Source organism: Hibiscus syriacus, unplaced genomic scaffold, assembly GCF_006381635.1.
Source record: "Hibiscus syriacus cultivar Baekdansim isolate YM2019G1 unplaced genomic scaffold, ASM638163v2 tig00010533_pilon, whole genome shotgun sequence".
In the NCBI taxonomy this organism is placed as follows: domain Eukaryota; kingdom Viridiplantae; phylum Streptophyta; class Magnoliopsida; order Malvales; family Malvaceae; genus Hibiscus; species Hibiscus syriacus.
Window position 1 is genome coordinate 1,127,502 of NW_024062223.1, and position 142,627 is coordinate 1,270,128.

At 34.4% G+C, this 142,627-nt stretch overlaps 16 protein-coding genes, 3 non-coding genes and 2 pseudogenes across 24 annotated transcripts in view; 11 read left to right on the forward strand and 10 right to left on the reverse strand.

The window, feature by feature from the left end:
* The first annotated feature begins 7,730 nt into the window (after window positions 1-7,730).
* LOC120204160 (protein INVOLVED IN DE NOVO 2-like) lies at window positions 7,731-18,347 on the forward strand. 3 transcript variants are annotated; one of them, XM_039204268.1, is made up of 9 exons: window positions 7,731-7,741; window positions 13,289-14,379; window positions 14,579-15,752; window positions 16,004-16,185; window positions 16,426-16,515; window positions 16,618-16,902; window positions 17,062-17,274; window positions 17,776-18,035; window positions 18,122-18,347. In XM_039204268.1, exons 2-8 carry the CDS (start codon window positions 13,345-13,347, stop codon window positions 18,001-18,003), a joined length of 3,207 nt encoding a protein of 1,068 aa, XP_039060199.1. In that variant the 5' UTR covers window positions 7,731-7,741; window positions 13,289-13,344; the 3' UTR covers window positions 18,004-18,035; window positions 18,122-18,347. The 3 variants fall into 3 exon arrangements, with proteins under 3 accessions (XP_039060199.1, XP_039060198.1, XP_039060200.1); XM_039204267.1 differs by lacking the exon at window positions 7,731-7,741 and adding an exon at window positions 12,386-12,457 and having other exon boundaries at window positions 18,122-18,346; XM_039204269.1 differs by lacking the exon at window positions 7,731-7,741 and adding an exon at window positions 12,386-12,457 and having other exon boundaries at window positions 16,004-16,173; window positions 18,122-18,346.
* Window positions 18,348-22,368: 4,021 nt separating this feature from the next.
* LOC120204161 (aspartic proteinase PCS1-like) lies at window positions 22,369-23,874 on the forward strand. Its single transcript, XM_039204270.1, has one exon. It carries the CDS (start codon window positions 22,422-22,424, stop codon window positions 23,766-23,768), a length of 1,347 nt encoding a protein of 448 aa, XP_039060201.1. The 5' UTR covers window positions 22,369-22,421; the 3' UTR covers window positions 23,769-23,874.
* Window positions 23,875-24,762: 888 nt separating this feature from the next.
* On the reverse strand, window positions 24,763-24,949 carry LOC120204272. The gene has a single exon (XR_005523924.1). It is a non-coding gene; the product is annotated as a small nucleolar RNA snoR143 (small nucleolar RNA).
* Window positions 24,950-27,372: 2,423 nt separating this feature from the next.
* Window positions 27,373-30,587, forward strand: LOC120204162 (BTB/POZ and MATH domain-containing protein 3-like). The gene is made up of 4 exons (XM_039204271.1): window positions 27,373-27,965; window positions 28,762-29,110; window positions 29,397-29,673; window positions 30,181-30,587. Exons 1-4 carry the CDS (start codon window positions 27,598-27,600, stop codon window positions 30,393-30,395), a joined length of 1,209 nt encoding a protein of 402 aa, XP_039060202.1. The 5' UTR covers window positions 27,373-27,597; the 3' UTR covers window positions 30,396-30,587.
* Window positions 30,588-31,216: 629 nt separating this feature from the next.
* LOC120203997 (ras-related protein Rab2BV-like) lies at window positions 31,217-32,407 on the forward strand. The gene is made up of 3 exons (XM_039204111.1): window positions 31,217-31,381; window positions 31,481-31,897; window positions 32,267-32,407. Exons 1-3 carry the CDS (start codon window positions 31,217-31,219, stop codon window positions 32,405-32,407), a joined length of 723 nt encoding a protein of 240 aa, XP_039060042.1.
* A 345-nt stretch (window positions 32,408-32,752) lies between these two features.
* Window positions 32,753-42,137, reverse strand: LOC120203998 (annotated as a pseudogene).
* Window positions 39,356-39,427, forward strand: TRNAP-AGG. Its single transcript has one exon. It is a non-coding gene; the product is annotated as a tRNA-Pro (tRNA).
* LOC120204166 (probable sugar phosphate/phosphate translocator At3g11320) lies at window positions 41,888-44,472 on the forward strand. The gene is made up of 4 exons (XM_039204274.1): window positions 41,888-42,657; window positions 43,264-43,367; window positions 43,491-43,719; window positions 44,113-44,472. Exons 1-4 carry the CDS (start codon window positions 42,217-42,219, stop codon window positions 44,257-44,259), a joined length of 921 nt encoding a protein of 306 aa, XP_039060205.1. The 5' UTR covers window positions 41,888-42,216; the 3' UTR covers window positions 44,260-44,472.
* A 631-nt stretch (window positions 44,473-45,103) lies between these two features.
* Window positions 45,104-47,908, reverse strand: LOC120204000 (uncharacterized protein At2g39910-like). The gene is made up of 8 exons (XM_039204112.1): window positions 47,877-47,908; window positions 47,353-47,782; window positions 47,180-47,266; window positions 46,900-47,090; window positions 45,987-46,182; window positions 45,839-45,903; window positions 45,416-45,517; window positions 45,104-45,329 (listed from the first exon to the last, which is right to left on the reverse strand). The coding sequence occupies exons 1-8, from the start codon at window positions 47,906-47,908 to the stop codon at window positions 45,104-45,106; spliced, it is 1,329 nt and encodes a 442-aa protein (XP_039060043.1).
* On the reverse strand, window positions 46,568-68,753 carry LOC120204167 (probable aquaporin PIP-type 7a). Of its 2 annotated transcripts, XR_005523917.1 has the most exons (5): window positions 68,336-68,753; window positions 67,955-68,253; window positions 67,601-67,741; window positions 66,716-66,865; window positions 46,568-46,587 (listed from the first exon to the last, which is right to left on the reverse strand). XR_005523917.1 is itself a non-coding variant. In XM_039204275.1 (4 exons), exons 1-4 carry the CDS (start codon window positions 68,670-68,672, stop codon window positions 66,773-66,775), a joined length of 870 nt encoding a protein of 289 aa, XP_039060206.1. In that variant the 5' UTR covers window positions 68,673-68,753; the 3' UTR covers window positions 66,598-66,772. The 2 variants fall into 2 exon arrangements, 1 of the variants encoding a protein (XP_039060206.1); XM_039204275.1 differs by lacking the exon at window positions 46,568-46,587 and having other exon boundaries at window positions 66,598-66,865.
* TRNAR-CCU lies at window positions 48,591-48,663 on the reverse strand. Its single transcript has one exon. It is a non-coding gene; the product is annotated as a tRNA-Arg (tRNA).
* On the reverse strand, window positions 49,837-53,202 carry LOC120204163. Its single transcript, XM_039204272.1, has 4 exons — window positions 52,686-53,202; window positions 52,460-52,575; window positions 51,723-51,966; window positions 49,837-51,337 (listed from the first exon to the last, which is right to left on the reverse strand). The coding sequence occupies exons 1-4, from the start codon at window positions 53,040-53,042 to the stop codon at window positions 49,985-49,987; spliced, it is 2,070 nt and encodes a 689-aa protein (XP_039060203.1). The 5' UTR covers window positions 53,043-53,202; the 3' UTR covers window positions 49,837-49,984.
* Window positions 55,435-59,850, reverse strand: LOC120204164 (peroxisomal nicotinamide adenine dinucleotide carrier-like). Its single transcript, XM_039204273.1, has 11 exons — window positions 59,569-59,850; window positions 59,394-59,471; window positions 59,108-59,182; window positions 58,316-58,446; window positions 58,091-58,145; window positions 57,620-57,730; window positions 56,921-56,989; window positions 56,743-56,853; window positions 56,285-56,353; window positions 55,981-56,035; window positions 55,435-55,806 (listed from the first exon to the last, which is right to left on the reverse strand). The coding sequence occupies exons 1-11, from the start codon at window positions 59,647-59,649 to the stop codon at window positions 55,613-55,615; spliced, it is 1,029 nt and encodes a 342-aa protein (XP_039060204.1). The 5' UTR covers window positions 59,650-59,850; the 3' UTR covers window positions 55,435-55,612.
* Window positions 68,754-75,738: 6,985 nt separating the features above from the next.
* LOC120204169 (phosphoinositide phospholipase C 2-like) lies at window positions 75,739-93,171 on the forward strand. Its single transcript, XM_039204279.1, has 12 exons — window positions 75,739-76,101; window positions 77,286-77,482; window positions 77,776-77,911; window positions 77,990-78,223; window positions 78,320-78,531; window positions 78,705-78,822; window positions 79,242-79,385; window positions 79,470-79,556; window positions 79,636-79,944; window positions 85,787-85,792; window positions 92,287-92,294; window positions 93,161-93,171. Exons 1-9 carry the CDS (start codon window positions 75,805-75,807, stop codon window positions 79,933-79,935), a joined length of 1,725 nt encoding a protein of 574 aa, XP_039060210.1. The 5' UTR covers window positions 75,739-75,804; the 3' UTR covers window positions 79,936-79,944; window positions 85,787-85,792; window positions 92,287-92,294; window positions 93,161-93,171.
* On the forward strand, window positions 80,574-86,162 carry LOC120204170 (annotated as a pseudogene).
* Window positions 89,577-92,400, reverse strand: LOC120204168 (putative serine/threonine-protein kinase-like protein CCR3). Of its 2 annotated transcripts, XM_039204278.1 has the most exons (2): window positions 90,249-92,400; window positions 89,962-90,151 (listed from the first exon to the last, which is right to left on the reverse strand). In XM_039204278.1, the coding sequence occupies exons 1-2, from the start codon at window positions 92,247-92,249 to the stop codon at window positions 90,101-90,103; spliced, it is 2,052 nt and encodes a 683-aa protein (XP_039060209.1). In that variant the 5' UTR covers window positions 92,250-92,400; the 3' UTR covers window positions 89,962-90,100. The 2 variants fall into 2 exon arrangements, with proteins under 2 accessions (XP_039060207.1, XP_039060209.1); XM_039204276.1 differs by having other exon boundaries at window positions 89,577-92,400.
* Window positions 93,172-103,191: 10,020 nt separating the features above from the next.
* Window positions 103,192-105,244, forward strand: LOC120204174 (PHD finger protein ALFIN-LIKE 2-like). The gene is made up of 5 exons (XM_039204284.1): window positions 103,192-103,317; window positions 103,420-103,452; window positions 104,200-104,422; window positions 104,557-104,677; window positions 104,784-105,244. The coding sequence occupies exons 1-5, from the start codon at window positions 103,233-103,235 to the stop codon at window positions 105,030-105,032; spliced, it is 711 nt and encodes a 236-aa protein (XP_039060215.1). The 5' UTR covers window positions 103,192-103,232; the 3' UTR covers window positions 105,033-105,244.
* A 14,687-nt stretch (window positions 105,245-119,931) lies between these two features.
* Window positions 119,932-123,198, reverse strand: LOC120204172 (sorting and assembly machinery component 50 homolog). The gene is made up of 4 exons (XM_039204281.1): window positions 122,516-123,198; window positions 121,147-121,632; window positions 120,521-121,021; window positions 119,932-120,049 (listed from the first exon to the last, which is right to left on the reverse strand). The coding sequence occupies exons 1-4, from the start codon at window positions 123,065-123,067 to the stop codon at window positions 119,966-119,968; spliced, it is 1,623 nt and encodes a 540-aa protein (XP_039060212.1). The 5' UTR covers window positions 123,068-123,198; the 3' UTR covers window positions 119,932-119,965.
* Window positions 123,199-123,589: 391 nt separating this feature from the next.
* On the reverse strand, window positions 123,590-126,889 carry LOC120204171 (nuclear intron maturase 3, mitochondrial-like). The gene has a single exon (XM_039204280.1). The coding sequence runs from the start codon at window positions 126,857-126,859 to the stop codon at window positions 124,607-124,609; it is 2,253 nt and encodes a 750-aa protein (XP_039060211.1). The 5' UTR covers window positions 126,860-126,889; the 3' UTR covers window positions 123,590-124,606.
* Window positions 126,890-133,790: 6,901 nt separating this feature from the next.
* Window positions 133,791-135,654, forward strand: LOC120204173 (L-type lectin-domain containing receptor kinase IX.1-like). Of its 2 annotated transcripts, XM_039204283.1 has the most exons (2): window positions 133,791-134,044; window positions 134,267-135,654. In XM_039204283.1, the coding sequence occupies exons 1-2, from the start codon at window positions 133,989-133,991 to the stop codon at window positions 135,588-135,590; spliced, it is 1,380 nt and encodes a 459-aa protein (XP_039060214.1). In that variant the 5' UTR covers window positions 133,791-133,988; the 3' UTR covers window positions 135,591-135,654. The 2 variants fall into 2 exon arrangements, with proteins under 2 accessions (XP_039060214.1, XP_039060213.1); XM_039204282.1 differs by having other exon boundaries at window positions 133,791-135,650.
* A 4,905-nt stretch (window positions 135,655-140,559) lies between these two features.
* Window positions 140,560-142,627, forward strand: part of LOC120204001 (protein trichome birefringence-like 33) — a 4,882-nt gene continuing 2,814 nt past the window's right edge. The window contains exons 1-2 of the mRNA XM_039204113.1: window positions 140,560-140,745; window positions 140,860-141,202. Coding sequence (XP_039060044.1) covers window positions 140,568-140,745; window positions 140,860-141,202 — 521 coding nt within the window. The 5' untranslated portion in view covers window positions 140,560-140,567. The remainder of the gene's footprint in view (window positions 140,746-140,859; window positions 141,203-142,627) is intronic.

A 142,627-nucleotide genomic window follows, 5' to 3' on the forward strand; every position in this document is an offset into this window, starting at 1 on the left:
ATGAAGCCTGTGTCTTGGGAATTCGGGCTGCACTGGGGCAAAATATAAAGACTTTACGGGTGTATGGAGACTCAGCCTTAGTAATCTATCAGCTCCGAGGAGAGTGGGAAACCAAGGATATAAAGCTGTTAGAGTACCGAAAACTAGTGTTGGATCTGCTCGAAGAGTTCGACGAAGTCACCTTCCACTACGTGCCTAGAGAAGAAAATCAAATGGCTGACGCTCTAGCTACCTTGGCAGCCACATTCAAGGCTGGCGGGGAGTCTGAAATGATGCCAATTAACATGCAGTCGTATGAGTACCCAGCTCATTGTTACCAAATTGAAGAAGTAAAAGACACTAAGCCTTGGTACTACGACATTCTGCAGTATATCAAGCATCGGAGTTATCCAGAAAAAACCACTGAAATCGAGAAGAGAACCCTTAGAAGGTTGGCAGCTGGATATGTCCTTGACAGAGAGGTTTTATACAAGAAAAGCCATAACCAAGTTCTGTTAAGGTGCGTCGATGCCGAAGAGGCAAAAATGATAGTGGAAGAAGTACATGATGGGGTTTGTGGAGCACATGCAAATGGGCATATGATGTCAAGACAAATAATGAGATGCGGATATTTTTGGTCCACACTGGAAAGTGATTGCATCAACTATGCTAGGAGATGTCATAAATGTCAGATTTATGGAGACAAGATAAATGTTCCACCCCATCCGCTTCATGTAATGACGTCACCATGGCCTTTCTCTGTGTGGGGCATGGACGTTATCGGGCAAATCCATCCGAAGGCTTCGAATGGTCACCGTTTCATTCTCGTAGCAATTGACTATTTCACGAAATGGGTAGAGGCTGCATCATACGCCAGTGTCACTCAATCCACTATTTGCAAATTTCTGAAGAAAGAAATTATATGTCGGTATGGTCTACCTGAAAGGATTATCACCGATAATGCAACAAACTTGAACAACAAGATGATGAGTGCTGCTTGTGAACAGTTCAACATAAAACATCACAATTCCACTGCTTACAGACCAAAGATGAACGGAGCAGTAGAAGCAGCAAACAAAAATATTAAGAAGATAGTGGAGAAAACAACTGAAACTTACAAAGACTGGCATGAGAAGTTGTCTTTTGCTTTGTTCGCTTATCGAACCTCGGTACGAACTTCGACTGGGGCAACTCCATTTTCATTAGCCTATGGAATGGAAGCGGTGCTACCCATTGAAGTCGAGATTCCGTCCCTCAGGGTCTTGTCAGAAGTTAAACTGGATGATGCAGAGTGGGCACAATCCAGATATGATCAGCTTAATCTGATAGATGAAAAAAGACTGAAAGCCATTCATCATGGTCAAATCTATCAGAAACGAATGATCCGAGCACATGACAAAAAGGTGCGCCCGAGAATATTCCGTGAAGGGGATCTAGTGCTAAAAAGAATTTGGCCAGTCCAGAAAGATTTCCGAGGAAAATGGACGCCAAATTGGGAAGGACCTTATGTCGTGAAGAAGGCTTTCTCCGGAGGAGCCCTTATCCTGGCTGAAATGGACGGACCTGAGCTGACACATTCCATTAACTCGGATGCAGTCAAGAAATACTTCGCTTAGGATGAAAACCCGAGAGGGCGTCCTAAGTTGAAAAAAAAAACCAAAAAAAAAACCAAAAAAACAAAAAAACAAAAAACAAAAAAAGACAAAAAACAAAAAGAGAAGAACGTTTAGGGTGAAAACCCGAAAGGGCGCCCTAAATTGAGAAAAGAAAAAAGAAAAAGAGGAAAAAATAAAATAAGGTGGGTTCAAGATGAAAACCCGCAAAGGGCGTCTTGCGACCAAGGATGAGTCCAAGTTGAAAACCCGGAAAGGGCGATTTGGATATTAACAAACAGTGGAAACATCCCGGCACAGGAATCTTCTACAAACTCAATAAATCGGAGAAATGTCGCACCCTCCCAAACGTTGTCGCATTTTCAAAAATCCTTTGGCAAAGGCTGCATTCAAGGTCACCAAACGACTTTTCAGCTAAGAAGTGCCCACATTATCGAGATCTAAGATGTTCATTTACGCATCATCGTGTATTCATTTTCTAGAATGTTTGCCATGTATTATTTGTTCTTCTCCTCCCTTATGAATAAAGACCATCTTTCCTCCAATCCCTTTTGAGCATCTTGAATTAGATTTAAACCTAATGGTTTATTTATTTTTTATGAAAGATAATCGCATATTACTGTACAAAGATTCATTGAAAAGTACAGGTACCCAGAAGCCGATCAAGGCTCATGCACATGCTTGAGATGGTTGAGGAGCATCTCCAAAAAAAAAAAAAAAAAAGAATGTGCACATCATATTCAAACATTTGAAGAATTCAAGATCAGAGATCGGAACTTCAAGCTTTCAAAATCAAGAGTCAACAACGACAGGCCACCGGAAATCAAGATTTCTCTCCAGAGCCCAGAATAACATATGTGGCCCATTATTTTAGGCATACTTAAGAGCATGACATCCATATCATCGCATATATGCATATCTTTTCAGGTTTTACCCAGAGCCAATTTCAACTTCACAATGAAGGCATTGGACTCCAGACAACGCATGTTCAACTTCACGACGAAGGGACCGCTAGTTGTCAATAAACATTTCTTAATTTCAGAGCCAATTTCAACTCCACAACGAAGGATATTGGACTCCAGACAACGCAAGTTCAACTTCACGACGAAGGGACCGTTGGTTGTCAACAAATATTTCTCAATTTCAGAGCCAATTTCAACTTCACAACGAAGGATATTGGACTCCAGACAACGCATGTTCAACTTCACGACGAAGGGACCGCTGGTTGTCAACAAACATTTCTCAATTTCAGGGCCAATTTCAACTTCACAACGAAGGATATTGGACTCCAGACAACGCATGTTCAACTTCACGACGAAGGGACCGCTGGTTGTCGACAAATATCTCTCAATTTCAGAGCCAATTTCAACTTCACAACGAAGGATATTGGACTCCAGACAACGCAAGTTCAACTTCACGACGAAGGGACCGCTGGTTGTCACCAAACATTTCTCCAATTCAGAGCCAATTTCAACTCCACAACGAAGGATATTGGACTCCAGACAACGCAAGTTCAACTTCACGACGAAGGGACCGTTGGTTGTCACAAATATTTCTCAATTTCAGAGCCAATTTCAACTTCACAACGAAGGATATTGGACTCCAGACAACGCAAGTTCAACTTCACGACGAAGGGACCGCTGGTTGTCACCAAACATTTCTCCAATTCAGAGCCAATTTCAACTTCACAATGAAGGATATTGGACTCCAGACAACGCAAGTTAAACTTCACGACGAAGGGACCGCTGGTTGTCACCAAACATTTCTCCAATTCAGAGCCAATCTCAACTTCACAACGAAGGATATTGGACTCCAGACAACGCAAGTTCAACTTCACGACGAAGGGACCGCTGGTTGTCACCAAACATTTCTCCAATTCAGAGCCAATCTCAACTTCACAACGAAGGATATTGGACTCCAGGCAACGCAAGTTCAACTTCACTACGAGGGAGTCATCTGTAACACCACAACACCAAAGTCTTTAGGTCAAGTTTCACTTTCACGATGAAGTATCTTGAGCCAGAAGACAATTCAGATGCCATTTGCCACAAGCTTTGAGCTCGTCCTCAACTTCACGATTTCAACATTGGGTTTCAACTCTACGACAGAGGATAGTCGATGTGGACGAAATCTGTGTCTTTTAATCTTTGCTCTATTTTTCGTTACACGATAAGGAGCAAAGAGGGGCAGCTGAAGACACCAGATTTTGTCTTTTTGATATTATATAATATACTTATATTATATAATATATTTTATTTTATTACATATATCGTATTTACATATATATATATTTGTTTTGCAGTCTGTCGGGCCCAAATTCAAGATCACATATGGCCCGGCAAATACAAGAGGATCCAACAGAAGGCCCGGTGGGTGATCATCAGCTTCCATGTTGAACCCTAGCGCCGCATCCCTTGTTTCCAGCCATGCAAAGACCCCATGCCTCACGAGTCTTCACTGGTCACGCCTCTCCCCCGTAATTCCTGGCAACAAACCACCTTCGTGGATATGTGAGACTCCAACCCCGGAACGTACAACGCAAGGATCTCGGCATCAACACCAACAACCAACAAATAGAGTTAGAATAGGACTCTATAACCACATCTAAAAATAGTCTAAAAATAGGATTTTTTTTACTCCTATAAATATCAGTAATCAAACCCACTTGAGGGAAAGAGTTTTTTTTTACACAGTGGGATATACAAATACACGCAAGGTACAGGGAAATACTCGAAAGATCTAAATTTTTGTACTGGTTTTCGAAGCTAAATAAAAAGGTAAAAATGTTACCTCGTTCGTTTCTTTGTTTCGCGTGCATGTTGTTTCTCCTTGGATTTTGAGTGTGAAGAGAGCCGATGAACATTAGGGACCAAGATCTTCTTCCATAGATCTTTGGCTCCTCGAGGCTCGGTTTTAAAAAGTATTTCGATTTTTAAAACATTGAGACATAGGGCTTTCAGAAAAACCAATTTTTTTTGGGGTTTTACCACCGATGAACGGCGGCGGCGAGGCGGTGTGTGGTTACCGGATTCTGGAAAACCCGCTGTGTTCTTCATATTTGAAGAACAGGCGAGAGAGAAATGAAATGGGAGGGGAGGGCTTTTTGATTTCTGAAGAGAGGAATGAAACTAAAAATCGTTTGAGTCACATATGAAGCCCGTTTCAGCCTTATGCCCGACCCGATGAACCTCGGACCCGCGTGTTTTTGCAAGAAGCGAGAGATTTGCGTTTTGGTTCTCCAGTTTCAAAAACGTTTAATTTGGTCCTCTGAATCGATTATTGAACCTGAAATCCTTTTGAATTGACCCTTGAGTTTATTTCGTTTTCAATTTAATCCCTACTATTATTATATACTATATTTTCATTATTACTATATTTTACTCCCTTATTCATCTATATATATCTTATGTATATTTTTATTTTATTTTATTATATTTATATATATATATATACATATATATATATATATATATACATAACCATAATTATTTTTATTATTTTAAGTATTATTGATAGCGTATATAAACATATTTTTTTCTTTTATTATTATATGTATATTCTTTATTCTTTTTCATTTACTTTATTTATTTTTATTCTATTGCGTTTCCTTTTTATTTAATACACATTTTATTTGTATTCCTTTGTTTTTATATAGTTTTCATTTCTTTGTTTTTTTGTTATTCATGCATATATGTATATATACATTTATTTAGTATTTTTTTTTATTATTTCGTTTCCTTTATCTATCTTATTTATCATTAGTTTATTTGTATTGTCTCCTCTTATTTGTATCATTGGTTTTGTGGTTGTTATATCTTATTTATTTTTCACCCCTCTAAACGTAACGTTTTTTCTTAATGGTCTTCATTCAATTAATCAAGGGTAAGTAATTGTGGATCGTTATTTTACCTTTTAATTTAGATTTATAACTTTCTTAATTAAAGACAACTGGAAATTATGTAGTACCGAAAGGGCAGTCCAAGGGTGCTAACCCTTCCTTGACTGTAACCGACTCCCGAATCCGACACATCTTTGGTAAGACGCAGATCAGGTAAGAAATAAGGTATCCGATCTACCTATTTATTTTTAAATAAATGATCGGTGGCGACTCCAATCCACATTTACCTAAGTCGAAGCCCAATCTCGGGGCCCCAACCGAAAGACGGTTACGACACATATCATGTGTTTAATTCTCAAGACTTTCAAAAACAAATTAATTTAGTGAAGTTAACAATAAATTAATAAAATAATATTATAATTTGATGATTGATGTAAAATGCTTTAAAGTTTAGAGATCTATTTAAAATTAGGTTGTAGTTTAGGGATTAGTATAAAATATTTTAAAGTATAAAAACTAATATACAATAAGAGTCATAGTTTAAGGATTAATATGAAACTTAACCTATTATTATTTGATATATAATAAACCTTAAGCGACGATGATGATCATGAAGAGGCAAACAATAATGATATATAGTAATGCTAAAATTCAAATAAAAATATTATTTTTATTTATTTTTACAGATTTATGAAGTATGGAATATCAAATAACCCCTTGAGGGAATAGTATTGCTTGCACCTGTAACATCCTCAATACCGGGATGATTTAGAAAGAGAATGAAGAATAAAGGGGTAAATGGGTCTTTTAGCAAGATAAATAATTAAATATTGGTGGTGGGTATTTTATAACCCACATGGAATCCATTTTGAGGGAACAAAAGTTTCCAAACTTCTCTTCTTCAACTTCCTTCTTCTCCACCGTGAAGCACTTAAGCAAAGGTGAGTTGCCTCTCTTTCGGTTAATTCTTAAATGTTAAGCATGATTTTGGTTAATGAAGCTTTAGGAAAGATGATGGAGATAAAAAGGGAATTAGAAACTCAAAGAGTTTTGAGTTATGTATGATTTAAGTTAAGAAGTGGATAAGTAAAATTTTGAATAAGGATATATAAATGGATTTAGAAGTTGAATTTGACTTGTCACAAATGTGAATAAGAAGTTATAAGTGTTAAATATAAGTTTGGATTACATGAAAAATTTAGTAAGATTCTTAGTTTTAAGAATTTGGGAGATATGTGGAAGAAAATAAGGTATTGGAATGATAGAAGTTAGTTAAAGTGGTTATAGATGAGTTTGGTAGCATAACAAGGGCTTTATACATGAAAATTGGGAGAAGTGTTGATAATTTTCGGGTGAAAACAGTCTGTTTTGGGTAGGGTGTATCGGTACACTATGAGTAGGTACCGATACACTAAGACCAATTTTGAAGAATAACTTCATGGTGTATTGATACATTAAGGGGTGTAGTGATACATATGTATCGATACACCCAGGCAAGTAACAATACTTGTGAATTTCGAAACCAATTTGGGTACTGATACACCCATAGTGTACATATACCCCATAAAGGAAAATTGAATTTTGGGTTCATTAAATTAACTCAAGTTATTAGTATCGAAATATAAGGTTTAGGCTTCTGATAATCGTCTTAGAAATTATGTTTATGTAGATATTGAGCCTAAACAAGTTCCAAAACAATTGACAAGTAGGATTGATCGAGGAAAAGACAAGGAAATATAGATGAGTGCATATGCATATCATGATTATAATAGTATATTCAGTTATAGACTTGTGATAAGTCTAGATTTAATACCTTAATACATGATTCACTTCATATTATGATACATGATATGAATTCATACTATATGCATTATGTGACATGCTTTAAATGAATATGCATGAAAAGTTACATGAGCTATGTGATAAAGGTATGAAATCATATGTCTATGAGATATACTATGTGAATTGTGAAAAGGCCATGTTATGTAGAAGAGAACTATATGTATAGTTGGCATGCCAAGAGTAGAGGGTCTACGTAGTCCTTCGGGACATATATGTATTCTTTGGAACATTTATGATGTCTTTTGAGACACATATTTGATCCTTGGCATATTTATATGATTCTTAAGGAATTTCTATGTGGTCCTTATGGACATCTTATATGGCACTTCAGTGCATTTCTACGCGACACTTCGGTGCATTTATGCGAATTGTGGTGACAACATAGTGCATAACCTCACAGTACTCACATATATTTGGTTCTCAGTATTGTATCATGGGCTAGTGAAATTATTAATAATAATTCATGAAGGTTAAATGGATAAGCTTATGTGTAAGAAACATGATTATGTAAACTGCATGAATGGAATATAAGATTTCATGATAATGCATCTCATTATGGCATTATTATTACATTTTATTGTTATTATCATTATGCCTCACTAAGTCGATGACTTAGCGTGTGAGCGTTTCACACATAGGATCAGAGAAGGTAGACAAACAAGAATAGTCAGCTGGACAGCATTTCTCCTACAACTATCAGATAAGAAACAACTTAAATAGTAGCTCATTTTGTTATGTAATTAATGTTGGCATGTAATCAAATGTTTAAGTTGTGTATGCTCTGAGTATTTTGTAAAGTTTGTATAAAACTATGTATATTATCATATTTAGTTAATATAAGTCTAAATGCTATGTTATTTGTTAAAAATATTGTTTTAAAAAGTCAATGTGACATCTCGGACTCGTATCCGGGTCGGGTACGGGTTGGGGTGTTACAACACCAACCTATAAAAAAGTAAAATAAAATAAAAGAATGTTGGCTTGCAACTAAAAGTTAAGTGATCAAAATATATATTTACTCATAGTTGAATAACCTAAATATGATTTTTTATCCGAAAAGATAATATTCGCTTAAGATTTATCAATTCAATTAATTGAATAATCTAAAAAAAAATTAAATATAATAACCCTATTATAAACTTATTAATAATTAAGCCACTTGTGAAGCAGAGGAAGAAGTGCTAATCTAAAAAAACATTTATTAATCTATATATATAGGGACAGAGCTCCCCTAGGGCCTAAACCCGTCTAACCCCTGTTAAAATTTATATATTTGATATAATTTTAGTTTAATAATAATTTGATTCATGTAAAAACAAATATTTAAATTTAAAAATATAAAAAATTATTAAATATTTAATCTAGTAGGGGTCGAACTAAAGAATGACAAGTTTGTGTTCTCAAATTTTTGGTCTAATTATAATTTAAGTCATTGTAAGTTTAAATATTAGACAAATTATAAGTTGTCTTTTGAGTTTTGAGGTTTTTTTATTTAGGGTGAATACAAGGTAATCTCTGTACAAAAATTTTCAACTATTTGACAATGAACGCTCATATCCCTACATACGTGCTTGAACTCGGGACCTCAAGGATAACAACAATCCCTTAATCACTAAGGTCGATTGGTTCATGTTGAATTTCAAGTTTAAATATCTAATAAGTCTTTATATTTTTCTTAAATAATTTAATATTTCGACCTCTGTCAACATTCTGAATCTAAATCTAAAATTTAAAATTATTATTTATAAAATATTTGGAATTTTAATTTTTAAATAAAATAAATATTTTATGCTCAAATAATTAGTGAGGCATGTTGGGCTAATTTATTCTCTTGGTTTGGATATTAATCAGTGCAAGTAAAGAATTACATTCTTATTCCCTTGAAAAATTTATTAAAAAAATATTTGAATGAACTAAAAAATATTTAGATTACTGAAAAAGTGAACCCTTTTTTGAGCAGATTCGAAAATTATAAACTCTTTTTTTAAGCAAATTAAAAAATGATAAGTTCTTATTTGAATAAATTTAAAAATATTTGACCCATTTTCGAACAAGTGAAACATTATTAACTCTTCCTTAATAAAGTGATTTTAGTAATTAAGAGACTTATTATTATCCCTTAAGATTCTAGATTCGAGCACTACATAAGCATGATATAAGAGTTTATTATATCATCATTTATTAAATATATATATTAAATGTAATCAACTGTTAAAAGTTAAAAAATGTCAACTATAGAACGTTGCTTTCTTGAGTTCATCGACCATTAAAAGTTACAAAATGGTCATCCGACTGTTCATTATGTTCCAAACTTGTCATTTTTCGTTAAAACGTGGACAATATTCTGAATTGAATGTTAACCTGTTGACTATGATGTGATAAAATCTTATCTTAGAATCTCACATGACTATCATATCACAGTCATCTTGTTAACATTCAAACCAAAATTCAAGTATTTAAGGGTTTTGTTTCCTCATGGTCTTAATATGGCATTTATCATATGGTAGAATTTATGCTAGTAGGTTTGTTTTACCTTATTGTGCTCCTCGACTTTTAGCTTTATTTAATCAAACCAAAATTCAAGTATTTAAGGGTTTTGTTCCCTTTTTTTATTACAAAAGAGATTGTGGATGTTGAAATTTTGAATTTCGGATCAATTAAAACTTTAACGTTTAGTTTTGTTTCATTTTAGTATCTCATTGTTGAAACTTTAATGATACTGAATTTATTTTATTAATAAATTTTATGACATGACATTTTATTATTATTTTATTAATATATGATTAAAAATAAATTTTTTGAACGTTAGAGTGATTTAATTATTAGTACTTTGAAAAAATACGTAATTAAATTTAAAAAAAATCAATTTTATTGACCTAAATATGAGTGAGAAGATAGTTGAGTGATGAATGATGCAATCCGTAAGAATGTGTCACGTGCAAATCATTCATTAAGATTTTAACGACGATATACTAAGATTGAATTAAACGTTATGTATGATTTTAAAAATATTAAAAATATAGATATTGAAACAAATTAAAGCTAATAGTTTAGGTGTTAAATATGTAATTTATAATATTATTTATTAAATATGTTTATTAAGGTGCATCATGCAGAAGCCGTCTTGCTTGTAGAGCGCGTGGCTTTTATTTCTTATTCTGTTTTCCCAAAATGACTTTTTAAAGTTTTATTTTATTATTGTTTTTTCTTGCCCTTTCTACTAATCACGGTAAAAAAATGACGTGATAATTTGAATAATTTAATGCATAAAAATCAAATAAAATAAATTATAGTTTAAATATCAAAATAAAAAAAACTATACATATTTTTCATAAACCTTACATTTTGTTAAGTTCTTGAATGTTCTACTTTTCAAGCCCTAAGAACTTTCAAGTTCAAACTGTCGTAATATCAGAGTTAAGGTCTGACGGGTCATTTGGCTTTAGATGCTTCTTAGTATTCTCTGCGATTAAGTAAGTTTTACCTAAGCCAAGTAAGCATGCAAACTCACAAAGGTTTGAATCAAGCCCTCAAGGCTTCTAGGATTGCGGAAGTTTTAACACCAACGTGGCTACTCCAAGCCACCAAAGTCGGACTATTGTGTGGAAGTGCAAACACAAATGTGGCTACTCTTAGCCATCAAGATAGGCAACAACACAAAAATAACAAAGAATAAAGAACTCTGAAAATATAGGGTGAATGTCTCATAGATTTTATTACTCTCTCAAAGAGAATGAAAATAAAGGATAACTCTTTATTTATAATTGAGCTTCCTCTCTATCAATGACCATGATCGTTTTACATCAACGGCTAATATTTGTCCAATTAATAACAAATCCCCTAAATCAAGGAATTACAACCAAATCTTACCTAATTACATCCATTAGTAGGATTCTTTTCTTGGATAGGTTTTCACCAGATATTGTAAGATTCTCTCACAATATCTTATTGATTTTGTTGTTTCTTGTCATATTTACCGAGCTTATGTGATCATCTTCAGATATGATGCCACTTTTCTTTTCTGCACGACTAATGTGAATGGGCTCCATAGCATTCTCCAAGTGATGGGTCAAGTCTGGTGGCCTTGGGCAAGCCCGATACTCTGTCTTGACTCCTTGTCGGACACTTGCACTAATGTATTGGCAAGCCCGATACTCTATCTTGACTCATTGTCGAACACTTGCACCAATGTCTCGGACCCAAGTTCCTAGCCCGTGACAACTCATCATGCATTAATTCCCTAAAATTTTATAAATTCAAATTCATCCCATTAATTTCAAATTCGTTTCCTTAACATCAAATTTCATGACGATCCTTATTTTCAACCCTAGTTTGTCATTAATTATTTTTATAAAAACATTTTAAAAAGATAAAATCAAGATTTATATGTGAGGTACTCATGCTCCATTCTTCAAATATGGATGGGACGTTATATCAAAAGTTTTAATATGATTTACTCATATTTTTAAACGCTTTTTAATCATTAAAATTTGAAAGAAAAAACGCTTTAAAACCATTCAACTTATTGAAATATAAAGAAGGCAATGAAAAGAGAAAAATCGAAGGAAAATTAATGTTAAATATTTGGATAAATTACAAATTTAATATATAAACTATCAGTTTTAGATCATTTTAATACTTAAACTTTCAATTTTTTATACTTAATTTTTATTTTTTGTTTTATTTTAGTACCTGTTAAAAGCTTAATTTTATTTTTTGGTAAAAAATAAAAATTTAGGTACTAAAACAAACCAAAACTGATAGTTTATGTACTAAACACATTAAGCTTTTTAACGACTGGATGCTAAAATAAAACAAAAACTAAATATTAAGTACAACTTTTAAAAAATTAAAAATTTAAATATTAAAACAGAGTAAAACTAATAGTTTATATAACTAAACAATGGAATGAAAAATGACGATGGAATGAAACTCTCGGGATTAAAAGAGTAATTTAGTATAATTTAGGGGTCAATTTACCTTCTTTTTAAAAATTTTGAACCAAACCCAACCAAATCGGTCCAATATAAAATTAATCTTATCTGGGTCAGACCGGACCGAACGGTTGTACCCTTCAAAGAGGCCTTAACGCAAATATACGTTAAAAAGAACAGGAATTATTGGCAAAATCTAAGCTCTTAGGTGAAAGTAGAGAATCTCAAAATCGAATCTCCAATTTCTGAAGGTAAAATCTATTTTTTTTCCATTTAAAGCTTCATTTTTTTTTCATGAAAATCTTTAATTTTGTTGTAATAACAGTGGAAATCCATGGACTTCAGTCAAATCATTTTCTTTTTTAATAATTTTTTTGATCATTTGGTTCCTGCATGTTTTAATCCAACTCATTTTCTTGCAATTCTAGCTTTGTTTGTTTCCTGGGAAATGTAGTTGAAGAAGAAAGGGAAAAATAGTTTGTTTGGTTAGATACAGTAATTCAACTGTTTTGTTTGCTTCTACTTTTATATTCACTTTTGTGTAATGATGGAAAATGGGACATGATAATGATTCAAAATTAGCAAATTACTTGTATGCAACACTGATTCTAACTATTCAAATTAAAACTATGCTATTCGGTTTTGCTTGTATGTTACTCGGACTCGAGTGTAATTGTCGAAAACAAGCATGGAATTGGGGTTATCATAAACAATCCGTTAACAATTGTTTCGTTTTGGATAATGTACCTTGTGTAGTTTAGCTAATATATTTTGTTAGAAAGGTGGTGTATCTAAAAAAATTGTTTATGTCACGTCGGAGCCGTATCGGTGTTCTAAACTCGAACTCTCCCCTAATAGAATTGCCGGTGCTTCCGTGGAAGTTGTCTAGGCTATTGGTTTCATGAAATATCTATTCAGTTTCCATATTATCCATTAGACAGTGTGCATGGTTTCTGTTTGGAGGAGAAATACCTTTAAAAATCTTGTAATTTAATCGGCTTCTTAATTATTCAAACATATAAGGAAATGCATATTTTTATATTTGGTTAAGTTTGTTTTTCTGCTTTCTTGTTACCTTTTAGATTACTTAGAGAACGGATATCAACTCGAGAGATGATCAGATATTGCAGAATCTGAAATGGGAAAGTATGTAGATAAATGTTATGAACAACTAAAGAAGGGGAAGTACATTATCAAAGTTTCGAACGAGGTTTATTTGTGCCCCTATTGTCCCCAGAAGAAAAAGCAACATTACCGATACATCGATCTTGTCCAGCATGCTTCTGGTTTGGGAAAAAGTAGTTCTGCGAAAAGAAGACCGATAGAGAAAGCCAGTCACCTGGCTTTGGCAAAGTATTTGGAAAATGATCTCGTGCCTGCAGTTAGTTCATCAAAATCTGTGGCTCAAAAGGCTCCTCTTACTGGTTGTGACCACGATGAGAATGGGAAGTTTGTTGTCAAAACTTCGGATGGAAAGCCAAATTACCGATACATGGATCTCGTCCAGCATGCTTCTGGTGTGGGATATAGTACTGCAAAAACACCAATTAAGAAAACCAATCACCTGGCTTTGTCAAAGAATTTGGAAAAAGTTCCCATGCCTGTGGTTAGTTCATCAAAACCTATGACTCAAGCGGATCCTCTTAGTGGTCGTGACCAAGATGAGAAAATTGTTTGGCCGTGGACCGGAATTGTGGTTAATATCCCGACTCGAAGGTTAGAAAATGGGCGATCCATAGGAAGAGGTGGATCCACATTGAAGGATGAGTTGATCAGGAGAGGGTTCAACCCCATAACAGTTAGCCCACTTTGGAATTACGATGGTCATTCAGGGATTGCTGTTGTGGAATTCAATAAAGATTGGCCGGGGCTACAGCATGCCTTGTCATTTGAGGAGGCTTACAAAGCAGATCACCATGGGAAAAAGGATTGGGGTGCTAATAATGATGTTAAGTATGGTCTTTATGCTTGGGTCGCCCGTGCTGATGACTACATGTCGAGTAGTATTATTGGAAAATATTTACGCAAGACTAGTGACCTTAAGACCATCCCCAAGCTCATGGAGGAAGAAGCCAGGAAACAACATAGACTTGTATCATATTTGACAAACATCACTGGTACTAAAAGCAAAATAGACTTCTACACTCCTATGCAGACGTGTCCGGGCTTCAAGGTAATTAATCATATCTCACTCCATTGAAGTTTTTTAAGCTACTGAGTTCATAAAATATCTCTATATTTCCAAATTATCCACTAGGTTGCATGGTTTCTATTTGAAGGAGAGATATTTTAATTGTTTCAACCAATAAGGAAGTAGTGCATGGTTTCCTATTGGGTGTAGCTTGATTTTCTGTTTTGTTGTTACATTTTAGGTTTCCTTGACAATGGATATCAGCTTGGAAGATGGTTTGAATATAAAGGAATCTGAAATGGGAAAGTATGTAGATAAATCTTACGAAAAACTAAAGAATGGGAAGTACATTGTAAAAGTTTCAGATGAAACTTATGTGTGCCCCTATTGTCACGAGAAGAAAAAACCAAATTACCGATACATGGATCTCCTCCAGCACGCTTCTGGGTTGGGAAATAGTAGTTCTGCAAAAAGATCATCACTAGTAAAAGCTAATCACCTAGCTTTGGCGAAGTATTTGGAAAAAGATCTTGTACCTTTGGTTAGTTCATTGAATCCTGCTGCTCCAGTAGATCCTCTCGGTGGCTGTGACCATAATGAGAATGGGAAGTATGTTGCCAAAGTTTTGGACGAAACTTATATGTGCCCCTATTGTCCTGGGATGAAAAAGCCTAATTACCGATACTTGGATCTCGTCCAGCATGCTTCTGCTGTGGGAAATAGTACTTCTGAAAAAAGAACACCAACAGAGAAAGCTAATCACCTGGAGTTGGCAAAATATTTGGAAAAAGGTCTCATGCCTTTGGTTAGTTCATCGAAACCTGTGGTTCAGGAGGATCCTCTTAGTGGCTGTGACGATGATGAGAAAATTGTTTGGCCATGGACCGGAATTGTAGTTAATATTCCTACTTGGAAGTCAGAGGATGGAAGAGCTGTAGGGGAAAGTGGATCCAAGTTGAGGGATGAGTTGATCAGTAGAGGGTTCAACCCCATAAGAGTTCGCACACTTTGGAATCACTGTGGTCATTCAGGAATTGCTGTCGTGGAATTCTGTAAAGACTGGTCAGGTCTACATAATGCCTTGTCATTTGAGAATTCTTACGAGGCAGATCATCATGGGAAAAAGGACTGGGGTTCTAATAATGATTTTAAGTATGGTATTTATGCTTGGGTTGCCCATGCCGATGACTATAAGTCGAGTAGTATTATTGGAGAACATTTGCGCAAGAGTAGTGACCTTAAAACCATTTCCGGGCTGATTGAGGAAGAAGCAAGGAAACACAATAGACTTGTATCATATTTTACAAATATCGTCGAGACTAAAAACAAACGCATGAATGAGATTGAAACAATATGTTCCATGACTTCCAAGTCCCTCAAAAATTTGATGGAAGAAAAAGATAACCTTAAAGAAGGTGTGTTTTAACTCTTGTCTTGTAGCATAAGTTTTTATCATGGAAATACTTGCATTAGTAAAATTATATATACATTCATATTCCTTTGTTTTGTTCTGCTTCTGAATGTTCAGTTTCTTCTGCTGATGGAAGCTTTCATCGGGTCTATTTCATGTCATTACTGTTTTTGTCTCCATTACATTTATTTTTGAGAGTGTTTTCTGGTACTATTTTCATCTCAAAGGTTCAACCCGTTTTGCCTCCGTTCACAGAGATTAAAAAGAGTCAACTAAGTTCAAGGCTACACTTCCAGAAGGTTTTCAATGAACACGAAAAACGGAAGTCACTGCTAGAATCTCATAGAAAAAACCTGGAGTTGCGTGAAGTTGAACTTGAAAAGCGAGAGACGCTGATTGAAAGTGAAAGAAAAAGGTTGGCTGAGGAGCTCGAAGAGGTAACATGCTTCATTCTTCATTTTATGGTAGGAAATCACCACTTTTGATTCCATCAGAACTCAATGGTACTTTTGGCAATAGTTTTGGTGATTTCCTACCATGAATTTGTTTTATCGAAAAGGCATAGAAATGAAAAACAAAAGTTGCTCTTCCAGCATTTTCAATTTTAGTTGCATTCTCAGGAATGTCGATCAAAGAGTTACTGGAAAATGTAAATGCTAACATATTTCTTCTTCCAGAACATTGTTCAAAATAGTGCATTACAATTGGCTGCTTTGGAACGAAAAAGGGCTGATGAAAATTTAATGAAACTGGCTGAAGATCACAAGGTTTGTTTGTCATTCGATCCTTTTTTTCGTTTTAATGCCACAATACTGGGTTGTTTTAGAATGCTGAGAATTGATGATATGACTGGACCATCAATTTTCCAGAGGCAGAAGGAGGAACTTCATAATAGGATAATTCAACTGGAGAAACAATTAGATAAAAAACAAGCATTAGAACTGGAAATCGAGCAACTGAGAGGGTCAATGGATGCAATTAGGCCAATGAGAGATGAAGATGATGTAGTTCTGATAATAATGGAAGCAAGTCTAAAGGAGTTGAAAGAAAAGGAGATGGAGCTTGAAGATTTAGAAGCATTGAACCAAAGTCTTATATTAAGCGAACGTAAGAGCAACAATGATCTGCAGGAAGCTCGCAAAGAACTAATCAACGTGAGTTCTTTTTCTTTTCGACTTTTAAAATGCTTGCCCTGCATTGATTTGTGAACTATTTTTGCGATGCTCATCATATAAGTTCTTAAAATTCTGCTGCGGAATTTTATGGTTGATCATACTTGCCAGTCAGGAAGCACTAATTCATTCACTTTGTAGGGATTAAGAGAACTATCCAGTCATGGAAATATTGGTGTCAAGAGAATGGGAGAACTCGACAGTAAACCGTTCCTCGAAGCAATGAAGAGAAGGTATAATGAGGAACTAGCCGAGGAGAGAGCTTCGGAAATGTGCTCATTGTGGGAGGAATATCTGAAGGATCCAGACTGGCATCCTTTTAAACGTATTAAACTCGAGGGAGACGAAGATCAGGTCTTTATTTCTTGACTCCTATAAATTTGTTCTGCAACCCCAATTTCTCAACTCTACAATGCTGATACGAAGATGTCGTATATCATACTCTCTGCTTCTTTGATCCTAGGTGTGGTTCCTTTATAGAACATGACTAGCGTGCCATTACGTCATGGTAGTTCTAAACTTGCATTGCTCATTTCCCCCTCGATTGTAGAAAACTTGTACGAGATTAGATTTCTGTCTATGCATGCCACGAGTAATTGCACGCGCCTTTTAGTTTAGCGACCGATGTGTGTTATCTTTGCTTCTTGTTGGCTGGTTGAGAGCTATCTTTCCACGAATGTAATCAGGCTTTCTGTTCGTAATTCAGTTCTTGGCGTAGAATTGGGAAGAAAATAAATTTACAAGTTATCAATCTGTTTTTTTTTTCTTGTGAAACACTCCTTTGTTTGTTCCTTGTTCCGTTTCTTTCCTGTCGGTATGAAACAGTTTGCTCAAAGTTTGATAATGCTGGTTCAGGAAGTGATTGACGATGAAGATGAAAAGCTAAGATATCTGAAGGATGAGATGGGCAATGAAGTGTACAAGTCGGTCGTTTCGGTTATAAATGAAATAAACGAATACAACCCGAGCGGAAGATACGTAACTTCCGAGTTATGGAACTATGGAGAAGGAAGAAGGGCAAGCCTGCAAGAAGGTGTCGAATGTTTACTGAATCTGTGGAACACCACCAAACGCAAACGATGAATGATCTGAAGGGATGCTAACTTATTTCTCAGGTAATTATTGTTGAAAAGAGTGAAACTCCTGAGATGTTCGTCCTAAAGATGAATCACCGGTAATGTCTTTCCTTGTTTTATCACAGGAACTAATTTTCCGACATGAAAAATCGAAGAACACATCTCTGTAAGTATGTTCGAACCCCTTGTTAAACCATTTTCAGCTTCCAGGGGTATAATAATATACCTTTCTGGGAAGGAACTGCATTCATTCTAACATGATGAATTCAAGCTCATTGTTTTCGTATCGGGGCCAGGATCGTAACCGATGCCGATGTAAGACATGTCGACTTAATGTAGTGTCGAGAAAACGTTCGAGAATTTCTATGTTACTGTGAAGTTGAGCTCCATATCCGACATGGATATGGGATATGCTCTTTCGAATATATGGAAATACTCAGAAAAATATTAGGTCGTTTGCTATTTTCATTTTATTAATGGTCCCTAAACTTTTAAAGTCCCTATAATTTGGTCACAAAAATCAATTTTTCTTTATTATAGTCACCGAACTTAAGATTTCTTTTATTAAAATATTCTTTAGTCTAGTGACTCCAATAAAAATGGGTAAATTATGTATTTAGTACCCAAATTATCAGTTTTGGTTTGTTTTAATATTTTGTTTTTTTTTATTTTTTTAAATTATATCTATCGTTTAGTTTTTGTTTCATTTTAGTATCTCGTCGTTAAAAACTTAACGGACGAGCTCGTGGTTGCTACGTCTACAGTCATCGACTGCCTCATATGTCGGCCAATGAAGCTCAAATTTTTCGGCCCACACTCTTTTGACCCTCTAAACATGATTTCGACCTCCATTTCACCGAAAAAAACTTCAATCTCTCCAAATCGAAGATGTTCTCTTCGATTTTTTTCATCCTCCAATCTTCGTCACCAATCGTCCGATGGGCCTGAAACTGGACTATGTTGGTTGACTCGTCATTCTCCCGTGGTCCCCCATTTGGATTGATTGTGAGTCCATCGGAGCCATGCGCTGTCAACCCGCACGTTAAGTTTCTCACGGTGAGATACTAAAATGAAACAAAAATAAACGTAAACTATGGTTTTGGAAAAATGAAAGTTTTTGGAAAAATGAATGTTTTAGGTATTAAAACGGAGCAAAATTAATAGTTTAGTTAAAAAAATCCATAATTTACCCTAAAATTATTTTCGATAATCAAAATACAAATCATTACTATAGTTTACCGTTAATTTTAAAGACAAGTGTATACATTTTCTACTCAAACTGTTAAATATTTTACTTATACCGACTCCAATAAAAATGTCATTGTAGTTAAAAAATGGTGTTATTAATATTTTCTGTATTTATTAGCTGCCACTCGAAAATAAAAGCAAAAATGTTATTAATATCTAAATTTGATTGAGGTGATGTTTTTTAGAATTAAATGTGTAATTAATATGCATTAAACTCCATAAAAATAATGCAATAAATTCTAACAGCACTATTTTCTAAAAAAATTATATAATTAATTAATTAATTAACTATCGTCTATGTAAAATGTCTCTTTCTTTTTGGGAAGATGATAATAACAATTTTTGTCATAATGCAATTAATATTGAAAATTAAATATTTATATGTTTTACAGAGAGGTACAAGGTTGGACCCGGATGATATTTCATCTCATTGTTTTATAAATTATAAAATATTAAATATATTATTATTAATAATAATAATAAATAGTTTTATCACAATTTAATTGTAATAAATATTTAGTAATTGCAAGTTTCTATACATAAAAGAAAATATATCTACAATATAGATAAATGAATAAGAATACAAAGATACCGTTAACGATCAACGATGAATTATATTGATGAAAAAATATATAAAAATTAAGAGAAAAATAAGAGAGAAACGGTTAAATTATTTTAGTTTTACATATTTTTATGATCATTTGATGAAAGAAATTAAATACTGAGATTAACAGTAGAAAATGAAAAAATATTCACTGAAAAAAAATAAAGAGTTAATTTTAATTTATGATTTTCTTTAATCCAATGGTCCTAAAAAATATAAAACTAGAATGAAATTCACTTTTTTTTTCCTCTAAGTTGAGATTAGTTTGATGAATAGTATAGTCTAACCCTTAGACTATACTCTCACTTGAAATTAATGCATTTTTACAGCTTTTGAATTTCCAAAAGTTAGTCAATTATATTATATTCCAATAAAAATGAGACTTTTATTTAATAATAAATTTTAAATTATACGTGGATTCAAATCTTACTATATATGAATATTATATAAATAAATATAATTTTTAAAAAATAAAATAGTCAATAATTTTACTCCTGTAGTAGGTCTAATTTATCATTTTCGTCTTTATCGTATTTTCGCATCAATTTAACCCTTAAAGTTGTTTAATTGCATCATTCCATACCCTAATTCTAACTTAAAACATTAAACCCTAAACCACAAACCCTAAATCCCAAACTCTAACTTAAACCCTAAACAATAGTAAATATTTTAAACATTGACGTAATTGAATAATTTCGAAGAGTAAATTGATGCGAAAATACGGTAAGAACGGAAAAAAATAAATCAGGTATGCAGAGATAAAAATGATTCTTTTACCTTTTTTAAAATAATAATAATAATTATTCAAATATGTATTATTTGTATTCGGTGAATGTATGGATACTTTTATGAGTGTAGACATTTGGCTGAAGCAAATGAGCCGCAAACAAACCGTGTATATTTAATGTGTTTTGAAGAAACTATTTGTTATTATTATTATTATTATTTTGTTGTTGTCCCATTTCCACGAAGCATTAAATTCATTATAAATTGTACCACCACATACAAAAACAAACTTCATTTCGGTGCCATGATCAGTGGATTTTGATTGATTTTAGTACATTTATATATATATATTGTAATTTTTTTTTAAAAATAAATTGTTTATTTTTAAATTTAGGGTCGGTTTGTTTTATTAAAAATATTTTATGGAAAACATTTTTATAAAATGAATTATATTTTTTGAAAAATATTTTACGGTGTTTGAGAGATGTTATTTGTATAAATCATTTTCCGTTAGCTGATAATTTTTTTATATTATTTATTATAAATATTAAATATAATAAAAGATATTATTTATTATAAAAAAGTTAATATTATTATTTTTAAAATGTTATAATAATTTATTCAATATTGTTTATGTCAACATTATAACTAAAATATTACTTCTACATTATAAATAAAAATATTAAAATTAGTATATTCTATTGAAATAAAAATATTATAGTATGCTTTTTAAATTATTAATAAACACATTTGAAGTATTTTTATTAAAATATTATTAGATTATTATATTAATATTAAGTACATAAATAATATTATTCATTAGTAATAATCAAATAGCATTTATTTTATGAAATTAATAAATAATATAAATTTATTTATACTTTATTATATATTATTAAACTAAAAATATAATATCATATATTATTGTAATATGACTTACTATATTATTATGATATTAAAAATATTAATTACTATATTTTAAATATTTTAATAATTAATATTTTTATGAAAATGTATTAAAATATTATATCAACATTAAATACATAAAATAATATTATTTTGTGTATTTATATTTTGAAGTGAAAAGTGCAGAAAATGACTTATAAAAAATCAGACCGTAAGTCATTTCCATAAAATACAAAAAAAATTATGTTGACCAGAAAAATGTTTTTACAATGACTAACATGTTTTCCGTGAACCAAACACCAAAAAAATGAAAAAAAAACGTTTTTTAAAAAATATTTTTCGGAAAACAAACGAACCCTTAAATTCAATTGAATATCTAGTATTAAAATATGAATTTCACTTATGATTCATCTCAGGAGATAAACTTGATTTTTATATATTTAATATTTATAAAAATTCAATTATTTGATATTAGATATTTATATATTTATATATGTGAGGCTCGAATATGAGATTTCAAAGAATAATAATAATTTATTCGCCACCAAATCACTTGTTTCGTGTTTATATTAAAAATTTAAATGATATAAAATTATAAAATTTTCAAAATATGTGATATTAAATCGTCAATAAAATTTATAATAAAATATTTAGATTATACAAAAATTTAAAATTATCAAAATGAAGTGCGTTTAACACCTCTCGTCTATCCCTGTTTGAATAAAAATATATTTGGATATAATTTTAGTTTATTAAAAATGATTTTATTGCTTTTCCAAATAAAAAATAAATTTTATTACTTTTCCAAATAAAAAATAAATTTTATTACTTTTTCAATACTATTTAAGGAACCAATGCTCCTAGAAATGCTAAGAACATTCAAACAGTTGCTTCTACGTACACAACAAAACTGAAGATCAAAGCACAAAGAAAGAAAATCAATGTCTTGTTTCCGTTTTCTTCTTCGCTTCGCAATTTTCCTTCTCATTTTCCATCAAAACTTTTGTTTTCCTTCCAAACAAACACTCTTTTTACCTCTCAAAATGACCCTTAGTCGTCCCCCGCTTACCTTTGCCCTTAACTCTGAACTTTCCTCCTCCGCCTTCGACGCCGCCGGTGCCACCACCAACAAGATTGGCTTCCACCATAACGTTACTTTAACAGTTTCTTTATCCGTTGGTTCGCCGCCGCAGAATGTTACCATGATCCTCGACACCGGGAGTGAACTGTCATGGCTTCACTGTAAAAAAACTCCCAACTTAACTTCCGCTTTTACCCCCGAACTTTCCAATTCTTACAATCCCGTCCCTTGTGCTTTCCCGGTTTGTAAAACCCGAACCCGAGATTTAACCATACCGGCTTCCTGCGATCCGAATAATCAACTTTGCCACGTGGCTATCTCTTATGCTGATGCTTCCTCGATTGAAGGAACTCTCGCGTATGAGAATTTCGTAATCGGGTCTTCGACCCGACCCGGGTTTTTATTTGGGTGTATGGACTCGGGTTTTAGCTCGAATCCGGACGAAGATTCAAAAACAACCGGGTTAATGGGCATGAACCGTGGGTCCTTATCTTTTGTGAGACAAATGGGTTTTCTCAAATTCTCGTATTGTATATCGGGTTTCGACTCGTCTGGTGTTTTACTTCTCGGTGATACGAGCTTCTCATGGCTTAAAACATTAAATTATACTCCTTTAATACAAATGTCCGACCCGTTACCATATTTTGATAGGGTTGCATATACCGTCCAATTAGAGGGTATTAAAGTCGGGGATAAAATGTTGGACCTACCAAGATCCGCTTTTTTACCCGATCACACGGGTGCGGGTCAAACAATAGTCGACTCGGGCACCCAATTTACTTTCTTAATGGGTCCGGTTTATACCGCGATGAGAAACGAGTTTTTGCAACAAACAAGAGGAGTTTTGCAAGTTTTCGAGGATCCGAACTTTGTATTTCAACAAGCAATGGATCTTTGTTACCAAATCAACAAGTCGGTCGATACGAATTTTTCGAACTTACCGCGAGTCAGTTTGATGTTCGACGGGGCCGAGATGGGCATATCGGGCGAGAGGCTATTATATCGGGTGCCCGAGATGAGTAAGGGGAGTGATTCGGTGTATTGCTTCACATTTGGAAACTCTGATCTATTAGGGATTGAAGCGTTTGTGATTGGGAATCATCATCAACAAAACGTGTGGATGGAATTTGATTTGGTGAAGTCAAGGGTCGGATTTGCAGAGACCAGGTGTGATCTTGCTAGTCAACGGCTAGAGATGGACCTATAAAATAAAGGGACCCACCATAGTCCAATCATGCTCCACAATTTTAATAAAGATGGACCGCTGATCCTACAATGTACGGCTAGAGATGGACCTATAAAATAATATATATTTATATTTCAATTTTGTGAGAATCAATGTTGTAATTTAGGAGTAAGTTTTGTAAAATTGGTTTTGTTTATCAAATGTGACATAGGCCGTGACATGCCTATGCAGCTGTGCTTGTGTTTTCATACCGTATCTAAGATTACGGACCGAGTTTATTTTTAATCCATTAATCAAGTTCTAGAGTAAAAAATGATCACGTGCGACAACCTTAATATATGACTAAAAAAATACTATTGATTTTGTTATTATTTAAATAATAAAATCGATAAAAAATTATCAGAAACATTATTATTTCTACCGATTTTATTATTGTTGGACACTTTATCAGAAATATTAAAAAATATTGATGTTTTAAACAGAAATAATAATATTTTAGGTAATTGTTTACCGGTTTTATTATTTAAATAATAACAAAACCGATAACGCATTTTTTAATTATATATTAAGAGTGTCGTATTGTAAGCTTTTTTTAATTGTATATTAAGAGTGTCGCACCGTAAAACTTTCCGAATGAAGGGCCCTAATCAACATTGTAGTTTAAGCAAAAGAGGTAAAAGTGACACTTCTTCAACATTAAGGAAATCACCATTAAAATGGCTGACATGAAACTTCATCAGTTTGATATGTAAAAATCCTTCATTAACTATTTGCCTTTGCCCTTACCTTTTCCTTGACCTTTCTTGGCGCCCAACTTGGCTTGAATACGAGCGGCGGCTGCGGCTTTTGCTTCTTCTCTCTTCTTCTCTTCCTCCTTCACTGCAGCAGCGAGTTCCCTCTGCTTCTTCAGCTTATTCGTTTATTTTCCTTTAACATCTTAATAAAAAAAATAGAACATTTACCAATTTATCTTGTAATTTATATTCCATAATTAACGAAAAAAAATAAATTTAAAAAATGTGGGATGGAATCAGTAGACAAAAGGATTAAAAGAGCCGTTCATCTGTGGATACCATATCTACGGTTGTCTGGCCGCTGCTTGATTTTTGTTTATTTTTCAATAAAAGAATCAAGCGTTTAATTTCTGCACTGTTGCTGAAGAAACAAAGCACTACAAATAATTGCTTTGCTTCATTATAAATACAACAAATGCAAATATATTATACAAAAGACAGAAATCCTTTTTTAAATAGAAATTCAGGGCTCATATCAAGTGTAAATTAGGATTTTTCAAGTCATTGTGGGGGGAAAGCCAGATTGGAAATGGGCAGAAGAAAGAAATCGAGACACCAAACCTTGAAAAAAAAGGCGGCATCGTCGATATTTTCCCCTTTATTACGATCCCACTCAAGTCTCTCTCTTTCTAATCACGGCCCTCTGTTTGGTTCGAATTTAGTTCGTGTGTATGGTAAAGTGAGTATGGTCAGGTAATAGATCGGGTGACTATCAGATTGATTGTTTTTCGTTAGAATCAAATCGGATCGGTTAGATTTCGGGTCGGGTCAATATCAAATCGATTGAATTTCGGATCGAGCCAATATCAAATCGATTGATTTTAGATTTTGGTCGACCTTTAGATCATGTCAATTCTGATTGAATTGGTTATGAGTCTAATCAAACATATATAAAATTATATATATATTATTGTAACAATACGTCTTCTTATTTGTTAATCTTATTATTTAGACTTAATTTTTGTTATAAGCCTAATCAAGTATATATAGATTTTCAGTTCAAATTATTTTCGGTTTGGGCTAATTTTGGATCAGGTTAAGTTCATTTCGGATTATTTTCGGTTTGAATTACTTTCGATTCGGGTTAATTTCAGTTTCGGGTTGTTTTTCTTCGAGTCAAATTGGATACGAATCCATATTGGGTTAGCTAAATTTTGAATCATGTATGGTTTGATTCATGTATGGTTCGAGTTTCGGATCAAATTTGATCATCATGTTCAAATTAATATCGGGTATTGAGTCGAATAAATCGACTCGGGTCAAGTTTGCCATGTCTAGTGGTGGGTTTTGATTTCTTCATCCTCATACCCACCTAATATTTACATATACATCACCCACGACAGATAAAGTTTTGAACCTACAACAAATAAAATTTTTAAATCCACACCCACTCACGCATGTACATTTTCAAATCTACCATACACCTACTACTTAACTGGATACTCACCGCCATCCTTTATCCGCTTGCACCAGCTCATATCTACATGACAATAACCTCACAAATTACATAAACAACAAAATATTAAAGCAAATGCATTCTTAAGATTTATATAATAGTCTATGAAATTATATCGGGTTTATTTGTTTGGGGGAAACAATTTATAGGAAATGTTTTTCGTGTTTTCCGGTGTTTGGTTTTAGAAAAAACTATTTTGTCAAAGGAAAATCACACTCTCTCTCCCGTAAAACAACTTATCGTTTAGAAAATAGTAGGTCATTTTACAACTTCAACTACAAAACTCTCTAACACCCAAAATAATCCGACTGTCACTTCCCTCTCACCTGCGATGGCTGCTCAGGTTGGTGTTCATCTTCTCAGATAACTAAAATATTTGTTACCCCTTTTATAATTTCAGAGTTATCCTTCATTTTTTCATTTTTGTTTTGAAGTAAGTGTTTTTCTATCTCTCTTCTATTCTATTTACTTCAAGTAATTGCAATACTCTTGAAGGAGAGCCTCAAGTCAGATAATCAAAATGTTTTCTGGAAAATATTTTTTAGGAAATGTAATTCATTTTACGAAATTTATTTTTCGGAATTTGTTTTCCTTGAAACAAACGGAACCTAAATTCATAATGATCTAAAATTTATATGATAGGTAATTAGAGGATGGATAGGTGTGGGGCAGGTGGATGCAGAGCGTGTAAGATCTTAAATTCATCACCTACTCACTGCCCACGAATGGTATGACTTTTTTAAATCCACACTCGTTCACTACCTACTAAACTTATATTCATCCATGTACAACTAAAACAAGTGCAGTGCAAAATTCACGAAATTGTATTCGTCTACCATCCTTAGTACTAACTATATTGATTTAAAATGATAACATTTTAATTATTTTCTAATTAAATTGATATTTGATTAATTAATTACACCAATTCAATCAAGAATAATATAAATTATATATTTTATATTAAAAAAATTTATTATAAAATATTCGACATATTTGTAATTAAATGTAGATAAAAATATGTTTTATATTTTAGTTTTAATTATAATTTATATAAAAATAAATATTTTCTTACAATCAAATTTTTACATAATATAATAATTAGTTGATACTGATTCCCATATATAATGTAATAAGAGGAGGTATGATAATAGGTTGCCCCAACGTTAGGTTGAAAGTAGCTTCCGTGGGAGACATCCAAATTATGAATTGTCCACCTAGGACTCGATCTCACGACCACAAAGTTAAGAGCCTTGAGCTCTACCAACTGAGCTGGACATACAATTCAAATATATATATATATATATATATATATATATATATATATATATATATATATATATATAGCTTACACATGCCTTAACCAACCCATAAACTCCACGAAGCAAAAAGAAAAAAAATTCTCAACGAAAACCTCTTTTACATTTCCCTTCGGTCATTTTATCGCCTCCGCGCAGGTGCTGCTGCCGCCACAATCCCGTCACCTAGCCTTAACCTCTTATCTTCCACAGTTTACCCTCACAATTTCTCCAAATTTACCTAAGAAATGAAATTAGGGTTAGGGTTTTGGGGAACTCGATGAAAAGAAGAAAAGAAAAGTAACATGGAAGATTTCAAGGACTCGGAATCAAAATCGGTGTGCGAGACGGTGAACGGGTCACACCAATTCACGATCAAGGGTTATTCGTTGGCGAAAGGGATGGGTCCTGGGAAATGTATATCCAGCGATGTTTTTACCGTCGGAGGTTACGATTGGGCGATTTACTTTTATCCCGACGGTAAAAATCCGGAGGATAGTGCGATGTATGTTTCGGTTTTCATTGCGCTGGCTAGCGAAGGTACCGATGTTCGAGCGCTTTTCGAGCTCACCCTTGTTGACCAGAGCGGGAAAGGGAAGCATAAGGTTCATAGTCACTTTGATAGAGCGTTGGAGAGTGGGCCTTATACGTTGAAATATAGAGGAAGCATGTGGTAAGAATTTTGAGTTTTATTATTTAGGGGTTTGGTTAGTAATTTTATCTTCTTTTTTAAAACTCTAGTTATCTGTTTGCTGGGAGAATGGATCTGATATTTATTTGGTACTTGTTATTTCTATTATGATTATTAAATGGGTATATATGTTGGTGAATTTTGATCGAAAACGGGGTTCAGCAATTTATCTATTACTATTCGTGTTCATAAGTTTATCCTTACCATGATTGTGTTTAAGGTATATATTTGAGTCATTCATGTATTCTTGCTGTGTTGTAGCTGTAAGGTCCATTGAATAGGGGATATGGAATTTTTATTATGCTTTTGTTCGATGAAGCTGATAAATTTGGGTGCTGTTTTAGGACATGGTAATTGGGAAGCATTACGTTCTTGGCAAATTCTCTTTCACTTTATTTTGAGGATCAAAGTATTACACTGAAATTTATCTGTGTCCAATAATTATGAGGTAGTTAAAAACAACATAGAAGCTGTTGTATAATTTAAGCAAACCTGAACAAGCCCCAATGAGGCAATGACATAAAGCAAGGAAATGAAACCTGGCTCTTTTAGATGAAACGTGCTGGTGATTTCCATTTAGTTTCACTTTAAATGTTATATGGTCGTCTGTGTTTTTGTTGAAATATGTGCATATTGAGCATCTAAGTTGCTCTACGTCTTACTATAATATTCTTTCCATGAGATGTTAAATTTATATGTTCACTGGATATGGTATATGTATAAGTCCGTATCATATTTTCATAAGGATGTTTTTACCTTCCTTCTTCCATGCATTCAGGGGATACAAACGATTCTTTAGAAGAACAACTTTAGAAAGTTCTGACTACATAAAGGACGATTGTCTAGTCATGAACTGCACTGTTGGAGTTGTCAGGACTCGCCTTGAGGGGCCAAAACTGTCTTCTATTCCTGTACCACCATCGGACATGGGTCAGAATCTAAGAGTTTTGCTAGAGTCTGAAAATGGCTGTGATATAGTTTTTCAAGTTGGTGACGAGACGTTTAAAGCACATAAATTGATCCTTGCTGCACGTTCACCCGTTTTCAAAGCACAGTTTTTTGGGCTTGTTGGGAACCCTAAATTGGATAAAGTAGTAGTGAAAGATTTTGAGCCTTCTATCTTCAAGGTGATGCTTCCTTTTACTTTCTTTTGGACTTTGAAGAATGGACCTACAACTAGTGTATTGCATGAGCAAACCCTTGAAAGAAATTTGTTAAATGCATATTTTTATTAAAATTTGTTATACATAATCCTTTAAAACTTCTTTTTAAATACAATCAACCTTCAACCAGTAACCGGCTTTGAACCATTGCCAAGTATAGATTTTAGCTATCTAGATGTGCTTTTTAATATTCTTTTTTGGCTAATCAACTTGAACAAGAATTCATCTTAAACCTTGTCTGTTCTTCCAGGCAATGCTCTTATTTATTTATACAGACAAACTTCCTGATGTACAAGAGATTACAGACTCAACATCTCTGTGTACATCAACCAACATGGTGCAGCATCTTTTGGCTGCTGCTGATCTGTACAATTTAGATAGACTCAAAGTGTTGTGTGAAGCAAAATTGTGCGAAGAACTTAATGCTGATACGGTGGCAACGACCCTCGCACTTGCTGAGCTGCACCATTGTGCACAGCTGAAGGCCATATGTTTGAAATATGCTGCAACTCCGGCGAACTTGGGAGGTGCGTGTTCGTACTAGACTACAGTGCAAATTCCAGGTTATGTAAACTTGGTTTTTGTGTTTACAACTTTAGAATTCTTTTTGTGTTTCCTCGTTCATGTCTAGCTCGTGATGATGGATTATTATATTTCAATTTTCAAGTACTAAACCATCTTTAATGTCATAATCCCTTAACCCTCAAACAGGTTTTAGATATAACTGTTATGTGAAATGTTGGGAGACGAATTAGAGCACAATATTCCTTTGGTCAAAACTGCTCAATGCTTCGGATATTGGAATGTATCCTCGAAAATTAGTTCACCTGAATGTAATTTTGTTGGACGCACAAGTTCAGTATTTGTTGTCTCTTGGAGTCGATTCTGTTACAATTATATGTTTTCTTTTTGCTTAAGCTTGGCCTATCAATTATTGACAACCTGTGCATGTGTAGTTCCGAGGTCGATGGAAAGCAATTGTTTGGCAATGGTAATATGTAAGCTAATTTATATTCCCCAATGACTTTTTGCAGCGGTAATGCAATCGGAAGGGTTCAGGTACTTGGAGGAATCTTGCCCGTGTTTGTTGTCGGAGCTGTTGAAGGCCTTTGCATCCAGTGAGGAGAGCCTAAGCCTGCTATCAAGTCGGAAGAGGAGTGCCAGCAGTGTATATGGGATGGATCTCGCAGCTGAAGGTCCTGTGGCAGAATCCATGAACCCAAACGGCAGGCGAGTTCGGAGACGCTGATTTGCTATGGTATTTGCAGTGGTTCCGGGACATGGGATTGAAATATTGGAAGGAGTAACTGGTACCGTATTTACATGGTTAACATTATAGAACTTGAAATGGATATTTGGTTCTATGTAAAAAGGGACTGTTTTCTTGGGGTTGAAATGTATTTACTCCTTTCTGGGGCAAATAATTAAGTTCGTTGTTTTATTTTGGCTGTTTTCTTTGTTATAAGGTATTTAATTTATTGATCGACTAATCTAGATTAAATATTATATCTTATCATAGGATGATTCTCTTAATCCGGAGAAAATATGTGACCTAACATCTTATCTTGTTAGATCAATGGAGATACCAATTGATAGTTGGTATAGTCCAAAGAATTTGATACTAACATCGAGTGTAACCGGAGAAATAAATTGCGTCTAGGAAGAGAGGAATGCTAGGCAATTCCGTCGCGTGACTAGGGATCAGAATGTTAATTTTTATGCTATTTGTAATATTATTCGTGTTGAGCTTGCTCATAGGAAAAAATTTCTGTTGTTTTCTCTCTTTGGCTATGGGAAAACAAAAACTTTCCCACAAAACAATCACCAAAAATCTGGAATTTCACTAATCACATTTTGCCTATCCATAATCAAATACTAATCCAGTAATCAATCCCTTTATGGTTAGTCTTTTCTCTTCCTTCCCTCTTTAATTTATGAATTTTGATTTCTAATTTATTGTAATATTTCAGATTATTATGCGACCATTGAGAAATCGAATTTAGAATTTTACAATTATGTTAATTCTTTTTTCTTTCCGTCTAGCGGCTTTGGAATTCGATAAAAGTGTAAATGGCATATGAAGTGGGTCATGATTACGATTATTTATTTAAGATTATACTAATTGGAGATTCGGACGTCGGAAAATTGAACATTCTTTCGAGATTTAAGAGAAATGAGTTTTGCTTGGAATCCAAGTCTACTATTGTCGTTGAATTTGCAACAAAGACCCTTAAGGTTATCTATATTTACACATAAGTGTTTTTTTTATATAATTTAACATTTGTTATACCAACAACCACCGTAAATATATATACAATCGTAATTTTTATTCAGGTAGAAGGGAAGACGGTTAAAGTGCAGATATGGGACACAGCCGGTCAGGAGCGGTATCGAGCGATCACGAGCGCTTACTGTAGAGGAGTGGTCGGGGCGCTTCTCGTCTACGACATAACCAAAAGGCAAACGTTCGACAACACCGTGCGATGGCTCAAGGAACTCCGGGACCATGCGGGCATGAACATCGTCGTGATCATGATGATGGGAAACAAATCGGATCTCAACCACCTCCCAGCGGTGTCGAAGGAAGACGCCGAGAGCTTGGCCGAGAAGGAAGGACTATTGTTCCTCGAGACATCGGCGCTTGGAGCTATCAACATAGAGAAAGCTTTCCAGAAGATATTGATGGACATTTATCAAATATTGAGCAGAAAAGCACTCAACTATTTTGATAATTACTCAACTATTCCAACAGTTTCATTTTAATTACTAAACTATTTTTGTTAAAAATTATTACTGAACATAAGTTTTTATTCCATTTTGATAATTAAATATTTTGTAAACTACAGCGTTGGTCACTTTTGTTTCATTTTTATAAATGTATGGTAACTCGTTTCAAAAAAATTAATATGTGGTCACTTTTGTTTCATTTTAATTAAGATATGATTAATTAACATAAATGGTCGTTAAACCATTTAAAGGTTGATGACTTGACATATTAATAAAAGGGTTAAATTTTATTTTAACCCCTGAACTTTAAGTAAAATATTAATTGGGTCATTTTGTAAATCAAAAGCATTTTAGGGACATTTTTTCAATTACTCCTTTTTTTCTTTTCTTCAGCCTGCCAACTGCTGGACATTTCCTTCGGCCAACTACCTAAAAGAAAACGATCCGGCTGAGGCAAGTAGAAAAGGGTCGTTGCAAGTAACCTCTGATGATGGTATTGTTGATGAAAGCATGCGGCCGAGGTGGAGGGTATAGTCCAAATCTCCATTTTTCAATGGCACAGAACTTAATGAGTCGACCCATGGCATCATTATCGGAGGAAAGACCGAGTTTGGTGAGTCGGGCATGATGTTACTTGAGTCTAGCCATAGAGGAGCATGTTTCGAGACGTGGAAGAGATTGTACGGTATTAGGACAGATCTTAGATCAAATGACCCATAAAGACATCTACCATAGGGGTAGAGGCATAAGAGTTGTTGAGCCTTGTAATTCAATTTGTCAATCAAAATGAATTGCTTTCAATGTTTTGTTGGATTAGTCTAAAACATGTTTCAAAAACAATAATTCATTTGCTCATCAACGTTTTGCCAATTTCGAAATTCATAACTGAAGGTGTTTACCTAAACTAGCAACCCCTCGAAAAAAACCGACACTTCGGAAGCCTAATGCAGGCGGGTTGAGGACCGTGGAGAAGTTGCCTCGCTCGGTAAACAAAATGAATCCATGTTCTATCTGTTACATGAACATGACATAGGGAGATTCAGCATCATTTCTTGATTAATCTCAAGACATCGCCGACGAGATGCAAGGAACCAGTGTCGAGGACATAATCAATCAGAAAAGGGAAATTACAAACCCAAGAGGAACAAAGGAGGGTCATAAGCATTAAAAGAAAAAGTTACAACCGAACCACGACATGAATACTTCAACAAGACCCGATAAAACAGGTATAAATGGGGTATGCCTATAGTCAAGTTTTTGCTGAATTCTCCCTACCAATGTTTAAAATATTGAGCATGTACGTGTCGGGGACACATATCCGAAATGTCCAACGTTCATCGATTAGATACTCATTCGAGTCAAAGAAAAGAGGATACAACTTTTAAAATATTAAGACTAGCAAATCGGTGGCTCGATTCATGCATAACCCTACATGTTCTAAAAGCCTACGAGGTACACTTTCAACAACTATAGAAACAAGGTTGAAATCCGTAAAGTACTCTAAAGTACCATAGCTAGGAAATCAACCTGAAGTATTCTAACCTTGTTATATACAAAAGGCAGGTAAACATTGACGACCATGAGCTTATAATCTCAAGAATTACCTGAAACCGAACAAATCGGTCCTTCTGGGAAGTATCCCTGAGCCATTTAATAGCGGATGGTAGAGAAGAAAAGACAGACTGTTTTTACAACACCTAACGCTTATTCCTGTGTCGTCTTTCACTTCTTCAATAACTTGATCGGTGTTACTGGCCTCCCCTCCTAGCATTTGCAGAAAACCATCGTCTTAAACAAAACCGGACAAAAGCACCCATGATTAAGCACCATGTCTCTTATTACTTTGCACATTTTGCGATGATCATTATTAAAATCAATTCACTCAAATGATGCAGATAATGGAACTTTAATCCAAGGGAAGTAAATCCCGTTAGATATAAACTATGAATTTTTTTTGATAAGAAAAAACTATGAATTTTGAAAAATAAGAAGAATGTGTGGCATGTATTAGGTGGATACCTTTATCATTCTGCAGAAGGTTTTCCCACACTCTTTGAAGAGCAAATTGCCATGACAAATCAACTTGAGGATCGACTGTAGGTAAAGTATTTGAACCAACCTTGTGATACACTGATATGTTCGGCACAAAGAGAGCCTTCCTGAAACGGACACCTGAAATGATGATTAACAGATAGTAAAGAACATAATATATAAATTTCTTTGTCCGAGCAAGCATCCTGCCATCCCCTTGACATGAAATGTGAAGTTTCTTCGTGTCAAGATGAATCTTACCTTTTATTCAATGCAAAGAAGAATATAAACCTATCTCGCTATTATCTATGTCACTCTGAATCTTAGTTTTTCTTACAGTAACCGTTTTTGACATCCATATACGACATATATTCAGACATGGGTATGGAGATATAATCCTCCAAGTATATGGATTAAAGCACTTGAACATAATCATTCCTCTAGAAATACCCTTTTTTCATGAACCTCAAATGCATTTATCATGCTTTCCATCACATGGATATAAAATTCTAACTAAAGCAATTACCATGGCTGGAACATGTCCTCATCAAGCGCGGCAGAAGCAATTGAGTTTTATAAACTCAATCATCAAACTGATGAGTTCCGAAGCTTTCTGAAAACCCAATACCCTCCAAGGTTAAGATTATCCTTAGTACTATTAACTCATAAGCAACATACAAGTCAGCACCATACTCTGCGTGTTTGATGGATTCTTTTGACTTGCTAAAATAGAAAAGCTTGAATAGCGGATATAATGAGACCAAATGTGTAAATTATGAGATTATCATCAACATTCAAGACCACTTATGTCCGTAAGGATGAAGTACTCTCTTTTACGTTTAAGTTCTAAACACCGGAAATTATTGTGGAACGAAGTAGGGTACTCTACCTGGGCAGTATCCTTCAATCTTTCATCCGATTGCTGTTGTGCCTCAGAATTCTGGTTTGATTGGTGATTGTCATCCCTTGTGCAAAGAGAAAACCACCTCGCACAAGCTTCCATGCTTTCAGGACTGTGAGCTCCATCCAAATAAAAAATCAGATTTTCAATGTCAGGAAATTGATCACGGACAATCTGAGCCTGCCCTTGCAAACTAGCTGTTGTTAAGCCCTTAATAAAGGGTTCAGGTAATGGACCCTATTCCAAGGAAATAAACAACTTCTAAGCAAACAGTATAGTTAGAATGCAGACAAAGAAAGCCTCTAATAAATAGAACCCACTGTTTGATTGAAATTGCTGATAGGATGACCAGTCCTCTGAAGCCAAGCAGTACACAGTGCGACAGCAAGACCAGCATTTAAATATTGATGTTCACCTTCAAGTGCAAGCTTCATACCATTCAGCGAACTTGCATCAATTGGATGCGCCACTTGAAGGTTTACCTGTGAAGAACATAATAATCTTCAGATTAGCATAACTAATGTCCTTTAGAACAAGGCAAAATCCAGAATTTGAATACAAGTTGAGTCATTCAACTTCGAAGCTTTCTCTTCAAGCACCTGCATTGCCTCATCAGGTTGAGGTACGGTAAATGCCGGTATCTCACGCTGCAGTAGAAAAGGTCGATTTAAATTATGTCACAACACAGAAACAGACTCTTATCATATGCTTTAAATCGATATAGTTCTAAAAGTAAAAGCACCTTAAATATACCAGCCTTCTCCCCAGCAATTTCTCCCAGAGTGTTTCCTGTTTATGGTCATCCAGAAAAGAAAAGAATGCAAAATCTTTAGCATTAACTATTTCTCACAGCTCAGAAAGTTGGTACAGAGGGACCCTAAGCAGATTCCATACTTTAAATTGAGGAAGCGGATAGACAACAAAATATTTGACCTGATGCAACTTAAACTACTTGGTACCAGTTTAAGACCAGCACAATCAGCACACCCAATACCGGTACAGTATTGAGACAACACTAAAGCAAGTCTAACAATACTGTCACTTCAAGTGCTCCGGATAATGAAACCTCACAGATGTAATGAAAATATGGTTGCCAACATGAGGTTAAAAAAAGCATTGATATTATGAATTTACTGCATGATGTTAAAGTAATGCAATACAAATTAAAATGCTTCTTTGTTTCTCATAGATCTTATTCAGCAATTTCAAAAAACTATCAAGGGGTCTGTCATTTATATTACGTTATTAACTACAATACACTTATGAGAAATTTGTTTTAGGCCATTTTTTAGCGATTAACTGATGTAATATATATATATATAACACTAACCAAGAATCTCCATGTGGTCATATCCAAGGGAAGATACACCACACACAATGGGTGCTTGAACCTAAAAAATAACACATATTGACAAAAAAATAGAACAAGATATGCACTAACATTATATTTCAGCACTACGCAGGCCACAAATTATACGCTCTGATTGGCAGACATCTAGCGTATTCGATAACTAAATTAGGGAACATACCACATTAGTTGCATCAAACCTTCCACCCAAACCAACTTCCAGAATAGGCGAATAGCAACATCAACCTGCATGTATAATTTAAAGGCAATATTTATTTTTGCTTCACTAGCAGAGGATGCTCATGAAATGGAAGAAGCAACAGGGGGGAAACAGCTTCAAATAGAAGGATCATAACACACATCAAACCTTCTCTGCGGCAAAAATCTTAAAGGCAAGCAAGGCCAGGAAGCGAAAGTATGTAGGCATTGGTACATCATCACTGGTGTTTTCCTGCAAATCAATGAAAAGAAAGGTCAACGGGACTAAACACATTGTTCAAGCGAAAAGCCAAAATGAAAGCTAATACTGTTAGTTCAATGATAAATATGGGACTGATTAGAGAAAATATATTGCAGATGACGCTGTTTCAAGTTGTCAAAGGCAGATAGTCTAGTCTTGTGTTTGTTTTCACTGTTTCACCTCTTCAAACCTCTTATGTATGCGCCGCGCAGATCACGCGTAACATTAGGCTTCGCAGACCGTTTGTTTTTTAGAAGATAGAAACTATGCGCGAGTTTCTTGGTGCAGACATGGTTTTATGTCTTCAAAGTTCTTCAAACCTCTTCAAAAATAATTATAAAATATGGTTATTTATTAAAATAATTTTAAATAATTTAATAAAGTAATTTATTTTAAAATAATTTATTTTAAAATATTTTTTTATAAAATAATTTATTTTAAAATAATTTATTATAAAATATGGATTGATTTATTTTAAAATAATTTATTTTAAATAATTTATTAGTATGGATTGATTTATTTTAAAATATAGATTGATTAATTTTAAATAATTTATTAATATGAATTGATTTATTTTAAAATTTGAATTGATTTATTTTAAAATATAGATTGATTTATTATTGTAGTTGTATGTATTGATTTATTTTAAATAATTTATTAGTATGGATTGATTTATTTTAAAATATGGATTGGTTTATTTTAAATAATTTATTAGTATGGATTGATTTATTTTAAAATATGGATTGATTTATTATTGTAGTTGTATGGATTGATTTATTTTAGATAATTTATTAGTATGGATTGATTTATTTTAAATAATTTATTATTATAGTTGTATGGATTATTTAAATTTCAATATTATAAAATTAAAATTATTAAATATCAATATTGCAAAACTCTTTTAAGTTTAAAAAATCAGTTTATTTATATTTCAGTTCATTTTAGCAGTCTGCAGACGTTAAAAAACAAACAGTCTTCTTTTTGCAGACTGCAGACTTTTGGTCCACCTCTTCCGCTGCAGATGCCTACAGATGTGGTCCGTAGACTGCACACCTTTTACCTCTGTAAAAACAAACACCACCTAGGTAAGTTGACGTGTACTATTCAGGTTTGTTTGAAGTGCTACACAATTCAATTCTTATTCTTTCTACTAGGTAAAGCGCGGTGCAGGGGGCGCGCCTTCCTGTAAAGGATGTTAGATCAGGAAATATAATCTGAACGGTGCCTGATCGGAAATATTTAATGGAAAATGTGATTTTTCGGGATAAACGCCATTGTTTGTCAACTAACAATTTTTATCCAATAGAAATTATTTTGACAAAAAAAAAATAAAACATTAAAGATTAAAATGCTTAAAAAAAAAAGACTAAAGTGATCATTTAGACAAACGATAAGGCACATTTTATAATTATCCCTTTGAACAAGTGGATCAAACTTTAACTATACATGTACCTATAGGCTATAGGACTTAATTTTATTAACACTTTTGCACATAGTTTTTAGAATCGGATCGGTTAGCGAATCGGTCATGTTACTGGTTCATTAGTTCAATCGGTCGAATCGGTTCGACCGGTCGGAAGAACCGAACGACGTCATAATTATTTAAAAAATTAAATAAAAATACCAAAAATATTTAATAAAAAATAATTTTTTATATCACTAGTCATATTCAAAGCAAGTCATAACATATATAAGTTAAAAACCATAAAATCAAGTGAAACAAAATAATTCAAATTAACTACAACATAATATTTAAGGTAAAACATATTAAATAATAAATATAATTATATAACTTTAATCAAAAAAATAAATTTGGGACTAAAAAAATCATAACAAAATGATATTGTTTGGTTTAATTTTAAAAAAAAAAACAATCCCACATGGCTAAGAAACATAGAAGAGCATCCCAACTAACTTCTATAAATAATAGAGATAATTTGACATTCAAAATCATGGAGCCTTTTGGTGAGCATTGAGTGAATTATTCTTTCACTTCAATCAAGCTCGAATTTTAGGCTTCAATTGAGCTTTTAATTTTTTTTTTGAGTTCAAGCCTTTTCGAATTCAAGTTTCAATATTATATTTCGAGTTCGAGTTGAACTTTATAATTTTTAGCTCGTGAGTTCGAGTTGAGTTGAGTTTACTTTTAAAGTTTTCAAGTTCGAGTCGAGCTTAGCAATACTCGAGTTCGACTTGGCTCGTTTAACAAACGACGTCGTTTGGTTTAATTAAAAAAAAAAAAACAAAATTGGCGGTTTTTTCCGGTTTTCAGCCGGTCCGGTTTGAACGGTTTAGCGGTTCCGACCGGTTCACTAGTAACGGTTCAACCAGTGTAGATTGAACCGAACTAGATAGCGGTTCCCGATTAAGCCGGTCCGATCCGATTTTCAAAATACTGCTTTTGCACGTCATAACTAAGTTGATCATACGATAATAGGTTTAAACTTATTCTGTGCATGTATTTTAAATATGTTTCACATAAAGTTTAAATTGGCATAATATTAATATTTGATCATACAACAGTACACTTTTGCACATCATATCTAAGTTGATCATACAAGATTAAATTGACACGATATTAATATTTGAAGTTTTGATTAAAACATTTTGAAGTTTAGAGATTTATTTATAACCTAGACAACAATTGAGTGACATTTAGCACAATTAATCCTAAATAAATCTTAAAAAGGGAATTAATGAGTTAATGAATTATATTTCATAAAAATAAACTTTTATCAAGGAGGGCATTTGGTCTAGTGGTGTGATTCTCGCTTAGGGTGCGAGAGGTCCTGAGTTCAATTCTCGGAATGCCCCTTTCTTTTTGTTCAATTATGTTTCAGTCCCTCTACTTTAAATTCCATAAGTTTAGTCCCTTCACTCTTTTAATTTAAACGATTGAGGTCTAATAGATAAACTGCTATAAAAGGGATAGGCTCTTTTGATATAGAAGCTGCTTCAACTGAAGTACAGGAACGTGTTAAAAATATAACCAAGTCATACAGACCAGTAATTTACTACAACAAATTTGTGTGTTATCAACTCATACACTATCTGTTTGACTACCTTATGTCTTTGCTTTCGGATCGACTCCGAGATAGTTAGCCGAAACCCTCTTCGCACCAATTCGACAGCAACGACACTCGTTGCTGTTGCTGCTCTTCTCGAGAAAAGGGGTTCTTTCCCCCCTTGCAGGGCCGATCCACGCCGCAGCCGGTGAAAAGCTTGCAGGGCTGTTGCCCTGCTTGAGAAAATGAGTTCCTTCACCCCTTTTGCATCCAATATGGGATTGAATCCTTTTTGCACATGCTTACACTAATTGTAGTACGTATGATCCGATCCGATGACAACCTTCTGGATTTCTTCGTTTAAGTCGTCTACATATAGAAAATCGTCAATTCGTCCCACGATGTCGTATGTCGGACATCCCGATGTCTGTATAACATTCAGGACCAGAACGAAGAAGCTTTTGGCGAAACCGAACATTTTCCGAAAAAGGTTTCGAAGTTCAAACCATGTTGCACTGGATACATGGTCTTCTTCTTTCTGCAAGATTAATACCAGAAACACTTCGACTTTCCATGGAAAATAAGAAATAAAGTCAAAGGGAGCAGCCGTATCATTTTGTATGAACCAATCTTTGAGTTTACCCACTTAATTAAAATGATATATATACATATATATATATATACACACACACACACACCAATGTTAAAACCTTATATTCATGTATATAGAACTAAATGTCATATATGATTTTGAAAAAAATTAAAAATTTAAGTACCAAAACAGATTAAAATTGATAGTTTAGATACTGTACGCATAATTTACCCTTGACAATAATACTGATGTGGTATTTTTATTATTATTTTTCAATTTTTCAAGTTTATTTTCTCTTTTTTAGTAACAGTTCAAATATTGTTTTTAATATCTTTATTAATTTTAATATCATATCTTATTATTTTCGAAAATAATTTCCTTACAATTAGTACGGCACCTACTATTTAAAAAATAGTTACGAGTTCTTTAAAGCTATGTCTATTCTTATTATTCCTTTGTATCACAACAATTTTAATTTTTTATATAAATTTAAAATAATAATCTTTTTTAAAAATATATCGTATTTAATATGTTCATAAATCAAGATTATATTATATATATATATATATTATTTTAGCATTGACAGGACAATTTAAAAATAAAAATAGCGGAATTCAAAATAAAATGTATCGTGGTGAAATCACTGTCTTAGAAACAAATACGCCCCGGATGTGTGTAATCGCTCGCTGCCTTAGGCGGGTGTCCCCTGAGGTTAACACGGTCGCTTCGAGGATTAATCTATGTATTATGTATAAATTGCAAATTTAATTTATGAATTTTAATTTGATTATTTTTAGTCCTCATACTTTTAAATTTTTAAAATTTTAATTCTGACCTAAATAATAATTCTATTAAGTCTACGTAATTTATAACTTTAATTCATGTTTTTAATATATCATTTTATGTTTTTATAATTTAATTTAATCATATTATTGATAGTTTTTTTGGGTCAAATAGTAAGTTTTTATATACAGCCGATTTTTCAGATAGTATTTAACTCGACAGAATTTTAAGATCTAAAATTCACATGACTAAAAAATAATTAAATTGAAATATATTAAATTTATAATTTATACATAATATAAAAATTAATACAAAATTAACCCACATAAATAAAGGGTAAAGTACACAAATGGTCCTTCGGTTATAAGGGGTTGCTTTATTATATCCATTGACTACTAAAAGTTATAAAATGATCTCCGACTATAGCGTGTTGCTTTATTGAGTCTCTCGACTATTAAAAGTTACAAAATGGTCACCCGATTATTCATATGTTCCAAACTCTTTATTTCTTGTTAACAAATTGATGACAACTCAAATTGGACGTTAGCTTGTTAACTAAGTAACGATAGTGATTTAAAATTTTGGGATCATATTTTATCATATCACAATCAACAGTTTAACATTCAACTTCGACTATCATCAATATTTTAACAGAAAATGACGAGTTCGAAACATATGAATAGTCGAGTGATCATTTTATAATTTTTAATAGTCAAAAAATTCAACAAAATAATACACTATAATCAAGTGACCATTTGTAACCTTTAATAATTAATGACCCAATAAAATAGCATCCTATAGTTGTGGACCATTTATGTACTTTACCCACACAAAAATAACGCGTTTACTTCATCAATTATAAAATTAGCTTCTCTTCGTTTTCTCGGTGAAATTTGCAGAGAGGCAGCCATAGTTATTATCATAACGTAGAAGCTTTACTTCTTCTTTTTCATTTTCTTAAGTTATTTTTTTTAATTTTCCCTTCTCTTTGGGATTCATTGCTATTATAATGAGAAACGTGAATCAGATCCATGGAAGCTAACTCCATCGAATCATCTCTAAAAACCCCATTTTCCACATCAAAAACACCCATAATTCCCCAAACTCCACTCAGATCCACCTTCTTATAGCCCCCAAATTCCATTTCCACTCAAAACCCAGTTTTTCTATCACCCAAATTAAGATACCCAGATCTTCAAAACCCCTCCAAAAAAGAAAACACAATGAAAAACCAATCGAAATTCTTCACGATCGGGCTAGTATCAGCCTGGTACTCGTCCAACATAGGTGTATTGTTGTTAAACAAGTATTTACTAAGCAATTACGGCTTCAAATACCCAATCTTCTTAACCATGTGTCACATGACAGCTTGTTCTCTGTTAAGCTACATAGCGATTGCATGGATGAAGATGGTCCCAATGCAAACGATTCGATCTAGGCTTCAGTTCTTCAAGATCTCGGCTTTGAGTTTAGTGTTTTGTGTGTCGGTGGTGTTTGGGAACATCTCTTTGAGGTATTTGCCGGTTAGTTTCAATCAGGCTGTCGGTGCTACGACGCCGTTCTTCACCGCCGTCTTCGCTTACTTGATGACGTTGAAGAGGGAAGCATGGCTTACTTATATTACGCTTGTTCCTGTTGTTACTGGTGTCATCTTTGCCAGTGGGGTATGCATTTTGTTCCTATTTTTATCAATCTTTTAGTGTAAAGTTTTGGAAATTGGTTTTGCTTCATTTTTGTTTGTTTGTTTTTAAATCTAACCATATTTGTATTTGAATACATTCCTATATCCGACTCACACCCGACTCCGAGTAACTTAGTGTGAAAATAACTAATTCTTTTAGCTCAATTTGGATGTTTTTCAATGGTAATGGCCATGATTTGTGGATTAGCTTTTCTGTTCTCTTGGTTTCAAATGATTCTTTGTATAAACTATTTCCTCATTTGCTCATGCATTTCACATTTTAGATATGTTTTGATTGTAGCATTAAGAAGTGCATAGTCTAAGTGTTATGTTCGACAAGTGATGTTCGATTTTTTTAGAAGTTTTCGTGAGGGTCCGTAGAGGATGGTGGACATTGATGCTTCTAAAATGAAGAATCGGAGAAATATAGCTGGAATTCGCCCCTTTTATTGATTTGAAAACCTTCAACTTCGTGTATATTTTATCAATTTTAATCATGTTCTGCACTATTCACTATGTATTATTTCACTTTCTTAATTTGCTTTCCAGTTCTTATTTTTGTTTTACATCATTTGTTCAATGGCCAAAGGGAGAACCGAGTTTCCATCTGTTCGGGTTTATTATGTGCATTTCGGCTACAGCTGCACGAGCTCTCAAGTCAGTTTTACAAGGAATTTTGCTTTCGTCCGAAGGGTGAGGAGATTTTTGCTTTGCTTCTGCTTCTGCTTCTATGGTTGATGAAATAATTTTCTATATTTTCGCTTTAATTCGGACGCTAGAAACTGGCGCTGAAAATTTGTTGTAATTTTATTTTAGAGAGAAGCTGAATTCCATGAACCTCCTCCTCTACATGGCTCCGATAGCTGTTGTATTTCTACTTCCGGCAACACTCATGATGGAGGAGAATGTGGTTGGTATCACCCTTGCTCTTGCCCGTGATGATGTCAAGATCATTTGGTATCTACTATTCAATTCAGCGTTAGCATATTTTGTGAATTTGACCAACTTTCTGGTCACAAAACACACCAGCGCCCTAACTTTGCAGGTACGCAACGCATCAGAATAGTATGAATTTAGTATGTTTAGTTTGCATCTCGTCTTCCGGAAATGAGTATAGATTCTTTAAATCTTTTATACGGAATGACATAAACTCCAGTACACTTTTTTCGATCATTCGAACAAGATAGTGATTTTGATGGTCTTTGATGATCATATGATAGTATCCACCTTTTAGTTGCTTATTACCAGCATAGTTTACTTATCAAACAAGAAAGTAATTGTGAAGGTTTTGTTTGCTCTGAACTCGTAAAATTATGAATAACACCCATCGTTTAGCTGTTTATGAAACCGAAGTAGTTCCTATGAGAGTTGCTTCTTTATCAAGTTTTCATAGGAACAACCGATGCACAGTATGGGTACTGAGATGTTGGTCCTGCAGGTTCTAGGAAATGCAAAAGGAGCTGTAGCTGTGGTGGTTTCAATTCTGATTTTTAGAAATCCCGTCTCTGTTACCGGAATGCTCGGCTATACACTCACAGTTTTCGGGGTTATACTCTATAGTGAAGCCAAGAAACGAAGCAAATGAGGCGCCATTTATGTGCATGATAGTCATATATGTCGGTTCCTTCAGCGAAATGACGTCGACAATGTTTAGAGGCAAAGTTTCAGTCATATGGTAGGCATACAATGCTGCGATTTTGCGCCATAGATATTCATTTACCCCTAGAAGTATGGGAAACTGGTTTTTCTTTTGTATCGGCAATAGCTTTGGGATTTTAGTAAAAGAAAATTAGAGGAAATACCACTTTATGTTCATTCTTTTAAGAAAACAGATTGTGTAGAATTAAAATTCTTTCATGAAGATACAATTCTATTGTTTGATGTGTTAATTAAGCCTTTGTATGCATGCATGTATGAAGATCATGATCAATCATGATGGTCATGCAATGTGAGGATGATAAGAATCAATAATTGATTTGCTTGTCTCAAAGAACATATGTTTGCATGTTATTACTAAGCATGCCATCATTAAGGCTACCTATTCCTATAAGAAGTATGATGACCTTGCCATCATGATGATCATGCAATGCGAGAATGACAAGAATCCATAATTTCCATTCACAAACTATCAAAAAACTATTGTTTGTATTACCTCATCTCAGAGTTTACATGCTTGACATGTTACCATTAAGCATGGCATCATTAAACCTACCATTTTCTATAAAATCTTCACATCCTAAATCTTAATCACTGACTATAGATCTACACTAAAGTGGAATGTACATGCCTCTTTCTTTGCTTCTATGAAGTCCAGTTTCAGCAATTTCTATTTTGACGTCTATCCGTGAGCAGAGATTACTACCTCGTCAGCATTTTCATTTTCATTTTGATATCAAGGCTCCCGCGTCATCTCCGACATTGGCTCAGGCTTAATTATTCATTTTCATTTTCCCCGGCTTCGATTCCGTCTCCTTTTCCTTTAGTTTACTTCCCTCTTTAGGCTTCATACCGTCTATTCTCAACGGCTGAAAAAACTCTGAACGGTTGCTCACGAGGTAGTAGTCTCTGCTAACTGATAGATTACGATCAAGGGTGGTCAAGTATGGATCATCACTGTGCTTGATCCAGGCTCTTTCAAACTGTATACCTTTGTATCTGTGAACACAGAAAAAGAAAAGGATTAGGGTCATGGAAAAAGAGTATTTTTAGAAAATACTCGATGGATTTCGACCGCGACTTACTGCTGAAGCATGATCAGTAGATTAAGAATACTGCTTCGGATTTCTTCACGCGCCTTTCTCATTGCTGCTTTTTTGTATGATACAGCAAGTTCCTTTACCAATCTGAATAATATTGTCAAGATTGAAAAACATGGAGAAAGAAATCAGGAAGTGAATTGCATTGAATAATTCACAGAGATTGGTTAATTTATAGAATCCTTTTACTAGAGTTCACGATGGACGGCAAGTCGAAGGAAGATGACAATAACAGGTTTCGATAGAAACAACCACAGACGAAGAATCAGAGCAAGCTTATAGGACTTTTTAACATTCACAGAAAGACTTCAATAATTATGAAATAAAACAATATTCTGTTCCATTGAACAATACAACCACCTAACTATAAATCAAATGCAAACCTCAAGGTATATGTACTTAGTTTACCTTTCAAGGTATGGTGACTTCTCTAGCCATGTTAGCCGGACAATCGTATGAAGTCGTTTGAGAGCCTGCAGAATAATGAGATTTTAATAGATTCATTCATTCATGTAACTTTCTGAAATTATACTGAAATTTGACGCAATAATCTTACCATTAGAACTGTTTCATCATCATCAACATGCAACCACTGGAAGAGTAGTGGGAAAATAAGCTCAATATAGGCTACTATCAAAAGGCGCATAGAATTAAAGATTGGATCAATCAATGTAAGCCACGCAATTCGTCGCTCTCTATTCCAGGGTTGTCGCTCCAAATGGATCAGCATCTCGGTCAGGATCTTCTGAAACCTATGTAAAAAGCAAATGAAAGTACATTCTAAATGAACAAAACTATCAAGTACATGTCTATGAAATGAACAAAGTAAAACCAGCTAAAATGTCAAGAAACAACTATAAAATGATTCGAAATCATCATTACTAACGAAGGGCAGAAAGGCAACATGCTAAATGAACTTTACGCCGAGGACCAAGCATATAGCTTCTTGCAATCCAGTCGGTCTATTGATAAAAGTTCATAAAATTATCCCCAAAGTGCTGACTAAGAAGTTCGAGTCCACAATCATGTAAACAGGAAATGTAGCTTAATAAGAGCTTGCTAAACTTATTTAACAAAAACACAATTCAGATGCCGAGGAGACAAAGGAAACAGGAATACCACTAGATACAGGGATTATCTTTCATCATAAGAACATACAAAATCTAATCAAAAAACACAATCCAGATGCTTAAGAGGTAAGAAGACAAGTATACCATGAGTTTTTTGGATTATCTGAAGTGGTAAAAACATACTAACTTAGTTAACAAACACAACCAAGATATTAAAGAGACAAAGAAAACAATTCTACAGCAAACTAAACTTGGTTAACAAACACAATCAAGACGCTAAAGAGACGAACAAAAGAACCATTTCCCAAGCTACAGGGATTATATTGTGTCATAAGAGAACACCGAACTTAGTTAATAAGCACAATCAAAATGTTAAAGAAATGAAGAAAACATGTATACCACAGACTACGGGGATTATCTCTGTGAATGCAAGTAACAAGTAACACCGACATCTCTACGACGTACTTCCATATCGCATCGGTAGAAGCAATGTTCCAGCAGCAGGCATCAAGAATCATGTCTCCATACAAATCAAACGCCCCTGTATTAACATTTTTCGCTGCATGTATGAAGCTAATCATCCCCTGCCCCTAAACATAATCAATGACAATAGAAAAAGGAATATAATTCTTAATCTCAAGAATTTATAACAAAAATATTAAAATTACGAAGTGCTTACTTTCACCTCCGGCGACCAGTGATCAAGACAAGTTAAAGCGCAATGAATAACAAAATTCATCATTTTATCCAAATCCGGATACTCAATCTACAAACAGAGAGATTATAAATGTTAATTTTCCTTTTAAATAAAAGACGAAGAAAAATTCTACTTCAGAGAAAAATATGAGATACCTGACAAACAAACCATCTAAATTGATTAGCAGCCAAAATGGCCCTAGTCGAAGCGGCGGAAAATTCATCAGTTTCATCACTCTTGTCAATCGAGCTCTCCTTAATCTTGTCATTCAAAACCGGAGCGATAACCGGAAATAATTCCGCAATCAATTTTCGCTTCTCGCCAACCCAAGCGGCGTTGTTGCAAGCTTTCAAGAGGTCGGAAAAGGCAGTTTCAGCGGCGGTCGCGAGGTGGTCCGGGATCCATGCGAGAAGCTCGTGAGTGGAGGAGCGAGAAGAAGATAGCAATGCGCAAGCTAAGGCGAAGCTATGGATATATGATTCTGGTGAAAGAAGAGATTCGAGCGTTGATCTTGTTGAGATTCTTGACGTTTCTTGAGTAGAATATGGCGTTTTCAAGACCGAGTCGAGGAGTTGCTTCTTTAATCTGAAAACAAAAAACAAGTAATGAAAACATTTAGATTAAATGAAAAAAAAGAGCAAATAGAGAAAAAGAAAGAAGAAGAAAGATAGGTGCATACTCGGAGAGTCGACCAGGGAGTGAGTTCGTCATTTCCGATTGAGTTGAAACTCGGGTTCGTTCCCAGATCAGCGAGTTTGTTACACTAGGAAATACGTGAAAAATGTTGGGTTAGCAGTTCCTTTTATAGTTTTCTTCCATACTGATTCAAGGTCTAATTCTTTTTCTAGTCCATTTACTATGTTGAAACTTAAAATTTAGCCCCTCTACTTATTTAAATATATGAAATATTTTTATTATTATATTAAAACGAAAAAAATGAATAGATAAAATTTAATAAATATTGAATTATATTTTATATTAATATTGGATTACACTTTTATTCTAATTTGAATTATTGAAATTTATAGATAAACAATATCTCAAGATAAAATATTTTTTATAACATGAAAATAAATAACTAAGAGAATAAATGTATTTTTCAAGAAAATATAATTTAAACCATTTATATATAATTGATTTATAAATTCTTAAAAGAGCAATATCCTATTGAAACATTTAAAAATAAGCTCAAAAAATTGATAAATTTAATTATATATATATGGTAAGATATATTTATAAGTTTGCATAAAAAAATGAAATAATAATATAGAGAATTTTATCCCTTTAAAGTTTTTGATTTAATGATATTTAAAATTTCAAACAAATTAAATTGAAGTAAAATTAGATTTATTAAGTTAAATAGCTAATAAAAATAAGAGAGCAAAATTGATTTCGCGCCAGATAGGGGTCGAACCTATGACTTTCTGCTTAGGAAACAGACGCTCTATCCACTGAGCTACAGGCGCAAGTTTGATACTTACATTTGATAGATTTTATACAAATATTATATTTTTCTTCCCAAGTATACATTTAAATATTTCATCTAGTCGAGTCGAATAAAAAAATTTCGAGTTAACAAGCCTTATTTTATTACTCAAACTTCATTTGAATTGTTCAAATTTTTGTTTAAACTACATGATTGATCACTTTCGTTTATATTTGGTCCACTTTTTCTCGTTGAATTTAAAAAACATAATATTTGGTTACTTTTGTTTTTTTATTTAACTAAGACATGGTCACTTTCGTTTTTATTTAATTATGACGAGGTCACTGAGGGTTAACTGTCGTTATATTTTTAACGGGTTACTTACGTGTCACATTGAATATATAAAATTAGAAAGGGTAAATAATATAAATGGTCATTAATATTTCAGTAAATTTTTGTTTTCCCCTCTAAAATTTCAAAATTAACAAATCGGTCACCAAATTATCAAATAGTTTCTTATGATTCTTTTATTATCTCTCTCCATCATCTATTAACCTAGAAAAGTGGGCAACAGAAATTTGATGAAGTATTTCATACCGATGAAGACGAGAATTTAAGGTGTGAAAGTTTGAGAAAATTTCAATCCAAAGGTGTATTTTCTTTCTTTTTTCATGGTTTTCTATTTTTCTAGGCATTCTTCGAATCTTAATGGGCGGTGTGGAATAAGGGGATGAAGAAACCGCTTAGGGGATGTGTATCACAAAATGGTATACACCAATTTGTTATTTTAAAAACTTCAGTAGAAAGATAAAAATTATTTCAAATATTAGTGACCATTTGCTTTAATTACAATTAAATTATGACAAAACTAATCCTCAGTGACTACATGACTACATCTTAATTAAATAAGAACGAAAGTAATCATATATTATGTTTTTTGAGATCGGTGGGGAAAAGTAAACAAAACATAAATGAAAGTGGTGAATCATGTAGTTAACCTGAAATTTAATTATAACTATTTATACCGTTATAGTTTCACAATGACTTCACTAAATGAAAGTAGAAGTGCTTTTGCAAATCCATGGAAGAACGAGAAGAACATGAATACTCTCATGTACAAGCCTTTTCGCAGTTGGGCTAATGACAGTGATGTTATAGTAGTTTCCTTGGAAAAAAAAGTTCATCCTTTACTTTTATGCAATGACCAAAATATAAATGGTTAAAATACTACAAGAGAGAGGAAATCCCTAAAGTGGGTAAATGATTGGGATTTAATTACGATTAAATTATGACAAAATTGCAGATACATTTATCTACAATTTTTCATTTTCAATGAACAAAAGAAACAGAACATTAATTATTTAATCAATACCTTCTTCTCTTAGGTTAGCACCATCACTGTTCGAACACGATTCACCCGAGCCGCTAGATCCCATCAGCTTATTTGCATCAGGATCGTCACAGCTGCAGCTGCTGCTACATCGTTTTATAATACTATCTACCATGGAGCTGGAAGAAAGTGTAACTAAACTCACGGCCGCAATGCCTTCGGCAATGGCGCTAACGTCTCTAGTTCCACTGTATAATCCACGGCTTCCGGCAACAAGGATACCCTTTTTCTCGTCTGCACTGGTTAGAACTGCTGGAAATACATCGATCAATGGAGGGTTACTCTGTGTTGAACCATTGATAAGCAGCCGAAGAGTTTCTCTAGCACCCTTCTCGACCATGGATTCGGTGTTCACGAGTTGTGGATGTAACGGTGGGATTGTTGTTGAAAGGGAGGGGCCGGCGCTAACCAAGTAACCTTGTCCTCCTGAAGAGCAAACGTCGATGACCGGAATATGAACAATGGGATCACAGATCAAAGGTGTGAAGGTCGGAATTTGTTGCGAACTTGCCATTGGCAGTCGGACCAGAGGTTCTGGGAGGAAAGCTGGAAAATCCAATGAAGGGATATTGGCCAGATCGAGAGGCGGTGTTGGTTTCAACAAGCTGGAAGAACTATTCATTGGCAATATTGAAGAAAGTGGTGGAAGCTTCATAGACTCAATTGATGAGGTTGGGAATTCCGAAGCAGCCAAGTGTTGCAGAGTCGATGATCCTGAGGGGCACCAACAATAATAAGGAGAAAAGACAGGAGATCCTAAAGAAGAAACTTGAGATACAGAGCTTAGAGCTGGCGGTACGGAAAATTTTCCTAGGGATTCAAGGAAGTTTGGAGGGAACGGACAACTCTTGACATTCGGAAGCTTATCATTTTCACATTGGTTGCCACCATCAGAGGGATCATTAGAAATAGGTGAAGAAATTGCAAGGCTCTCACTTACTGAAAGATGATTTTCTCCACGCCGTCGTAATTTCTCCCTGGCATTGCTCCTCAAGGAAGAAAAGTTTTGGGTCAAACCCTCTTTGAAAGAACTTGATCTTGGACTTAAACTACCTTGATAAAGTGCATTCACCTTGAGTACTTGACTGCTAGTGTTCCGGGATCGCAAAGATTTTGATGTCGTTGATGAAGATTGTCCACTGTGCACATCGATGGAGTTGAGCACGGAATCAGGTGAAGGTGGACCTGAATAACTTGCTTGTGTATTACTCACTGTTGATCCAACAAGATAAGCTCTAAGCTGAGTTACAAAGCAGCCTAGTCGTGACTCGCTGATTCCAGTCAATTCAGCAATTGATGGTTTTCTTTTTATCAAATCCTTCATCTATCATGAAAAGAACATAAATATTATATGGCAATCATTTCAAAAACAAAATCCGTTACCGAGTATCAGAGAGTTACATTAATAACTTGGGAGATGCTAAACTGATATGAATAATAAGTAGAATTAAAGAAAATTCAAATTCTAAACTTCTTTGTAGGAACCGCACATCTTTGCACAATGTTACTTGGATTTGATTATTAGTGTTGAATGAGTATATATCCGACATGAGCATATTCAATTTCATGCTTTTAGAAGGTCCCTTGGAGAGCCGTATCTTTATGCTCTTGTCTGGATATATATTTGAAATAGGTATTTCAAGAAAAATGATGAGTATGAGAAACATACTCAATACATGCAATAGGGAAGTTACTAACGAGAAAACCACCTTTGAGAGCAATTCAGTCCCCAGGAGCTTTGATTTCTCTGAGCACCAATAGTAAAAAAATTTGCCATCTGGGATCTTCACAAGGAAAGATCGTCCAGAATTGTCTACTGGGATCTCATCGATGGAAACAGCAGCACACTGATATTTATCAGTTACGATGAACAGTATCTCAGTTTGACCATCATCCCCAACAAATGAAAGGCGTAAGTCCGATGTAGGCAAGAGTGTAAGAATCAAATTTCCCCTGCATAAATTCAAGAGGTTTCAGGAAACAATTTATACAAGGTAAAAAAATAGCAGTAATAAACATAACACCAACAGTAAAACCAAGTTATAGATTGATTACCCATACAATTGATTTATACCGCCTTCTTTTAGAAAGTTTCAGACCAATTAAATACCTTAATGATTGTTAACCGGGAAATTGGAACCGTATGTTTGCAATTAAAAGGTGGGTTTGTGACCATTGTCTTCTTTCATATATAGCAAACTTTTGCTTATTTTCTATAAATAAATAAGTAGTCCATCCAAAAAAATAAAGTTATAAACATAAATATCAAGTCTATTACCTAACCCTACCTTTCTGATTCTAAAGGCCAGTCATTACATTTTATTTACTTTCCCATGATAGTCTTCCTGATTCTAAAACAAACAAATCCTGTGGCATGCCTTACACAACTATTTTTACATAAAACATATACAAATTAGAGACCACATATCAAAAAGATTTGAATTACCTTACAGCACAAGGGTGAAAATGAGTTCCTTGTTTGTTTATCTTCCCTACTCGAACTGAAACCAAAGGTATGCAGAAGCACCTCGCCAGCATACCAACTTCCGATGGCTCAAAGTGCTGCAAATTTCGTGGAAACAAATGAAGTTATACACACACACAAACTAAACACATTAACAATATTTTCAGATTAGACAAATCAATTGAAATTCCAACTTATCAAAAAGTACCTGACTCAAATGAGCTAACAATCGATCCTCAGCGACGCCGTTTGATACGTTGACTTTCAACAAAGGCTTTATCCTCTCATCGGTTCGACAAGCGCCAATTAATTGCATATCTAAAGCTTGTAACCATTGAAGAACCATATCCTCTCTATCGCTCTGTTGAAGCAACAAATCCCCGTCGTTTTCATCAACGAATATGTCGGCCAATCGTTCCGCGAGTCCGATTCCGTTCCTCATCTCACCGTTTTGTCTCGTGCCTGTTCCAGATCCAACTCCCTCGCGCGATGAATCGAACAATTCGTCACCGTTTTGATCCGCACGATCATCATCAACAAATTCTCTATTCCCCGAATCGGCCATTGTTGATATTTTAAACCACGGATTCCCCCCAAAAAAACCTCTTAAAAATCAAATTCTTTCAAATTTCTTCGATTAATGAAGGAATCTAATGCTTTTAATTCGTTAATTTTTTATCCAAATTATTAGAATTAAAAGGCTTTTTTAGAGATGGAGAGGAAATTATTAGAGAGAGAATAAATATCTCCTTCACAGAAAAAGATATTAGCAACGGAACGAGGTTTATATACGAAGGAAGAATATAAGGGCGGACGTGAAGGTGATTTAAGGAATACGGATTAATACCCTGTTTGAGATCCGTTGTTTTAATTGATTGGTTAGAAACCCCCGAAATCTTTTTATATAGTATTTTCCTTAGCTGTTGGACCCCCACTAGAATAGAAATGCCACGTCAGACGGGTAATGACAGCATTGATGACCTGAGCTTATTAGCTGTATTAAGTAATTAATTATCGGATAAAGTATACGAATAGCATTTGGCGCGTTATTTGAGTTTTTTAATTATTAAAAATTGTGAATTTGTTTTTTTGATTATAATAAGGTGTTGTATCGTTTAATTTTTTGATTATTAAAAATTATAAAATAATCATTAATTTATTTATATATTCTAAATTTATCATTTGTATGTCTAAAACGGACGTTAATTTATTAATTGATATATGATAAAATTATATTTTAATGATGTCCAATAACACTAATATTTCTTTTAATTATTGACTCGATGGTATAATGTAAACGGAATCAATGTACAAAATATAACTCAAACGATTTTAGAGGAAGAATTTATCATATATCATCAACAATTTAACGTCAAAGTCAAATATTAGTTAATTTTTTAATAAAAAATAATTTAATATATATAAATAATCAAGTATTATTTTTTATTTTTTAATAATATAAAATTTATCAAAATAACAACGCCCTATATTTGAAGCATATTTTGCGTTTTAAATTAAAATATTTTTAACCTTTCAAATTTATCACATCATTTATGGTCATAATTAATAACATTTGTATATATTTAAAGCACAATAGACAACTTCTCGATCTAAAATAAGTATTGGTCATTGACTTCAATCCACTATCCATTTTCTTATATGAGATTATAATAAATTAATACTTTAAATTGATCAAGTTATCATAATAATAAAAGAAATATTTTTTTAAAATTTTTGAATTTAAGAAATTATATTTATAAACTATACGTACAATTTTAATTTTTAAAATATTAAACTTTTATTTTTTAATCATTTCATATTATTAAAAAAATAATACAATAAATTGAATAATTTATAACACTCACTCGCATAATGTGGGGTCTGTCCACTTGCTCTTGTCTTGCTTTAGTTGTGTTAATAAACGGCCAAAAATAACACTTCTGTCAGAAAAAAAAATCAAGTTTAATTTTATATTCATTCTTCTTTAAATTACTACAAATTATGTTAAAAAAATACATAATAATTAAAAAAAGCTATATCAAACTCATAATCAACATAACATAAATATTATTTATATTTATATCATGTTATATACAAGTGATCATTATATTTAATATTTTTGTGTAATTTTTTTAAAATTGACTTTTAAAGAAAATAATAAAAAATAAAAAATTGATTAAGAGGATCCTCTTCATCTCTATAATGTATAACCTAGAGATTAGTTTATCAATAGATTATATACCGATAATTATAAAAAAATTATGAGAAATTAAGTAAAAGTTGTTAATTGCTTGGAATAGCACATGAAATCTATGGCTTAGCTTGTAACTTTTTTCGACATTTGATGGTATTTAATATGCTTGGTGGTAGGGGTGTGTAAATCCGGATCGGTGATTTCTTGGCCCGTGTCTTGACACAAATTTAAATATTCGAAACTTTGAATTACATACTCTAACATCCGAACATAAAATTTAAAAGTTCAAAATACAAAATCTAATAATTCATAATATATATATATATAATAAAAAAGTAAAAACTAACCGGGTACTCGGATAACCTGATACTTGGAAAAACTCAATTTTGCGACCCGGATCCGACCCGGTCGGATAATTTTTTTTAAAAAATTATCCAATTTTTTTTAAATTCGGATTGGTGGGTCGGGTATTTTTACACACCCCTACTTGGTGGTGTCAAAACACCCTACACTATTATAAACATGTACAATTACAATTAAGATTAATTAATTAATTTAATAAATAAATAAAATAAAATTATAGAGACGGACTAATTCAAATCGTATTTTACAAAAAAAAAATATTATGGAGAAATTTTTTCAATCCAATTCTCTCCATTAAAATGTCAGCATCAGATTATTCGATAAACTAAATATTTCATCATAGAGCTAAGTTTTAAATCCCAAAGCATAGACTCGATACATTTGAACATAACAAATGTTAAATTGAATTATACATTGATTTTATTTCAACACGTAATCATTTTATATATATCCCTTTATTTATAGGTATAATATATGATACAATCCAAGCTTTGAATAAATTGAGCGGTAACTTACCAATGTTGAAATCGGAAGTGATCGGAGGCGGGGCGGAGCGAAGAGCAAAAGAATTTTTCGAGTCAAGGAGGCTTCGATTTCACAGTATGGATGCTGCCCTTATCGAGCAACAATCGAGCACCCTTGACGAGTTCTTCTTTGATCATGAACAATACGGCAGCTGCAAGAACACTTTGTACGATTTTTGTGCTCATACCTTTGTAAAATCCGTTGAAGCCTTCGTATCGGATCATCTTTAGAATAGCATCCAAAGTCCCTATATATATAGGAGGAAAATTATTACATACGATCCCAGTACGGACTATTTGGATACCTAACGGGTCATTTTTAGAATAGGCAAGGAGATCAAATATACAAAATTTAGTTACACGATTTTATAGTACAAACTACTTCGATAACATCACGTAAACTTCAACATAATGATTCAAACCTTTGTATTGATGCCTTTGGTCCCCGGTTGAAACCTGTTTTGCTTGAAGTCTGGCCTGTAAAGACAACCAAAAAGATGCTTAAATCACACATTTTCAAGCTGCTTTAGAAAGGTTATTGGCTTATCGTTTTATCATGACCGATAAGGATACCAGGACAGGTATATCTAATTTTTTACATGTATTTGGAGAGTGATCGTATCCCATACTCATGACCGTAAAATGTGTCAGACAAAAGTGTCAAAAATGGGTACTTCAAGAAAAAAAAATTGAAGAGTCGGAGTAACGTAATTCATATGATCACACCTTTACTACATTAAGAGGGTAGGTCACACCAGTAGCTCCCAGTTTTGCCAAAGCTCCAAGAAGAAATATCTAGCATAATTAGACAACTTACTCAGAGATTAAAACAGAGAAGAAAATGACATTTCAAGGAACACCAAGGTAAGCGATTCGCGACATGTTTCTGAATATGTATTAGGATTTCAAAAATAGAGTGGGGCAACAAAACATATATAATTACAAATGTAACACTCGTTATTATTTCTTAAACTCATGGGTTTGTTATTTAGTAATTAATTTGAAATTCGAGTTTTTATACCTTTAAAATATATAATCATATTGAATTCCAATAATACCTGATATAGGCATATCCTTCTCATAATTTATAGAGCAAATGAAATCCATATTCAAATCATCAAATACATGTTCCCCACCATAGTATAACATCATTATTACTTAGGAGATATGAAATCAGAACCAACCTCCCAAGCAGTTATTCCATTGTTGCCTGGGGTACCAAGAAGAGATCGTTGTTTCTTAAGCTTCTTCAGCATCGTTTCATACAGCATAAATTGTATAGCCGGATTGCTGACCTGTGTGGAACAGCAGGAACAATAAGTGAAACTCCCTTAACAAGTATAACAGTCACTTCTCACATACCATGATCAATGTTGGGAATACACCTTTCCAGAAGCCCAAAAATCCAGCTTCATCATAGAGTTCTTGAATCTGCAAGTATTTTATGTGGAAAATAATGTTCAATAAGTCACATCAACGATGAAACAAAGTTTCAAAGTAATTAATGCAAAATCTTCAATTTTACGACTATTTAAGAGGCAAGCATGACAAAATAAAACTCCAAGTCAAAACAATAAGAATATACTATGGTATACTATGACAATAGCTAATTTACCCACATTTATGCACATTATTTCAAGCACCAATTCAGCATTATTAACATTCCACAATCACCGGTTTATTCTTCAACTCTAAGCTCCTATCTACACTTGCTATTACGGATGCAGTAATTCTAAAATAGTTTTATTCTACCTAGAACATTTATCTTCTATCTTAATAAAATCCCATCATCCATTTCTTCATCATTTAATAGTCATTACCATCATCAATCCTACCATCTATCCTTTCCAGACAGGCCTTCAACCACTTGCTACAAGCATCAACATTTAGCAAATGGAAGAGATGTGAAAAATGCTTTTATACACAAACACACAAGATTATGCATTTATGTTATTGTATAAAGTTTAAAACATTCTACCATTTCTAGAGAGAACTTGAATGAGCTTCAATGTTATAAGTGAACTACACAAAAGAGCTATGTAGACCACACATGGTGCATACCGCATGAACAGTTCCGTAAGGAAGAGGGTCGAAGACAGAAAGAACTGTATCCTCCGGGACAGGAGTTGCCAACCTATTAGGGTTAACTTTCTTCGAAACTTTTTTGTGAGTCTGCATCACAATAATTATTTTTTGTTTAAATATTAGCAAGCATGTAAATTGAAAATTGATGCCTTCAATTGCAGCGTACAAATCAAAACTTTAAAGCAGTCCAAATCATTGTGTGATATAAAACAAAGTTAGGCACACTAATCAAGAACACATAATTATACGCAAGAGGCCATGTTAGTTTTCTGTATTTTCTCAAGGCATAATTCTGGCATGGGATCTAGGATAATGAGAAAATTGTTGCCATTGATTTGGATCCAAAAAGCCATCTTATTGTATGGATATCCAACAATGAATTAATTACATTAAAGTTTGTTTTTCTATGTTTACACCAGATAAAAAGCTTTCTGAAATGTCTTTTACCTGCATACGTGTCACAATGACCCAAATGGGGTTAGTCAACAGCACATTTACGCACCTACACAGAAATTATGTAAGCATGTAATTAGCTAATATGGAAAGAAAACTAGTACTGCAGTTATGAAACATAATTAGAGCAGTTTCTGTACGATCTAGAGAACTTTAAAAAAGCATGCAACAATAGCACAGACAACCAGCAACATTGAAAACAAAACAAAACTAGATTACCCTGATAAAGCAGCTACAATGAGTGATGAAAGTATCCCAACAGATCCATCACCAATCCCCCTTTTCCTGTTTTCAAGTGCTTTAATTTCAGCTTTGTTCCTGAATATTTGATAGAAATAATAGTAAACACCCTGTATCATAGCGATAGTAAGTACTCGTGAATCCAAAAAAACTAGACAAACATAATATTGCAAGTTTACTGTTACTTTACAAATAGAAGAAAGCAGTTGAAAAATCCATGGTACTTCTTAAAGATAGATCGGTAAATAACTCGAGTTCACGAAACAATGTAGTTAAGCAACTTTAAATTAGCCCCATAGAGGTCAGAAGAACCCTGAATTAAAATTAAATAATCATCCAAACATATATTTATGCCCTCAAACATCTATATTTTATCCAATTGAATCTTCAATTAGATGGAAAACTGATTATGGCATCTAAACATTTTTTGTCTTATCAACAGCTCAATTGGATGAAAGATGTTCAAGGGCTTAACTGATAGCAATAAGAAAACAGGTGTTTGAATGATTATTTAATTTTAGTTCAATTAGCTATGCTCTCTAGACTCTTTATTTCCCTTAAGATACCTATGTGTAACAAGTGACCGACACATATTTGTATATGGTACAAGGCTATCATATAAAACCTTAGGGAAAGGAGACCCTATTTCGGACGCATTCATGTATCCAACATTCACTCTCGAGTCCAGATAACATAATACTCTCGCTAGCCATAAAGCAATATAGTAACAAGAACGGTTGTCTTGTGCTAAAAAATCTTCAAGCTCATTACCTGAGATGCAGCTGTACCAACTAATGAAGGCGTTAATCCTCCGTACAACCGTTCCCATCCTTCTTGCTTAACAACCTATAAACAAAGTAAGAAAACAAATTTTAATTGTTGCTTTTATCCATATTTTTCAACTGATAGGCAACGATTCGACATCAGTTTTAACATAGTTACTAAAAAACTAGTTTGAAAAACCAACAACCCAACAGCACCTAACATGAACAAGCAATAGCTCAAAAAATAGATTCCACTAACAAATTCCTCTAGAAAAAAAATGGAAGAAAAAAACCTGGCGCATTTGTTCAATAGTTCCAACTTTCCGTTTCTCTTTCTTGAGATCACGATCTGTTTGTTGACGAGTATTTACCTGTAAATCAAGTTTTAAAAATAAAATAAAATTACAGCTAAAAACAAATACAAATTTTCTTCAAAAAAAGACGAAGAAAATGAAAAGAAAATCATACAGTTTGAAGAGGATACGTAATGAGTTGAGCTATGATCCCTCCACCGGCTCCCGCCAATCCATTTATCAAAGCGTCCGACATAGTTCTGATCCCTCAAAAGTGCATTGATCAGAGAGAAGATCAGTGCAATATTTTTCTCGAGAAAATCCGGTGTTTGGGAGAAAATTGCAAAGAGATCTATCGACTTTAGAGAGAGAGAGAAAGCAGGGAATGCTATCTCTGACTTCGGCGGTAGCGGAGAAGCAAACAAAAGGTCATTTTAGGAAAGGATTATGGGCGTTTGCTTTCGCTATCGAAAGTTATTACTTTTAAATTCATTGGCTGTTGTGTAAACGAGTCGAGTTCGAGTATTGTTGTGCTTCAAGTTTGACTTGACTCGAAAACTTTAAAATGGAGCTTGAAAACTTGAGAGTTTAAAATTTTCAAGTTCGTCTTAAACTCGAAATCCTGAATTGAAGCTCGTGAGCAGCTCGAAAAGACTTTAAATGAAAAAAAAAAATTAAACTTAACTCGATTGAAGCCTCAAACTCGAACATAAACTTTAAATACATGAAATCTTACTATATTTTAAAAAAAATCATTACATAAATATTAATATTATTAATAATTTATTTTTTTAAAAATAAAATCTTAATATATTATAATTTCGAGCTGCTTACGAGTTTTTTGAGTCGAATATCGAGTAACTCATTTCAGCTCGTTAAGAACTTGAATCGCGTTCATTTGATCCGAATATTTATCAAGTCTTAATTAAATCGATCTCAAGTAATTCACGATCTTTTTCATCTCATTTACCGTTCCGTTTAAGAACGCAAAAATGGAAGGGAATTTGAATGTGATAACTGATCAGCGACGAAAAAAAATATGCTAACGATTGAAAAATAATAATTTAATTCTGTTTAAGTGTCCCACGACATTTTTTTAAAGGGATAACTACATAAAAAATAACATAAGTTTAAGTTTTATCCACTTTTAGTTGTTGATTTCAAAAAACATAAGATATTTTTATTTTTATTTTTATATAGTTAATATGTGATTACTTTTGTTTTTATTTAATTAAGACGTGGTCATCCCGAGTTAACTGTCGTTAATAGCAGTTAAATATTTTGATATAATCACATATTTGGTCTCTGTTATTTACATATTCTCTCAATTTAGTCATATTTTTAATAAATTTAATCCTCCCGTCGAATGATGTCACATGTCGTGCCATATAGGGGTGAGCGTTCGCTCGAGCCGAGTCGAGTCGGATAAAAAAAATTTGAATTGTTCGAGTTGACAAGTATATTTTACAGCTCGGAGTTGACTTAGAATTTTTCAAGTCGAGTCGAGTCAAATTTTTGAGTTTCTATTTAAATTTAATTATAAATATTTTAGAATATTATGATATTATTTGATTTCAATTTAAATAATATTTTTAACCACATACAATACATGTGTATTTCTTCATATTATTTTCATATGTGATATACATTTATAATACAAAGTTGAGAGACTCAACTCAAACTTGAAAATCAATCACTAATTACTAAAATTTTTGAGTTACTCGAGTTGTAAAATACAACTCGATTTGAACTTGAATTTTTTTTTAGTCGAGTCGGGTTTATGAAAGTTAATCCTCCAACCGAACGGTGACACATGACATTAGGGGTGAACGAAATTCGACTCGACTCGAATAACCAATTTTTTTGACTCGACTCGAATTAACTTCAAGTTGTAGTTTCATAAATCCTACTCGACTCGAAAAATTTTCAAGTTCAAACCGAGTTGTAAAATACAACTGGAATAACTCGAATAACTCAAAAAATTTAGCAACTAGTAAATTGAATTTCAAGTTTGAGTTGAGTCTCTCGACTTTATATCATAAATGTAGATCACATATGAAAAAAATATATGAAGAAATACACATGTATTGTATATGATTATAAAAGATCATTTAAATTGGAATCAAATAATATCATAATATTATAAATATTTATAATTAAATTTGAACAAAAACTTAAAAATTTGACTTGACTTTACTTAAAAAATTCTAAGTCAACTCTGAGTTGTAAAATATGATCAAATTTATTTTAATTTATTCAAAGTATAACTGAATTGAGAAAATATATAAATAACATTGATCAAATGTATGATTATATCAAAAATTTTAACGACAGTTAACTCGAGGTGACCACTTCTTAATTAAATAAAAATGAAAGTGATAATATCTTATGTTTTTTAAATCAATGACCAAAAGTGAACAAAACATAAATGTAAGTGATTTTTCATGTAATTAACCCCTTTTTAGATTCCACTACATTTTCTTCGTAAATATCCTCGATTTCTTTTTTGGATATATTTTTATTAGGTTTAATATATTTGTAAACATTTAAATTTTATCTTAAATTATTTTTTATGTTAATTTTTTTAAAAATAATTAATTAATGTTCCATCAAATTTTTGTTATTAATCATTAATAATACAAACAAAACCTCCAAAAACACAGTTAATCACAATATTGATCTCAATAGACTTTAGCAATAATATTAATAATTATTTTTAAATTTTTAAATTTTAATAATGAAAAAGAAATTAACTCAAACTTTAATAACATATGGTGTAATTTACCATGTTAAAAAACCATTTGACCAATATATCCTCTATAATTTGATTAATTACCGAAATTATCCTCTCCTTGAATTCGCCATCAATGGTATATTTTTATGCATTTTTCTTGGAAGGTGTGCAAAATACTAATATAATTAATTATTTTTCAAACATTATTTTAATAATTAACTTCTGTTAATCACGTTTCTTAAGGTCCACACAAAGGTGTATTTAAATTAATTATTACATGTATTATTTGTTAATATGATATTTTTAATTTTACAAAACGAAATGATGGCATATTTTAGTATATAGAAAGTCAACACGTTGTTTTTTAATTGTAAAAAACATCAAAGGGAATTATTAGCTTAGTGAGGGGAAATTGACTCTGAGAATTAAAGGGTAAATTATGTGTTTAGTATCCAAACTATTAATTTTTATATGTTTTAGTACCTAAACTTTAAAATTTTCAAAATCATACCTAAAGTTTAGTTTTTTGTTTTATTTTAGTATCCCTGTTCAAAATTTAACATTAAGTTTTGAAAAAAATTTGAATGTTTAGGTACTAAAACGGACCAAAACTGATAATTTAGATACTTAATGCGTATTTTACCCAAAAATAAGATATTTAAAGATGGTGTTGAATTAATTACAAAAATATAAATATTTTGTAGTGCATACGAAGTTTTCGGTTGTTGAAACCGATTTAGAAATTTAAAGATTGCCCATCGAGAGTAACGGTGATAGGATTTGAAATTGAATCTTAAGTATACACTGTCTCTGAACTGGAGGAACCACCCTGACCTAAACTTTCATTTAATTTTCATTATTTATTATCGAGTTAACTACATGATTTGATGACTTATGCCAATATTCTGTTCACCTTGGTTTCGAAAATACATATCATATAATCACTTTTGTTTTTATTTAATTAAGATAGGATCATTTTCATTTTTATTTAATTAAGACATAGTCACCACCAGTTAAATGTCGTTAACAATTAACACATATTAGGTGACAGTGCTATTTTTGTATAGTCATACATTTGATCACTGTTGTGTACATATTGTCTTGATTTGGTCATACTTTTAATAAATTAAAATGAATTTAATCATCCAATCGAATGATGTCGCATGTCATTTATTAAATATATTTTATTCTTATCTTAGTTTCAAAATATTTTAACACAAAATATATAGTTTTTAAATTAAAATTAAAATAAAATATTTTTAACTTAAGTTAATTGTAACACCCCAACCCGTACCCGACCCGGATACGATTCCGACGTGTCACATTGACTTTTCAAACCTTGACTCTTAAGAAAAATACCGGGAAATTTAAAACTTTATTTTAAAACAAAATACAGACTTTATCAGAGTGCTCGTACTTAATGACTTATTACATGCCAACACTTTATACATAACCAAATACGTACTTTGTCAAATACTTCTGATCTGATCTTTTAGTAGTGATACTGTCTTTGCCACTTCTATTCTTTCACTTCTCGTTCTTGGTACCTACGTGTAAATCACTTACACGCTAAGTCATAGACTTAGTGAGGCATATAAAACATATAATATAACCATATATCATTTCATATAAATAAAAGACATACATATGCAAACACTATCAATAATCCTTTCCACTTACCATATACTCATCATATAACACATATAATTCATGTATGTGCATTCATATCATTGAATCAAGACATATCAATATGCATGAATCTATTGTATGATAACAATATACAATCAGGTCATGCACACATGCAACTTACCTTCTTGTATCACTTTCACTTTCATTTGTCTTTCAATTTCATTGCCCATGTATATTATTGAGAATAGAGGTATGTGAGTACATTGAGGTTGTGCACTAATGCTGTCACCACAGCTCGTATAAATTCCCTCATGGGGCACCGAACCTTAGTTCAGTATTCGTCCCGAAGGACCTGTCCAGAGGTTACAAAGAACCCCGGTAACTATCCAGAGGTCATAAAGATACTCGGCAACTATCCATATGTTCCTTTCAACATAGGTAAACCCTCGACTCTTGGCATGCCAACTATACCTATAGCTCTATATCATATACTATGGGCATTTATTTATACATTTCGTATCACTTGTTCTTTCTCTTCTGTCACATACCACATGTATGTGTAACCATATACTTATATCATATCACAATATTATATATACATGTATTCATGTAAATCATTTCATGTAATCATATCACATATATCACATGTGCATATAAGCTTATAGCTTCTTTCACATATATGTAGTCACATAGCTTTCTTTCATGTAACCATGCATGTCATGTCAAATAACATATATCATATGTTGCATTTTCACTTAAGCATATAAATCATATAACATAGCATCCATCTATTTCTATGTATTAATGCATACATGGTAATCACATAACAATTTAGAAGTTACTTCTTACCATAGTAACTCCATCACTGGCTCATCACAAGCCAATGTTAATTCAATAAAATAAGTACAAAATAAATTGCACTCACCTTAGCTTTGCTTTGATTCGATTCTAATTCCTCAATTGTCCCGAAACGGATCACTTTCTATCTCTACATAACAATACACAGATTCATATCAATATTCCAATTGATATTCTAAACTGTCACTTCTTAGGCTAAGAGAAAAGACAATTTCCTCTTTCAATGAAGGTATGCATCGATGCACTACTTGTGCATCGGTGCATAAAATGCATTCGATGTTTTTATTTTAAAAGGATGCATCGATGCATTATCTATGCATCGATGCATTATCTATGCATCGATGCATCAAAGGCATTCGATGTTCTTCTTTTAAAGGAATGCATCGATGCACTTATGAATGTGCATCGATACACCTTGTCCAGAAATTGTATTTCAAGCCCGAAATTCATCAATTCTTCATTCAATTCTTCTATTTTAATCCCCTATTATGTCTTAAACTCAACTATCATTATTGAAACCAACTTATGTCCATATAAATCATATTTATCTTCCATATTTCATCAAGATTCTTAAAATTAAGAATCTTACTAAACTTTCAAATTGTTATAAATCTTTCTAACTTCATAAATCTCTATTCTTCTTGATGACAAGTCAAATTCCATCTTAAAAATCTCTATTAACTCTTTTCCAAATTTCCTTTAAAAACCCATTTTCTTTAATCTTTCATAACTTCTTTATCTTTCAATCTTAAGACCTAGCTTTCCTTAAGCTTAGTTATTATCTAATGATCAAAACCCAACCATAAATTTAGCAAATAATCAACTAACAAAGAAACTCACCTTTGCAAGCTTGGCTCTTCACGTTTGAGAGAAGATGAAGATGAAGAAGATAAGTCTAAAACTTATCTCTTCAATCATACATCTCAAATATTATAATACCCATTTATTAATATTTAATATTATCTTTGTTCAATGACCATTTTGCCCTTCATCTACTTTAATAATTACTAACAACTTTTAGGAATTATTTCCAAATAAATCATTGAATTATTCCACTCTTCTACTTAATTCATCAAATTCTTAAACTTTACAATTTAGCCATTAACCCCTAGTTTGGGATGTTACATTAATAATAAAATATATTTAATGAGTTAATATACAAAAATATTTTTTAAAGTTAATATATATATAATATTATAAAAAAATGACACGTGTCATCATTCGATTAGAGGATTAAATTATTTTAATTTATTAAAAGCCCTACTAAATTGAGAGAATATGTAAATATTTTTTTTAAATCAATGAGTAAAAGTGAACGAAACACAAATATAAGTGATCGAAAATATAGTTACTCTTTATTATTTTACCTAAGTTAACAAATAACAATGCATTTATTCCATTGTTATTCTATGAAAATGTTTTATAGAAGGAAATTTGATAAGATATCGGTAAAAATTAAATTTCGATATGGGAAAAAAATAAGTTTGGAGGTAAAAGATCTTTGGGTAGACTATACCATTGACCACTCAACTATGGAGTCCTTTTATTTTCACCATCGATCTTTCAATTTTATCAATCAGACCATTTAACTATTTAAATGTGTTCAATCAAGCCACTAGCCATTAATGGTTAACGGAAATGCTGATGTGGTAGTTAAAAAAATTGGCATAATTATATATTTAGTCCTTAATATTTATATATTTTATCAATTTGATCCTAATTTAAATTTAATATAATAACTTTAATCCTCTAATCATATTGTGACACGTGTCACAAAAAATATTTGAGTGGAGCCACTAGCCGTTAATGTTTATATATTGTGACACATGTCACAAAAACAAAACTTTAAATATAATTTTAAAAAAATTGAAATTTTAGATACTAAGACAAACCAAAAACACATAATTTCCCTTTAATATTATGTTAGTGGAGCCTAGATGGGTGCATTGTCCATTATCAACCTTCCTTTTTAAAACTTGGAAATAAAGCATAATATCACATACATATATGTACATACAAAAACACAAAAGCATACAAACAAGAGAAAATTAACGCAAAGAAACATAGAGCGGGTGGTGGGACGTTTTCATTTTCCCCATTTTTTGAAGTTTATCATAAGATCGCAGTTATACATTCACGACCGTTGATCTTCATCTCATCACTTTGATTTGAAAGGAATGGCTCTGATCACAACAACGTGGTAGAGTGCTGCGAGTGCTGCACCAACGAATGGGCCCACCCAGAAAATCCACTGCAACCGAAACCATACCAAAACAGATAAGTATCACCAACTATACCATACTATTCAAACTAATCTCTGAACTTTAGCGAGCTACTATAAAATGGACACTAAGATTGATTTTCAGATACTATTATCATAACGTTATATTGATTATTTTATAATAATTCGATAAATTTAATGCTAATTTTTAAGTTTTTCAGTAAAATATCATTTGATTATAGTTTAGGGACTTATGATGTACTTTACCCAACATTTTGTAATGAATTATCATAGTTATTTATTAGTCAAACTGATTATAACATAATATCTGTACAAAACACTCAACTATTTGATAATGAACGTTTAAACACTTTTAATGACAGATGTACGTAGAACCTAAAGTTGGCACGTACCCACTCTGGGATCTGAATTTCTTTATATTAATTGTTTATTTTACTGAATGTGTCCACCTAAAATTTTATTTATACCCACCACATATGAAATTTTTTCGTTGTTATCAATATATATGTCAATCCTGAAAAATAGTTATAGATTTGTCACTAAGCACCCCTACAAACATCTTGCTCGAACATGAGACATCTAAAAATAATAATTCATCCTTTTAATTAACTTCATTCTTACTAGGTTATTTTGGTGCCCCTAAAACAGAATCAAGCTTTTTTAATACTATTTTTTCATCAATAAAACTCGAACTAAAACTTCATTTAAAAGACATTCAATATTGAGAAAATTTTAGAAGCTTACATGATCATCCCATCCCTTGTCCTTGTTGAAGATGATGGCTGCACCAAGACTACGAGCCGGGTTAATACCGGTTCCGGTGATCGGAATGGTAGCTAAGTGGACCAAGAACACCGCGAACCCAATCGGCAACGGTGCCAAAACCTAGCCACATAAAAGTAAATTCACCCACCATTAGTAACAACATCCATAGCTTCATCTTCGAATTCTCTAAACAAATAATCTCATTAATGATAAAATTAAAAATTAATTTGAATCATTAAAAAAATTGAATGACTAAAATGGAATCACATAAATAGTTGAATGACAAAATACGTAGTTTAACCTAAATTTTAATTCGGATTATTGGATGCTTACAGGGACATGAGAATCTCGAGCGCTACGCTTGGCATCAGTGGCTGAGAAGACGGTGTACACAAGAACAAAGGTCCCAACAATTTCAGCACCAAGCCCATCGCCTTTGGTGTAGCCATGAGCCACCGAGTTAGCTCCGCCGCCCAAGGCGCCGTACCGAGTCTTCCCCATGAACCCTTTCACCACACCAGCGCCGCATATGGCCCCCAAACACTGCATCACCATATAGTAAACCGCCCTCGTCAACGACAGCTTCCTCGCCAAGAACAATCCGAACGTCACCGCCGGATTAATGTGACCACCTGTCCACAAACGCCGGAATCAGAACTCAAACCTGATTTCCCCGAGAAACAAACAAGCTGGAGGAAGATTATTTCTTTTTACCTGAGATTCCGGCAGTGCAGTAAACAAGAGCAAAGATCATACCGCCGAAAGCCCAAGCAATCCCTTGAATCCCGACCGTTGTGCACTTTGTTTTCTCCTTAACAACACCCATAACAGTCAAAACAGTGATGTACAAGAAAAGGAAAGTGGCAACGAACTCGGCAATCCCGGCCCGATAAAACGACCAAGACGTTAACTCGCCGGGCTCGAAAAACGGAGCCGGTGGTGGCTCGGTGTAGTCTTTGCCGTCGTCTTGGCTCTGAGCGGCGGTCCCAATAGGTTGCCTCTCGTTGAACTTGTTGGCTCCTAATCTAACATCCTCTTCTTTGCCCTCCATTTTCACTTCTTTGCTTCGGAAAACAAAAATGCAGAAAGAAAAATGTAAATTAAGGAATAAAATTATGGGATTTGGTTTGAGTTAGTGGGGGTGGTGGGTGGATTCCAAGGGTGACTTTTATAGGCTAAAGTTGGTGCAAAAATGGTGGTTTATATAAACGACAATGGGACGACTGCTCATGGACAGCGTAATTTGATCAATTTTTGGCCACAAAATTAGTGGGCTGAGGCACCGCCCATTACCCACTTTTTCTAGCGTGAGAGTGAAAGATGAGGCTGAATGATTGATATATAGACGTTATAACCGACACGATAAATATTAGGAGTTATTTTAGATTAATTTAATTAAAATTTAAATTAAATGAATTTGATTCGAGATTGAGTTCTTATCGAATCTAAACGAGTTAATTGATATTTAACTTGAAAATTTCATTAGGTACTCAGAAAAATTACTAAGTTAAAATTTTAAAAACTTTAATTTAATTATTAATAATATTCACATTTATATGTTATTTTAAAAAATACAATACAAGAGTTTCATGTACTAAGATTCGGGTTCGGGTTCGAGTTTGAGTCGAATTTTAATTTTTCATTTCGACCGGAGCTTGAAAATTTTAAGCTCACGAGCTTTCAAGTTAAGTTAAACTTTATTTTTTATTTCGAGTTTGATTTGAACTTAATAAACTTAAGTTCGCAAATTTTCAAGTTGAACCAAGCTTAATTTTTAGGTTTTCGAATCAAATATAATTCAACAATACTCGAATTTGTCTCAGCTCGTTTATATATGTTATGCATGTCTATTTCATCATTATATTAAGAATATATTTATTACTATTTATTTTCTTTCAATAATCTAGATTCAATTAATTATGTTTTAAAAAGTAAAATAATATATGAATAATTTAAAATAATTACTTATATTATTAGGAATAAAATTAAGATAAAATATTAAAAATAAAATTTTATATTTAACATTCAGGTTAGCCGTTCAAGTGATATATCTCCGTATTCATATCTGAATGTGTCGAACACAAATATCGAATAGAAATACTTTTTCGAGTCTAATAACTTTCACATAGCCTAGTAAATGATCCCATGGATGTCCTTTTATCAGGGATATGTAAAACCTCTATGGGCCATGCATGGCATGTTTAGAGCCAATGGAGGATGTGGTTATGTGAGGAAACCTGAGCATTTGACTCGACCATCTGATCAGTTAATTGATCCTAAAACAACATTCCCAGTGAGAAAAACGTTAAAGGTGAAAAAATCCTGCTACTCTGAGTCTGATATAGTACGTGTCTGATACGAATATATTCATTTTTTCTTTTTCTTTTTTTTTTACAAAGGTTTGATAACATTTTTGGCATTTGAGTATCGGATACAGGGACGGGCACGGAACTCGAATCTGATCAGATCTGATAAAGTTAATTTTTTTTAAATTAGGTTTGGGTCGAGTCAAGTTTTTTTAGAGGATGTGTTCGGGTTGGGTGGGTTCGGATTTAGGGTAAAAAATACCGACCCAAAAAATAATTTAAATTTACCTTATATATTTAGAGATAATTGTAATAATAACCCTTTATATATTATTTTTTAATTAGATCCCTATTTTTATTTAATAAAAATAATATTTTTACATATAAAAATGAGTCAAATTTTGGGTGGAGAGTATTTATTTTCATGTCGGATCGGGTTGATCAAAACCTGACCCATACCCATCCCTAGTCGGATATGAATGCATGTCTAATATAGATATATTAAAATTTTAAAGATTTTTATATATTAAAAACAATGATGAATCTAGAAATTTAATAATCGATTCAATTTAGAAAAAATGAGTTTAAAATTTTAATATATAAATGATGATTATTGCTCATTAACAATGACAGATTTTCATTGTGGGAGTGCCAGCAGATGAAGCTAAAAGGAAAACAAAGGTCATTGAAGATGATTGGGTTCCGGTATGGGACGAAGCATTCGCATTTCCCTCGACTCTTCCGGAGCTGGCACTGCTCCGGATCGAGGTATGGGAATACGACATGCACGTGAAAGACAACTTCGCCGGGCAAACGTGTTTGCCGATACCGGAGCTGAAGTCCGGTATCCGGTCCGTCCCCATGCACGACAAGAAGGGAGTAAAATACAGAAATGTAGGACTTCTAATGTTCTTCGAGACTGAAGATGTAGAGTTACCAATCCATCATGATCGAATTCATCACTTTTAACCCTTTGTTTTGCACCACAATGTGATTAATGCATATGTAATTTATGCATGTGTATGTGTATGTGTACGTATATGTGTATGTGTATGTGTATGTGTACGTGTATGTGTATGTGTACGTGTATGTATAGGTGTATGTGTAGGTGTACGTGTAGGTATAGGTGTACGTGTATGTGTAAGTGTAGGTGTACGTGTATGTGTATGTGTATGTGTATGTGTATGTGTATGTGTATGTGTATGTGTATGTGTATGTGTATGTGTATGTGTATGTGTATGTGTGTGTATGTGTATGTGTATGTGTATGTGTATGTGTATGTGTATGTGTATGTGTATGTGTATGTGTATGTGTGTAAAAGCTATTGTAATTAGATGAGAGAAGTTATGAAATGTGTCATGTTCCTTTCGCTCTTTTTTGAAGCAATAATTTTACACGCCACTCTTTTAAGGTTGTATTTTGGAGGATTTGATTGATGAAAATGAAGGCTGACGAGTATTGAATAAAAGGTCTAATTCAATCCCCAGCCCCTGTACTCTGCGGACTTTCGAAATTTAGTCGCTCTACTTTTAATTTAGACGTGTTTGGAATATTTCGAAAGAGAAAAAAAGGTCGTGACATTAGTGATGGGTTTCATTTCTAATAAAAAAAACCTTAATATGCCATTATCCTAAGATGTCTAATTGCAATTTTGGTCCAAATATACTTTTAATCTTTTGAATTAATTCGGAAAATAAGGTTTATTTTCTAAGCTTATAAAACAAATTAATTCGGAAACTAAGGTTTATTTTCTAATAAGGTTTAGATCGTGTCTTCTTTTTGAGTCATTTTTTAAGACTCATTATAGCGTGAAAAGTATGAAATTGGATCGAAGGAGATTAGAGACAATTGACCTTATAGTTTCTAATTTTTTATACAATTTAATTATTTTCTATATATTTCTTTTATTAATTATCTATTTTTTTCTAAATTTTATAATATACTCGTGACATAAAATTTATATTCATCCTTACCAAAAAGATAAACCTCGAGCATATCATGACAATACCATCTTAATAATATAATATTTAATTGTTGACAGTTCCAAATCATCATGCAAACAGAAGATCCCACAACAAATAACACATCAATTGTTAATCTGCACTTGGCCAAAATGATTAGTAGCACCCAAATCCGATGGGATACGGATGGTACGGGGACTAGGGTTGTAAATGAGACGAGACAGATCATGAGTTATTTGAGATTGATTCAATTAAGGCTCGATAAATACTCGAATCGAATGGAGTTTTTAACGAGCCGAAACGAGCTACTCGATATTCGACTCGAAAAGCTCGTGAGCAGCTCGAAAATATAATATATTAAAATTTTAATTTTTTAAAAAATAAATTATTAATATTTATGTATTGATTTTTTATAAAAAAAAATACAGTAAGATTTGTTGTATTTAAGGTTCATGTTCGAGTTTGAGGCTTCAATCGAGTTAAGGTTAAGAATTTTTTTTCATTTCGAGCATTTTCGAGCTGCTCACGAGCTTCAGTTTAGGATTTCGAGTTCGAGTTGAACTTGAAAATTTTAAGCTCGCGAGTTTTCGAGTCGAGTCGAGCTCAGCAATACTCGAGCTCGACTCGGCTCGTTTACACCCCTAACGGGGACGATCAAAATACCTAAATGGGTCAACCCAACATTATAGAGTTTATTTTTTATTTTTGAAAATTTGAAACTCGGAGTAACACGGTGTAGGTTATGTAAATTATAACTTTGAGGTATAATGTAATAGACCGAATTTAAGATGAAAAATTACTTATTCGATCCGACTTAATCTTGTTAATTTTTATTTATATATATTATTTAATATTTTAAGAATCTTTAACTTTTTATAGTATCAAAAAATCAACGTTAAACTCTAGCCGTTTTTTCAATTTCCCCCTCTCTCTCTCTTTCTCTTTACAATTTGTGTCAATTTCTATAGATCATATCAACTTTTTCTTCTTTGATTTTGTTTAGGCGACGACTTCAGCGGTACCAATTTTGATGCTGATTGCCAATCGTCGATTGTCATTTCTTTTTATTTTTTTAATTTTTAATAAGAATAGTTATATATTGTGACATGTTTATCTCCGCCTTTGTAGCACGTTTATCTCTGGCTTTTGGTAGTTCTCGGTCTTTTGACCGTTGTTTTTGTTTATCTTTTTTATCAGGGTTGGATTTGACATTGCTATGATTGTTTTAGATGACACTTATTTGTTATCATGCTAATCTTCCATGTTTTGGATCATCATATTGATTTGGATACGCGTTTTCTGTTAGTGGATAGTTTTCTCACGTCGCTTTATTCTGATTTGCGATTTGTCGGTGGTCTTTCAATAGATTCATCCCCTTTTGTGATTCGTTTGCCGATGTAGTCAGATTTGTTCATATCATTATTTTGTTCGAGCGTTGATTAGGTTCTTGACCTTTTCATTCTTTGGTCTATGTGTGATCTAGGTGGCTAGTTTTTTGTGTCAATAGTTATATGAAAATGTCCTAATTACAATTTAGTTTTGACTTTTGTGTGATCTAGGTGCTTGTAAATATTCATTGTAATTTTTGATATTTTCTATTTTTAATAAAAGTAGCGCTTTCTATAATTTTTTTATTTTTATATTATGAAAATATATTATTTAATTATTAAAAATATAAAATTATTATAAAATATATTAATTTTATCGTTTAAAATATAATACATAATTATAAATATCTTATTATAAAATATATTATTTTAATTATTTTAATATATTAATATATTCGAATCGAATTAGTTTGGGGTCAGGTTTTAGTCTAAAAAATCAAGGTTAATTTAGGGTGGAAAAAACCCTAAAATTCATCGGAAAAGAGCATGATCGAGTTCTAGATGCATATTTTCAGGTCGGGATCGTGACAACCAAATGACCACCTCACCCTATGCCCATCCCTAAGTTAGTATCAAATTAATTAGGCTTAATAGTTACTTTTGTTCATGTGATTGACTTGATTTATCATATTTGTCTCTATAATATTTTTGTATAAATTTAACTCCAAAATTATTTAATTACATCATGTTATACTCTACAACTAACTTAAAACCCTAAACTCTAAACCTTAAAATCTTAAATCTTAAACATTAAACTCTAATTTAAAATTCTAAATAATAAAAAATATTTTAATATTAATATAATTAAATAAATTTAAGATTAAATTAACACAAAAATATCATAAAAACGGAAATGATAAACAAAACTAAATTATCATTTTATAAGCAGCACCCGACAGATCAATTGTTAGTCCGCTTAGTCATTTAAAATATAATTTTTTGAATACTCATTTAGTCACTAAATTATATGTTTTTCTTTTTAATATATATTTTTAATATTTAAATTATCATTTTATCTTAACTTATTCTAAAAATAAAATTAACATTAATAGGGGTATTTATCGAACGAGTCGATCTTGAGTTGGGTAATCTACTTCATGAAGGATCCAAACCATTCTTTGACAAATCAGCAAGAAAACTAAAAATATATTAAATTAAATAACAAAAAGTTAAGATACGATAAAATATTTTAAGGATATTAAAATATTGTATGAGTAAAATAAAAAAACAGTTATTTATATTAATTATTTATTATATATTTACACTTCTGGAAAAGCAAAAAGGATAACGCAGCCAGCAATGACACCAACATTATCATCCATTAAAATGTGGATAAATTACAAATTGTGTCTCTTAAATTCCTTCTATCTCCTAATTTGATCATTAAAGATTTTTAAAAAATTAATTTGCTCTAAACTTTTAATTTATTCTTATTTCGATCATTTGGATGCTCATGTGGACTATTTTTTTACTGGAGTGACATCCACATGTTATCCACATAACTTTTCCGTTGTTCTTCCCCCCAATTTTATCTTTTTCGTCCGATGATAAAAATTTATAGTTTCATCTATGTATCACGATCACGTTGAAATCATCATTCTCCACTGAAGACGACAACGGTCTTGTTTCATGTCTTCTATCACTCCCTCAGTTTAGATTTTTCCAAAATCACTTTAAAATTTGTAAAACTCTAAACCACTCTGATCTATAATTTCACCATCTGATCAGTATGAAATAAATAAATATATGTCACTCCCAAAAAATGATTTAAATCATGTAATCAAATAAAATTTTTTTGGCAATCATTTAATAATTACCAATTTGGATACACTAATAATATTATAGAAAATGCCAAATCATGTCAAATTGAAATAAAAGATTAAATCCCCAATTTCCAAATAGTATAAGGATTGAAACTAAAATTAGACCATTTTCATTATATAAATAATTTTTTTATTATAATTATCACATTGACCTTTTGAGGATTTTGGATAAAGTTTAAAGAAGATAAAAGACGACAATTCATTCAATGCCAACTGTCCCGTGGGGTCCACGAATTTAGACTATTAATGGGGCCCATATGTTAAAAAACGAAATGTACTTTTCATTACTCCACATGTAAGTCAAGTATTTAATTTCTATATTTTAATTTTTTTTTAATATTTAAAATTTAATTTAATGATACGTGGTAGTATGATTAAGTTATATGATCTTAAAATGTTTAAATTATGGAATAAAAATTAAATCTGTAATTTACACGATTTTACAATAGAATTTAATTTAACTACTACTATTTGGAAAATATTAAAAGTTTAATTTTAAACAATAAATTAAGACATAAAGATTATATCTATAAATTATCTATAAATGTAGGGACTGATAGGAAATTTGACCAAAATGAAACAGTGAAAGATGATAACGTAACTACTAAACTCATCAATTTATACACAGCTTAAAAATGGCAGGTGGTATTTTTGGTTGTAATTTTTTTTAACAACCAGATTTCTGGGAATTCTAGTGAAACCCCAATGTCCAAGCAAACTTACAGGGTCTGCTTTTGCTTCCGGAGGAGGTTCAGGCTCACAGTTTCGGAGGCACCCGATGAGATCAAAAAATTGTTCGAACAGTACTCGGAGAATGGATTGATGACCGCCGATGGACTGCAAAGGTTCTTAGTTGAAGTTCAGAAGGAAGATAAGGCCACCAGAGAGGATGCTCAGAAGATTATTGACAGTGTTAAGCATTTTAGTAGAAAGGGTTTAAATCTTGAAGCTTTTTTCAAGTATCTCTTTGGTGATATTAATCCTCCTCTTGCTTCTCTTGGGGTAATGAAACCCTTTTTTTCATCTCTTTATGATTTGGGGTTTCCCCTTTTTTGTTGTTGTGGATGGTTTGTGTTTTGTTTGGTTGCTGAGAAGGTTTCGTAGAAAGGGTGTAAAGCTTGAAGGTTTTATGATATCACTTTAGGATTGGTTGTTTGATTGTGATTGAAGTTGAATTGTTTGGTTTAAAATTAGAAGGTTTGTGTTTTTGTTTGGTTATTGGGAAGTTTTGGGAGAAAAGTGGAATTATTTAAAAAGTATATGATCTTTGAGTTTGTTTCCTATTTGGGTTTCCTGCAATAAACTCAGCTGAACTTGAATTGGGAACTTGTTATCCTTCTACTTTTGAGTAGGGGGCTAATCTAGCTGAACTCGAGCTGTAAGAACAAAATTGGATCGAGCTTGATCGAGTTTTACTTTTTCGAGCAGCTCAGGCTAGTTAGATTAGGCTCTATAACTCGGTTATCATACTTGACTTCAAGCTCAATCCATCTTCCTCTTGCTTCTCTCAGTTATATTATTGGGACTGTATGTTTTTGTATGGTTGCCGGGAAATTTTTTTTGGGGGGTGGGGTGGGGTGGGGGGAATGGAAGTCTTTTTACATACGATGCTTGTGTTTTGTTCCTATTTGGGTTTTACTTTTATGTAGGAAAATTTGGTTTCTTTGTATGGATTCAAATGAAACTTATTTTCTGCTCTGTAATTACTGGATAATAGCTGAATTGCTTGGCTGCTCTCATAGCTTTGAGGGTGATGATGCCAGTTTCTCGAAAAAATGCTTAACTTCGAGCTAAAATATGTCATCACAGGCTTTTGAACTTGTCTATTCTATGTGTGTTTATCTTTGAATAGTTTCACTTCTTTTGTTCACTCAGTTGCCATTGCTGATACTGATGATGGGAATGAACCTAAGGCTGTTGTCCCGAACTTCATGTCCGAGCTTTTGTGATCACCATTTGACTGACGAAAAAAAAAACTAGACGATTTTCTACACTTCTGTGCTTTTGTTGTTTATGTCATGTTTCATTTCTTCAGTTTCTGGTGCACCATGATATGCCTTTCGTATTTTCGTTTTGATGGCGCGTTGCTTATAGCTAAAATACACTGTTACGGGCTTCGAATAGTTTCTCTTTTTGTTCACTTTTGTGCTATTGTTGTTTATGTTGTTTCATTTCTTTGTTCTCAGGTCCACCATGATATGAATGCTCCTTTATCTCATTATTTCATACATACCGGTCACAATTCCTATCTAACTGGGAATCAACTCAGTAGTGACTGCAGCGATGTCCCCATCGTTAATGCTCTCAAGAGAGGCGTGAGAGTGATAGAATTGGATATATGGCCTAATTCCACAAAAGATAATGTCGATGTTCTTCATGGAAGGTACGTACTCTTGATCTGCAGTTCTTTCTCCTTCAAAGCCGTTAACACAAGATGGATCTTCCATTTTATGAAACGGAACTTCGTTACAACGGTTTGCTCATTCACTTGAGCTGGTATCTCATACATAAGCATGTAGATGCTATTGTATGATGAAAAAACCGTGACATTAAAGCATTAACTTTGCATGTTTGTCAGCTAGTTGAAATACAGCTAATTCGACTACTGTGTGCCCTTCATCGACAGTAACTGATCATCCTTATGTTTTAAAGTAATTAATAATTTTCTTCATTTAGGACTCTGACTACTCCTGTGGAACTCATCAAGTGTTTGAGGTCCATTAAGGAGTATGCTTTTGTTGCATCGGAATATCCGGTTGTTATAACACTAGAGGATCATCTTACCCCGGATCTTCAGGCTAAAGTTGCCGAGGTGAGTCTCTTGGTACTTATGTTGAGATTTCAAATGGCTAACGTTCCCATAATTTACACTTCTGTGGCTGATTTCTAGATGGCGACACAAACATTTGGAGACATCCTGTTTTTGCCCGGTTCGGAATGCTTACAAGAATTCCCATCTCCAGAATCATTGAAGAAACGGATAATCATATCTACAAAGCCACCAAAGGAATACCTTGAGGCCAAAGAAGTTAAGGATAAAGAGAATGAGTCGAAGAAGGGTAAGATTGGTGATGAAGAAGCTTGGGGAAAAGAAGTTCGAGACCTTGATGAATCCGATGACAAGGTCTCTGGTGATCCTGAGTGTGATTTACTTCAAATCGAGTTTACTAGCTGTAATGCAAAATTTATGGTTCACTAATTGTTAAATCTCGTATAACAGGGCGACGAAGATGAGGATGATGAGGAAGATGAGGATGATGAGGATAAACTACAGGCACCAGAATATAAAGGTTTAATTGCTATTCATGCCGGGAAGCCAAAGGGCGGATTAGAGGAGTGTCTAAAGGTGGATCCCAATAAAGTGAGACGTCTTAGCATGAGCGAGCAACAACTCGAAAAAGCTGCAGTTACTCATGGAAAAGAAATTGTTAGGTAATTCATCTCACTTCTGAGATGAATCCGCTTTAAGATGATGGAGAAATGTGAACTCTTAGTTGATGACTATAAGCGGCTTGACTGCTTCAGCAAAAGTAGACATATAGTATTTATGAATCATCATGTATTCTGCTTTCATGTATGCCTTTCTGATGTTTGAACTGCTACAGGTTTACGCAACGGAATATTCTTAGGGTATATCCGAAGGGTACACGGGTCGACTCTTCCAATTACAACCCGTTAATTGGATGGATGCATGGCGCTCAAATGGTCGCATTTAATATGCAGGTTTATACATCTTTCCCTCCCCTCTATTCATTTGTTTCTACTGTCAATATGGTCTTCGTTTTACAGTTTTTTTATCGGACATTCGGATGAAATAGTAGAAGTATCGGGTATGGTAATCTGTCATGCGTTCTTTAATTGGTTATAGATTGGCATATTTGTGTATGGAGCTTGAGGATATAGATATTGCAGAATATGTGCAGACAATTCTGTTGTCTGATTATGAGAATCAAGTGGACGCCATTCTTTATCCAAGACTGATAATAGGTCTCGTGTTTGATCCGGTAATCGGATTTCATCATCCTGTAAAAGTGGATTGGAGAGGAAATGAGACGAACACTTTTTGTAGACTAGTCAATAGTTGTTTGTCCGCTTTGCTGAATCCTCAGATTCTTTTATTTTCTTATTGGCTTGTGATATAGGGTTATGGAAGGTCTTTATGGTTGATGCATGGAATGTTCAAAGCCAATGGTGGATGTGGATACTTGAAAAAACCTGATTTCCTATTGAATCCTAATAAAGTCTTTGATCCGAGAGTCGAGTTACCGGTGAAAAAGATTTTGAAGGTTAGTGTTTCCGATGGCCATGGGATCCGAGTTCCTCGCTTTTCTTAAACCCTAATTGCTGATTTCTTGATCTGTTTTCCGAAGGTAAATGTGTACATTGGGGAAGGCTGGTATTATGATTTTCATCACACTCATTTCGACGCGTATTCGCCACCGGACTTTTACGCGAGGGTAAGTCGATAAACCTACGTATTCGCCACCGGACTTTTACTCGAGGGTATGTCTTGATACATAATTGATTTGTGTCCAGGTGGGGATTGCGGGAGTTCCGGTAGATTCAGTGATGAAGAAAACCAAGACTTTAGAGGACAATTGGGTGCCTTCTTGGAACGAGGAATTCGAATTCCGTCTAACTGTCCCGGAACTGGCTCTACTCCGCATCGAAGTGCACGAATACGACATGTCCGAAAAGGATGACTTTGGAGGCCAAACATGCCTACCGATTTCCGAGCTAAGAAGCGGTATCCGAGCAGTTCCCCTCAACAGCCGCGAGGGTGACAAATACAACTCCGTGAAGCTCCTCATGCGCTTCGAATTCGTCAACCCGTAGTCATTCCGAGTTCCGGTCCATGTTTGCTGAGCTCCTCATGAGCTTGTGTGCAGTGTACGTTATCTATTACATGTTTTATGTGTGTTTATAAGTGCGTTGCTCGGATTCGGATACGAGTGTCGGATACAGCATACTTTCGACCCTTATGTGTTCAATTTTTTTTTCTCGTATTGCTTCTGCCGTTGCTGTGCGTAATTAGTCATACCTGTAATCTATAATTCATAATTATGTCTTAGAATCTTACAGCTTATTGTTTAATTAGCAAGTGAAATAAATCTGTACTCGGATCTAAAATGCTTCTTATTGGATCCGAGTTTGAACTTCGAGAATGTTAGAGGTGTGAACTTTTAATATTAAGAAGTTAAAAATTATCTTTGAACATATATTATTTTATAATTACGCGGACTAATAAAAAAAAATCAAAATCATTAAAATTTACTCACAGTTATAAAATAACTTTTAAACTAACAGACTATTTATAAAGTATCCTTAAATTTATGAATTTTTTTTATTTTAAAATTATATAAATTATTTTTAGTTATTTAAAAAACTTAATAATAAAAATTATTTTTATAGAATTAATTAATACCCGATATTCAAACTATTTCCACACCTGAGACATTCATCATCACATTCGCACGTGAAAATCTAAGAAATGTGAGCCGTCTAAAGCATCACTGTAAAAGCCCGGCAAAACCCGATCCTCTCAAATCCCCAAAAATGAACTCAACGGCCGAATGCCACCCGCCGCCGCCGCTGCTGTCAGCGCAACCGCCTTTCTCCGAACACCGACTCCGATTCCGAAAACTTCCAACTCGGTACCGATCTCTCAAATTCTATTTTCAAAGCATACCTTGAATTTTCCTCGTCTTCATCGTCATCATCATCGATCACTGCCGTTGATCTGTCCAAGATCCAATCATTCTTAAATTCCTCTTCCTCCGGCGCTTTATCGTGCCTCATTTGCCTCGAACGGATCCGTCCCTCCGATCCGATGTGGTCTTGTACTTCTCTATGCTTCACGCTCTTCCACCTCCTTTGCATCCAGTCATGGGCCCGTCAAGCATCGGATCTTTCCGCTGCTCGCGCTGCAGCACGTCTCCCAATCACCGCCGCCAAACAAGCCACCTGGAACTGTCCCAAAAGCCGCTCATCCTACTCCAAATCTGAAGTTCCTAAATCCTACTTATGTTTCTGTGGTAAGCTCCGAGATCCTCCATCTGATAACCCGTGGATACTTCCTCACTCTTGCGGCGAAATATGTAACCGTTCGTTGCCTAACAATTGTGGTCACTTTTGCCTCCTTTTATGTCACCCCGGTCCCTGCCCGTCCTGCCCGAAATCCATTAAAACCAGGTGCTTTTGCGGCTCCGTCGAGGATTTTCGCCGTTGTGGTTTCAAAAACTTTTCCTGTAACAAGCATTGTAACAAAGGTTTAGATTGTAACAAACATAACTGCTCCGAAATCTGTCATCCGGGCACGTGCCCCCTTGCCGTGCACGTGAGACTTATCGATGCCGGTGTGGTAAAAAGGAAGAAAGGAAAGATTGCTGTGACCGGGATTTTCGCTGTGAAAATGAGTGTAAAAAGTTGCTTAACTGTGGAAAACAAGTTTGTAAAAGAGGATGTCATGGAGGAGATTGTGGGGAGTGTCCATTGCAAGGGAGAAGGACATGCCCTTGTGGCAAAAAAGTTTATGAAGGGATGCCCTGTGATGGGGTGGCTCCAGTTTGCGGTGCAACTTGTAATAAGTTGTTGAATTGTGGTTACCATAGGTGTCCTGAGAGGTGTCATAAGGGACCTTGTTTAGAGACATGTAGGACTATGGTTAAGAAGTCCTGCCGGTGTGGTGGATTGAAGAAAGAGGTAGAATACGTTTGATTGATTGAGTTTCGGTTACTTTTTTTTAACTGAATTTAATGTAGGTTCCTTGCTATCAAGATTTGTCATGTGAGAAAAAGTGTTTGAGAATGAGGGATTGTGGTCGCCATTAGAGTTTCAAATCGCGGTCGCGTTTTCGGTCATTTCGGATTTACCATGATTGCGGCTGTCGCGGGTAACTCGGACGGCGGCGAAACCGCTATATCGCGGACGAAATCGCGGTCGCTGAACTTTTTTGAAACCCTGACTCGCCAAGCTTGTAGACTTCGTTGTTGTGATGGAGATTGTCCACGTTCAGAGGTGCTGTGATCTGTCTTGTTTTTATTTATTTATTTTTGGTTGAGTTTGTTTTGACTGTGAAATGTTTAATAGAGTTATGCATGCTTCAGGTTTGTGATAAGAGGCTGAGGTGCAAGAATCACAAATGCTCTGCCTCTTGCCATAGGTATGCTGCATGATTAACTTTTATTGCTTATCTTTCTTTGCAAGTGTGGGTTAGGCAGTAAAACTGCCGGATTAGGCCAATGCTAAACAAAAAGAATTGCCTAGCAACTTTATCATTTCTGGTTTAAGTTGGAATGCTGGTGCCTTCTCTGAACTTATCGAAGTGTTTTTCTAGTTGGCTTCATTGTGTTATTGTCATCTTGGCAACTATTGGAGAAAAAAAAGTTCAGTTGCTATACATATTTTCTTTGAGTACATATCTAAAATGAAAAATGTGCTGATATGAGTTTTCATTATTGTAGAGGTGCTTGTGCTCCCTGTCCACTTATGGTGACAATTTCATGTGCATGTGGTGAGACGTTCTTTGAGGTGAGAGTCTGGTTATCACAGATTCTATGTTCATTTGTACATGGATATAATCAATGCATTCAAGTCCTGAGGTCTCATATTATGGAAATATATGATCTTAGTTGAATCTAGGATGGGTTTGTTGTATTTTGGCAAATTACTCTATGTTATTTATATGCATTTCTGTTGCTAATATAAGCCACATTTGGACATTTTGTGATGGTTTCTTTCTACTAGGTTCCTTGTGGTACTGACTACTGAGATGGATCAAAAGCCTCCTAAATGCCGTAAATTATGTAAGATAACTCCTTTGTGCAGGCATTCATCAAACAATAAGGTACTATTAAGATTCTTTAACTTTTTCATATTCCCTGCTAGAGCTTATTTATGTTGTACCAACTTCCTTGAGTGGGTTATATGATGTTAACTGTCATGTGACATTGCCTGAGTTCTAATCTTATGCTAGGATTACATGTTAATACAGCAATCATAATGGTTTCCTCATTCATTTATATGCATAACAACCTTCATGGTTTAGCTACTACTTATGTCTTAGAACTTATGCTATTAGCTAGTTTTATTATATTAATATATCCATAAATTTATTTATTTTTATCATGATCAAACGTTCCTTTATTGCCCATATATCTCATAAAGTGATAGTGTGTGATAGTATCATTATTATCTATCATTTACTTAACATAAACAATGTATAGCATATTTTGCTCAAGTTCTCCTAGCCAGTTATTCTCATTCATTTTTAACCAGCCACACAGATGCCACTATGGACCTTGCCCCCAATGCCGGGCACTTTGTGAAGAAGAATATCCATGTGGTCACAAGTGCAACTTAAGGTTTGCCAAATAGTTTTTTTTTTTTGTATTTACTTTGTGACTTCAGATATTTCTCCACACACGTCTCTTTTAGCTGATGTCATTTTCTTCCTTTCTTTATTCCAGGTGTCATGGGCCTAGACCTCCTCCAAATCCAGAATTCACGTTGAAACCTAAGAAAAAGAAATCATATCTTCAGCCTGAGTGCACTCCTGCCACCCCTTGCCCTCCTTGCCCAGAACTGGTTTGGAGACCATGCGTTGGCGAGCACATGGGAGCTGAGAGGATGGTTGGTTTACTTCTTTTTAAGTTGTAAAGGAGTAGCTTCTGATTGGTCCGAGGCCATTTGTTTTACTTTTAACTCATTCTTATTCCTTCTTTCAGATGGTTTGCTCCAATACAACACGATTTTCTTGTGATAATTTGTGTGGAAATCTTCTTCCTTGTGGCAATCATTATTGTACGAAAACTTGCCATCCCCTGGAGACACATCCTTCATCAGGACATCACAAAAGAAGTAAACTTGTGAAGAGTGTAAACTCCCTTGTGAGAAGGTGCCCAACCTGTTATTGTTCTCATCTCCCTCATTTATGATATGACTCCTGCTAATGTTTTAGGCCTTTCTTAGTATGAAGGATGGAAAGGATTGAGAACCGAAGAAATATTAATCAAATGGTTAAGAATTAAGATTCTTTACCACTTCCTACTTTGTAACATAACCAATAGATTAGCAAATTTTCCATTCTCACCCCTTCCCATCCTGCATATCAAGTCGAGCCTTATTTCGCTGGTTCTGCTTTCTTGATCTTTTGAGTGCTTTAAACTTTAAAAGCATGAGGCTGCTATCAGCAACTCATAGTCACCACAGTTTATCTAGTTATAACTGACTGTATTTAATATGGGGTTCTAATTGCCTTATCTCTAAAATATTTCCTCAGGAGAGAATGCCGAAATGTTCACACCCCTGCCCCCTGAAATGTCATCCTGAAGAATGCCCTCCTTGCAAAGTGCTTGTGAAACGGTCATGTCACTGTGGTGCAATGGTCCATGCATTTGAGTGCATCTATTATAACAATTTATCTGAGAAGGACCAAGTGGCTGCTCGCTCATGTGGAGGCCCTTGCCATAGGTAGTTTATAGATATATTCTTGCTATCTCTGCTGTGATTTCTTTTTCAATTCTTGGATTGTTTTCCGTTGTCTTGTTATAATTGAGATATATACTAAAACTTTGGAAACTTGTGCTGCAGAAAGCTTCCCAACTGTACGCATTTATGCCCTGAAATATGCCATGTTGATAAATGCCCAACCCCTGATAAGTGCAGCAAAAAGGTAATACATTTCATTTAATCGACTATCACTGATAAGTTAGAAAATTTCTGTATCTCAGAAAATTTGTCGGATTATTTCCCTTCATTTTTAGAAATATTATACGAGAGAGTTCACAATCACAATTTAAGGTGTTACCAACTTCTTATTTGATCTCCATCTTCTATGTGTCAGGTTACTGTTCGTTGTAAATGCCAAACCTTGAAGAAGGAATGGATATGCCAAGATGTTCAGGCTGCATATCGTGATATTGGTCATGATCCCAAAGATAAACCGAAGAATCAGTTTGGACTCGGACTTCTGCCTTGCAATTCGGATTGTAAGAGGAAAGTACAGGAGGTTGAGTCAGCTCTACAATTGCGGAAACCTAAGGTTCTGGAGGTAAGATCTTTTAAATTGGGTTAGAATTATTCAACTCTTGTTTCATTATTCATCTGCTTGAGCATACCGGTTAATGCTTATTCGAAAACAAGATGGATTGCATACATATTGATTCAAACATCTTTCTGTAATCACCTATAACATGATAGGCAGCCTGGTTATATAGTAACAAGGAATTCTTCATTTGCATTTGTGAAACTCACATTTCCCCGTTCCTTTTATCGAGTAATATGTTGCTGAGATAATTGCCATTGCGGAGGCATTGTTATCTCAAGAAATTTAGCCTATATGATCTTGTTACATGTTATGATATTATTATGGATGCTAGGACCTGATGCCAACCTTCCCTAAATTACTGGCAATCCACCCACAAAAAAGTCCTCAAATTTCGGAGATTTATCCTCGGTTTTCACAAAATTAGCTGGTTGGCCAAACATGGGGGTCTCGAATTTGTTGTTTATGTATTCCTATTAATCAAAATTTACAACCTTTCATATTTGTTGGCATGCATGCTATAAACTTCCTTGCATGTATGCTTATATTTCCGTATGATTGCATGATTTATCAAAGAAAAAAGAGCCAGAAACCGAAAAGCAAGGGCCAAAGCGCAGAAAAAGGCGTGACCGGATACGAGAGGGCGAGCAAGTTTCAAGACTTCAGGTATGTTGTTCTCTTTCACAAGCTGAATAAGCATTTCTAGTCACTTTTCTTTGCTTAAAAACTTCAATTCTTATTTACTATTTCCAACAGAAATTTGTTGCCACCATCAAGCGTGTGCTGTTGTTTATCATCATCATAGCGGCTCTGATTGCCATAGCATATTACGGTTTCAAAGTTCTGTTGAGGCTCTCGGATTGGATGAATGAAATCGAACTGCAACGAGCAAAACAAAGACGTCCACCAATCTGATATCTCTCGACTTCACCGGCTCTCATTAGGGTAACAACATATCCATTTACGATGGTTTCTCGAGACTCGAACGAACCGAAAGAAGACATCGATGTTTCCGGACTTCTCGATTGAATTTTTGTTACATTAACTGAAGAGGTAATCAAATTTAGGGTTTCTTGTTAACACATTCTTTCTTCCTAATAGGTTAAGAATATGGTCGCTCGCCATATCCATCTATAAACGAGAAGGGGGGTGAGAGTTTTCTGGATTTTCTTTTAATTTATCGTTTGTGATCGAATTATTTTTTATACAAAAGTTCTATTAAACACAATTATTTTTCTGTTTTTTTTTTCTAATGAATTGCTTCCTCTCTAATTTCGATTGTGGAATTTTAAAAATAACTGTTTTGGATAAAATTTTAAAGACAATTTTAGTCAGATCTATTAAACACAAATACATATGGCATGTGTTTAGTACTTAAATTATCATTTTTGACTCGTTTTAGTATTTAAATTCTCGATTTTTCAAAATCATATTTAACATTTTTTTTTCCGTTTTAGATCATTTTATGGATAAATTATATTATTCATCACTCTATTATCTTCTCACTCTTATTTTGGTCACTAAAGTTTATTTTTTTTAATTTAATACTTAACTTTCAAATTACTTCTAATTTAATCACTCTAACTTTCAAATTTATTTTTTTTTATTTTTAATTATATATTAAAAAAATCATGTCACAAAACTTATTAATAAAATAAATTAGATTGATTAAAATAATAGCAATTTGAAAGTTGAGTAGTTAAATTGAAAAGTTTTAAACTTTAGTACCAAATTAGGAGTGAGAAGATAGATGATGAATGAATGATGTAACTTAGCCATAAAAAATGTAATGTCGTTAAGTTTTTAACGGTGAGGTTTTAAAACAAATAAAAACTAAATGTTGAGTATGATTTTGAAAAAAAATAGAAAGTTTATGTATTAAAATAAATTAAAATTGATAATTTAGATAATAAACACATAATTTATCATAATACTTATATTTTATTCGAGATCAGTTGTATCATTGATCAAGTATCTTAATATTTGATTTAAACTAATTCATCAAGCGATCTCGGTCATAAAACGGAATACTATTATCTTTAAAGGTATTGAGTTTGAGTAGTGTGTGTGATAATAGATTTAAAAAAGTTCTGAATAAATACTACTCCATTCGTCCCATTTTTATTGTCCATTGTTGACTTTTTATATAATTTTAAGAAGAAAACAATTACGTAATAGATTGTCGTAAAAAATATAAAATGATAATTTTATCCTAAAAAAGTTAAACTTTATTATGTTGGAAAATCAAAAAACGAGATAAAAAGGAAAATGTGTTTAATAAAATTTGTCGATTTTTTCAAATGGACAATTTAAGTGAGATAATTCTAAAATACAAAACGGACAATTTTAATAGAACAAAGGGAGTATCTTATACTCCCCTAGGTTATTAAAAAATATTTAATTCAAACAATTTTGTAGTATACTATTTTCTGTCTAATGACATGTTTAGGCCTCAAACTCTTTTTAAAATGTTTAAAGTCCTAATTTTTTTTCAAATCGTTAAAAGTAATTAAAAATTTCGTTAATTTTAGTCGATGAATTTAATTGATCAAAATTAAAGAGTCAAAATAAATAAAAAATTGAAAATTAAAATGATTATTCTAAATTGAGAATAAGAATATCATTAGACTCATATTTAAATTAGTTATAAAAAAAATAATTTGAACTTACACTCAATTTCAATAATAAATATTGAAATTTAAAATTAAGTAGAAAAATTAAATTAATTTCCATTATATTAAACAAACTTGAATCTAAATAAACCAATTTTCATCTTAAAAACTTTGAACTCCAACCCAGTTTAGAAACCGGTTCAACTTAGGCGTGCTTCCAAATTTAGCCAAAGGAAAGAGGTGGTTGAAACCACCGGCCAACGGGCCACCACAACCACCACCACCACCACCACCTTTATCTCACCGGCATGCGCCACAACATTTAATTCCATTAAATTTTGTTCTTTTAATTCTCAGCTTATTAACTCTGGCATGCAAAAACAACAGCTTTTAAATTAATAGTGGGGCACCGTTCTATCCACTGAGTCTGAGTAATTAATGGCTCATTAATTTGCAGTATTACACATTTTTTGGTGAAATTCTGAATTTCGTCCTCTTATTTCACAAAACATTGAGAAGTTAATCCATCTACTTTAATTTCTCATAATTTAGTTCTTGCACTTCATGAAAACTAAAAGGTTTGTCAAATTATTGGTAAACACATAACCTGGACTGTTGACTTTTTTTAATTTGTTTCATTTAAACCATTTATTTGTAAACTTTTCTTATTTTCTTGCATATAAATTGTTAAACAAATTAACTTATAGGTCTATGATTTAATGACAATGTCTAAGAGTGTTATCCAATCGGAGTAGTATCTAAGTTTTTAATAGAAAATATGTGAACTGGATTTTAATAAATTAAAGTAAATAGATCAATGTTTCAATTTATGTAAAGTATAAGGATGGAATTCATAATTAAACCAACATTTTATTGCATTATAGTTTATATTTTAAATATTAATAATTTGGTGTTTAATGTAACAACCAATTCAATTATTGAAAAATCATACCACCAAATAACATGAAAAAGAAACCCTGAATCTTGGCCGTAACGTGTAGGGATGAAGATAGCAACTAGGGCCAGGGATGGGCATGGGACCAGTTGGGTCGGGTTTTTGATCAACCCGACCCAACCCAAGAACAAAAAATCCTCCACCCAAAATCCGATCCGACCCGACCAAAACAAGATTTCACCCGACCCGACCCGACCCGATATATAACTTAAAAATCCTACCCGATCTGAAATAAAAAAATATATATTATTTTTATTCAATAAAAACAGTGACTTAATTGGAAAACAAATAATATATATAGAGGTATTATTGTACTTATTCCTAAATATATAAGGTAAAATTGTATATTGTTTCGGGTCAGGTCAAGTCGGGTATTTTTCACCCTAAACCCGAACCCGACTCGACCCGAATATCACTTTTAAAAAAATCCAACCGACCCGAAACCAATTTTTTTCCCCCAAAAAAACATTATCGGATCGAGTCGGATTGGATCGAAACCCATCGAGTTTGGGTCTCATGCCCATCCCTAACTAGGCCTAATTGTATTAAACCAAAAACCCTAAAAGTTTATTCCAAACATTTTTTATTATGTTGACAATAAATATATATTATTAATCTCATAAATAACGTATCTTTCTTAGAATGGCTGATATTTTCATATAAAATATCAGATAAAATTTTTATCATATAGTTGTGTTGAAGGTTACAGAATTTTGAAATATTTTTTTTGGGCAATGAAATTGAAGTGAAGAAAAACTTAAGAAAGATTCCAAAAGCACAAGATAAAAAGGTACGTACGTTCAGGTCCACATCTTTGTTGTCTTTGTCAATTTGGTCTCATTTTGCTGCTTGGTGTGAAGCGAAATGAACCTAAACGGCCAACTTTTCAACCATTTCCCAGAAATAATGGACAAAAGAATAGCAGAGGACAATGGCAACAAATCTCTAAGCTACAGCTCTCAGACAACACCCAAAATCCATTTTTGTTTTTTACAATCTAAAATGATCAATGAGAAGATGAAAAAAGGGTTTACTCGGACTCGGTCCGAGTGTGTCCGAGTGTCGGACGATCGGAAAACGTGTCCGACACGAGCGTTAAACATGGGCTATTCGAGAAAACCGAGAAGCCGCGGAGAATTTACTCCGAACCGATGGAGAAAGCGCCGCTAGAGATACTGCCATCACAGGCATTCAAAGCTCTCTCCAAGTTTGAAACAATATCACCAATCGTAGGTCTATCTTTGCCTTCCAAGTTCACACAATGCATTGCGGTATAGGCCATAAGCTCCACTGATTCGGCTTCGTTAAGCTCGGGTGGTCCGACCCTTGGGTCCAACACCGTAACCATTTCACCGCCGATAATAGCAGGTACCGCGAAATCGACCAGGCTCATTGGGGTCCCTCCGTTTTCGCAACTGTTCTTGAATATGGCCCTTCTCCCTGTTAAAAGCTCAAGCATTACGACTCCGAGTCCATATACATCGCTCTTTGTTGTTAATACATTCAGGCCGTAGTATTCGGGATCGATGTAACCGACCGTACCCGCTGCTTTCATTGGCCTGTAATCTAGGGTGGATTCCGGCCCCATCATCGAAAGTCCGAAATCCGAAACCCTTGCTGTCCAATTCAAATCAAGCAATATGTTGGAAGACTTTATGTCCCTATGAATGATAGGTGGAACTGCATAGTTGTGCAGATATTCGAGCCCTCGAGCCGCATCCAACGCGATTCTGATCCGCATTTTCCAGGAATTTAGTAAACTACTGGCTTTCTCGACGTTGCTGTTGTCGTGTAAATGATCATAAAGTGCACCATTCTTCATGTATTCATAAACTAAAAGCCTTTCATCCATTTCTTCACAGTATCCAACGAGCCTAACCAAATGCTTGTGATGAAGCCTGGATAAGAAGGCCAATTCGGATTCGAATGCAGCCTCTTTCTCTTGGTATTTCTTCGTTTTCGAACCGGTATCGCCTCGTTTGATCGCCACTTCACGGCCGTCCGATAGTTTCCCCTTGAAAACAACCCCGAAGCTCCCTGCACCTATCCTGTTTTCCAACGAGAAACCCTTGGTCGCAGCAGCGAGCTCGGCCAAGCTGAATTCCTCGGCTTTATCAGCATGTATCGACGACGTTCCACTTCGTTGACGTATCATGGCTCTCGAACTCTGCCGTCTGATTGTCAACAATCTCAAAGGAGAACTGTTGTTCGATCCAGGACCGCCATTTGAACCCACTCCAGTGATCATTGGCTGAACCGAGTTATGCACTTTCTTCTTCCCTAAGCAAACACCAGTCCATGAACAATAAATAACACTGTAAATCCCCATGAAAGCTCCAAGTGATCCAACTATGGCAAAAGCCAATAACCCTCTTCTCAGCTCCTGAGATGAACACGTCCGCCTTGAAATGTCCCGCGGTGGGGCCACCGGTGACGGTGCCGTAAAGTTAAGACAGGGTTTACAAATGTTACCAGAACCAGAACAAAGCCTATTTGACTGAGGATATAAACCACACTCATAGCAAGGAGATTGAATACAGGGCCCTGGTAAAATATCCGCCATTAAAGGTAACTCTAAAGAAGAATTCGAATTGAATCCATTTTTCCTAGGCCACCCTGGACCCCAACAAACAATAGATAAATTCATCGTTGTTAATCCACAAGTGAAATTCAAGCCTGCAACAATGGATTCGAACTTGATTTCTTCAATGGAGGGCTCATTCATGGAACCCCAACAAACAACGGTGCCGTTCGATCTTCGAATCCCACAGCTAAACCCATCACCAAGAGCTAACCCTGAAGCAAAGCTTAAACCTTTGTTTAATGGAACATTGAGTTGACCCGTCGAGTTGTTTCCTTTACAAACTAACTCGCCAACTGAGGTCACCCCACAAACATGGGAAGCCCCTGCTTCGATGCTGGCCATTGACATGTTCCCAAATTGCGTTTCGATGGCTTTCGATACTGTGTTACTTCCCCAACAAGTAACTCGGTTGTTTTCACTCAGTACAATCCCGCAAGTGAACCCAGTCCCGGAAGTGATTTTACCAATTGTGTAGTTACGATCGGGAAACTCTCCGTCGTTGCTTCCGTCGGGTCTCCAACAGGCGACGGGTTGCAGAGCATTCGTCGTGGTTGCACAAATCCTTTCGTCGCCAATGGAGAGGGATTGTAGGAAAACTGTGGTGTTAACGTAGAGGCGTTTAACTGGGTAATTCGGGGTGTTCGTTTCCCAGCAGAGGAGGCTGTAACCGCCTGAACGGAGGGCGCAAACGTTGGTTCGACCACCAGCGACGGTGGAGAATGAAACGTTCGGGAGGATTCTGACGGCGGCGACTGAGTTGGAGGTGTTGGTTTCGCTGGCACGGTAGCAGATAATGCGTTGAGTCGGTTCGTTGGCTACGATGGCGCATACGGTGGCTGTTCCGTGGACCACGGCGAGCGTCAAGCCGGAGCCCAAAGCATGAGTTAACGGCGGGAATGAGATAACAGCAAGGTAACTGACGGTGAAAAGGAGAGGGAATAATACTTTCGTCATTTGAAGAAGTGAAATTTGACGGCGGAAGAAGTGGTGTTTCCGTCCGTCAGCTTCATTTGGAGAGAGAAAACGGGAAGAAAATAAAATCAAAGCTTTAGAGAGAGAAAGTGAAGAACCGTAGAGTTTTTAGTATTAAATGTGTTTTAAGAAGAGAGAGAAATAGACTGTGTTTGGAACCGTCATTGTTTAATTGCCAAATTATTTTTGAACTTTTTAGTTTTTTCTTTGTTTCTTATATAAATTACCTCTTAGGTCCCTCATAATTCCAAAATAGGCAAATTTATCCCTCTAAAAAAGGAGCTATTTAGTCTTTGCTAAGGGATTTAATGTTATCTCTTGAGGTCCCGAGTTTGAGTATCGCGTATGTAGATGTTCATTATTAAATGATTTAAAGTCTTTGAACAAATATTATCTTGTATTCACCTCAAATTTATCAAATTATTTTCCGAACTATCTAATCAAAAACTGATAATCTTCAAACTAACTATTGAAATAATAATAATAATTTCTAAACTAAGCAATTAAGGACAACTAATCATGACTTCAATGTTTTCCATCAAATTTATATAGGTTTGATTAACATATTAAAAAAAATTAGCCCTCAACATTCACACATTATGTCAATTTGACCTTTATTTTTAAAAAATCAAAACATAATTTACACATTCTATAAACGTTGACACTTAAATTTATTGAAAATCTTAAAATTAGGACTAATCTAACATAATGTATAAACATTGAGGGCTAAATTTGTTCTTATTCCAATAAAAATTATGTAAAATTAATGGAAAATATTATCATCGGTATCAATTGTCCTTAATTGCCTTGTTTCAAATTGATAGGGATTTGATTGCTTCTCTTTTCCAGAAGGACCAATTTGCTATGTTTTGAAAATGAGAGGGGTGTAAGAGATATTTCCCATAATAAAACAATACTTTGACCTTTTCCTAAAATATAATTATTTTAATAAACAAAATTATAAATTTTAGGGTAAACTACAAGTTTAGTATCTAAACTATTACTTTTATTCCATTTTAGTACATAAACTTTCAATTTTTTCAAAACCATACCTAAAGTATATTTTTTGTTTCATTTTAGTATCCCGTCATTAAAGACTTTAATTTTTGTTTCATTTTAGTAACTTGTTACAAAATTAACGTTAATTTTTGAAAAAAAATTTAGAAGTTTAGGTACTAAAATAGACCAAAACTGATAGTTTATATACTAAACACGTTAAGTTTTTAATAACGGGTACTAAAATGAAACAAAAAATAAACGTTACATATGGTTTTGAAAAATTGAAAGTTTATGTACTAAAACATATTAAAACTAATAGTTTATGTATTAAATGTGTACTTTATCCCATATGCTTTTAAACAATATTTTATATCAAAAATTTTGTTTAGTAGCCTTACTTGAAAATATTTTTTAATTTGATAATGAAATTATAATAAATTCCCAATAATTTGAAATTAATTATTTTTAACCATCGATATTTGATTTTTTTTAACTAATTAATTCGAATCAAATATTGTTGCTCATGATTGTGATGATCCTCTTAATTATGTTTATTTTATTCATAATGTCAGAATTTAAACTTCGAACCTTACTCAAGAGATTTAAGATATCGTCTTACAAAACCCACTAATTATTTATTTAAAACTATGTTTTAATAATAATCACTACACATTTTAAGTCCTTTTCTCTTCAATTAAATATTAATTACGTTTTACCACAAAATTGTATAAAATGTTATATACAATATTAATTTAATTTAAATTTGAATCTTTAACTCTTTTAAATCAAAATTTCGAATATATTTCTTTTTCTTTTTATACTTTATAACTTTTTTTCAAATAATATTAGAAAATAAAGCTCTTTAACATTGAAGTTTAAATTTGAAACTTATTTTTATATATTTATTTTATCTTTTACCTTTTATAAGCTCAAAACAAAAGCATTATTCTGGTAAAGCCAAACAAGTCATGCCAGGAAAAGTGGGAGAAAATATAAGCAACCTCGAAATGATTCCTTACCCGCCCTAGAGACCCACCACGTGTTAGAAACTGGCAGAGATTACGCGCCTATTAGGTGCAACACACGCGCCTTTTCATCATGAATTAACGAGGATTTAAATTTGTGATTTGTTTTTAAGGCTAAACTACACTCATTAGTCATTAAACGTTCACTGTATTTTCGTTTTAATCATTTAACTACAAAAACTTGTAATTATAGCATTAATGTTTTCAAATTCATTCAACGCTTTTCTCAAAGGCTTAATTATAAAATAAGTGTACAAACCTATATTTTTCAAATAGGTGCCCCAACATTTTTTTGAGTCATCCAGGTACTTAACGTTATAAACGTTATTATATTATGTAGAGGTGTTAAAAAATACTCGACCCGTCGACCTGAACCTAAAAAATCTGGAAATTTTATAGAAAAATTACTCGACCAGCCGGGTATTCAACCTGTGATTTTTCTCGAGTAATTGGACTGGGTCTAGGCCAAAATTTTTTATAACCGGGTACCCAACCTAATAAGTTTAATATATACATATATAAAGTTTAAATTATATTTTTATTTTAGATTCCTTAATATTTTACCTTAAAATTAAATTTAGATCCCAAAATTTTTCTTGGGTTTGTATCATGTACTTTTAAATTTTAAAAATTTTAAAACCATTTTTATTAATTTGTTAATATGAGATTCGAAGGAAAAAATCACGATCAATATTAATATTTTTAATGTTTTCTTTTGGAAATAAACTTTAATATATATATATATATATATATATATATATATCCAAATATTAACCCTTAAAACTAAGTTCAAATCACTCATTTTTGTGTATGGATTGTGTATTATGAACTTTTTAAATTCTTATTTATTTTCTATGTGATTTTTTTTAAATATTTTAAAAATAAAAAATATATATGAACTGGGTATAGGTGACCCGAAATGCGAGTACCTTTGAATCATTAGGGATCTTAACGGACAATATATTTTATAACAAACTTCACTAGATGATCTTCCGAAGAGATCGTAGCATTAGAGAATTAACTTTGACTTGGTTTTTTTTATATAGATTTTGAGAAAAACCAAATCCTCGACTAGGGGTGTAAATGAACATAGTGTTATGTGAACGGTTCGTGAACCGTCCGTGTAGCGTTTATTTATGTTTGTTTTTTAAGTTAAATAAATGAGTATGAAATTCTTTTTACGTTCATTTAATAAATGAATGAACACGAACATAAATGTATTATGTTCGTTATGTTTATGAACAAACTCGTTTATCGACTCATTTATTTATGCTTATGAATAAATTAGTTTGTAAATTCTTTCACTTTTTATTTTTTGTTACATTCTAAATATGGGTATATGTAGGCATTAAATAAAGAGAAAATCGCCTCAGTGACCAAAAATGCCTTATAATATACGATTTTAACCAACTTTTTTTCGGATTTGCCAAAATGACCAACAAAATCGCAATGCGATCGCTAATTCGCAACGCGATCTCCATTATCGCAAATTCGCATTGCATTTCGCGTTGCGATAGTTTGAAATCGCGTTGCGATGGTCTACAGTGTCGTTGCGATTTTCCCAATTCGCAATGCGAATAAGTAAATCGCAACGCGAATTGGGGAAAATCGCAATGCGATACTGACTATCGCAACGCGATAATACAAAATCGCAACGCGATACTGACTTTCGCAACGCGATACTGACTTTCGCAACGCGATTCTAACTTTCGTAACGAGATAATACAGAATCGCAATGCGATTTTCAAAGTTCGCAACAGGTTTTAGTTTCGCAACACAAATTTTTTGGGTATATATCTACGCAGCAGCAACAACTCATAACCTAAATCCCTAAATCACAACTCATTCCATCTCCATCTTTCACTCTCTCTGGCGACATCCGTTCCTATATCCGTTCCTACATCCTTCCCCATCCGGCAACATGTCTTAGTTTCGCAGCTCGTTTGTTTAGTAAATTAATTTACAACCATTAAATCATCTAATGTTGATCATGTTTAGATAGATTTGTGTTTTAGAGGGCCATGGGAGAATGTTCATGGTGTTAGACATTCATTTGACTATCGCAACGCGAAAATGGCTATCGCAACGAGAAAATCGCAATGCGAAATGAAAATCGCATTGCGATTTTCTCGTTGCGATTTTCATTTCGCATTGCGATTCTCTCGTTACGATAGTCAGTTTCGTGTTGCGATAGTCTGTTTTGCCTTCAACATAATGCAGATTGAAAATCAACAAATCAACTATTACATTTCAATCAATTAAACAAGCACAAATAAGAATTATGTACACATCAATTAAACAAATCAACATTTACAAATCATCTTTTACAAATCAATTAAACAATCAAAAAATAATAATAATTCTTATTTCTTCATAAATAATTGAATCAATGAATCAACAACTTTGTGACCCCGTACATCCATTTCACGCAGCTCACTTAAGGATTAACCTACAGAAACCAAACATTTGCTCAAACAAGACTTCCTACACATCTAAAACCTACAAACAGCAAATTATTGAATTCTAGGTACTTAACCAAACATTTTCAAACCAAAAGGAGTATATATGTTAACAAAACTTGCATTTGACTTACCAATTAACAATGGACACTTTCATAAGGCGGATGCAGGTAGGCAGCGTCTTGAATATATTTCTCTAGCCATATAATGCCGAAACCACAAGCCTACTGCAGCTCTATCTCTATCGGTGGGAGGTAGAAACTCTGTGCTTCCCGTTGTCAAACGCGCCAAGCACAAGCATACGAGAGGACCACAATCCCCTCTGGCTCCCGGCGATTGTTGTGGCGCGGTCTCGTCTCTGACAACTGTGACATTGAACTTCTTTGGCTTCTTGTGTCCAGAATGAGTCCAATAATTAATCCCATCCAAGAATTTAGCCAAATGAGAGCTCCATCCCTTGATCATATCTCTCAAATCAGACAGTGATATGTAATTTATCATGCTGTCATACACTATTATCTTCAGGGATGGGAGCTGAAGTTGGACGAGAAGCCAATGACGACGTTCCAAAACAGGGATAAATACCTGCAATCATAAGTAATAATTCATTTATTTCCACACTTATTTATGAACACCATTAAAAAATTTAAAAAATAAACACTAACCTTATCGACCTCCTACCATGCAGGATAAAGTTTAGCTTGTCCATTGCCCAACGAAAATGATTCATCTCGTTGATTCTTCAAGTGAACTGCGTGAAAAGCCGCCGGCATTATTGTATATCGCGAATTTTTTTTATTTTTCCTAAGCTTTCTTATTATTAGTAGACGTGACACCCACGCATCGATATGTTGTTTTACAAAAAAATACATATATTAGTGAATTACATTAATTTTTTAAAAAATTAATCAAAATCATATATAAGACAAATATAAGACTTACCTCCCCATCGAAATAGCCAATGTCTTCAACCCCTAATAGCACACCCCACCAAGACCGATCAAGGAACAAAAACATTTCATCGTTGAGTTTGCTTATGTCAGTGTAACACCCTTGGCTCCGCTCATGTAGATAAAAATCAACTGCGGTCTTAGCCCAAAGGGTATTATCCACAATTGTTTCCGGTAGTTGTCTCCTCTCTACTTCAGATGCCGGAAGGGTACTAGCCGGTAACTCATACGAGAGCCAACTCTCATCCATCATGTCCGGAATCGGTGGGGGTTTCTCAATACTTCGATATATTACCCCATGTGAATCGGGCTCTGGAATGGTGGGAGGGACCTCTTCAACGATGACAGTGGCCTCTTGAACGGTGTGGGGGACTCTTGAGGGAGGATAGGAGCCTCTTGAACGATTGGAGGGGACTCTTGAGGGATGACAGGTGAGTCGGGCTTCTTCTTGCGGAGTCTTCGCACCATTGGGGTGAACAGAGACGTAATAGCACGTCAACTCCGTCTGATGCGTGAACTCCGTCGTGCAAGGAAAACCCGACGTAAAGCATCCACCTTATCGGGCCGCTAAAAAAAATTAATACATAAATCAGTAAATAAACAGACATGATATTAAACAAAGACAAATATGTTTCAAACTAGCATTGTATTCACCCAAGTCATTATTCTATCATAGTTCACAAAATGCTCAGATAACATTCCAGAAGTAAGCACTTATATAAACATTTAAAATGACAACATATATAAACATTACAGAAGAAGAGTAGTTTACTTTCGCAACACGAAACTTAAAATCGCAACGCGAAAATGACTATCGCAATGCGAAATGAAAATCGCAATGACAAAATCGCAATGCGAAATGAAATCGCAACGACAAAATCGTAACGCGAAACACAAATCGCATTGCGATTTTCATTTCGCGTTGCGATTTTCATTTCGCATTGCAACTTTGTCGTTGCGATTTTTATTTCGCATTGCGATAGCCATTTCCGCGTTGCGATAGTCATTTTCGTGTTGCGAAAGTAAACTATTCTTCTTCTGCAAATTGAAACTTGAATGGATTGCATTACTTCAACCAAAAGACAAAAAAAAACCAAAAACAAATACTAACAAAAACAATTTAGCAGTATTGGCAGCAACCGAATGAATTACGAGTATGAAAAATCTTAAACTTACCTCGTTGCGTAGAGTATGAACCTCATTCTGCAACGATGCTACCATCTCACGTAGAGCGGCTACCTCACCGCGTAATGTAGACACCTCAACACGCCATGCACCATCGTCTTTGCGTAAAGTACCGACCTCCTCACGCAAGGCATTGACCTCATCACGTAACTCCCCTAACTCATCCCGTTGAGGTGGAGGTGGAGAACAGGGAGATAAACGTCGTGGTATCTTTGCTGGTCGCCTATCTTGCGGTGATGATGGAGAAGAGGCTCGATGATGTGACATAATAGGTGATGGCTGTCGTTGTGGAGGTGTATAGTCGGGTCGATCAGATGATGGCTCTGGGTGATGTGATAGCTCTGGGCGAGGTGATTGCTCCCGAAGTGGAGGCTGCTCATCAACCGTTCCATAAAAAAAAATGCTTACTAGCTTGCCACCAATCAGTGGCAAGCTCAGCTTCCGTGGGTGTCAGCCTCTGTAGAGGAGTGTTGGCCTCCTAACAATATAAAAGCTCAAACAAAGTTAAACGTGTACTAGTAATAACTTGTTTATAAACATATGGTAGTATTTATGTTAACTTACATTATTTATTGTCGTATACCGTAGTAAATCTTCCCATTGCAAGGTCCGTTTCCTCTTCCAGGAAATAGCCCTGGGAATATCATTTGAAGTTTTTATTGCATATGTCTTCATGGCGGGAAAGGCCTCAAATATCCAAATCTACAAACAATATAATAACAAACATTAGTAATTGTTAAATAATTACTTATAATTTTGGAAACATTATATAAAAATTCTTACCTTAAAGGCCCAAATAAAGCCTGTCAAAGTGTATTTGGAATCATCGCCATGCAAACTTTTTCGATCATCCAAGGCAGACGATAACTTATTCCATGTAGCTTTCCATAAATACGAGCCCCACGGAAACAGGTTCCACGCATTTAGGTCTTCTACCAATTTGATTAGATCATTTGGAATAGGTTGTCTGGCCTCTCTGCCTAAAAAGCCGGCATGCAAAAGAATTAGAAGGCATACTCGGACAACGTCGACATCATCCATCCAAGTAAAACCATATTTCTTATTCAACAATCTTGTCAGGTCTTCTAGGTGTAGATTCGGCCTCTCCAGCTCAGGAAAAACCCGGGATAGCCATGATGGGCGGGTAATGTGTCTAGTGTACCGACCTACATCATTGTGTCCGAAGCGTAGACCGGTGATTAAGCAAAACTCCTCCCGCCCAAAACACGTATACGCCGGTGGAAAATCAAACCATATCTCTTCATCACGACGTTGTATAGTCTCTGGTAGATCGCTAGTCATAGTTTGAAGAAACAGGTGTGTCAACATCGCATCTTCACCGGGATGTTGTACTTTCAGCCATGGCCCGAAGCATGTATCCTCAAACATTTTTCTTTGTGCAGGTGAAAGCTTCGACTCAATTGTTTTGGCCAGGCTGACTTTATTTCTTAAGGTCAATTGAGCCGAAAAAAAGTTCTACAAAAACAATAAACATACTAAGTTAAATATACCAAAAACTACACTGTGAAGATATACCAAAAACAATAATAAACATAAAGAGTAGTAGTTTATTCTTCAAACTTAAATTTGCAACACTGTGAATTTCGTATTTGTCTTTGTTTTTTGGTTGAAGTAATGCAATTCATTCAAGTTTCAATTTGCAGAAGAAGAATAGTTTCTGAAAATGAAAATCGCAACACGAAAATGACTATCGCAAAGCGAATTTGACTATCGCAACGAGAGAATCGCAACACGAAACTAAAATCGCGTTGCGATTTTCATTTCGCGTTGCGATTCTCGGTTGATTTAATAAGCAATCTAAGTGAAATGGTTAATCTATTATTGAAATTACCAGTAAACTTATCATCAATTTCAATATGAAAAACCTAATAATAATGCAAAAATTTTAAAAAGAAAATAATTAAAAAAACTAACCCTCATTGGTTGATTTGGTTGATTTTCCATTTCTGATTGTGAGGGTGGCTCTGAGAGATGGAGATCGACGGATTTCGCCGGAGATGGGGACAGATTTCGTCGGAGATGGGTGAGAGAGTGAGAGATGGAGATGAGACTGAGTTGTGATTTTAGGTTTTAGGTTATGAGTTGCGATTACGGGATATACTGTGGACGGTTCAGTGTTCCAATATATTAATATTCGTGTTTGGAATTTAAAAATAAAATACTTGGCCAGGATACTAATGGCGCTTAGAAAATCGCATTGCGATTATGTATTATCATATTGCGAAAGTCAGAATCGCGTTGCGAAAGTCAGTATCTCGTTGCGATTTTGTATTATCGCATTGCGATAGTAAGTATCGCATTGCGATAGTCAGTATCGCATTGCGATTTTCCCAATTCGCGTTGCGATTTACTTATTCGCATTGCGAATTGGGAAAATCGCAACGACACTGTAGACCATCGCAACGCGATTTTCAACTATCGCAACGCGAAATGCAACGCGAATTTGCGATAATGGAGATCGCGTTGCATTGCGATTTTGTTGATCATTTTGGCAAATCCGGAAAAAGTTGGTTAAAATCGTATATTATATGGGATTTTTGGTCACTGAGGTTATTTTCTCTTAAATTAAATACATTGTGGAATTTAGAGTTTAAATTATGGGGTTTAGGGAGTTTAAGTACTAGTAGCATAATATATTCATTTTTTAGCTTATAAGTGAACATATTAATGAATGTTAAATAAAATGCTTATTCACCAACATATAAATGAATATTAAACGACTATTAAATGAGTATATTTAGGAACATTAAATAAATATGTTCATGAATGCTAAATAAACGAACACGAACAATCTGAAAAATAATAAACGAACACAAATATGATATTAAAAATTTAAACGAACTTGAATCGAATATGTACACTCTTAAAAATAAACAATCAAGTATGTATACAACTTTGTTCGTTCAAATATAATTTGTTTTGAACTTCTAAGAAGAGAAGAACAAGGGAAGAAAGAGAAATAATATATTAATGGCAATTATGTTATAAATAATAAGGTATACTACACATTTAGTGCATAAACTATTAGTTTTTGTATGTTTAAATACTTAAATTTTTATTTTTTTTACAAAAACCATACCTCATGTTTAGTTTTTATTTTAGTATCCGTCGTTAAAAACTTAACGCGTTTAATACCTAGACTATCAATTTTGGCCCGTTTTAGTACCTAAACTTTCAATTTTTTCAAAACATAACTTTAAATTTTAAATGAGATACTAAAATGAAACAAAAACTAAAGTTTTTAACAAGGGTACTAAAATGAAACAAAAACTAAAATTTAAGTATGATTTTAAAATATTATAAAATTTAGATACTAAAACACACCAAAATTGATAATTTAAATATTGAAGGTGTACTTTACCTTAAATAATAATGAACGGTGATCGAACAATAACAATAAATGAAAGAATTTTAAAATTTATGCAAAGAGAGGTACATTGCCACGTCAAAAACGGATTAAACAATCATCAATCCAGTGATTAAAAATACAAATTCAGGAATTTTACTGCTATAACTGTAACTTGTTATAGTGTAACGATCAAAATGAAAATATGATCAAAGTTTAGTGACTAATGATATAATTTATCTTGTAAAAAAATCAGAATTGTTTTATATTAATTTGCATACAATTTTTAAAATTTTAAAATCAATGAAATATTTAACTTGTTTATCTTAATTTAAAAATAATCAAATATTTAATCTCAGTTCATTTACGTCCTTGTATAAACTGTCATTCTTATTGAAATCTAAACGGAGGTGCATGAAAGGATTGGGCATGAGTTAGGTTGGGTCGGGTTTTCGACCAATCCAATGTAACCTAAAAGATTAGACATCCATCATTGAATTTAGCCTAACCCGAAATTTGATCTGAGTTTTCGAGATAAAACCTTAACCTGATCCTACTCAAAATAAATATTTATAAAAAAAAATATTAATTTTGGGATCTAATTGAAAAAATAATATAAAGATGGATATTATTATAGTATTTTTTAAATATATAAGATATAATTATATTATTTTCAGGTCAAATCAGATATTTTTCGTTCTAAATTCGACCCGAATTTATTTAATTTTAAATCAAATCCAACCAATTCGGGTTGAGTGGAAATTAGTGGGCTTCGGCCCAATTATTGGTTAATCTTATAATATTTGTTTGGGCCGAGGCCGAACAAGGCATTGTTCAAGTTCCATGAAAATCTGCTAAAACCCAACCTTCAATTTCTTTTTCAACTGACAAAAGAATAAATTGTTTTCGATTCTTTTACACGAGCAGATTTGGGGGGAGAATACATTTACAATTATTATTCATAGTAATTTCGGGGGAAAATGGCTTCCTCCCCTCGCACCGTCGAAGAGATCTTCAAAGACTATAACGCTCGACGCTCTGCTCTTGTTCGTGCTCTCACTTACGGTAATTTTGATCTTTCTGTGTAAACCCTAGATTTTCATTCATTGATTTTCCTTCTTCTTGGGCTTTATTAACTTGATTATGTTTCCATGTGGTGTGGATCAGATGTTGATGATTTCTACTCGCAATGCGATCCAGGTCAGTTTTGGGTATTTTAACTTATTGCCAGATTTTCTGTTTTATTTGGTTGCCGAGAAAGTTGACTCGAAAATTGAGATGGTAATTCTTCTTCTTTTTTTTTTTTTTGATTTCTGATGCATTTAATTTTTGGAGTTAGCTGAGTAAGTCTTTATGTGATGGGATTTGAATACACTTCGATTTTGAAGCTGAATTTCCCTTAATTGTGTCGATGTTTTTTCATAGGTCATTAGATTTGCAATCTTTATCTCGACCGTCTTCTTAAGCAAGTTGCAAATAAGTTGCTTTTTCCTATTGAAAGTTAATGGAAATCAGAGGAAAATTCAGTTCGAACATCATATTTATGTCTGCTATTCGATTTGGATGTGGATTTGTTTTCTTTTTGTATTTTAGACTGTTTGAATTTATGTTTGGGTACTGAGAAAAGATAGGAATATATCCGTATGCAAGTACATTTTTTTCTGCATTTTCTTTTAGATACGAAATTGATCATTAAGTCCAAGTTCTGCTTTATCAAGTCTCTCAAAAGTGCTACTTTTGAACTTTTTCACTGAAGTTTTCTGTCTTTGAAATTGCTAGAATTTTTGTTTGGGTACTGAGGAAAGATAGGAACTTATTCGATTCCTGTTCCTTTTAGATGCTTGAATTAAACTTCAAGTCGGAGTTTGCTTTCCAGGCTCTAGAATTTGTGATTTTGAATGCAGCTTTTAGAAACTCTTTTTAGTATTTTAATTTGTTGTTGCTCAGATAAGGAGAACTTGTGTCTTTATGGACACCCAAATGAGGCCTGGGAGGTAGCTTTACCAGCCGAGGAAGTTCCACCCGAGCTCCCTGAGCCGGCCTTGGGTGTTAATTTTGCTAGAGATGGGATGAACCGTAAAGACTGGCTTTCGCTGGTTGCTGTGCATAGTGATTGTTGGTTGCTCTCTTTGGCTTTCTACTTTGGAGCTCGACTTAATCGTAATGAGAGGTACACTATTCCGATCCGACATCGATCTTTTCTCCGCTTGTATTGTGGATTTCATCATATTGTGCATCGATGTTGTCTTTATGATCCGTCTCTGCCCTAAATGGTTATATGTCTTGAGCATTTGTACTTCACAGGAAGCGCTTATTTAGCATAATAAACGAACTTCCCACTGTCTTTGAAGTGGTAACTGGAAGGAAGCCGGTGAAAGAGAAACCCACGGTTGAAAGCGGAAGCAAATCCCGGAACAGCACTAAGGTGAACGATGAAAGCAACTCGACCTATTCAATTTTTACTCTGTATCATCGTTGTTCTTTTTGCATGTTTGGTTTTTGTTTTTTATCTTTTTCCTTTCGCCTTACAGAGGTCAATTGATGGACAGCCAAGAAGCAATCCTAAGTTAGCTGATAATAGTTACGAGGGGGATGAAGAAGAGCAGAGTGATACCTTTTGTGGGAGCTGTGGAGGAGGATACAATTCCGATGAGTTTTGGATCGGTTGTGACAACTGTGAACGGTGGTACCACGGAAAATGTGTGAAGATAACACCGGCAAAGGCGGAAACGATTAAGTTTTACAACTGCCCTTCTTGTCAAAAGAAGGTAAGGCAATAGCCGTCAATGGAGGGGTTAACCCTGATCGGTTTTATTCACCGATGTTGTTGTTGTAAAGCAGCTATGTCGAATGAATGCGTAATCCCGTTGTTACGAGTCTGTCCTTGATCTAAAGTCGATCACTTCGGTTCTTTAGGTACATTAATAGTATGTAGTTTCATACATATGGATGATATGCTTAGGGTTTATAATCATGTTCGGTTTTAATGTTTCGGAATGGCTGATCCGATACCGATACCCGATCGAGTAGGTTTCCTGTCTCTTTTTCCCTTCATATGCTTAGGGTTTATAATCACGTTCGGTATTTTTGAAAGCCATTAAACAACGTAAGTGATAAAAGAAAGTATTATTCTCTCAAGAGGTCTTGGTTCCGGGCATACATTGTCATTAGTTAATTTTTTTGAACAAATATTCTTATACGCTGTTAGTGTTTAATTTTGATTCATATGTATAATTAATTAAAACATATGAACATTACATACATAAATCTGGTTAGCTTAGAAAGTTTTTGATTCATATGTATAATTAATTAAAACATATGAACATTACATACATAGATCTGGTTAGCTTTAAAAGTAGAAATAATAGATTGTAAAAAGAAGGATTTTATGTTTTAAGTCCCTAAATTCTTTTTTTTTTATCAAATTAAGTCTTTAAACTATTATATTTAAGAGAAAATCGCCTCAGTGACCAAAAAAAAGTTATAATATACGATTTTAACCAACTTTTTTTGGATTTGCCAAAATGACCAACAAAATCGCAACGCGAAATAAAAATCGCAACGCGATCCCCAGAATCGCAAATCAGTTTCCAAAATCGCAACGCGATTCTTGAAAATCGCAATGCGATAGTCAAATTTGCATTGCGATTTTCCAAAATCGCAACGCGAACACATAAATCGCAATGCGTATCCGTAAATCGCAACGTGTATCCGTAAATCGCAACGCGTATGGGTAAATCGCAATGCGTATCCGTATATCGCAACGCGTATCGGTAAATCGCAACGATAATACATAAAATCGCAACGCGTATCCGTAAATCGCAACGCGATATTTAAAGCGCCATTATAATCGCTACGCGTATTTTATTTTCAAATTACAAAAACGAATATTAAGACAAAATCCCGTAATCGCAACTCATAACCTAAAACCTAAAATCACAACTCAGTCCCATCTCCATCTCTCACTCTCTACGGCGAAGAAATCCGTCCCCATCTCCGAAGATTTCCGTCCCCATCTCCGGCGAAATCCCTCACAACCATTCACGGTCAGAAATCCCTCACAATATTCAGAAATGGAAAATCAACCTCCGAGGGTTAGTTTTTTTAATTATTTTTATTTTGAAATGTTTGCATTATTGTAGGTTTTTCATATTGAAACTGATGATAAGTTTACTGGTCATCTCAATAATAGATTAACCATTTCACTTAGATTTCATTTCGCGTTACGATTCTCTCGTTGCGATTTTCATTTCGCGTTGCTATTCTCTCGTTGCGATTTTCAAGTTAGTATTTGTCTTTGTCTTTGTTCTGTCTTTTGGTTGAAGTAATGTAATCCATTCAAGTTTCAATTTGCAGAAGAGTCGCAACGAGATAAATGAAAATCGCAACGAGAGAATCGCAACGCGAAATGACAATCGCAACGAGAGAATCGCAACGCGAAATGAAAATCGCAACGAGAGAATCGCAACGCGAAACCAAAATCGCATTGCGATTTTTATTTCGCGTTGCGATTCTCTCGTTGCGATTTTCATTTCGCGTTGCGATTCTCTCGTTGCGATTGTCATTTCGCGTTGCGATTCTCTCGTTGCGATTTTCATTTCAACCAAAAGACAACAGTGTTGCAAATTTTAGTTTCAAGAATAAACTACTACTTTTTATGTTTATTGTTTTTGGTATATCTTCACAGTGTAGTTTTTGGTATATCTAACTTGGTATGTTTATTGTTTTTGTAGAAATTTTTTTCGGCTCAATTGACCTTGAGAAATAAAGTCAGCCTGGCCACTACAATTGCTTCGAAGCTTTCACCTGCTCAAAGACAATTGTTTGAGGAAACCTGCTTCGGGCCATGGCTGAGAGTACAGCATCCGGGTGGAGATGCTAATTTGACCCATTTGTGGCTTCAGACCATGACATCAAATCTACCCGACAGTATACAACGTGGTGAGGAAGAGATATGGTTTCATTTTCCACCAGCGTATACTTGCTTTGGGCGGAAGGAGTTCTGCTTAATCACTGGTCTACGATTCGGACACGATGATGTAGGCCGGTACACTCGTCATATCGCCCGCCCATCATGGTTATCCCGGGTTTTTCCGGATGAGTCAATGGAGAAGCCGAACCTACATGTCGACGACCTGAAGAAATTGTTTAATAAGAAAGCTGGTTTCACTCGGATGGATGACGTCGATGTTGTCCGAGTATGCCTTCTACTACTTGTGTATGCCGGCTTTTTAGGCAGAGAGGCCAGACAACCTATTCATCGGGAGCTAATAATATTGGTAGAGGACCTGAATGCATGGAATCTGTTTCCGTGGGGTTCGTATATATGGAAAGCTACCTGGACTAAGTTGTCGTCTGCCTTTGATGACCGCAAAAGTTTGCGGGGCGATGGGTCCAAATACACTTTGTCAGGCTTTGTTTGGGCCTTTAAGGTAAGAATTTCTATATAATGTTTCTAAAATTATAATTAATTATTTAACAATTACTAATTTTGTTATTATATTGTTTGTAGATTTGGATATTCGAGGCTTTCCCCAGCATGCGTACATATGCAATAAAAACGTCAAATGATATTCCCAGGGCTATTTCCTGGAAGAGGAAAACTCTGTTGGATTGGGAAGACTTAATACCATATGCGACAATAAATAATGTAAGTTAACACAAATACTTTCATATAATATATAAACTAGTTATTAATAGTAGACGTTTAACTTTGTTTGAGTTTTTATATTTTAGGAGGCCAACATTCCATTACAAAGACTGACACCCACGGAGGAAGAGCTTGCCACTGATTGGTGGCAAGCTAGTCAGAGTTTTTTTGATGGCACGGATGATGAGCAGCATCCACTTCCTCCAATTCGAGAGCCATCACCTCACCTAGAGCCATCACCCGATAGACCCGACTATACACCTCTAGAATGAGAGCCATCACCTATCCCGTCACATCATCGAGCCTCTTCTCCACCATCACCTCATGATAGGCGACCGGCAAAGATGCCACGACTCCTATCTCCCTGTTCTCCACCTCCACCTCAACGGGATGAGTCAAGGGAGTTACGTGATGAGGTCAATGCCTTGCGTGAGGAGATCGGTACTCTACGCGATAACGATGGTGCATGGCGTGTGGAGGTGTCAACTTTACGTGGTGAGGTTGCCGCTCTACGTGAGATGATAGTATCGTTGCAGAATGAGGTTCATACTCTACGCAACGAGGTAAGTTTAAGATTTTCCATATTTAACTTAATGATAAATTTACTCGTAATTTCACTTAGATTAGCCATTTCACTTAGATTGCTTAGTAAATTTATTCGGTTGCTGCCAATTCTGCTAAACTGTGTATTCTTTAACACTGTGAAATAGTATTTGTCTTTGTTTTGTCTTTTGGTTGAAAGTAAATTTGTTCGGTTGCTGCCAATTCTGCTAAACTGTGTATTCTTTAACACTGTGAAATAGTATTTGTCTTTGTTTTGTCTTTTGGTTGAAAGTAAATTTGTTCGGTTGCTGCCAATTCTGCTAAACTTTATATTCTTTAACACTGTGAAATAGTATTTGTCTTTGTTTTGTCTTTTGGTTGAAGTAATGCAATCCATTCAAGTTTCAATTTGCAGAAGAAGAAATAGTTTACTTTCGCAACACGAAAGTTAAAATCGCAACGCGAAACCAAAATCGCAACGACAAGATCGCAACGCGAAACCAAAATCGCATTGCGATTTTCATTTCGCGTTGCGATTCTTTCGTTGCGATTTTCATTTCGCATTGCGATTCTGTCGTTGCGATTTTCATTTCGCGTTGCGATTTTGGTTTCGCGTTGCGATTTTAAGTTTCGTGTTGCGAAAGTAAACTATTTCTTCTTCTGCAAATTGAAACTTGAATGGATTGCATTACTTCAACCAATAGACAAAACAAAGACAAATACTAACTTCAGGGTATTAGTTTGAAACATATTTTTCTTTGTTATCTGATGCATTTTGTGAACTATGATAGAATAATGACTTGGGTGAATACAATGCAAGTTTGAAACATATTTGTCTTTGTTTTCACTGTTTAAATATCATGTCTGTTTATTTACTGATTTTTGTATTTAATTATTTAGCGGCCCGATAGAGTGGATGCTTTACGTCGGGTTATGCTTGCACGACAGAGTTCACGCATCAGACAGCGTGCACGTGCTATTAAGTCTCCGTACACCCCAATAGTGCGAAGACACTGCAAGAAGAAGCCCGACTCGCCTGTCATCCCTCAAGAGTCCACTCCTATCGTTGAAGAGGCCCCCTATCATTCCTCGAGAGTCCCCTCCCACCGTTCAAGAGGCCACTGTCATCATTGAAGAGGTCCCTCCCACCATTCAAGAGCCCGATTCACATGGCGTCATATGTAGGCTTCTTGAGAAACCCTCTGACGTGCCGGACATGATGGATTCAAGTTGGCTCTCGTATGAGTTACCGGCCAGTACCATACCGGTATCTGAAGAGGAGAGGGAACAACTACCGGACACAATTCTGGATAACACCCTTTGGGCTAAGACCGCTGTTGATTTTTATCTACATGAGCGGAGCCAGGGGTGTTTCACTGACATATGCAAGCTCACCGATGATATCTATTTGTTGCTTGATCGGTCTTGGTGGGGCGTATTATTAGGGGTCGAAGACAATGGCTATTTCGATGGGGGGGTAAGTCTTATATTTTTCTTATATTTCAATTTGATTAATTTTTTTTTAAAATTTATGTAAGTCACTAATATATGTCTTTTTTTGTAAAACAGCATATCGATGCGTGGGTGACACGTCTTCTAATAATAAGAAAACTTAAGAAAAATAAAAATATACGATATACAATTATGCCGACGTCTTTTCACGCCGTTCACTTGAAGAATGCACGAGATGAATCATTTGATTTGGGCAATGGACAAGCTAAACTTTATCCTGCATGGTGGGAGGTCGATAAGGTTAGTATTTATTTTAGATTGAGTTTAAAGGTTTTATGAAATAAGTGCGCAAATGAATGAATTATTACTTATGATTGCAGGTGTTTATCCCTGTTTTGGAACGTAAACATTGGATTCTCGTCGAGCTTCAGCTCCCATCCCTTAAGACAATAGTGTATGACAGCATGATAAATTACATATCATTGGCTGATTTAAGAGATGTTATTAAGGGATGGAGCTCTCATTTGGCTAAATTCTTGGATGCGATCAATTATTGGACTCGTTCTGGAAACAAGAAGCCAAAGAAGCTCAATATTACAGTTATTAGAGACGAGACCGCGCCACAACAAACGAGCGGAGCCAGAGGAGATTGTGGTCCTCTCGTATGCTTGGCGTTGGAGCGTTTGACGACGGGAAGCATCAAGTATCTACCTCCCACCGATAGAGATAAAGCTGCAGTAGGCTTGTGGTTTCGGCATTATATGGCTAAATCGATATATACGAGACGCTGCCTACCTGCATCCGCGTTATAAAAATGTCCATAAACAATTGGTAAGTTTATATACTTTTGGTTTGAAAATGTTTGGTTAAGTAACTAGAATTCAATAATTTGCTGTTTGTAGGTTTTAGATGTGTAGAAAGTGTTGTTTGAACAAATGTTTGGTTTCTGCAGGTTAATCTCAGAAGTGAACTGCGTGAAAATGATGTCGAGCTGCAAAAGTTGATTCAATAGTTTAATTGATTGTTTTTTGATTGTTTAATTGATTTGTAAAAGTTGATTCAATAGTAGATGATCGGAAATAAGAATTATTGCTTATTTAATTGATTTGTAAAAGATGATTTGTAAAAGTTGATTTGTGTAATTGATGCGAACATAATTCTTATTTGTGCTTGTTTAATTGATTGAAATGTAATGGTTGATTTTGTTGATTTCAATCTGCATTATGTTGAAGGCAAAAATGACTATCGCAATGCGAAATGAAAATCGCAATGCGAAATGAAAATCGCAACGAGAGAATCGCAATGCGGAAATGAAAATCGCAATGCGATTTTCATTTCGCATTGCGATTCTCTCGTTGCGATTTTCATTTCGCATTGCGATTTTCATTTCGCATTGCGATTTTCATTTCGCATTGCGATTTTCATTTCGCATTGCGATTTTCATTTCGCATTGCGATTTTCATTTCGCATTGCGATTTTCATTTCGCATTGCGATTTTCATTTCGCATTGCGATTTTCATTTCGCATTGCGATTTTCATTTCGCATTGCGATTTTCATTTCGCATTGCGATTCTCTCGTTGCGATTTTCATTTCGCATTGCGATTTTCATTTCGCATTGCGATTCTCTCGTTGCGATTTTCATTTCCGCATTGCGAATTTCATGTTGGGATTTTCATTTCGCGTTGCGATTGTAATTTCCGTGTTGCGATAGTCAAATGCATGCCTAATAGTGATAACAACTGAATAACAAGAGTTGGTTAAGTCAAAATGGTTGGCCTGAGTCATTAATTCAACTGAAAATGTTAAAAGTTCACACATAAAATCCACATAATACAACGTTTGCATTTAAAAATCACCTAAGTTAACAGTCTCAAAAGGTGAAGCCAATTGTGATTGGGATTTTAAAGATGATTGCCTTTTGCTTGACACCATATGAGCTTTGGATTTTGATGAGGATCCATATTTTGGTAGAGGAAAAGATGATTTTGATGGCACTGGTGATCCACATGTCAACCTTGTATGACCACTTTCCTTGCACCGACTACATGTCGATCTCTTCTTCTCTTCACCCTTAGACGGTATACGATCGTGACTTTTTGGTCGGCCAGGTAGCCTTCTGTCCATGGCTGGTGGCAAAACTGTTTGTAAGTCATCTGGTATGTCCCACTCAGAAGGATGTGGAATAGGGTAGACAATCTCGGCATAAGTCTGTCGATAAACTTCTGTAGTGTAGCAATCCATAGCGTATGCGCTTGAATCATCTTGGTTTAAATGAAGAGCAACTTTTATAACATGGCCACACGGATAACCAGATGTTTGCCATTTCATACAACTACACGTCTTTGCATTTAGATCGACTAGCCCATTTAAGTTATTATCCAGTACTTGAAACAAAGTGTTTGAACATGGTTCAACTCTCCATGACGTTGACTTCACAACACGTTTCGTTATCTTTTTTTCAGTCCATGGTATAACACGATGTTCCAATGTTCCTGTAAATTTAAATAAACAATACTTAGTAAAATATATAAATATGATAAGTTACGAATTCAAAGAAATAATACCTGCATGGTTTCTTTTCTTGTAGTACCACTGTTGAATAGAGGCTCGAAAAAACTCCATTAACATAGTAATGGGTAATTTCCGGGAATGACGACTTAGAGCGTTGATTGATTCTGCACTATTAGACGTCATGAAACCATATCTTGCTCCAAGTTGATGTACTCTTGACCATCTTTCAAACCCGACATCTTCTAGTGTTTGAGCACACTGAGGCAAAACACGTCTTAAACAATTTATATGCTTATTGAAATCCACTTCCCGATAAGCTTTTACAGCCTTCCAGTATGTCCATTTGTGCTTTTTTATACCAGCAGACCTTGATTTTAGATTTCTATACAAATGAACACCACAAAGTCCATGAAAAGCATCTGGGAAACACCTTCTAACAGCGTTGTCAATTGAGTTTGCCCTATCGGATATGATTGTCAGATTGCTAATAGGACCTATGCAATCCCTAAGATGCCCCATAAACCATGTCCATGAATCAGAGGTTTCAGATTTGCCAACCCCGTAAGCTATTGGCAATATCCCATTGTTAGCATCCATGGCTACTGCTAATAAGTTTACTCCAAGGTATCGACCTTTCAAATGTGCTCCGTCAACTATAATAACTGGGCGCATGCAAGTAATAAACGAACGAATCTACAAAATAATATACACAAGAAATATAATCATTTAAATGTGAAATGCATGTAACTAACAAAAATGAGTCAACAAAATTATATTGATTTACTAACCGTAGCACCAATGGCGATAAACAGCAACTCAAAGCGTCCATCTCTATCTGTTTTGATATGAGTTACCGACCCAGGATTTTTCAGCTTTAAATTGTGACAATAAGCCGGCAGTTGGGCAAACGATGCTTCTGGCGACCCCCTCAACAATTCCAAGGCATAACATTTGGCTCTCCAAGCTTGAGAATATGATATACTAATCTTGAACCGAGCATTCATGTCAGTCATAATTTCATGTCCCCGATATACCCTGCCATTCAAAAACATTAACTCAGCCAGAAAACCACCCAACACCTTTTTGTTTGCCTGTCTATGGTGAGGAAAAACTTGGGTTCTTGAACATGTATGTTTATCAATAAAAGTCCTAACTTGAAACATTTTGCAATCTTTTATTCTCTTTGCAATCATACGCCACGTACAGTTTTTGTCAATCATACACCTTGTTTCGAAACGATCTTTGCTTGATTTGTTAACTTTTAGTTGATAGCCATCTTCCACACATTTCGTATATAAAGCTATCTTCAAGTCTTCCTTTGTATCAAAACAATCATCTTTCTTGATACGAATAACTTTTGTGTAACAATCAACTGCTTTCTTTGTCAACTCTTCTTCCGGTATCTGAAGTAATTCTGGCATATTCCAGTTATACGCCCGTGGCATTTTCTTTTCTTCGGGGACTTTTTCTTCTTCTTTTTCTTCTTCAGGATTATATGAATTACAGAATGGATGTTCAACATGTTCATTCACAGTCGTAACTTCCTCCTCATTATCATCAACATTACATTCTTCGGCAACGGCTGTTTCATCATCAAAATTCAGGTATTGATCAATATCAATATCATTACACGCATGGTCTGTTTCTTCTTCTGAAACATCATCAAAATCCGTGTATTGACCAATATCAAAGTCCGGATATTGACCAAGACCAAATTTCGAATACTGACTAGTACTCACAATTTTTTCTGTTGGCTCATCATCGTCTAACTGGTCAATACGAAAACCGGAATTTGGTGCTGAAAGTTGATTGGGATTTGGATTAGAGAAAGGTTGTGGGTTTTGAGAAAAACTTAGTTGATTACTACCCGCTACTGACCCAACAATACTACTTCTAGGTTCAACAACATACAATGTAACATCATCTTGTGAAACCCTAATGTAAGCAATGAATCGTTCAACATCTTCATTGTCGGTTAACAAATAAACTTTACCATTTCTCTGATAAGATAGCCTAAATCCACTTAGGGGCTCTAAATTCAATTTATTTGAAACACGTAGCATTAGAGTTTTATAAGTTAACTTTTGTAAAGACAATTTTAGTTGAAGATTCATGGGTAAAGGCATATATTGTAAAACACCATGAACATTATCCCATGACCCTCCAAAACACAAATCTATCCAAACATGATCAACATTAGATGATTTCATGGTTGTAAATTAATTTACTAAACAGACGAGCTGCGAAACTAAAACCTGTTGCCGGATTGGGAAGGATGTCGTTGGATATAGGAACGGATGTTGCCGGAGAGAGTGATAGATGGAGATGGAATGAGTTGCGATTTAGGGATTTAGTTTATGATTTCAGTGTTATATACCCAAAATTTCAGTGTTGTGATTTACAGATTCTCGTTGCGATTTACGGATTATCGTTGCGATTTACAGATTCTCGTTGCGATTTACGGATTATCGTTGCGATTTACGGATACGCGTTGCGATATACGGAAACGCGTTGCGATTTACGGATACACGTTGCGATTTACGGATACGCATTGCGATTTATGTGTTCGCGTTGCGATTTTCATATTCGCGTTGCGATTTTGGAAAATCGCAATGCGAATTTGACTATCGCATTGCGATTTTCAAGAATCGCGTTGCAATTTTGGACACTGATTTGCGATTCTGGGGATCGCGTTGCGATTTTTATTTCGCGTTGCGATTTTGTTGGTCATTTTGGCAAATCCAAAAAAAGTTGGTTAAAATCGTATATTATAACTTTTTTTTTGTCACTGAGGCGATTTTCTCTATATTTAATCATTTTAAGTCTTACCATTTTTTCAGTTAAAAAATTATCTTTTGACCAATAAGATGTTGACACGTCACACAAAATTAGGTATTTGTTTTAACTAAAAAAATAGTTTAGGGTTTTTAAAGGAAAAAGAATCATAGTTTAGGGGTTTATTTTGATGAAAAAGTAGTTTAAGTACTTAAAGTGGTTAAATATAATAGTTTAAGGACTTATTTTGACTAAAAAATAATATAGCGATTAAAAAAAGAAAAAGAGTAAAGTTTAATTACTTCTGTTAGTTTAAACCTAAAAGGAGAAACAAATACTAAATAATGATAGCACAGGTCATTATGTTTTCTACGTAATTAGATTGAGAAACAGCAACCAAATCAATGGGAAACGCAGCTGATAAAACAATGACAGCAAACGTAGCAGAGTAAGCAATGACTTGTTGATTATATTTGTAATTAAATTAAATTTTATATTTTTCATTATTTATTTAGGACAATTTACAATCTTTTTATTATTTTAATATTAGGTTTCTTAATTAGTGTATATATAACATTAATGAAAAGATGCTACAACTTTTCTTTTCAGGTTTTTTTAGGAGCATATTAGACAAAAATATTCTTCAAAAGAATAATAGACAAATGGTTAAAAAGAACTAATCAGAATCATAAATCTAAATCTCAGTGTGCATGAAACTCAGCACCTCAAGCTCTTCAACACCAGCAATATCAGAAACACTGACAAACCAATACCGAAAACCACCATACTCGAGCATTGCAATACCAAGAAAATACATGTATCCAACAACTATGCTCGAGCATTGCGATGCCAAAAACATACACATCTGGTAATCATACTCAAGGTAGCAATGTATCCAAACACACTCGTATCCAACAGTTATACCCGAGCCCAATGTCGTGGCCACCCCTTATATAAAGCCACAACCAGGTTAGGAACACCAAGTCCAACCTTATTCTATAAGGTCTCATGGAAGGGAAGAGGAAACATGGTTAAGATAAATTATACTCATTTCAAGCATTCTGGTTATGTTGTTTTCGCATATATATATTAGGTAATCAGTCGACAAGTTGTTGGGTTAACTGGCCAATAGAGATATGTTTTAGGAACACCGAACACCATCAAAGGTTACCCAACAACTCCAATCTATAGTGTGGGTGAAGATGCTATCTCCTCTGGGTCAACCCTTATGGTCTCGACCCATTTCCAGAAGGATCATCAGGTTGTGGCTCAGAATTAATGGTGACTAAAGCTGACTTGGCAGGGAAACACACCTTTCAACATTTGATCAAGTTGAGTCATTCAAATTGACTAGTCCTATTTTACAACTCGAAGTTGACTTAATTTTTTTCCAGGTCAAGTCAAGTTTTTCTCATCTCTAGCCGCATGGACTAATAACCGAGTAAACTATAGCTAATTCCGTGACACCAGCATGAGTAGCATTATAAATTACCCATTTTTCACAGCTGATGAAAACTTGAATAATAATGGCAAAAGGACATAAATAAGCAATATGATCAGCCTAGTCACTAACTATATATGCTTCCCTAAATTCAATCTATATCCCACAATCTTCCATAATTACGTATTACCAAAGCATTCGCAACTTTATGCAAACAAAAACAGTAAAAAACGAATTAATATCCAAAACCACAAGATTTTAACCAAAAGCTCAACATGTTCCACTAAGATCAAAACGCTTCATCAAATGCAACAAAGAAAATCCTTTTTAAAAGTAAAGCATCCATCAAACAACGCAAAATCTAAAGAACAAGAGATCGAAATTACTGGCTTCTATATAAATTAGATTACTTGGATCTTTGCCTCATCTTTCTTCTCTTCCTCTTCAACCTCCTCATACGCTTCTTCTTCCACTGAAAATTACAAACAAAAAAAAAAGCAAACCCATTTCAACATTTCAATCAAGGAACAACTGAAAAAAAATAAAAAAATGAAAATCCTGATAGGAAACTAAGTTTAATCCTTAGCTCTAATGGTGAAAAGTCTTCGAAATCACTGGTTTTGCTTCCTTCTTCAAAGGCTGCGACGGGAGTGAGGAAAAATGAAAGTCGGGGCTTTGAGATTATATAGAGAGAAGCTTGAAACCCTAAATGCCTAAAGGCCATCTTTGATAACACAACAACAACAAAAATAACAAAACCCTATTCCCACCTTACAAGCTGCCCAATGTAAGGTTGAGATCCGTGGAAGAATATCGGTAATTAGAAAATTAAAAGTAAAGATAAAATACAGTGTATGTATAAATAAATAAATAAATAAATAAATAAATAAATAAATAAATAAATATATAGTTGAACAGTTTTCATATGCAGTCTTTATATGTGCGTCTGTAATGAGAAGTAATCTCTATAAATAAATTCCTGCGTAAAAATCTCTGTATATAGACAGAAACGTAAGACCCGACTAAATTTAAAAAGAGAAAACATGAAGAGCAAGATACGCGGAAGTCAATGATAGCAAGCTACGAGAAGAAATAAAGTCAAATGGGTTAAAACCTAAACTAAGGCAACACTACTCTGCTACCCTAGTTCTAAGCCTTCATAAATTCTAATGACAGAAACGTATAAAAAGTAGAAGTCATGAAAATTTCTACAAAGGCATTAAAAGAAGATAGATATGATACACCCTATGAATGTAACTCGCACTACTCAGCTGCCCTGATTTTAAGTCTTCATACTTTCCTATCAGAGGTAATGTCTTCGGTAAGGGCTAAATCTTTCAAATGAGATCTCAAGCAGTCTTCCCACTTCCGCCTTGGTCGTCCTCTCCTTCTAACACCGTCGACTGTAATCGACTTTACCCTCCTGACCGCATCTGACAGTTTTCGCCTAAGGACATGCCCAAACCACCGTAGTCTTCCATCCCTCAATTTTTTCAATACAGACACCACCTCCAAAGACATTCTAATAACAGAGTTTAATAAGGTATGGGTAATTGGATTTTTAGTATTTTTTGGGTTATGCTATCCTTGGGCCTTCCTAGCCCAAAATCAAAATTTATTCAAATAATTTAATTTATTCCATTTATTATCTATTCTAAATATAAAATTTCTATCTTAGTACTAATTAAATTATTCGTTAGATATTAAAATACATAAATCTCCAAAAAAACTAGTACTAAAGAAGACACTCGTTTATTGAGTAAATTCATTAAACGCATATTATAATGTATTCTAATTGAGTCGTTTATAGAGTGTTGTTTTATTGAGTCATTCGACTATTAAAAGTTATAAAATAGTCCCTTGATTATAGGTTGTTGCTTTTTTAAGACATTGACTATTAAAAGTTATAAAATGAGCACTCAAATATTCATTGTATTCCAAACTCGTCGTTTTTTATTAAAAATTGACGGTAGCTTAAGCTGTACGTTAACATGTTGATTGAGATATGATAATATTTTAAGATTATGGAATTATATTCTAACATATATTAGTCAGCATGTTAACGTCTAACTTAAACTGCCATCAATTTTTTAATGAAAAAAGACAAGTTTGGAACACAATGAATATTTGGACGACAATTTTGTAACTTTTAATAATCAAGGGACTGAAAAAAGCTATGTCTTATAATTGGGGGAACATTTTGTAACTTTTAATGATCGTAGAAGTCATTAGAGTAATATCCTATAATAGATGGACCATTTACGTACTTTATCCAAAATATTATTGCGATACTCGTTCACTGTTAACTTGGCAACATTACCATTTTCGTTCAAAATGCGAATAGAAAAGACGAATTGTTCATTGAGCAAATTCATCGAGCACATGGTGGCATTTCACAATAATGGCAGATCCCAACAGTCCAAAGACAAAATCATTACTCCAACAAATCGGTGTAAACAAAAGCTTTTCCATAAATATAATTTACACACACACAAGAAATACTCTTTTTTGTTTGTGATTTTCGAGTTACAATGACTGCAATGTTCTGATGAACAAACGCATCTGGTTCAACTCGGAGAGAAGTTCTACAGAGTGGGCAACTCGACTAGGCACTGAGCCACCTATCAACACTCGGGATGATAGCGATGGTGACAATAAGGCAAGACCTTAACTTTCTCACCATCATCAAATACTCCAAGGCATACACAACACTCGCTCCCGCGCGTCGCCGTTGTTATCGGCAACACAGTGATTGTTTCAGGATTCAGACCTCGAGGCTGCCGCGACGGAGGCGCGTGGGAGGTCGGTGATGGTCCGTGTGGATGAAGGGAGCTGCATAGCCACCGAGCGGAGATGAAGATGAGAGCGAAGATAAAGACAATGGCAAAGAGGACGACGGTGAAGAAGATGGTACGGCCGTGGATTTGGAACAAAAAGTTGAACCATATATTCAGCTTAACTTGATTTTATGAACTCGATTTAAAAAAAATCAAATAAAATTTAAATGATAAACTAATAACTATAAACTCGAATTTACTCGATCCGATCGAATAATCATCGCTAAATGTATCTGCAAGGGTTACAAATAAATGCGGCTTTAAAAGTTGCTTCCGCCAAGATTGTTGCAACTGGAATATGAAATACAATTTGTGATGATTGTTGACCTATTTTTCCAGGTGAAAAGCAAGTAACAACAAAGAAAAAACTCAATTCACCGTCGATTTGTTTCAAAAATTCCGCCGGACGCTGGTGTAAAGTCCAAAACTCTGTCTCGTGCAAGAGGAAGTAAGCCAAACACCGGTTTTCGTTCATGCCGGACACTGATATAAAGTCCGAAATTCTATGACGCAGGAGAAAAAGTAAGCCAGGCACCGGTTTTTGCCTGATCATGGTCGAACTTCTTCAGAATATAACAGTAGTTAAGCTGGACCAGAAAGGAGGAAAAATTGTGTTAGATACAAAATGCCAGCTCCCAGACTTGGTAAAAACATGAAACAAACATAACAATGAAAAGCACTGTGAAAAAAGTTAACGATTCGGAACTCGAGCAAATAACATAAAATCGACCAATTATACCATGTCTTTCTGTATCTATATGCTGGATGTTCCACGAGAAACAGATCTTAACAACCCATCTCGACTACTTTCAGTATAAATTTCTTCCTTGATAATAGAATCGATTGAAACGAAAGGCAAACGCAAAATGGACCTATGTGAGCAGTCAAATATTCTATAGTCGAAAGGAGACTGTCCCAAGTTCAAATTCCCCACCCCGACCTATCCATCGGAAATTGTTTATGATATAATATATTCAGAAATATAAAATTGAAGACTGGCATCTAAAGAAATATCAATTGCTTTGATTGACCATAAGAGAATGAGAGAGAACACAAACCTCCATTCGGAATAAACTTGTAGGCACAACAAGTCCAACTCCTACTGAACTTCGAAGTGACCCTACAAACTTCTGAACAGAGAAATTGCGGTACTCGTTCTCTGTTAACTTGGCAACATTACCAGCACATGCGAACACATGAGCATGGATTCCCTTTTCTCTAAACCACCTAAAAGGGAGATCAAAAGAAAGGTCTGCCAAAGCAGTGACAGCAAGGTCTCCTCCAAGAAAATCCACGCCAGAAGGACCGGTATTTCCATCATTAACCTGCCTTTTACGCTCTGTTGGACCCAATCCCCTTGTCTTAAATCCCCATAATGATGTTGGCCCTCCTAAAGCACAAACTGGAGATATGTTGCCACCTAAGAAGAATCTTTCTGGCAGTGATGACGGTTTACTCAAGAACCCGTCCCCCCATGGAAAGACAACACCACCAGAAACCCCAAAATTAAGAGCAGCATGGTAAAATCCAATAGGAACAACGTACCGAAGATCAAATTCCTGTCACAAAACATCAATGGAAAAGAATGACAAACAGCAATTCTGACAAACATGTACAAGCACATGATTGTGAGAAAAAACAAAGAATGCTTGGGGGGTAAAAGAGAAGCATGCATAATTCATACCTGCCGAAGAAATCGTAAGCTCCGACTATCAGGTACAAGCCCACCAAGTTGAGTGGTAGAAACAAAAGCATAACCCCAAGTTGGCCGCATTGACGAATTTCTCCTGTCAAATTTGAAGGTATACTTCAAAGAAGAGAGTAAATTATGGCCAAGCTGCCTCCTTACGGACCTCGATGACATTTGTGATGGATCAGTTAATGTACGCCATGCAAGATTGTACGCCACATCATGATGTTGACTTGAAAATAATCCAAGAGAAAGGCCCATTGATCGCTCTTTGTACGAAGAAAACTTTAGCCAATCTTGTGATAGTAAGTATGCTCGTGCTGTGACAGGAGTTACCAGTCCTTTAAAGCGTGGCAAATACACGCCAGCACTTAACTCAGCTGAGTGACCGATGCCATATGCCAATGAACCATCCCAAAGATCCCCATAACCAAACAAATTTTTGTACTTGACAGATCCTTCCACTGTGGAAGATCTAGCCTACAATGGCATTTTACAAATTTAGAAGCTCAAATTCAAGACTGCCTACTTATAAATTCACAGAACATGGGCGATCAAACGGCAGAAGGAACAGCATTTTCCATATCAAAGCTAGAATGAATATTATGATCATGGATGCCTCTAGTTTATTTGCAATACCACATTTGATTGGTCGCATGTAGACTAAATGAATAACTATATAGATAATTACATATCACGCATGGTATAAATATCAGACATATGGAACAAAATGCATCTTCATTATCACATTGGAAATAACTTACTGACAGCAACATATATGCAACCTTATCGGCTGCGTATCTTTTCTACTCTTTCATCCATCTAAACCTTCAATATAGATGAATAATGCAGCCATGTAAATCCTCTAATTCACGATATTTTCATTCATTACATCATCGTTATTCCATATACTAGGTCAGCTTAAACGAACGTGTTCCTCTCCACAAAATCTAATCAACTATGTTGCTCAGGCTCTTCATTTTTCTTCAAGTATCGAACAAACATCTGGACGTGAGCATGGGATTCGACTCACCAAAGACATAACCGAGTCAGACAATTCTCGTATTCAACAGAAACAAATTCATAAAAATTGAACATACCCATACTGAACATGCAAGAGTCCAAGTAACATAGCTAATTAGCACATTATATTAATTCGACAACCACATTTTCATTACAGCATATGAAACTCAAACTAAATTCCATTCCAACTATTCATATCCTTCATTTAACTCGTGTCTATACAAAACCACATTGCAATTAATTTTCCTCCAATTTCTCAGTAACCAAACATATATAATTAAAAAAACGAATTACAGGGAAAAATAAACCTTCAAAAAATTAGATTAAAAAAGAAATTCACCTCCGCTTTCGTGTAAGCTCCAATCTCTCCCGAAAGCGGGCTGGCAGTCTCAACTACCTCGATAATCACATTAGCAGTTCCAGGCAGTTCGGGCGGACCGGAATCGAGCGTGATTTTTACGGAATCAAAAATTTCAAGTGACTGGAGCCGCAAATTCACAATCTGCGACGCTTTTAACAGCTCTTGCATCGAGCCGGCGTTGTTCAACACCTCTGTCTCGGCTTCAATTATATGCTCCTTTGTTTTCGTGTTCCCTTTGATGATGACGTCATGGACGCGGACCGAAACCGGACCGGTTTTCATTCGCTGCATCAGCGAGTCCATTTTGAGTTTCTCCGAACGCAACCGAGCCTCCCGTGATCGAGGTATAGTCCGGTTCGGTCCTCCGAATCGTCCGTCGTTTTCGTCCTCGTCATCGTCTTCGACGTCGTTTTCGTCACCGCCGTCATCTTCTTCTTCGTCGATTTCGTTGGTGTTCAGGGGTTTTTGGTGTTCCGGGTCGGATTTCGAATTCGGCGGAGTCAATTCGGGTACCGAATCGGGGTTTGACATTTGTGAACGGATAACAAGGGGAACCTTCGAGTTTGCAAAGCGAAGACAGTGAAGTTAGGAGGCGGGCGGCGGTGCCAGGGGTTTTGGATGTTAAAAGGTTTATTCGGGAAGATTTTGATTTTGCTAATATGCCCCTTTACTTTTTCTTATTTAATCCTTTGTCACCGATACTTTTGATATTGATTGATTTAGCATTTCAAGGGATAATCTCATTCATTTATGAATCAAATTAGGATAAAGATACATTTTGGTGTATGAGTTTAACTTTAAATTTTAATATGATATTTAATTATTTGAGTGTAATTGTGATAATATTTTTTATTTTATTTTTAATTAGATCTTTATTTTATCTAGTAAAAATGAATTATATATATAGATATAGTATGAATTTTGACTTAAAAATCAAATCGAATTTCGAGTTAGATGAGATGCTCGGAAATTCGAATTTGATCAAATGCAAATAGAGAGATTTAGTTTTCAGGTAAGTACACGGTAGTAATGTTCAAAGATAACTCTCAATCATATACATATACAACAAATTTCCCATTGATCTAAGTTAAATACAACCAGTGCTGATCTGCAGGAAAGCTTCATTTTGCCTTTCCACCTATATTAAGAGAAAAAAAATCAAAGTTTCCTGTACCTACAACATCAACTTCATCCCCCAGCTTCTTGCTTCGGTGGACATAGTCTCCAGCTCTGCCCCACCTAAAAGGAGAAAGTTTCGGGATCACACCTTCGGGCGTAATTGCATTGATCCCTCACAATACCGGGACCAGGTTCGGGGTGGACACAAGATTTAATCACCTCTCCGATTTTCTCCACTTCATCTACACCAAAAGGCTCGTCTTCCTCACAATACCGGGACCAGGTTGGGAAATTTTTTGTGGTTGATTTTCAATAAAACTAGAAATAGTTGGACAAACCAACAACATCCAATACTAACAATCGAGTCCGGGTGATAGAGATGGATGTTTTCAGTACAATAACTTCTTTCCGAACTGTGTTTCTAAATTCTTTGGCCAATCTTCAGCAGATTTCACCAGTACGGAGGCCACAGAAATTTCAATCCCACTAGACAATGTGCCTTTGTACACAATGGAAACAGTTGAAGAACTAATCACATTGCTGAAATGTTCACAGGCTGCTTCCAGCTCTGATCTCTTCAGAGTCGGTACGCCTGAAACGCAACAACTATGCTATTCGAATCCAGGTATTGTTGGATACGGATATCCGCTTGGGTATGTTCAGTTTATTCCAAGTTTCTTTTTCATGCATTTGTGTAGCATACTTATGCATGAAAATGTGTCATACACAAGTTTAAGACATGAATCTTTTAAGAAATACGGTGCATTCGAGCCGAAAAGGTCTTTAGGCTCCCCAAATATAATAGAAGGCTATGAAACGTATTGGAAGACTATGAGAGGTTTCAGAAGGTTACTTCAATGAGGTCTTTTTGGTTTTTCAAATCAATTTCAGCTCTTCTGCTGCAGCTCATTAGCACATTTTCAGATACATTTTGACCCATTCAAAGCCAACTCAGTCCAATTCTACGAATGAAGTGCAGTCGATATCCTGAAGAGTGATTTTACCCATGTATAAATCGTTTATGTGATCGGGACAGAGAGGCAAGCATATTCGATTCAAAGTTTCATGAATAATACCCATACCCTTAACCCACTGAGCTTCGTCGAGGGGATTCAAATTCAGATAATTTTGCAGTAACCTAACCCTATACGTGATTGTATCAGTCCTACCACAGAAATGAGCAACACAAGAATGTGATAGCTCATCGGATGCCAATCTGATCAAAGCCAAAGATATAGCCCCATCCACCGGTTTCGGGTCTGAAAGATTTTGATCACCCATCATCTTAATATCCCTCTCAGTAGGGAAGTAAACTTCTTCATATCCATTTATATTCGAGACTTTCAAATCTTTACTGTAATGTTTAATTGCTTCAAGTTTGGTGGATTCATGCTTGTGTGCCAATGTTAAAATACAGGAGAACCTCAAGTGATAAGAAACAACTGTTTTCACCATTCTGAAGTTGTGACAACAACAGAAGAAATCCAGCCATCTCCTTCCAACACCAGCATACCACTTAATGATATCAGCATCTTCCAATGCGAATAGTAAGTCGATTGGCCTGGGACGACCCATATTATTTGTAAAACCCGCCATTCTAACAGCCTTCCTAACAAGTTCTATAGGAGCTGAAACCTTCATACACAACTTGGTCAGATCATCTACCATGCGCTCAGAATATTTCTGTTCCTCTTCTTCTCTTACCCTCTTTTCTTCTTCCTCCAATACCATTCTTGCTTTGGTAGGGGCCAAATGCTTGTCAACTTGTTCTTGGAACTTGTCATAAGCATCAACAAGATCTTGTGGCAACTGATCTCTAACATGTCTTAAAGATAAAAAATCACCTCTAGAGAGCAGCCGATACCAGTTCCATCTTTCTTCCAAGGACCCCAAGAACTCTCGGACAACTTCATCTGCCCAAGTCCTAAAGATTCCTCTAACCTCCGAGTTGATTTGATATTCAAATTTAAACCCATCTTTACTCTGCTTCAACTTCTTAAAGACATGACTCAATATTTTCAAACCCAACTTTTTCCTATTCCTCTCCCGAGCATTCCTCAATTCTAGAGCTTTAACTTCCTTCTGTCTAAGATACTTCTTCTTCGCTCTTATTGCCTTTTCCGACATAGGGGGATGCAAGACAGAAGGAAGAACAGCCTGCAGCTCCATCCCCAAAAACATAATCTTCTCCGATACCGCACTGTGGATGGCTGTTTTAACTCTATCGACCTTCAACCCCAAATCCCTTTCCAAAACATCCAAAACACGGTCCTTCAACTCCCTCGCTAACACCTTCGACCCGGACGTAGTTATCAATATCTCGTCCAAGTACCTAACTGCATAAATTTTCACCGGCTTATAGAAAACATTCGTGTTACTGAAGTCATGCTTAGTTAACTCAATTTTAGAGGTCCTCTCATTCACTCGAAGTCTCATTTCTTGAAATTGTCGATCAAACCTATGAAGATAAACATTAATCAAAATCGAACACAAGCCGCTTTCTTGAGGAAGCCCTCTCCCTAAATAACACCCACCAAATTCAACTCTAACCACTCGACATTGAAACAACGTCTTTATCACATCAATCAACAAATCATCCCTAATTTTCTCTCCAATAAACGCACACAACTTATCGACATTAAACTCACCAAACTTGTTAGGAAAAAAGGAAACATTAAACCACCAGCTAGGGTTTGTTAAATTGTTCTTTAAGTACCTAACGGCAGTATGTCTGCCCATTCCAACACGACCCCCATAAGAAAAAGTCACGAACTTCTCATCATAAACGATTTCTAACACCATCCTAATAGCTTCGATCAGAACTTTTAGTTTCAAATTCGGTAAAACCAAAGGCTCACCTGAAGAACTTGGGGGCTCCATTCTGACACAGCAAGAGGGGATATCGAACTTGTTATGGGAAATTTCATGACCCATTTCTTCGATCGAGAAGTAGTTGGAAACATGGGTACGAAGCGTCGTGGATGATGACGACGATGAATGGGAGAGGTTTTGGCAGGCGGTGAGAAGAACAGAGGGTGAAGCGACGACGTTTCGGAGTAGATTGGAGAAAGTTCCATGGGAGTATTGGCTGAGAACTAAGGATTTGAGGTGGGAATCTGTCAAAGTGTGGTTCGACAATGGCTTGAAGGGGATTGAGAAGGGACGAGGACTAAGGCCAGTGAATGTTTTTAGGGTTTTAAGCATCGAAAATGGAAAAATTGATACCAGAGTGACTAGTGGCTAGGGAGGGATTCAGATAGAAAAGAAAATGACGAGTATAAATTAGTTTTGGAGTTTACAAAAATGGAATTGAGATGAGTTTTAAAAGATATTAAAACATATCAAATTTATTAAATATATATTTATTTTTAAATCTTTTACCGGCATTTAATTTAATTTACGGGATTTTTACTGTTTTGTTAAATCATTCATCACTGTTTTGTTGAATCAGTCATCACTGAATCATACAGAGATGCGAAACAAACGCGCTGAATGCTGAACGGTTCAACATTCAATATTAAATGATTCCATTAAGAGACAAACAAACAGTCCCTTAACGTCTTTAGATTCAGATGAATATTCATTTGTATAAAAAGACTTTAGAAGCCAAAAATTTACAGGCATTGTACAGAAAGATTCTTGCTATAAGAAGTTGCCTGGGATATTCTGAGATACTTCCAATTTGAGGATCCTTGAAGCACGTCTTTGCTTTTCGTCTCATTTAGTTAAAAACTTAACACGTTTAGTATTTAAAATATTAATTTAGGTCCGTTTTAGTACCTAAACTTTTAATTTCTTTAAAACTTAACGTTAAATTTTGAACGAGTTACTAAAATAAAACAGAAAATAAAGTTTTTAATGACGAGCACTAAAATGAAAGAAAAATTAAACTTCAGCTATGATTTTTTTAAAAAAAATTGAAAGTTTAGGTATTAAAACGAGTCAATACTGATAATTTAGGTGCTAAACACATAATTCATCCACAAATTTTATATATTCGATAAATTTTAGTTTAATATAATTTTGGTTCATATAAAAATAAGTATTCAAATTTAAAAAAAATACAAATTTATTAATTAAATAGGGGATGAACTAAAAAAGATCCAATGTTCTCAAGTTTTTTGATTTAATAACAATTTAGATTATTGTAAATTTAAATATTAAACAAATTAAATATTATTTTCTAAATTTTGAGTTTAAATACTTAATAAATTATTATATTTTTCTGAAAAATCTAATATTTTAACCTTTACGAATATTCAATCCTTACTCCGTTCCTATTTATACTAGATATAATATCGATGAGAAAAATCATATATTAATTATAAATTCAAAACAATATATTAAATACAAAACTATTAATTTATATCAATATTCAGGAAGTCCATGTTGGACTTTGTACATTTGTGAGTGGTCAATACGTCTGGACTGAACTCCGCCAAGTCATGGTCCCATTTCGCGGGGGAGCTCCGACTTTTAGGCTATTCGAGACACCAATTTTCTCTAATATCCATTTTCTGACACCGTTTGACCAATATTTTTCGAAGTAACATCTTTTTTGTTGAGTTGGTGAAATGCGCGTCTCCGGGGACGTATTTTATCCGTATTTTCGTTGAGTTGGATGCCACGTGTGGAAGGCGCATTCCCGAGGACGCGCCTTCCATTAAATGCCATAAATACCCCCATCCGTTTTCCCTAATTACCCCCTCCTCCCCTATATAAACCCCCTCAATCCTCCCTCATTCTTCACACCAAAATCATATTTTCCTCTCTTATATAACTCAAATTCTCCAACTATTTGAGTTTTAAATTTGTTATTAGTGGTAAGAAATTTATTTTTATGTTAGTATTTTTTAAAATAGTTATTATATTTTATATTAATATATTTATGTAAATATTATTTTTTATTAAAATAATATTTATATAATTATTATTTATTTAGAATTATTAACTTTTTTTTGTTAATTATATTGTTTTGTCTACAGTTATAATGGAAAACGAAATGCTGTTGCGATTGGATATTGATCATATCTCCAGACATTTTAGCGATATGGTAATATTTTTTATAATTAATGTTAATATTTAAATTTATTTTTATTTTAAAGTTATTATGAATTTATATTAATTTTTATTTTTATAATGTATATTATTTAGGATACTGATCGTATTTTAGAGACTTTTATTAAAAATTCACGTATACCGACACCGGAACGTATTTTGCCATATTTGACTTCTGCCGGGTTCGGGTATATTGCAACAATTATAGGCGGTTGCAAACTCGAACCTGTCCTAATTTCTGCACTGATTGAGAGGTGGAGGCCCGAGACACACACTTTTCGCCTTCCATGTGGAGAGGCCACAATTACATTAGAGGATGTCTCTATGCATCTGGGGCTTCCCGTCGACAGAAATATGATGTGTGGTATGGCGGATGGTGATTGGCAATCAATGTGCATTGATTATCTTGGAGCTGCTCCGCCAGAGTTTAATGGAGGTAGAATAGTTTTATCTTGATTGAAAGCTAATTTTGAGGTTTTAAATGAAAATGCTTCAGAGGATCAAGCAAAGGCATGTGCTCGGGCATATATTCTACGAATAATTGGAGGAATATTGATGCCCGACAAATCTCGCAACCAGGTGCATTGTATGTGGTTGCGGCATCTGATCGATTTTGATGAAGCTGGAAGATATAGTTGGGGCGCTGCAGTTTTGACATTTCTCTTTAGAGAAATGTGTCGGGCGACGAATTATAAGAAAACTGCTATCGGTGGATGTCTTCTGCTTCTACAATCATGGGCGTGGTTCCGCATGTCTTTCTTATGCCCGATCGTGAATGAACCATACGTATTCCCCTTATTGTTGAGGTAATTTTCGAACTAAATTTTGATTTAAATATTTTCAATTAAATAGGGTTATATTTAGTTTATATTATAATTCATAGGTGGTCAATAAAAAGAAAGGACCATAAAAGTATACCTACTGGGTTAGAGGAAATTCGTTTACTTATTGATACGAAAGCTGGGTCTGAGGTATATTTTTAAATTTGTTTAATTATTAATATTTTAATTTAAAATGCTAGATATAATTAGAATATTTTATTTATTTGAATTGTATATTTATATTTCAGTTTCAGTGGATACCTTATGCGAGCGATGAAGTGAAAGCTTGCATCCCACCCCACCTTAGTGGGTCATTAGAGGTATGAATATCGGTTATACCTCTTATATGTTATGCTATTATTGAGTGGCATCCAGTTGATCGCGTGCTTCGTTAGTATGGTTGTACGCAATATATTCCTGGAGCACCTAGGAATTTAGACGACGTGCATAACATAGATAGACGAGGAAAGAAAGATATTAACTGGGTGGTGAGACACAGAGATTGGATTGCGCTTTGGGAGAACTGATATACACTGTTGGCCCCTCGACAATATTACGCTTAAACTGGTCATATGGTTACAGATAACTATATGGACTGGTTTAATGAAAATGAGAAGTCGTTTCTACTTTCGGCGGAAGCACGAGGGGTTAACATTCCTAGGCGCCGAGAAAGACGTCAACCGTCTCAATATCATCGTCCCCCGACGCGTGGACAGAGAGAATGCGCTACCGGTTCTGCATCAGTCCCACCACAACATCCTTATCCGTCGATGCCGCAGGGGTACATGCCCAGCCCTCCACTTCATATGCCAAGCCCACCAGTTTATATGCCATCTCCGCAGGGTTACATTCCGAGCCCGCAGGGTTACATTCCTAGCCCGCCAGGTTACATGCCTAGCCCGCAGGATTTTATACCATATGGAGGTGCATATACGACTATGTTTAATGATCCAACATATGGTTCATATGCATCTTATTTGGCTGGTGGTGCTTCTCCGCAGACACCTCAATCTCCATCTGGATCACAGACATCGATGCCAATGTTTCCACAGTTTTCACAGTTCCCGGGGAGCGATGAGATTGTTACTAGCACTCCTCCAGGGTCGTTATTTTATACAGGCCCTTCAGCCCCTTCAGCGTCATCTACACCAAATGAAGAAAATGCTGCTGATGATGATAGTGAAGATGAGGAGACTGAAGAACAAGTTCCACGAAGAAATCCTCCACGAAATAGACAACCACCGCCATGTGGAACTCATTCGAGAAGACGACATCGGTGATCTAGTTGTATTTAATGTTATTTAAATAGTTATATTTCAGAATTTTATGTAATTTGGTTATGTTATTTAAATGTTTCATGGTTGTTACATACATATTTTTAATGTTATTTTTTATTCACATTTAACATTAAATGTTTGATAAATGTTTTTAAAATACAAATTATATTATTCGAAATTTAAAATAAAAATAAAAATAATATTATTCGAAATTAAAATTTAAAATATAAATTATAGTATTCGAAATTTAACATTAAATTTCAACTTAATATTCCAATTGTATTCGAAATTAAAAGTTATATTCCAATCATAGTTCACAATACTTAAATTGAAATTAAATTTATCCATACATATGATTTTATCATTAACATATATATTAAAACGTATACATTAAAATCAACTTATGTTGAGTTAATCAATCGACGGAATAGGCCAAGAGGGGGGTGAATTGGCAATTAAAATTTCGGTGAAAGCTTTTGCAGAAAATTGAAAAGATTTGCACAGCGATTTAGAGTGGTTCGACTTTCTCAATCAAAGTCTTTTCTTTTGAGGACAAAGAGTAACCTTACAAACCCTCAAGAATTATACCCCAAATTCTTGAGAAAAACTCTCTCCCAAAGAGAACAATACAAATTTGCAAACTTACAAGGAAATCCTCACAATGTAGATTGTTTGCACAATTCTAGAACAAAGAAAAGAACACTAAAAAATGAATACAATTGAGCACAATATATGTTCTTGAAAGTAAAATGAATATTGAATGAAAATAGGCTTGAAATGCTCAAACTTGAGGTTTGATGCTTTCTCTTTGATTCTCTCTTGATTCTAGTTGCTTGATGTTTCTTGTTTTTGATCAATGGCTTCTAAGCTTGCTTAAATACACCTTGAATCACTTCTGAACATTAGGGATGATTAATGAAGATAATATAGCCGTTTAAGTGTGAAAACATTTAATAAAAATGCTTGGAGCGTGGGGGGAATCGGTACCCTCTCATAGGGAATCGGTTCCCTAAGTGTAAAATTCAAATATTTCGACCGTTGAATAGGGGGAATCGGTACCCCCTATGGGGGAATCGGTTCCCTCCGAGCATTCTGGAAATCTCGGAGCCAAACCATTCAGGGGGGAATCGGTTCCCTCTGAGCAATCTGTAATTTTTGGCTTTGAAATGGTTCGAAATACTTTGAAAGATTATTTTGAAATTGTTTTAAGATTAAAACTTAATTTTACACTTAAGTAAGGATTAAAAATGATTTTTGAAATATTTGGAGTAATGTTTTGATATTGGAATAATTATATCGAATATACTTAGAAAATCATTTGGAAAATCTTAAAATTCATTTAACTTAATTTGTTATATCGAAATATCAAAATGTTTTCAACAGCTTATGACTTCACATTTATTCGTAAAAACATCTCGATGTTCATTCCATACAATTTCAATGTCACAATCAACTTATCACTTCACATTTATTCAATTTATCCATAACATTTTATCTAATTTATTCAAACTTCACATAATGTTTTAATTTAAGTTATTCTTAACTTGCTGAACTTTCAAAAGAAGTTAAATTTTGGTTATAATTTACCTGATTTACTGATATATCTAGTGTCCCCGAGGGACATGAGTGACATAATAGGGCAATGATAACATATTCTCTGACAAAATAATGGAAGGCGCCCCCCCAGGAACGCGCCTTCAAGTCCCCTGAGAAATAATAGGTACTGATATATCTAGTGTCCCCGAGGGACATGAGTGACATAATAGGGCAATGATAACATATTATCTGACAAAATAATGGAAGGCGCCCCCCCGGGAACGCACCTTCATGTGAATAGTAAAATAATAGGTACTGATATATCTAGTGTCCCCGAGGGACATGAGTGACATAATAGGGCAATGATAACATATTCTCTGACAAAATAATGGAAGGCGCGCCCCCGGGAACGCGCCTTCATGTGAATAGTGAAATAATAGGTACTGATATGTCTAGTGTCTCCGAGGGACATGAGTGACATAATAGGGCAATGATAACATATTCTCTGACAAAATAATGGAAGGCGCGCCCCCGGGAACGCGCCTTCATGTGAATATTAAAAGGTACTGATATATCTAGTGTCCCCGAGGGACATGAGTGACATAATAGGGCAATGATAACATATTCTTGACAAAATAATGGAAGGCGCGCCCCCGGGAACGCGCCTTCATGTGAATAGTACTCCGATTATAGACACTATTATATGCAACATATTATAAACTTATGCATCAATATTTTCGTTAAATATTGATATAAGATGACTAGATTGATAACATTTAAATAATTAACTGATAAAATTAATAGATCGATAATCAAAATCAAAAATAATAATATAACCATAGTGTAATATTATAATTTCATATATTTTTCCTATAACTACAATAAAGTCAAAACTGATTTTCATATATTGTTATATCATATTAATGTAGATAATTCACTCCACCTTTAACACACATTAACAAAATACATTTAATAATTCTTACATTATAATCGAAACACTTTACATAATATATTATTAATTTATAATAATAATAAAAATAAAATATTTATTATTAAACAAAATACGTGGCAGTCGAGCTGGCAAAAGGCACGTCCCCGAGGATACGCCTTCTACACGTAGCATCCAACTCAGCGAAAACACGGACAAAACGCGTTCTCGGGGACGCGCCTTTCGCCATCTCAACAGAAAATGTGTTACTTCGAGAAATATTGATCAAATAATATTAGAAAGGAGATATTAAAGAAAATTAATGTCAGTTATGTCAAATAGCCCGACTTTTAAAGAGCAGCACTGTGAGCGTCAGAAATTGATACAGGTGTACAATGGACATAACACTTGACGCGTAATATAAATTTGGTCAACAATGGCGGTGAACAAATTGACCTTTGCCCCCCCCCCCACCTCAAGTCTGAGAGCAGTTTCCTCGTCGGGATTCAACTTCAATACTCTCCGCTCAAAATTTATAAGATCGAATTTAGCTATTTCCTCCATTGAAATCCAAGATGAACATATATCAGATATCACTGGTTCTTTGGATTCAAGTCTTAGCCGTGGCGGTTTTTCAAGTAAGTTGCCAAGACCTAGCAAAAGAGTTCCTCGATGCTCACAATGCTGCTCGAAACTAAGTTGGCGTTCCCCCCATGAGATGGGACAACGTGTTGGAGGCCTTTGCACTCAATTATTCTCAAGGAAAGATCGATACTTGCACTCCCCAGCGTGCAAGTGTCCCTTCGGGTCAGAATATTGTTTGGGGTGCCGACAAAGATTTTTCAGCGACAGAAGCTGTCAAACTTTGGGTGGATGAAAAACAAGATTACAACTTGGAATCTGGTGTTTGTGCTCCAGGCAGGGCATGCTCTCATTATACCCAGGTAATTTGGATTAATTCAACTCAACTTGGATGTGGTAAAGCTTTATGCAATAATAAGGGAGTTTTCATTGCTTGTTACTATTACCCTATTGGTAATATTCCTGGGAAACGTCAAACTCAAGGGATTGAATTCCTTATACAACCTGTTGTTGCTCCTATAAGTCCTACCGCCATCCCTTACCACCCTCCATCACCCGATACTTTTCCCTCGAAAAAAAGTAAATCCATGGTAGGGTTAGTCATAGGATTGAGTATAGGATCGACCTTTGGGCTAGTTCTACTGATCACTTGCGTCATTTTAAGACAAAAATGGAAGAGAGAAAAGAAATTTGACGACGACCATGTTTTCGATATATTGTTTAACGATGAGTTCAACAATATGATCGGACCAAGGAAATTTTCATTGAATGAATTGGCTAGAGCAACAAGTAACTTCAGCACCGATAACAAGTTGGGTGAGGGAGGGTTTGGTTCTGTTTATAAAGGACTGCTGAGGGACTTGGATACATACGTTGCTGTCAAGAGGGTTTCCAAGGCATCGAAGCAAGGGATTCGGGAATACGCATCGGAAGTGAAGATAATTAGCAGATTGAGGCACAAGAATATGGTGAAACTAATTGGTTGGTGCCACGACAGGGGCGAACTCCTACTCATTTACGAGTTCATGCCGAATGGAAGCTTAGACGCACATCTTTTCAAAGGCAAAAGCTTACTGACATGGGAAACCAGATACAAAATCGTGCAAGACTTGGCATCGGCACTGCTATACCTTCATGAAGAAGGAGATTACTGTGTACTCCATAGGGATATCAAAACCAACAACATCTTGTTAGATTCAAGCTTCAACGCTAAACTCGGAGACTTCGGATTAGCGAGGCTAGTTGATCATTCGAAAGGGTTAAAAAACACTCTTTTAGCCGGCACCATGGGATACATCGCTCCGGAGTGCTTGTCGTCGGGAAAGACTAGTAAGGAATCAGATGTCTATAGTTTTGGAGTAGTGGCATTAGAGATTGCTTGCGGTAGAAGGTCAATTGAACCCAAATTTCAAGACTTCGAGGCTGTATTAGTGCCTTGGGTGTGGAAATTATATGGGGAAGGAAAGGTTCTCGATGTGGCTGACCACAAAATGAGAATGGTGTTCGACCCTAAACAGATGGAATGTTTGGTGATGGTTGGATTGTGGTGCGCCCATCCGAGTCAGGATCAAAGACCATCAATCAGGCAAGTCATTCAATCTCTTCATTTCGAGGCACCATTGCCAAATCTTCCCGGCACAATGCCTATTCCCAGTTATAATACACCTACCGCTCCATGTATCGAATCAAGTAATCCACCTGTGTCTAACATGACTCTCACATTCCCTCGTTAACAAGAATGCTATACAGGTGACGGTCCCTAATATAGCATTAAATTGTGGCAACAAGACAATATAATGTACTATAATGACAGCATCACAATAGAAATTTATAATTCTCCAGTATTTTCTTCCTTTTATCTCGACCTGATTTTGATTATAAAGTTATGGGTTCATTTAAAAATTATTTCTAATCTAAGGTTAGTTCCTTTTTAATAATTAAATTTAAATTATTTAGAGTTAAATTTATTTCTTATTTGTGTCACTTCAATTTATTTCTTATTTGATTCACAAGGATAATTCATTGAGTAGATCAGTAGTAAAAGAAAATGTTATTATCTTAAGAAGATTCGGGTTTAAGTATTTACATTTGTAGGATGTGTATACGTTGTCGATCAAATTAAAAAAATTATAAATATATACTACTTTATAATCATCTTACACTAATAAAAAAATATACTACCGTAATACAAATATAAGCCTTGAAACAAGGGATTTGAAAGTAGGCAACTAACAATAAATCATTAGATTAGGTACATAATAACTAAAACGTTATAGTTAAACCGTCATAATTGGAATATTGTTGATTATATGTGATTGGGAACAGCTTGGATGAAAATTATTAATTCTCTCGACAAAAATAAAATAATAGAATAATAATATATATATAATTATCTTTCACTTAGATATTTAATTAATTTTCTAATAATTAATTATCTCCAGCATGGGCTAACTCATTTGACATATTTATTTATGTTGACGTCATAAATAGAATTGATATATTCCCATTCAATTTATCTCAATTTAACAATTTTAACTTGTAATAAATAATATTAATGACTTCTTAACTTGCTAATAAGGTTAAGATTTAAGGTAAGTATTTAATTGAGTTTAATTAAGTGAATTTTTTTATATTTGTTGAATTTATGAATCATATTTTATTATTTAAATTTTATTTAAAAAAATTAAAATCGCTATTAAATTATTATTATTTAAATGGTTCAAGTTAAAACTTTGTTGGTAATCTAACAAAAATTTCAAATTAATGCACAGAATAGAGAGAAAATATAAAAACTTCTTTCAAATAAAAATTAAAAAAGAGAGAATTTAGTATGATAAACTAGCTTTCATAGTTTATTTGTTTATAGTTTAGATTTAATAAAACTTTAATTAACTCAAGAATTAATTATTATATCATTTTATTTGTTTTGATGATATTTTAAATCATTTTTAAGAATATATATATATATATATATATATATATATATATATATATATAAATTTATGAAAACAAAATTACATTTTAGTAATTCTTTTATAAATTTATGGACTTTTTTAAAAATAAAAATTATTTTAAAATTAATGTTGTGAGAGTTAGTTTGCTCATTTTCAAATTTGACAAGGACCCAAAGGGTATTTACACCCATTTGTTAATCAAATTTTCAGATAACCAAATTATAAAAATTCAATTCAATTTAAAAAATTGAAAAAGTCGATTTGATAAACTTAAAATTTAATTTTTTTACTACGAACAAATATTTAAAATAATACTACTTTTCAAGTAGACAAAAATTATTTTTTTATAAATAAACACTTGAGTTTAATTTAATATTTAAAATACAATGAATAAATGCTTTTGATGCTTCCACATATATATTCTCCTATATTACAATTAAGGGTAAAGTATATAAATTGTTCTTCGACTATAGGACACTGTTTTATTAAATCTCTTAATTATTAAAAGTTATAAAATAATCCTCCAATTATATAGTATTGCTTTGTTAAGTCCCTTGACTATTAAAAGTGACAAAATGATCATCTAACTATTCATTATGTTTCAAACTCATCATTTTCTGTTAAAAGATTGATGGTATTCTGAGTTGACCATTAACATGCTAACTATGATATAATAAAATATGATCCCATAATCTTAAACAACTATGATATCTCGGCCATCATGTTAACTTCCATCTTAGACAACCATTAATTTTTTAACGAAAAATGACCAGTTTGAAACGTAATAAATAGTCATATGGCCATTTTGTAACTTTTAATAGTCTACGGACTTAACAAAGTAACATTCTATAGTCGGATGATCATTTTGTAAGACCCCAATTTTTCAACAAAAATTTTATTGTACTTAATTGGGGGACTAAAATGAATAATTTTGAAGATTTCTTAGTCAATTTTGAAAGTTTGGGAAGTTTAGGGATTAGTCCCCTATTTTTCCCATAACTTATCTGAACACAAAAAAAAAAACCAGAACCCATTTCCCCCCGGGTGTTAGTGAACCTGTGTTATCCCAAACCCCCAATCGAGTCATCCCCGTCGCTCCGTCCGACCGTCGTTCAGCGAGCCATAACCGTCGTTCGACTCACCAGTAGTCGTCCCAAACCCCTCGCAGTGAAACAATGCCTAACGCCGTGAATTTCGACGCAAAGTTTCGTCTGTTTCAACCCCTGTCGCCACGAATTTCCTTGATTTCGGCCGGTCGTACGACCATCTCGTCTCACTGCCCTTCCCATCGAGTTCCCCAACCCCATGCAATCAAACCCCGACTAGATTCATCACCCCACCGTCGCCCGTTTTTCGTCCGTTGTGGTAAGTGATATGGTCATCTTATTTCGTTCAATTCACCGTGTTTTGGATGGGTTTTGATATTTTTTGGTTGAATTGTGGTGAGTGCTTGAACAAGGAGTAATCGACAGCCGTCCCCAGACCCTTCACTATCGTCACGCGCCACCACACGTCACCGCGTGCGCATGGGGATCTCTAACTGGTCCAGAGCATTCTAGAAACGGTCCAATTGGACCGAACCGGCCCAACCCGATCTGTTAACTTTGACTCGACCCATTGACTTTAACCTGACCTGTTGACTTTGACAAAAAAATCAAATCTTTTGAAAAGTCATTTTTTTATGTTTTTTGATGTCCTGAGTCTGAATCTAAAGTCTGTTTTGCCAAATTCACATTCGGTAAGACGTTTTTCAGTTTTTTATCTTCGGATTCAATTTGGTTTTTTAATTAAGTTTAGTTTCTGACCTAAATTAGTTTGCTATGTATCCGAGAAATTTTTGGACGTTGGATTTAAGTTTGAGAGTGATCGAATGGAGTTTGAATGTTTGATCGGAGTAGCATGGAAAACGAGGTAATACATTACTACCTTATGTGTGCTTTATGGAACATGCGGGCATTGGTTGATGCACAGATAAATAAGTTTAGTTACATGTGTATAATTAATAACTCATGTCATATCTGAAATCACAAGTAACTCTGATGCAAATGATTCAGAATACCTTTCTGATTACATAGTGCCTTCGAAAATTATTCGAATACTATATGATCTTGATAAATCACGTCCTGAATAACTGATGAATCCGTCAGCTATCAAACCCTTTTATAGGGATCTCGTTTATGAATTTAATCGGTTTACAGAAGTTTCATGGCTCCCTACCTGATAAATACCAAGTACATTCGGAAAATAACTTGATCCTCTAGTGAGTTCCCTATGTGTTATATAATTGTTTTATCTATTTTGAAATGAGTTTTACCGAGATTTCTGAGTTACTGAAGTTTTAAGCTTGCATGTCTGATTCATGATCTCTGGATACCGTTTTTACTGAATTGATATGTCTGAACTCTGATTTCCTACTACATTGGTTATTATCTGAAAAATGTTTTCTTCGGGGTACTTTGGGATTTAATATGAAGTCTCTGCAGGTTTAGCTCGATCAAATTGGTAATTACTTATATAAGTTCAGACCAATAGAGCTGGTAATTCCTTATGGACTTAAAACGACTCTTGGGTGGGCTCCTTGCCCTAATAGGCCTAGTGGTAAGACCTTATGGACCCTAAGGCACTCCCTTAGAGTGACTCCTCTGCTATGTGCATTGGGTAAGTCCTTATGGGCCTGAGGGCACTCCCCTCAGGTGAGCACCTACGCTTCGGCTAGGGTAAGACCTTATGGACCCAAGGTGCTCCCTTAGGTTGGCACCTATGCCCTTTGGGCCTAGGATAAGTCCTTATGGATGCAGTTCCGGTGAACTGCATATTGGCGTTCGGTTGGAAGGTTTTACTATGATTTTAAAAATATGTTTTAAACCGTTATTGTTTTAAAAAGATTTGTATCTTTTCACTAGTTTTGTGGGAACACACCAAACACCCTATTCTGACCTCCTAAACCTAGTCCTCCGAACGTTTCCTCTGAACTGTAAGCTTCATGTCTTTTACTACCTTAAATATTAGTGGGACCTCAGCTCATCGCAAAATTCTGTAGATGTCTGAATCAATAAGGAAAATTTTGCTTGACTATTATCTGCATGTCCTTCAGCATCAGTTTGTAGTTCTGTATTACTGAGCTTCCCGAAGCTCACTCTTTTACCCTCCATTTCAGGTTAAAAGAATTGAATCAGTGTAGCTATCGACATCGGTATAGGAGTTCCACCAGCGTTACATGCAGAGTACGGTGCATGTGATTAGAGGGCATGTAGGTTGTAATATGTTTTTATATCCGAGTTTGAAACCTGTTTTGTTTATGGATATTGTTAATTTCTACTTTTAATATATAAATTGTTTAATGGTTTTACACGTTTTAACAAAAAAATTTAAAATTTTCCTGGATTTTTACTGTGGGTCGCTCCCGTGGCCCTAATGTAACACCTCGGATCGGGTCTCCTGCATTGGTCTGTGGGTGTTACACGTTTTGTAACTTTTAATAATCGAAAGACTTAATAAAATAATACCCTATAGTCGAGGGACTATTTGTGTACTTTACCCTACAATTAATAATTTATTCCTATAATTTATTCTCACGTCATTTTTAAATTGTGGCAAAAGGATCTTTTTTATAGTAATTAATCAAATAGAAAACATTGAAAAATGGGAAAACTTCAACCACCATAGAACGTTTCTATATTTTATTCATTGCAAATGGTTTCAGTTCAATAATCTCCCCCTTTCCAAAAAAAAAAAAAAACACCTTGAACCCTGAAAATGAAGCCTCCATTGCCACCTTCTTCAACCTCTTTAGTTCTGAGAAAGCCTCGTCTTTCTCCTTACTTTTACACCTTGTTAACCTTCATCGTCTTCGTTTTCGTTCTCTATTGTCAAGACTTGCTCTCCATTTTTGGAAGAAACGACCTCGTTTCATCCAATCCCATCTCTCAAACAGGTGACTCAGTTCTTCAACTCAGTCATTGTTTCCCCCACCCCCCGCCCCCCCTTTTATTAGGACTTGACTGATATACGTAATGTTGTTTTTTTTTTGTTGTGTTTATGGTTATAGGGAAGGAAAGAAAGACAAAAATATTCGTCGACGATATTATTGGAAGGGACAATCAAGAATTCGATAATAATAATAATAAATCGGTCTCGAACGAAGGAGGTACCTTCGTTCCGCCGAAAGTAGAGACCAAAACGACGCCGAAACCCCCGTTTGCGATAGGGAGAACCGAAGAAGGGTGTGACATATTCAGTGGGAGGTGGGTCAGGGATGAGTTAACTCGACCTCATTATGAAGAGCCGGATTGTCCGTACATTCAACCGCAGTTGACGTGCCAGGAACATGGTAGACCGGATAAAGAGTATCAGAAATGGCGATGGCAACCCCATGGATGTGATATACCCAGGTAATTAACTCCAGATGAACAAAACCCTAATCTGTTTATGATCATCGTGAAGAAAAACAAGACACAAATGACAAACAAAACCTAAATGAATTCATGTCCTTGTCTTGTTTTCGGACTTTTCAAATGTTTGCCAACTGCCGTGTTTAAAATATTTCACATTTGAACTGTAATCTAGTCTAGTTCTACCTCACCAGGTTTATCTAATAATTAGGTAAATTACACGTTTAGTATCTAAACTATTATTTTTGATTCATTTTAGTACTTAAATTTTCAATTTTTTCAAAACCATACTTAAAGTTTAGTTTTTGTTTCATTTTAGTATCACACCGTTAAAAATTTTAATTTTTGTTTCATTTTAGTACCCCGTTCAAAACTTAACACTAAATTTTGATAAAAATGAAAGTTTATGTACCAAAACTGATAGTTTAGATACTAAACACGTTAAATTTTAAATAGCATATATTAAAATGAAATAAAAACTAAATATTATATATGATGATTTTGAAATAATTAAAAGTTTATGTACTAAAACGAACCAAAACTGATAGTTTATATACTAAATGCGTAGCTTACTCTTAAGAATTTAATAATGTGAAATTATAAATTTTAAAAAATAAAATAAAACAATTAATAAGAACATATAAAAGAATGCCTAATTAATATGTAAATATAAAATTTCTAAGAATATTCTTACCTTTAACCTACCATTTTTTTAACAAAATTTTGTAATATAATACTCATTGTTTTGTGGTTGGTAGCAAGTAAGGGTCTGTTTTAATTAAGTATAATAACGGAATATTAGGACGTGGTAACTACTACTATAAGTTGCAATTAGTATACGTATCTGCTGTACTCGGGGTCCACTTTGATCTGGGCTCTTCTCTCCTCATGATTATTATGCATTAAGGGCAGTTTGGATGGGCCCATACGAATGGAATTTACGTTTTTTCATTTGGTTAGCTGGGAAATCTCATTCCCGGTAATGTAAGATTACTAATAGTAGATTTTTTGGGGTATATTATCTGGAATATCATGACCTCCCTTTCCTTAGGTATTGTTGAATTACCGACATTTTGGACTAAAATGCCCTTAATTTCCCCCCCTTAAAAATATCATTCTTCTGTCATTGAATAATAAAAATTATATGAAGGTTAAATTACAAATTTATCCTTAAACTATTTTAGATTTATAAAAAGTCTATAATTAAAATTTTATATGAAGTTCAGGGGTTAAAATAAAATTTTACCCTTTCATTAAACTTTTTTATATTTTCAATTTTGTAAAAAAAATTATATAAATTTTATGAATTTAAATTTTTTAAAGAAAATATATAAATATTTTTCAACTTGTTAAAAAAAACAAATATATAATAAGGACAATTTGGTCAAATATACATTCCAATAATCTTTTATTCTTTTAACCAAA

Excerpts from the sequence above, each read along its gene's own strand:
- LOC120204164 (XM_039204273.1), bottom strand. The coding sequence starts at position 59,649 with ATGTCGGACGCTTTGATAAATGGATTGGCGGGAGCCGGTGGAGGGATC. Across the intron at positions 58,146-58,315 it reads ATTGTAGCTGCTTTATCAGG|GTGCGTAAATGTGCTGTTGA; the intron begins GTAATCTAGTTT and ends ATTTCTGTGTAG. Across the intron at positions 56,036-56,284 it reads ACCCTCTTAATGTAGTAAAG|GCCAGACTTCAAGCAAAACA; the intron begins GTGTGATCATAT and ends TTGTCTTTACAG.
- LOC120204161 (XM_039204270.1), top strand. The coding sequence starts at position 22,422 with ATGTCTTGTTTCCGTTTTCTTCTTCGCTTCGCAATTTTCCTTCTCATT.
- LOC120204166 (XM_039204274.1), top strand. The coding sequence starts at position 42,217 with ATGAAAAACCAATCGAAATTCTTCACGATCGGGCTAGTATCAGCCTGG. Across the intron at positions 43,368-43,490 it reads ATTTTGCTTTCGTCCGAAGG|AGAGAAGCTGAATTCCATGA; the intron begins GTGAGGAGATTT and ends ATTTTATTTTAG. Across the intron at positions 43,720-44,112 it reads CCAGCGCCCTAACTTTGCAG|GTTCTAGGAAATGCAAAAGG; the intron begins GTACGCAACGCA and ends TTGGTCCTGCAG.
- LOC120204162 (XM_039204271.1), top strand. The coding sequence starts at position 27,598 with ATGGAAGATTTCAAGGACTCGGAATCAAAATCGGTGTGCGAGACGGTG. Across the intron at positions 29,111-29,396 it reads TTGAGCCTTCTATCTTCAAG|GCAATGCTCTTATTTATTTA; the intron begins GTGATGCTTCCT and ends CTGTTCTTCCAG. Across the intron at positions 29,674-30,180 it reads AACTCCGGCGAACTTGGGAG|CGGTAATGCAATCGGAAGGG; the intron begins GTGCGTGTTCGT and ends GACTTTTTGCAG.
- LOC120204171 (XM_039204280.1), bottom strand. The coding sequence starts at position 126,859 with ATGCTTAAAACCCTAAAAACATTCACTGGCCTTAGTCCTCGTCCCTTC.
- LOC120204160 (XM_039204268.1), top strand. The coding sequence starts at position 13,345 with ATGGGAAAGTATGTAGATAAATGTTATGAACAACTAAAGAAGGGGAAG. Across the intron at positions 14,380-14,578 it reads AGACGTGTCCGGGCTTCAAG|GTTTCCTTGACAATGGATAT; the intron begins GTAATTAATCAT and ends GTTACATTTTAG. Across the intron at positions 16,516-16,617 it reads AACTGGCTGAAGATCACAAG|AGGCAGAAGGAGGAACTTCA; the intron begins GTTTGTTTGTCA and ends TCAATTTTCCAG.
- LOC120204167 (XM_039204275.1), bottom strand. The coding sequence starts at position 68,672 with ATGGAGGGCAAAGAAGAGGATGTTAGATTAGGAGCCAACAAGTTCAAC. Across the intron at positions 67,742-67,954 it reads CTCGAGATTCTCATGTCCCT|GTTTTGGCACCGTTGCCGAT; the intron begins GTAAGCATCCAA and ends TTATGTGGCTAG. Across the intron at positions 66,866-67,600 it reads ACAAGGGATGGGATGATCAT|TGGATTTTCTGGGTGGGCCC; the intron begins GTAAGCTTCTAA and ends TTTCGGTTGCAG.
- LOC120204169 (XM_039204279.1), top strand. The coding sequence starts at position 75,805 with ATGTCCAAGCAAACTTACAGGGTCTGCTTTTGCTTCCGGAGGAGGTTC. Across the intron at positions 78,224-78,319 it reads TTGATGAATCCGATGACAAG|GGCGACGAAGATGAGGATGA; the intron begins GTCTCTGGTGAT and ends CTCGTATAACAG. Across the intron at positions 78,823-79,241 it reads TGGTCGCATTTAATATGCAG|GGTTATGGAAGGTCTTTATG; the intron begins GTTTATACATCT and ends CTTGTGATATAG.
- LOC120203997 (XM_039204111.1), top strand. The coding sequence starts at position 31,217 with ATGGCATATGAAGTGGGTCATGATTACGATTATTTATTTAAGATTATA. Across the intron at positions 31,382-31,480 it reads TTGCAACAAAGACCCTTAAG|GTAGAAGGGAAGACGGTTAA; the intron begins GTTATCTATATT and ends ATTTTTATTCAG. Across the intron at positions 31,898-32,266 it reads ATTACTCAACTATTCCAACA|CCTGCCAACTGCTGGACATT; the intron begins GTTTCATTTTAA and ends TCTTTTCTTCAG.
- LOC120204174 (XM_039204284.1), top strand. The coding sequence starts at position 103,233 with ATGGCTTCCTCCCCTCGCACCGTCGAAGAGATCTTCAAAGACTATAAC. Across the intron at positions 103,453-104,199 it reads CTACTCGCAATGCGATCCAG|ATAAGGAGAACTTGTGTCTT; the intron begins GTCAGTTTTGGG and ends GTTGTTGCTCAG. Across the intron at positions 104,678-104,783 it reads AATCCCGGAACAGCACTAAG|AGGTCAATTGATGGACAGCC; the intron begins GTGAACGATGAA and ends TTCGCCTTACAG.
- LOC120204172 (XM_039204281.1), bottom strand. The coding sequence starts at position 123,067 with ATGTCAAACCCCGATTCGGTACCCGAATTGACTCCGCCGAATTCGAAA. Across the intron at positions 121,633-122,515 it reads GAGCTTACACGAAAGCGGAG|GCTAGATCTTCCACAGTGGA; the intron begins GTGAATTTCTTT and ends ATGCCATTGTAG. Across the intron at positions 121,022-121,146 it reads GCTTACGATTTCTTCGGCAG|GAATTTGATCTTCGGTACGT; the intron begins GTATGAATTATG and ends GTTTTGTGACAG.
- LOC120204000 (XM_039204112.1), bottom strand. The coding sequence starts at position 47,908 with ATGACGAACTCACTCCCTGGTCGACTCTCCGA. Across the intron at positions 47,267-47,352 it reads TTAGATGGTTTGTTTGTCAG|ATTGAGTATCCGGATTTGGA; the intron begins GTATCTCATATT and ends CTCTGTTTGTAG. Across the intron at positions 45,904-45,986 it reads ATGATGAAACAGTTCTAATG|GCTCTCAAACGACTTCATAC; the intron begins GTAAGATTATTG and ends ATTATTCTGCAG.
- LOC120204173 (XM_039204282.1), top strand. The coding sequence starts at position 133,989 with ATGAGATGGGACAACGTGTTGGAGGCCTTTGCACTCAATTATTCTCAA.
- LOC120204163 (XM_039204272.1), bottom strand. The coding sequence starts at position 53,042 with ATGGCCGATTCGGGGAATAGAGAATTTGTTGATGATGATCGTGCGGAT. Across the intron at positions 51,967-52,459 it reads TTTCACCCTTGTGCTGTAAG|GGGAAATTTGATTCTTACAC; the intron begins GTAATTCAAATC and ends GAATTTATGCAG. Across the intron at positions 51,338-51,722 it reads GGACTGAATTGCTCTCAAAG|ATGAAGGATTTGATAAAAAG; the intron begins GTGGTTTTCTCG and ends TTTTCATGATAG.
- LOC120204168 (XM_039204276.1), bottom strand. The coding sequence starts at position 92,249 with ATGACGAAAGTATTATTCCCTCTCCTTTTCACCGTCAGTTACCTTGCT.